Here is a 135478-nt window from a genome sequence, read left to right as displayed (position 1 = left end):
AAGAGGTCCCCTTCTGTCACAAACCTAGGGGAGAGAAAAAGGGTGAAAGAGCAAGGGAGGGAGGAATGGGAAGATAAATGTGAGGCGATAACAATTGAGATGTTATCTGAATAAACTAATAAAATAAAAAATTTGTGGTAGATAGATTTTGAAGTAAGACTTGATGATCCTTTGGACTTCCTCAGCATCTGTCATTTTGTCTGCCCCTTTTCATTTCTGTATATCTTGACTTGAATACTCTCCCTCAGCTCTTTAGTCAGTTTGGATAAAGGTTTGTCATTCTCGTTGATTTTTCTCAAAGAACCAGCTCTTGGTTTTATTGATTCTTTAAATTGTTTTCTTTGTTTCCAATTCATTGATTTCAGCCCTGCGTTTGATGATTTCCAGCCATCTATCTACTTCTTGGGTGTGTCTGCTTCTTTTTGTTCTAGAACTTTCAGAAGTGCTGTTATATTGCTAGTATGGATCTCTCCAGTTTCTTTATAAAGGCACTTAGTGCTATGACCTTTCCTCTTAGCACTGCTTTCATTGAGGCCCATAAATTTGGGTGTCTTCAGTTCCATTGAATTCTAGGAAGTTTTTAATTTCTCTTTTTATTTCATCCCTTACTCAGATGTCATTGAGTAGGGAGTTGTTAAGTTTTCATGAGTTTGTAGGCTTCTGGTTGTTCTTTTGTTGTTGAGTTCAAGCTTTAATCCATGGTGGTCTGATAAGATGCAAGTGATTACTCCAATTTTCTTGTATCTGTTGAGGTTTGCTTTGTGACCAAGTATGTAGTCAATTTTGGAGGAGTTTCCATTAAGTGCTGAAAAGAGGTGTATTCTTTTGTGTTTGGGTGAAATGTTCTGTAGATATCTGTTAGGTCCATTTGTTTCATGATGTCTATTAGTTTCCTTGTTTCTCTAATTTAGTTCGGTCTTGATGTTCTGTCTATTGGGAAGAGAGGGATGTTGAAGTCTTCCACTATTAATGTGTGGGGCTCAATGTGTGGCTTAAGCTTTAGTAATGATTCTTTTGCAAATGTGGGTGCTCCTGCATTTGGGGAATAAATGTTCAGAATTGAGACATCATCATGGTGTATTTTTCCTTTGACGAGGATGTAGTGACCTTCCTCATCTCTTTTGACCAGTTTTGGTTGAAAGCCTATTTTATCAGATACTAGATGGCTGTTCCAGCTTGTGACTTGAGTCCATTTGCTTGGAATACTGTTTTGCAATCTTTTACTTTGAGGCAATGTTTATCTTTATTGCTGAGGTGTGTTTCCTGTATGCAGCAGATTGATGGATCCTGTTTTTGTATCCATTCTGTCAGTTTGTGTCTTTTTTACAGGGGAGTTGAGGAGATTGATGTTGAGAGATATTAATGACCAGTGGTTGTTAGTTTCTTTTTTTGATGGTGTTGTGGTAGTGTGTGTGTGTGTGTTTCTGTGGTTTGAATTTGTGAATGTTGATTTTTTATTTCCTGTGTTTTCCTTCTTGAGTTGGAGTTTTCTTTCTAGTATCTTCTGTAGGGCTGGATTTGTGGTTAGGTACTGATTAAACTTCGTTTTGTCATAGAATATCTTGTTTTCTCTATCTATGGTGATTGAAAGTTTTGTTGGGTACAGTAGTCTGGGCTGGCATCTGTAATCTCTTAATCTTTGCATGACTTCTTCTATGACCTTCTAGCTTTCATAGTCTCTGTTGAGAAGTCAGGTGTAATTCTTATGGGTTTGCCTTTATATGTGACTTGCCCTTTTTCTCTTGCAGCTTTTAATATTCTGTCTTTGTGCTGTACATTTAATGTTTTGGTGATTATATGATGGGAGGATTTTCTTTTCTGGTCAAATCTATTTGGTGTTCTGTTGGATTCATGTATGTTTATGGACATTTCTTTCTTTAGGTTGGGGAAGTTTTCTTCTATGATTTTGTTGAAAATATTTTCTGGGCCTTGGAACTTGGCGTCTTCTCCTTCTTCTATTCCTATTATTCTTAAATTTGGTCTTTTTTATAGTGTCCCAGATTTCTTCGGTGTTTGTGTCAGGGACATTTTAGTTTTATCATTCTTTTTAATTGATGTATCAATAACTTTGATCATATCTTCCACACTTGAGAACTCTTCCCTCTCTTGTATTTAGTTGGTGTGGCTTGTGCCCATTATTCCTGTCCTCTTCCCTATGTTTTCCAACTCTAAGATTTCCTCAGCTTGTTTTTTCTTTGTTGCTTCTAACTCCCTCTTTAGGTCTTGAATAGTCTTATTCATTTCTTTCTCCCATTTGAGTAAATTTTCTTGTAATTCTTTATAGGATTTATTCAATTTCTTCATCTGTTGGAGTGTATTTTCCTGTGTTTCTTTGAGTGATTTATTTTCTTCTTTCAAAGCATCTATCATTTTTATCACTTCAGATTTAAAGTCTTCTCCTTGTGCTTCATGGGTATTCATATCTCCAGGGCTTGCTGTGTTTCTGGTGTTGTTATATGGTTCGAGTTTTGTGGCTAGTCTTCTTGCTCTGTCCTCTAGGCATCTGGTTGTCTCTGGTGTTAGCAGCCCTAGAGGTTCCTCCAATGAGGTTGCTGTCTGTGTCCCACATTGGCCAGGCAGGATGGGAGAAAGTAAAGAGAGCTATAATCCTAATGTTGTTTCCTAGGCATCCCTAGAGGCCTCCTCAGAATGTTGGACAGAGGGTGTTAAAGCCTGCACGCAGCTCAGCTCAGCTGGGTTTCCTGAATGTATCCCAGTTGGGTCTGGCAGGAGAGGAGTGGGCTGATAGATTTTTAAGCCCAAAGTTGCTCAGGTGCCCTATAGTCCTTTTTGAGATGGCAGTGATCTGTCTATCTGTTGTGTTCCAGATGGGCTAGGTCAGTAAGCTTGTGGCCAAGGGAAAGAGATTGGAGCTCAAAACTGCTTAAGAAACAGAAGCTAATGTGAGGTTTGGCCCACACAGGTCTCTGCTCTGTGACCTAGGTGGATCAGGCAATAGGCTGTAGGTGGGTGGAGTGAGATCAGAGCCAGAAGCTGCTAGGAGGATAGCAACTAACGAGGATTGTGGCCCAAGCAGGTCTCTGTTCATCTGTTTGTTTTATGTCTTAGGTGAATCAGAACAGTATGCTTCAGCAGGCAGGAAGAGATTGGTCCAGGCCTGAAGATGCTCAGAGGATAGCAGCTAATGCAGATTGTGGCCCGCATAGTTCTCTGTTCAGCCTGTTTGCTTTGTGTCTTATTTTGTCTTAGCTGCATAGCTCTCTGCTCAGTCTGTTTGCTTTGTGTCTTATTTGTCTTGAGCGATGTGCTTCAGGCAGGCGGGCAGAGACAGACCAAGGCCTGAAGTTGCTCTTAAGATGGCAGATAAGATGGACTGTGGCCAGAGCCTGGATTCAGCTCTGGTCTCCACGGGTCCTCTTTAGATGGCAGCGCTATGCTTATCTGCTCTTGTAAGACTCATGTCAGGGAAGTCTTTTCCTGCAAGCCCCAATTAGAGACTGAGTCCGAGATTGATGCAAACACAAGAGGCTTTTATTGATCCATCGTGATGGGGTCTACCTGCTTTCGAGAAGGAGGAGACCCCGAGTAGCAAAAGCAGTGGGTATTCATACCCTTTACAGAAGCAAACTTCAGCAACAGTGATTAGTACAAACTTGACTGGCTTACTGGGTGACCTTTAAGCTGATTGCCTGAGTGACCAGGGCTAAGTGAAGGGACGAGGGCCGGACTAGAGGAGGAAATTTTTCATTTGTTCTGGTCACTGTGACCTGTAGCTCTGATTGGCTGGCCCCGGGGTGCAAGCTCCTAGGAACAGTTGCTAGCTGTGTGTTTGTAGCTCTCCCTGGAAACTCCGGGGTGGGGGCAGGGCCAGGTGCACAGGCCCTGAACACAAAATGGTGTTGATCTGGTCTCTACACTCTGTGATCCAGCCAGGCTAGGCCAGCAAGCAGCTGTGGTGCTGAGAAGGATCAGAGCTCCAAGGTGTTTGGGTGCCCCACCCAGTTTCTCAGGAGGCAGATAATGTGGACTGTGTCCTGCGCTGAGACTCAGCGCTGCCTGTCTGCCACTCCCTGTCGTGGATCAGGAAGCAGTAGAAGGATGGTGAGAGCCCTAGGCTGCATGGATAACCCACAGTCCTTCCATCCCAGATCCAGCAAACAGTATACGGGCTGGGAGAGCCCGAAGCTGCATGGATAACCCAGAGCCTTTCCTAAGATAAAGTTAATGTGGGCTGTCCCCCAGGATGTTTCTGTGGGTTGGCACCACACAATGTGGATCTCTCTCACTTGGGAATCAGCAGCACTGGTGTTTTGTAGCTCTCAGTTTGGTCTTTAGGTCGCTGTGAAGTCCTGGTTTTCCTGCTAATCAGATGCAGTGCATGATCAGTGCCACCATCTTAAAAACTTCATATTCTCTATTCTTACTCAGCAGGAGAGAGAAGCTCCAGTAACCTCAGGAAATGTGATTCAGAGTTGAGGACTCTCAATATGTTATGTCTGATGTGAATGATTCTTTGTTAAGTTCTTGCTTTTTGCCTCTATGTTTCAGTTGTCTAAACCTCACAGAAACGGTAATCTCCTGCTTGTGAGGTCCATCTGTCTGCTTCAGTCATGATGCTTACTCCTGTGTCCTCACCTGGCACTAGAGAGATATACATTCCAACACTAACCCTTACATAGAATGACCATCACTTTTTTTCAAGACAGGTTTTTTTCTGTGTAGGTAGGGCTGTCCTGGAACTCACTCTGTAGACAAAGCTGGTCTTGAAATCTGACATAAACCTGTTTTTGCCTCCCATGTGCTTGGATTAAAGGTGTATGTCACCACTACCTGAACACAATATATTTTTTAATAAGGTAAAGATGTCATGGCATAGTTTGGACAGAAATTTACACTCTTAACTTGGCCACCTTGAGGTTTATGTTTTCACAAACCAATTAATATGTCTGTATGCCACTGTTCGCACATCATGCATTATCTAGGCTAATTTACTCAATGGCCAAGGATTTATTGAGGAAATAGCACAAGTTGACATTTTACCAGGTTATATTAAGGGAGACTGTAGTACAGCTAGAGGAGTTGGTTTCTTGTTAGGTGGAAATATTTCCTTTTTTAAAAAATCTTTTCAAGCAAACTGATACTTTCATTAACATGTAAGATTTTGTGTTTCATACATGGTAGGGGTTTTGACCTTAAATGCTTCCCAGGTCTGCTACTCAATACATTTATAACCTGACCACAGATGAACCTGAAGATGTCTCTTCCTGAAGTCTTGGGTCCATTGCAGACAGTTGCAGGTTTTCCTTCCCAGTCCACAAAGGGCATTGCCCTTTCATTTTATGCTCAGGGTCTCCTCAAATATACGGGGATATAATACCAACTTGTACAGCCTAACAAGACCTCATCTCCCACGCTGGGTTCCATTTCATTTAGAAATGAATTAGGCTGTCCAAACAAACTCACCAGACAGGTTACAATAGATAGTGTAGCACATAAAATTTAAAATTTGCATAAAAATATCTCTCCTGCTTTGGTCTTACACAGAAATTAAAGTCCCCCAATAGAAACAATATTATCCTCTAACCCTTCTCCCAGGTCATCAGTCCTAGCCATGTAAGGCCCATTGCAGTCCCAGATGAAGGCTGGTCACTTCTTTTGCCATTGCAGCATGGGTCATCTTCTACAAGTAATGCAGCTCCTTCAGAACTTCCAGAGCCGGTGAGCTCCAACTTGGAGTCTCAAGTGTAACAGGGACTCAAAGTTCCAGGGAACTATCAGGTCACCCAAGAAAGAGCAAAGCACCTCAAAATCCAAAAACAACCACCAAAGCCCAGGAACAAACGTTATTTGACTGCCACAGGGCTTACAATCTAGGCCTTAATTCCCTTATGTGATTGCATTTTCCAAATCAAAGTTATTTCCCCTAAACAAACAAAAAAAAGGAACCACTGAATAATCAAAAACTCATATCGAGGTCACCAACCGCAGACTGTAGCAGGAACGTAGTGTCAGTGAGAATTGAGTGAACACTGAGGAAGAAAAGAAAAAGAAAAAAAGGGGGGGGGGAAGGAAAACAAAAGGGTCTCTGGTTTTAGCTTCTCCAGAGTGTCCTATCAGCCAAGGGTCACACTCAACCGGAATCCACGGCCCGCTCGTGACGATTCGCTCTTCTCTATTGCCGTGCAAGCGCGCCAGCATCTCGGCCATCTTCACCATCTCCTGCGCCTTTCTGCCCTGGGGCCACAAGGCCCCGCACCACCCGCGCAGAGGTGCAGGGGGTTGAGTACGCTCTCTTCAGAGGCCCCCACCTGCATCTTGATCTGGATCAGCGTACTGTCCATCTCCCACAGCTTGTCCCAGTTGCACACAGGTGCGTGCCTGTGCTCACTTGTCAGCGATGCAATGTCCTGCGCATCTCCTGGATGACGGGCAGCAGAAACTGCTGGAAGTCTTTCTTTCTCAGGCTCCAGCACCTCCATCTCCTTGGGCTCCGCCAGATCCACCACGTACAGGGGCCGCATCTCTGCCACTGTGTGTGTCTGCGGGAAACTCTGTGACTGAGCTCGGGCAGAGTCCTCAAAACTTCTGCCACTGCTCAACTTTACTCTCGGAGAAGCCACGGAGACATGTGGAAATGTTGCCTTTTTCCTTTTTAAGTTTCTTTCTCTATATTTTCTCTCTCTGTTTTACTTAATATCATTTTCTACCTACATTATTTTCCCATCTCAATTTATTGTGTGCTTAGTGCATTTTTATGGAGTTTTCCTGCATACAACTTTCATGTCAAAAATATTATTTAACCTCCAAGATAATCAAACCACCAAAAGAACACTTCTCTGTTCTCTGCACATTTCTTAGTCTGTGCAGAGTGTTCTTGTAATTTCCTTGAATTGGCTGTTACTGAGATGACCAGAGACTTCTACCCACAGGTTTCTCTTGCTATCCCAGAGACTTCCATGCAAGAAGTTACAGATGCTGGTGGGAAGCATTTACCCTGGGAGGCCATCTTAGGTGGTTCCTTAGGTGATCTATGTTCCTCTGAACTGTAAAACCTCAGACTAATCCAGGAATTGTTACAAATAATTGTCTGGACAAGACAAACTTTTCTCTTATTCAGGAGGATATGCTCATGAAAGCAGAACTCACTCTGTTGGTGTGAATGAAAATGGGTCCCATTGGCTCATGGAGAGTGGCACTATTGTAGGCGTAGCCTTGCTGGAGGAAGTGTGTCACAGATGGGTGGGCTTTCAAAAGCTCAAGCCAGGCCCACTGGCTCACTGTCTCTTCCTGCAGATCCAGATGTAGAACTCTAGGCTTCTTATCCAGCGCCATGTCTGCCGCACACCAGCAAGCTTCCCTCCACGATGAGAGTGAAGTGAACTCCCATGAAATGATTTGCTCTGGAAGAGTTGCCATGGTCATGCTCTCTCTTCACAGCAGAAGAAACCCTATCTAAGACACCTAGACAGGAGCTAAACTTGGTTTTTATCCTAAGATATGTGGTGACTGCATTTCCCCAATTATCTGCAGTCAGAGCTCGCAATCTTATTGCCTCAGTGAATCTGAAGAACAGGAAATGAGGGAGGATCGGTTGAGCGATCCAAGTGCTCCAAGGAGTGAAGGGGCAAACGCCAGGTCATACAATATCTGGAATACAGGATAGGGCCTCTACATCAACCCTGTCCCTTATGGACCCACTGAAGAGAAAGGGGCACTACAAGTGAAATGACTACTAACAAATGTACATTTATACACACACATAGATCAACAATATTGTGCATCCATCAGAGAAACAGATCAACAACAGTAATATCAGAAAAGGATGGACAAGCTGGCTGACGTGGCTCATGCTTTTAGTCTCAGAACTCAGTGAGCACTAGTGGCCAGTCCATGCTCAAACAAGGAGGTTAGTGTCATTAAGGAGAATGAACTGGCCCTTCATTATAAGCAGAGGAAAGACATCTTAAGGATAAGAGCCCACTCAGCTAAGCCTCATTTAGTAGAAGTAAAAGGCAAGCTGATGCTAGACACAAAATGAACTTAAATCTACTGCTGCTCCAAGGGGAACAGAGTCCATCCATACACAAATCCAAATATGGTGGGATCATCTGATTACTACTTTTCCTAGAAATAAGAAAGATGTAAAATTTAAAGGTCATGAATTCTTCCTCTGTGGTTTCAGCTCAGCATTTTTGCAGCCATCTACAATTGATAGAGTCAAAGCCGAGGTGAGGAGAGACCCTGAAAGTGAACAGCACATAGTTGTGAGGATGAAGCCCGGGTTACATTTTAGGCCACGAGACAATGAGATAGCTAAGTATGTTCTAAGGCATCTGGCATGGGGAGCTGCATATAGGCTGTGCAAGCAGTCAAAGAGAGAGTTGTGTGAGAGGCTTCATGGATAAAGCCATCGATGTCCTTTGAATCTGAAGCCCCAGGTGTCAGAAACAGAGCTGCAGAATTTCCTGTTTGCCCCTCTGGGTTTCGATTTTCCTTGGGTCTAATCTTTCCTCACTGTGTCTCCTGTCCTTTCCTTTGGGGGAATGTATATTATGTGCTCTTTTATGTTAGAAAATAACAAACGTTTGATTGATTAAGTAAAAGAGCACAGTCAAGAGTGGCATGTTAACCTAAATAAAGCTAGTATCCATGCTAACTTAAGTAAAGTGTCCTTACACAGAAATGGTTTAACAGTGCACAAGCAACCTCTGAGATGTTTGATTGCACAGGTACAGTGCATGTTGAAGGCTGGACTCACCTTAGGAGGGAGCTTGGTTAATGTTGAACAGAAGGCCACCAATGGTTTTCAGTTCTGAGCACATCAGGAAGGAAGCAGCTATGGAACTTGGCTACCATTTTACTAATGGTTTCACTGAAAAGGTCAATAAAACTTGACCTCTTTGGTTACTGTAATGTCTTTACATAAACAAGAATGGGAAACCCATAAACATCCTGGTGGGATTGAGCCATCAGGATATTACCACATTTATACTAAGAAGGTGACACCAGATTTGCAGAATGTATATTGTTATTTTAATTTTTGACTCATTGCTTGATAAACTTTCTGGCTTCCATAGGGGACTGAAGAATTTCTTAGGAACATGCCTCCAGCACTAGGTAACAATCAAAGGAAGCTGATGCTTTGTTTTGTTTAGACTTGGAAGGCTCGTGGGAATTTGCAACAGCCTAGAGCCAGTCTTGGGAAGCACACATCAAAGAAATAAAAATAATGGATTGTGGGGTATTGCTACTGGGAGCTCTTACAGCTGGAGGCTGTAGATACAGGCTGTGCTATACCTTAATGTGCTGTCCCATCCCCATGCTCCCTATGGATTCTCTCAGCCTCTTTTTCTTTAAGATACTCAGGACTCTTGTGGTCCAGGTCACTCTCCACTCTTGTGACTGCCAAGATAGGCCAGTCAAACCCATGCTGTTGTTTTTATCTTCAAGTTGCTATGACACAAACATGCTATGGAAAAAGAACATGCTAATTTATTTCTCCATTATATTTACGTTTTGTGTTTTCTGTGTCCTACATCTCTGTCCATAGGTACTTACTATAAGAATGCATATGGTAAATTATACTATTCATTCTCTAACTCAGGCAGCTTGACTGATAGAAATCCATCTCTAAAACTGGGAATTTAGCCTGACTGCTGTCATTTTTGACTGCTATATAAATTGAGAAACATAACAGGTTTCAAAAGATTATAAATTTAAGAAAGAGGGGGGCCAAGATGGCGGCAAGGAAGACACACGCTGCCTGATCTGCAGAGAAGAGACCACAGACACTAACTGTACCCACGGACCATGGGTGCTGTTGGATAACTGGTCGAGAAAGATCCACAACCGTACAGACCACAGGTTAATCAGACCTCTGGTCATCCAGCACCCAGGAATGAGGACAGATTACTTCCCCAGGTCCGGATAGGACCCAGACTGTAAGTGACAAACTCTGAGCTGTGGCCTTGGCTTTGGCGGGCAAACTCTGACCACCCCTCCTGACACACACAAGCCCACAGAAAGCCTAGACACCAGTTTGGGAACTCCAGTCTACGGAGCGTATGGGCCCAGTCACTGCACACACCGAGAAGGATAGGCAGTGGCCTTGTTGGGGGTTCAACTCAGTTTTGGACTGAATCTGCAGTGGGGGTGCCTCAAACCTCCTGGACTAGGTAAAGTTACAAGGGTGGATTGGGGACTCAGAACATCTCCCACCCCCGACCCACACAAGCCCACAGAAAGCCTAGGCACCATTCGGGCACCCAGTCTGCAGTGAATACAGTCCCAGCCACAGCGTGCCCCGGGAAGAAAATCTGGCTCCCTTGGAGAAAGGGGAACTCTCATTCATTCCTGGTGGAAATGCAAACTTGTACAACTACTTTGGAAATCTATGTGGCACTATCTCTGAAAACTGAACAGGGCTTCCTCAAGACCCAATTATTCCCCTCCTTGGAATACACCCAGAAGATGCTCCAGCACACAACAAAGGACATATGCTCAACCTTGTTCATAGTGGACTTATTCATAATAGGCAGAACATGGAAACAGCACAAGTGTCCCTCAGTAGAAGAATTGATAAAGAAACTGTGGTACCGTCCTCTGGATAGGGAGGCCTGGTGGCACTCAGAGGAAGGATAGCAGGCTACCAAGAAGAGACTTGATACTGTATGAGCATATACTGGGGGAAGAGGTCCCCCTTAGTCACAGTCATAGGGGAAGGGAGTAAGGGGAAAATGGGAGGGAGGGAGGAATGGGGAGGATACAAGGGATGGGATAACAATTGAGATGTAATATAAATTAATAAAATATATTTTTACAAAAAGAGGAAAAAGAAGAAAAACTGTGGTACATTTATACTATGGAATATTACTCAGCTATTGAAAACAAGGAATTCTTGAAATTGTGGACAAATGGATTGAACTAGAAATGATCATAATGAGTGAGTTAACCCTGAAGCAGAAAGACTCAAATGGTATATACTCACTCATAACTGGACACTAGCCCAAGGGGCATGTCCCATGAAAGTCTTCACCTACCAGGAAAGTAGGATAAATGTGAGGACATTCTATTGAGACTTTAGATGAGAGAAGTATGGGAGAATGGAAAAATAGAAGTATCCAGAGGGTGCTAGAAACCTACAAGAAGAACATTATGATGGGCGGATCTGGACCAGGGATTCTGCTCAAACTATGGCACCAACCAAAGACAATACATGCAGTAAACATTGAACCCCTACCCAGATCTAGCCAATGGAAAGGACATTCTGAACAGGTGAGTGGAGAGTGGGGAGTGACTTCCACATGAACTCTGGTACCCCATATCTGACCATGTCCCCTTGATGGGGAGGCACTCGGGAAGCATAGCAGGCTCTGTATATGACCATATACAGGGGGAGGAGGTCCCCCTCAGTCACAGCCATAGGGGAGGGGAATAGGATGAAAGTGGGAGGGAGGGAGGAATGGGAGGATACAAAGGGATGGGATAACAATTGAGATGTATATGAATGATTTAATAAAATATTTAGAGAACAGGGTTAGGATGTTTAAGGGAAATATTAAAAGTATAATCCACAAGGTGTCACATTTTTCCCAATTAAAATATTTAGAAATCTCCTGATTTCTTTGGCATGTTGTAGAGGAATTTTAATGTAGCAACAGGCTACTCTGGCAAGGGACCACACCCACAGGCCTAGGTCTGTGTGGTCCATTCTGGGATACAACCATGCTCTTAGCAGGCATCTTTATCCCCACTGGCTGAAATAAGCATCCTTAGTCCTTCTGGCTGGGTTACAGACATGGCACACCTTTCATCCATCTGTCTCGAGTTTAGTATAAACCTTTAATTCCAAACAATATTATTTATCTGAGTGACAGATAAAGTGATGACTCAGAAATACTTAACAGAATGAATGGTAGATTACACATAACTCTCAGGAAAGAAAGACTATTGAAGAATAATGTGGGAGGGGGAGGAGAAGAGAGGAGAGAAGAGGAGAGAGAGAGAGAATATGAGAGAGAGCTGCAGATAGACAGACCGACAGACAGACAGCTGATTTTAGGATGTGCTATGAGCTCTTTTAGGCCAAAAGCTTCAACATAGTGAGTACAAGGTCACTACCCACAAGAGGGAGGACTAGGTGACTCAGTAATGAGAGCTAATATGGTGTGTCTTTTGGGGGCTTAAGCAGTGACCAGAGGAAGCCACTGCTAAGGTCCCTTTCAGCCACAGTCAGTCCTTGCACTCCTTGGCAATGGGCTCTGCAAAACTTCACTATGGAGGATGCATGTGCTCAAAGCATTTACAACAAGGGCTTGTGTGTAGAAACATCTTGGGCAGGATGCCAAACTCAGCCATAATTTCTCTATTTTTCTACCACAAGTTCTACTTTTAGCATCCAACATTTAGGTGTAAGATTCATTTAGAGTTATACTATGAAAATAAAATTAGTGAGAACTGTAATATGCTAACTAGGAAGGCAACAAGATGCTCCTTCCTTGAAATACAGCTGAAAAAAAAAAAAGATTTTGTCTGTTTTACTAAACATTTGTTTCTGGCTGGTTTTAAATTTACTAGGTTCTATATATCTTGTGGTTATAAATTATTGATTATTGGATATGGTTAAAAATCTGTAACATCTGTAATGAAATGTTAACCTAACCTTGTAATTTATGGTTAAAGATCTTCTGAATGACAAATGGCATAAGTCAAATAAAAGAAACAGTTCTCCATAGGTACGTTTAAATTGCAATAAATTTCTTATTTAATTCCCGTCATACTGGACTTATAAATGATAAGATTTAAAACAATGTTTTTTAAGGTATTTGAGCGGCACCTCTTTGTCTTCACATACAAGAAATTTTCTTGCTGACAGCCAAACCTTGTTACATATAAAGAATACACTTGGTATTCACTTTAAAGACACTAAATTGTTAATGCTATTAAAATTATAAAATTTTATATTTTTATAAATATTTTATATTTGTATTTATAAATAAATATAAAATTATGGTTATTCTCTATGACTTCTCTCTTTAAATAAACTTATATCTTTTGCTTATAAAATAAAATTTTTATTAACTGCCTGTATAAATTTACAACATGTGATAAAAAAAATTGGTTATTGCTCCAAACAAAAAAACTTAGCATTAGCTCATGGTTAAATTAATGGCTGTGAGCAGGGCAGTGGTGGTACATGCCTTTAATCCCAGCACTTGGGAGGCAGAGGCAGGTAGATCACTGTGAATTCAAGGCCAGCCTGGTCTATAAAGTGAGTCCAAGATAGTCAAGTCTACATAGAGAAACAGTGTCTCAAAAAACAAAAAACAAACAAACAAAAATAATGGCTATGACAGCTGTCCTTGATATGGCTAATGCTTCTTTTAATTTATCTACTGATAGTCAATATATAACTTGACCCTACAGATTTTAGAAATGGTTCCACATATTGAGACTACTAATATTCAAATACAATTACTGTCTCTCAAATACAGAGATGCTTACATATAAGAATTCATCCTAGTTACATCAGTTATATTCGAGCTCATTCTAGATTGCCTGGTCCTTTAGCAAAAGAAAATGACATGACAGAGCAAGCTACTAGAAAAATATATTTTACTCAGATTGAACTTGCTCAAAAATCTCATGCTTTGCATCAACAAAATAGCCAAAGTCTAAGAGAGCAGTTTCATATAACTTGAGAAACTGCTAGAGAAATTGTTAATGTCTTATTTGCCCACAATGTCATTCTGTTCCTCCATATGGAATAAATACTTGGTGTTTGATTCCTAATAAATTATAACAAATACTTGTTATTCATATACCAGGATTTTAAAAATTAAATATGTACATGTTGCTATATATACCTATTCAGGGTTTATTATGGCTACTGCACAAACAGGAGAAGCAACTACATATGTTGTTTCTTATTGCCTGAAGAGTTTTGCTACACTTGGTATGCCTGCTGTTGTAAGGGCAAAATTAATGCTCTATTCTATATGTAATGTATATTCTACAATTAATGCCGTGGTCTGTGAGAACTTTTCCTGGAGATGACTGTTGTGTATTCCTGAGTGGATGGCTTTCAGTTTCCAAGCCCTTTAACCTCTCACACCTCTCTATATACATATGGAGAACTAGGAAGGGATATGTACACTACACTGTGTGCTGTGGACATGTGTTGTGTGGATTCAAACTTGGGTTTTCACACATTTGTTGCAAGCACATTTCCCACTGAGCTACATTCCCGAATGAATTAACCTGGTCAATCAGATGGATGTTCTTGACCTTGGAAAGATGTAGAAAGAACACACTTTAGGGAAAAATGTTCTTTAAAAAAAAAAAAGAACAAAAGAGGAACACACACCAGGAGGCGCTAATATTAAATGGTAGGATATAAATCATTCTGAAAAAGTTTGGATAACATTGTTAGATTCCATTGTATGAGGCTGGTGATGATTGTTCTGTGCAAATGTTTTACCACATTTGCTACACTCATAAACTTTTTTTCCTGTGTGTTTTCTGACAAATTTATTACAAACTGATTAGATTCTTTTTTAATTTTGATTTTACATATACATTGATAATATTACATGCACATACAATAAACTACCTATAGCAAGAACCTTAGCACAGTAGGCAGTGCATCAGCCTCATAAACTTTCTCTTGAGCATATACTTTTTCATGTTTTCAGAGATGACCCTCTTGTGAAAATGCTTTACCACATCGATTAAATTCATAGTGGTTCTCTCCAATAAGAATTCTTTCATGATTTTGAAGAAGAATGTGACCTGCAAAGGCTTTACCATGTTGATTACATTTATGAAACATTTCATGCCCTTGAAGAGCAGTAGGATATATAATGGCTGTACAAAATTGATATTCATAGGGTTTCTCTTCAGTATGAAGTTTTCATGACTTTCAAGACTATTGTGATGAGCAAAAGGTTTGTCCCATTAACCACTTTCATATGGTTTCTCTTTACTATACATTCTTTCACGTGTTTGAAGGATACTGTGATGTGAAAAAGCTTTAGCACATTCATTTATTTCATTGGGTTTCTCTTCTGTATGACTTCTTACATGCCTATGAAGTTGATTGTGACGTGCAAAGGTTTTACCACATTGACTACATTCATAGGGTTTCTCTCCAGTATGAATTCTTTCATGAACTCGAAGACTACTGTTATATGAAAAGACTTTACCACATTGACTATATTCATAGGGTTTCTCTCCAGTATGAATTCTTTCAAGAATTTTAAGAGTACTGTGACTTACAAAGGCTTTACCACATTGACTACACTCATAGGGTTTCTCTCCACTATGAGTTCTTTCATGATATTGAAGACCGCTCTGATGTGATGTGCAAAGGCTTTACTACATTTAGTACATTTATAATATTTCTCTCCCGTATGAATTCTTTCATGCATCTGAAGATGACTGAGACGTGTAAAGGCTTTACCACACTGACTACATTCATAGGGTTTCTCTTCACTATGAATTCTTTCATGAATTTTAAGAGTACTGTGACTTACAAAGGCTTTACCACATTGACTACACTCATAGGGTTTCTCTCCACTATGAGTTCTTTCATGATATTGAAGACTGTTGTGATGTGCAAAGGCTTTACTACATTGAGTACATTTATAAGGTTTCTCTCCACTATGAATTCTTTCATGCATCTGAAGATGACTGAGACGTGTAAAGGTTTTACCACACTGGCTACATTCATAGGGTTTCTCTCCACTATGAATTCTTTCATGCCTTTTAAGATGACTGAGACAAGCAAAGGCTTTACCACATTCACTACATTCATAGGATTTCTCTCCAGTATGAATTCTTTCATGAACTCGAAGACTATTGTTATATGAAAAGACTTTACCACATTGACTGCATTCATAGGGTTTCTCTCCAGTATGAATTCTTTCATGAATTTTAAGAGTACTGTGAATTATAAAGGCTTTACCACATCGAGTACACTCATAGGGTTTCTCTCCACTATGAGTTCTTTCATGATATTGAAGACTGTTGTGATGTGCAAAGGCTTTACTACATTGAGTACATTTATAAGGTTTCTCTCCACTATGAATTCTTTCATGAATCTGAAGATGACTGAGACGTGCAAATGCTTTACCACACTGATTACATTCATAGGGTTTCTCTCCAGTATGAACTCTTTCATGCCTTTGAAGATGACTGAGACATGCAAACGCTTTACCACATTGCTGACATTCATAGGGTTTCCCTCCAGTATGAACTCTTTCATGCCTTTGAAGATGACTGAGACATGTAAACGCTTTACCACATTGCTTACATTCATAGGGTTTCTCTGCAGTATGAATTTTTTCTTGCTTTTGAAGATGACTGAGATCTGTACTACATTGAATACATTCATAGAGGTTTTCTCTAGTATGCTGTCTTTCATGATTTCTAAGAGTACTGTGCCATACAAAGGATTTACCACATCGATTACATTCATAGAGTTTTTCTCCAGTAGGAATTCTTTCATAATTTTGAAGACTATTGTTATGCACAAAGGCTTTATCACATTGAGTATATTCATAAGGTGTTTCTCCAATATGACTTATTTCATTCCTGTAAAGGTAAATAGCAAGTATATACTTTTTACCACATTGATGAAATAGACGAGGTTGTTTTTTTATATGCATGATTTAATTTTACAATTTGGTCTAATTGAAAAAAGGAATTAGATCTTAAGGTTTTGTCTCCTGCTGTTTTATTCATAGGCTATCTCCTCATTTTGAGTTCTTTTCTGTGTTTGAAAATATCTATGAACATTAGAGCCGTTAGTACAAAGTTCACATTTATATATCCCTTTTCTAGATGAGTTTTTCACATCTTTGATGAGAACTGTTAGAACTCACAGCTTTACCTCACTGATTGCATTCAATACATTTTCCTGTAATGTCCTGACTCACACTACATTTGCAAAGTGAACCAGGACAAATAAAAGAATTTCCATATCCTTTCTAGTCACGTGGATTTTCTTGCTTGGTGGCTGGTGAATATATTCCCAATGAAGTTGGAAACTCAATTAATTGTAAACATTTATATAACATTCACAAAGACTCTCAAAAGGAAATTCAATCATACCTTCTAATCATTCTGGGAGAAAGAGAGGTTCTGTGCTTCTTTCCCTATCCCTTATGCTCTCACAGCTTGTATCTAATGTGACCTATAATATATGTATGAAAGCAAGAGTACCAAGTAAATGCTATCCACACTGCATTAATACAGTTTATATTTATGCTCATGATAGATATATAATAGAAAGATTAAGGTTTCTCCACAATAATATTCTTGACTCTCATAAACTGCTCACTAAACTTTACTAAGTCACTCTTACTGTGTAACATAGGACTTGCTACACACTACTTGTCTACTGGAAAGTTTTGTACATATATTTATTTTCTAATTTATATGTCTATTGCAATACCTGGGGCATAAAACTAAAAGAATTGGCAATTTGCCGGGCATGATGGCACACACCTTTAATCCCAGTACTTAGGAGGCAGAGGCAGGTGGATCTCTGTGAGTTCGAGGCCAGCCTGGTCTACAAAGCGAGTCCAGGACAGCCAAAGCTACACACAGAAACCCTGTCTCAAACAAACAAACAAACAAAAGAATTGGCAGTTCTACAGAATAAGTTGCAAGTGCTGAAGCTGTTAAAGCATTGTATCCTTGTCTTGTTTCTTAAGGAAACACCTTGTAAACATGGATAAGCTACTTGACACTGAGGTACATTGTACTGTGTAATTTACTAATCATTGTACATTATACGTAGGTACATTGATGAATGTACTAAAAGCTCTGCTTATTTACACTGTTGCTTTTCCTAAAACTTCCAGGATACATTCAAATGTCTTCAAAGGCACATCTGTAGCAGCTGGCACATGAAACTCACCTTCCATGTATTTGAGAATTTTGAAAATGTTCTTCGATTTTGTGGTCTTCCCATTTATAACCTAAAATATATTAACAAGAAATAAATATTATTGACAGTTACCCAAAATGTAAGTTACTGTCCTCAGTGAACCTTAGAATTATGCCTTATATCTCTACCACATTCTGCTTCTTTCACAATCAAAATTACAGAGCATCAATAACCAAGAAAAACTTTCCCCCATATTTTAAAAAGTGAAAGAAAATTCAGTCTTACCTACAGCAGTAAGGTTCCTGTAGGTCTTCAGCATCACTTCTTTGTAGAGACTCTTCTGGGAAGGAGTCAACAAAGCCCATTCCTCCGGAGTGAAGCTTATGTGAACATCGTCATAGGTCACCACATCCTAAAATACCCAATAGACGTGGACAACAGAGAGCTTAAAACAGACAACACTATCAATGTATACTTTATTGACAGTAAATTTATATAATTCACGTGCTTTCCAAACTCATTCATGCCACCCAAGTTCTATGTAATCATGAAGTCATTTTAGGACAAAACTGAAGAGGAGGTTCAGCCATGTCATTTCGAGGATATAGCCTTGAAATAAAAATGCCTATTAATAGATATATAGATATTGAAAAGGAAAAAACAAACAAAACAAAGCCAACCATAATGAGAAGGCATCACAGAAATTATAACCAATTACTAACTGAAAAATCAAAACAAAGCAAACAAAAACAAAGGCATACAAGGTTTATTGGTGCATGCATTCAACCCCAGCACTCTGGAGACAGAGGCAGGTGGATTTCATTGAGTTGGACGCCACCTGGCCTATGGAATGCATTTACAAGGACAACCTGAGGTATATGTTAAAACCTTGTGCTCACTCAGCACCCATCAAAAACACCCAAACAATCAACCAACCAAAGAAACAAAAAAGATAGACAAAAACACTGAAGGTCTCACTGCAATTCTTTAGAAAAAACATGTATTTTCTCCAGTTCTTCATTATTTCTCAGAAATGTGAATTGTCACAGTTTATCCTGTAAGATTAGTAAGATCTTACAAAAGGGAATGCGTATTCAAACAGCTTGTGATGGACAGATGAAAATGTAAGCAATATATATGTATGTCATTAAAAATATAACAGGACAGGACAGGACAGAAGACATGGGCCAAGAATTAAGAATATTTTCTGGTATTCTAGAGGAGATGAGTTCAATGCCAGTGTTACTTATATGGGGGCACACAACTATCAATTAGTCTGTGTTCAGAAGTTCTGAGGCTGTCTTCTGAGTATTCTGAGCATCAGACACGCAACATGCATGCTTACATTCAAAAGACTCATATTCATTTTTTAAGGGTTTCTGTGTCATTTATTTATGTAATAGTGGGTTGGGGGTAACTGCTGTATTGAGTCATACGATTATTATGTTTTTAATTTTTACTTTGTTCACTTAATAATTGAAGCCTCATTCCTTTTCACTTCCTGTTCCAAACCTCTCTTCCTCCCCCTTGTCCCCTCCCACTCTCCCCATGTCTTCAGAAAGGGGAAGATCTCCTCCCCTTTCATCTGACCTCAGCCTATCAAGTCTCATCTGGACAGCCTGTATCCTCTTCCTCTGTGCCCTGACACGGGCACTCTGTCAGGGGGAAGTGAACAAAAAGTAGGCACCAAAGTCCTTGTCAGAAATAGCTCCTACTCTCCATATTATGGGATCCACAGGGGAACTGAGCAAAGGGTCTAACTCTTCAACTATACATGACCTTGGTTGGTGCATCAGTCTCTGAAGCACTCCCTCCTCCACCTGGATTTGTCGGATCGATTGGTCTCCTTGTGGGGCTCCTGTCCCCTCCAGGTCCTTCTATGTCCCTACTCTTCCATAAACACCCTGTGCGCCATCCTGGCTCTGAGTCTCAGAATCTGCTTGGATCTCCTGCTGGGTGGAGTCTTTCAGAGGACCTCTATAGTAGGCTCCTGTCCTCTTCCGTTTCTTCAATGGCTTCCGGTGTATAGTCTATTTGTCCTTCTGAATTAGAATGAAGTATTCTCTCCTTGTTATTTAGCTTCTTTATGTCTAGGTATTGTAGTGTGGTTACCCTATGCAATGTGGCTAATATCTGCTTATAAGTGAGCATATACCATGGTGTTTTTCCGGGTTTAGGTTTCCTTACTCAGGATGATCATTTCTAGTTCCATCTATTTGCCTGCAAATTTCATTCTCCTTGGGTTTTTTTCACTTTTCATTATGTTCCTTTTTAACATATATTATTGTACATGAAGATAATAAACTACATTCAGCAGGTAGAACCATGAGACAATCAGGAATTATATAAATGTTACATTCATAGTGGTTTGGCTATTTGTATTTGGCAAACTCGAAGTAAACATTTTTCCTATCTTGTTGGGTCTAAATTTCTGAATGAAAATCAATATCTATCATATCTCATCTCTATTAACTTAAAACATGTAACTCGATCTAAAAACATATTAACTCCTAACCAACTAAGCTTAATTGTGAGACTAAACTATCTGGTCTTCAACTCCATCAGAGACTTGAGAAGGAATAAAACTTAAATACCTGAGTGAAATGGAAGTGCAGGTTAGCAGCTTCCAAAATGAAAAAATGACAGAGACAGTTTACTGCCTGAAAAGTCCCTGAATGCTCTCTATAATGTTGGAGCATTATTTTCGGCCTTCTAGCCCAATATATCTGACAGACATACTTACGAGGCAGGAACTACTGAGGACTTGCTTACGTTGTCTTGGCAGACTCTGGATGAGAATCCACTTTACTTGTTTTGTGCATCCCACACACCTCAAACAATTATGCTAGAACTGTATAATGCTTATGAAAAATTATTTTTTAGAACAGCAGCAACAACAAAACTGGACACTGACACTAGATCAGACCTCACAGGATTCTTTCCTCTCAGCATGCTGAATGCTGACATCCTGCATCCTCCCTGTTCCAGCCTCAGGTGCCTCGGTTGCTGTTACCCATCAGAACAGAACAGCTTCTGGGACAGCATTGTAGAAAGCTTCTGATCCCAATTGGTCCAGCATTTCAGACTGCCCCACACAGGACTCCTATTAAGCCTGGAGTTCCCAACATTTAGAAAATGGACCACAAATGCTATCCCTGGCCTTCTTAACCATTTTCCCCAATTTTGGGGGTTGCCCTGAAGAAACCTTAAGAGAATGACAACCCATTTCCTCTAAGGAAGCTGGGTGGGGTTCTCTTTGCTCTCTTGGTCTACAGATGCTTATTTTCATCAGGAGTTGGTTATAAGTTATTATAGGTCTTATACAGAGAGAAAACTGGCTTGGGCTCAGGAATGTCTCTCTTCTCCTTTATCTTTTTTCATAGGAGCTGAAAAGAAAGAATGGGGGATATAGGAATATAGAGGGCGGACAGAACAAAAAGTAGATTATTGTATCTACTCCTCAATGCAAGGCCTTAATTGCTACTCACAAATAAGGTTATTTTTAATTCATTGGTATAGAATTTTCTATATTGATGAAAAATGAGTGTAATGCTTTGTTTTTAAGACCTGAGTAGTATTCCAGTGTGTAAATGTCCCACAGTTTCTTTATCCATTTTTCTGTTGAGGGACAGATTCTGGAAACAACCTATATGGCCCTCAACTAAAGAATGGATTAAAAAAAACTATGGTACATTTTCAAAATGGAATACTACTGAGCTTCTAAAAACAAGGAAATTATATTCATTTTTAATAAATCAAAACAAAATAAAGGAAAGAATGTCCTTCACCTTCAATCCAATGATGTAGGAGGCTCAGACAGTACTAAAGTCATGAATAGACATCAACCTGGGAAAACAGAATGACACTCTCTGCCAAAGTTCAACATTCAAGATGTAGGTGAAGTTCAGCACGACAGCAAATGCTTGTCACCTACAAACACACATTCCAGGCCCATCTTCCAAAAATATAAAAATAAAAAAGCCAGGCATGTCATCTCACACCTTTAATCCCAACACTTTGAGGCGAAATCAGACAGGTTAAGGCCAAGTAAGTCTCCAGAGCTAATTTCAAGACAGCCAAATTACATGGAGGAAACTTGTCTTCAGAAACAAAACGAAACAAAAATAAAAATTAAAAAATAAGGCTGGCAAATGGCTTTACAGTAAAAAGCAAATGATTCCAATCTACCTTATATTATTTAGAAATAGTCTATAATGGAGGTGAGGGCATGGAAACACAAAATGGATGTTGACTTGTCATTAAATCACAAAAAAATATATATACACCATGAACTAATTGGACATGGGCTGAGGCTATAGACACTCAAATCCTATCCCCAATGCCTAACTCCCTCTAGAAATCTTTGCCTACTCAAGACTCCGTTAGCACGCCAAAAGGAAGTAACCAATGAGAGACAAGTGTTCAAATACATACTTCTATCTGGGAAGTTTTTCAATCAATCTACTAGTATTGACCCAAGTCACTATAGGCTTCAGGTCACCCCAAGATTAACTTCAAAGATCCTTATGGTCAATACCAGCCCAGTGTTGTTCAAATATCCAAAGTCTCTTATAAAACTCAAAGCAATCTCTTGTAGAATCTGGTTGTCTCTGGTATGGCTGGTGGTCCCTCGAGAAATCTGAGTTCTAGGAATGCACGTAGGTGTGTGGCCCAGCAGAAGGAACTTGCAGGAGACTAGGTGTAGCTTACAGCTGCTATGTTTTCCTTGTATCCTTGTTCAAGAGGGGTGCTGGCACACAGAGATCTCACCTGTCTTCCTCAAGTGGCTACCAAGGTCCTTCAGGGATCAGTGTGCTGGACCAGGAATGGAGTGCACAGGGAAAACAGTGTAGAAAATACCGTGACTACTAAAAGTATCTATTTTTCTTATGATAAAGGAAACATATATGTATTCTATGTATATACACATGACACACAAGGAAAATGGTGCCAGTTCGCTTTCATCTAGAGTTGCAGGTAATTATGAGATTCCTGATTGTAGTGTTGAGATTAGAAATCAGTACTCCCAAGAACGATAAGTGCTGAGTAACTTGCACAACCCCCATAATAATTTTTATCCAATAAGCTAAGTGTCTTTTATAAATTAGCAAAAATAACAAACCTAAATAAATACAAAAGTAAATAAATGACCATCATTATTAAAATGTTGGGTATGGTCAACTTACCACATAAATGTATTGCAATCCAAAGAAAATTGCCAATAATTTATTACAGGAAAGCTGATTTCAAAGCAACATTAAAACTGAAAGCTGAATGCTCAATAGGATTATTAAACAATAGTACACATTGACAGAATATAATTTCTATAGTTACTACAGAGTTACAACCATAAAGACTGTGAACATTATTTGTGAAAGAGTAAAGTGATATAAAGTCATGAATAAAAGCACAAATAGCCAAGTTTTAACCAAAAGTCTTTAAAAGAAAAAGTCAGACTGGAAAAATAGAATCTTGACCAATATCACCCTACTTCAGGTGATTCTATGTGTATGGAAATATATTTGTATGGAAATTAAATAGAGGTTGGCCAAGAGGTTGCAGACCTCTCTGACTCTCTGTCCTTCAGGAAGACACTCATGCCTAACCAGAACAAAAGACCAAATAGGCCAGTCATCCTAGACCCAGCACCCCTCCCCTCCTCATCAACACATCCTAGCCCTCAAGTTGAGTGGCCAATCAGGGCTTAACTACAGGACATAAGTCCAACCTCCAACTCAGCTGGAGACTACCTGCTGGATCAGAGGCTACAAAGACCTGCATAACTACTGAGGAACTTGGGCAGAGACACTCTGTTCAAGCATATACCACAGTTCAGAAGACCAGAAAAAAATAGGAAGCCAAGCAAGAAAGCACTCACTAATTCAAAAGAGACAAGCCCAGAAATCAAGACTTAAATGAATAATCACCTGAAATGCAGATGCCAAAACACCAGTATTGGAATACAACAGGAAAGAACCAGGGCAGTATGTCAACAGCTATCCTGTTACAGCAAGCCTGAATTTACCAGTACAGAAGAAAAGGACCTTAAAACCACCTTTATGAAAATCATAGAGACCTCAGAGAATTGAATCAATCACTTAAAGACATCAAGAAAAAGACAAAGAAAATAGTGTAAATCTCTTATAGAAAGCCAATGAAACAAATAAATGTGTTAAGGACCAAAAACAATAATGAACACAAAACTGTGGGAATTATGGAAATAGCAATCTAGACAAGTAAAAAAGAGGAGATGCAAGCATCACCAAGAGCTAAAAGAGACAGAAGAGAATTTCATGTGTGGAAGATTCTATGGAACAAATGGGTATATTGATCAAAGAAAATGATCAGTCTGAAAAGATTCTCATCACTAAACATACAGAATATCTGGGACACCATGAAAAGTCTGAACCTAAGAACAATAGGAACACAAAAGGATAGCAGCTTAATGGCACAGAAAATATTTTTAAGAAAAGATTACTATACCCAGGAAAAGTTTCAATCATGAGAGATGAAGAATATAAGATTTCAAAATAAGGTCAAATTTCAACAGTATTTATCTACAAATCCAGTCCTACAGAAAATGTCAGAAGAAAAACTCCACACCAAGGATGTTAACTATGCCTATGAACATACAGGAAATTTATATTTTCACAGCAGCAAAACTTGTCCTGTCTGTCCATATCTATTCAATAAAATATGTTAAGTTCCAGCTAGGGCAGCATGACAACAGAAATAAGTGATGGGAATATAAAATGGAAAGGAAATGGTCAAAGTACCATGAATTACAGGTGATATATCTTAGGATATATGAGAGATCCCAAAGTTGTTTCAGAGAACTCCGAGAGTTGATAAATATCTTCTGCAAAATGACTAGATACAGAATTACATCAAAACAAAATAGCAGTAGCTCTCCTATATACAAATGAAAAATGGGCTGAGGAAAATATTTTAAAAATACAATTCACAATAGCTACAATTAATATAAAATATTTTGGGGTAACCCTAAGCAAGCAAGTGAAAGACTTGAATGACTATAATGTTAGAGAATTTTCATTAGATTCTTTAGTGAATGAAACTGAAGAAGACATCAAAAGACATTAAGATCTCCTGGGTTCCTGCATGGATAGAATTTACACAGTCAAAATTGCGATCCTGCTAAAAGCAATCTACAGATTCAGTACAATTAACATGAAATTTTCAACACAATTCTTTTCAGACCTTGAAAGAACAATACTCAATTGTGTGTGGAATAACAAAAAACAATCCTGAACGGTAACAGAACTTTTGGAGGTATCACCATCCCTGATTTTAAGCTGTACAACAGAAAGATAGTCAAAACATCTCATAAAAAGAGACATACAAATCAATGGAATCAAATTGAAGACCCCCACACTAATGATCTTCAAATAATTGTACTGGTCTAACTTGATATATGGATTGAGAAGAAAAGAAACAGAAAATTATTTATCATCCTGCAGAAAACTCAATTCCAAGTGGATCACAGAGCTCAACATAAAACCAGATGCACTGAACATGACAGAAGCGAAAATAGGAAGCACCTGTGAACACATTACACAGGAGAAAGCTTCCAGAACACAATACCAATCATGCAGGCATTAAGATCAACAAATGAATGAGACCTCAGGATACTGAAATGGAAAGGACACCAGCAATAGACAAAATGGCAGCCTACACAATGGGAAAAGATTTTTATGATATCCACGTCCAACAGAGGGCTAATATACAAAGTACAAAAGGAACTTAATAAATTAGACACCAATGTCCAAGAAATATTTTTAAAATGTTCAATATCCTTAGCCTTCAAAGAAACACAAATCAATGCTATATTGAAATTCAATCAATGACCTGTCAGAATGGCTAAGAGCAACACAGTAAGTGACAACTCATACTGGCAAACATGTGGAAGAACAAGATCACATGTTCACTTTTCCTCTGAGAGCACACTTTACAGCCACTATGAAAATTAATACAGTGGTTCCTCAGATACTTGGGAATCAAGATCTCAAGACCCAGTTTTACCATTCCTGGGCATAGGCCCAAAAGATGCTCTATCTTACCACAAGGACATTTGCACGACTATATTCATAAAACCTTTAGTCATATCAGGCAGAAAATGGGAACAGCCTAGATGACTCAATAGAAGAGTGGATGAGGAAAATGTGGGATGGTTAAATGATGCTGTATTGCTCAGCTCTTACAGAAAATAGGAAAAAGAAATTCACAGGAAAATGCAAGCAACTACAAATTTTTCATCCTGAGTGATGAATCGTATGAAGCTGGTGGGCCGCTTGGCCTTTCTGTGGGTCCCCTACCAATTAGAGCTGGGGTGTCTCTAACATGGACTGTTTCTTGCCTCTGGATTCCCCTCCCCTAGCAAGATCATGATGTCTGTCCTCAGTGGAAGAGGCGGCACTAGCCTGATGAAACATGGTGTGTCAGGGCAGGCTGGTAAGGCGGTTTCCCTGTCTCTGAGCAGAAAGGTAAAGGGAGAAGAGGGAAGTGGGTGGGATGGTGGGACTGAAACAACAATCATGGAACCAGCATGGTTCTGCACTAGGCCGTCTGTGTACATGCTGTGGTTTTTTAGCTTGGGTTTTTTTGTGGAAGTTCTAAGAGTGGAGGTAGGTAGGGGTGCCTCTGACTGTTTTGACTGTTCATGGAACCCTTTCACCCAATTGGATTGCCTTGTCCAGCCTTGTATATGCTCATGTCTCTTTGGCTATGGTGTGTGTGTGTGTGTGTGTGTGTGTGTGTGTGTGCGTGCGTGCGTGCACACAGAGAGGTAAGAATAGATCAGCATGTCCCCTGGAGGTGGAGATACAGGCAGTTGAGAGCCACATGATATAGGTCCTAGGAACTGAACTCTGGTCCTCTGAAAGACAAGTCCTCTTACCCACTCAGCCATGCCTCCACCCCTCGGATTCCAGTAATATGTTGCTGAAGGATGAGCCATCACCTCTTTTTTTTTTTTAACAGTTTCTAACCTCTTTGTAAAACTTGTAAGAAAAACATAAAAGCAGAAAGCAATGGTCAGACCATCTAGAAACCAGACCTTCAGTTTTCCCCCACACATCAAAAGCAATGTGGGTGTGCACACTGGATAGTGATGTTACGAGCTCAACAGTGTCCCACACCCTTGGCTGCAAAGCCTCACTCTCCCTAAGGAATCCACAATCAGAGAAGTTTAGTGGCCAAGAGACATTGCCCAGGTCACCACACAGAGGGAACAACAGTCTGTTTCACATTCCATTCCAGTACCTGTAGCTCAACTGCCTGCTACCCCTGACCTGAGTACAGTAGCCCTCACATTCACCCTGGTATGGCTGCTGGTCTCCCTCACAGCTTCCTTCTATTAGTGAATATGGTTGTTAGGCCTTCCCAGAATCTCTCCTAAACTACAGCCACCCACTGGGTCACAGGACAGTAGCACATTCCCTACTGGATGAACAAGGATCACATGACTAGGACAGCACAGCCTTCCTAGCTCACCCTTTTACCCTCTGGTCAGATAGCCCTAGCCTGAAAATCTTTATTTTAGTTAAAGTTCTTTCAGTCTCCAAAAGCACTTCATGTTCATCTGTGAAGACGTAAGGTCCCTTGTATGCACGTGCCATTTCAAACACAATATCTGGAGGAGCCATTTTTTGGCTTCACCACTGGAAAGTCCTGCAGCAATGACTCTGAGATTCCATCTTACACCCATCAGAATGGCTAAGATCAAAAAACTCAAGTGACACCACATGCTGGCGAGGATGTGGAGAAAGAGGAACACTCCTTCATTGATAGTGGAAATGCAAACTTGTACAACTGCATTGGAAATCTATCTGGTGCTATTTCAGAAAACTAGGAATACAGCTTCCTCAAGACCCAGCTATTCCACTCCTTGGAATATACCCAGAAAATGCTCCACCAAACAACAAGGACATATGCTCAACCGTGTTCATAGCGGCCTTATTCATAATAGCCAAAACCTGGAAACAGCCTATGTTCTGGCCTGCGGGGTCTTCAATGGGTACCTGTGGAGGGGGGAGAAAAGTGGGGGGACAAGAGACCCTGGAATGTTCCAGCAGGTGTCTACCTTTACAGCTGCTATAATCACAGAAGAGGAAGAAATTCCAGAGAGAAAGGGAAATTGTAAAAGATCTGGTTAGTCAGGAAAAAGTTCCCGGAACTGCTGCTTGCAGGCAGCTGGCCTTTAATCTGATCTTACCAGTAGTCTTACTGGAAATGCTAGTTTATAGCCAGAAAGGAGTAGCTTGGGGGTCTTAGAATGACCGTCCCCCACAATAAACCACAACAGGTGTCTAACTGCCGATCCACGACAGGGTCAGCTGGTTTCTGGTAAATGACAGACCACTGGAGAAATAGGAACCTAGCCTCTCACAAGATGGCTAAACATTGGCCATATAGCCCGTCCCCTACAAGCGTAAATGTCCCTCAGTTGAAGAATGGATAAAGAAACTGTGGCTACATTTACACTATGGAATACTACTCAGCTATTAAAAACAAGGAAATACCGACATTTGTGGACAAATGGATGGAACTAGAAATGATCATACTGAGTGGGTTAACCCAGAAGCAGAAAGACTCACATGGTCTATACTCACTTATAAATGGGCACTAGCCCAAAAGGCATGTCCCATGAAAGTCTTCACTTACCAGGAGAATGGGATAGATGTCAGGACATCCTACTGGGACTCTAGATAAGAGAAATATAGGATATGGAGAAATAGAAGGATCCAGAGGGTCCTAGAAATCTACAAGAAGAACATCATGATGGGTGGATCAGAGCCCAGGGAGGTCTGCTCAAACTACTGCACTAACGAAGTACAATACAAGTAGTAAACACTGAACCCCTACTCTGATCCACCCAATGGACAGGACATTCTCCACAGTTATGTAGAGAGTAGGGACTGACTTGACTTGAACTCTGGTGCCCCATATTTGACCACTTCCCCTTGGTGTGGAGGCCTGGTGGCACTCAAAGAAAGACTAAGCAGGCTACCAAGATGAGACTTGATAGCCTATGACCATAGAGAGGGGGAGGAGGTCCCCCTCAGTCATAGACCTAGGGGATGGGGAATAGGGTGAAAGCGGAAGGGAGGGAGGTACGGGAGGATACAAGTGATAGGATAACAATTGAGATGTAATCTGAATAAATTAATTAAAAGTATGTTTATAATGGATGGACTGAAATTTTAAAGAGCACAGACTATTTAAAAATGGAGAGAGAACATCTAAAATCAGGAATTAAAACATAGAGTCATTTACTATATTATGGAAGCAGAATGTCAAATCAGGGGTAGAAATTGGGACTATATAATAGATGTTATAGGAAAACATGGGCAATGTATAAAATAAACTGGATTAATTACACAATATATTCTAACTTAAATACTAAATATATGAATAAACTCTTTAGTTAAACGAATAAAAAAGATATCCTGACTATTTCTTAAGTACACAGTGTCCTGATGCAGCAGATCTTTATTCACTAACAGGTTCCAAAGGTGTCATGGGATGAGAAAGACAGGAAAAATAGAAGGAAGAAAAGATGAAAGCTGGTGTGGGGAGGTCTTGCACGAGACAGGTCTCATGCCAAGCAAGCTGATTAAAAAGAATAATATCTGGTATACTACTTCCAGGCAAAAATGGAAGGAAACGGGGTACTTCTATGAAGACAGCAGAAACAATCCTACAATACAATAAGCACAGAAAGAAGTTAATTAAACATGCTGCATAAGGGTAATGGGATCTTAACAACATTAGTGACCTAGCCCACAGTGGCCTTGGGATTGATAACCACAGCCACATGTGGTGGTAAGAATTGGGGGTCTCAAGAACAGTGGCAACCCCTCCCAAAAGGCCCTGGCAGCAGAATGTGACCAATTCTCCCTAGCATATTCATGGTTTCGGAGAAGAAGCTATCTTTTTTTCTGTACCACAGGCTCTAGTGAAAGCTGCTGAGGCCTAGGCCCCAGGCTTTTACTGGATCTGCCAAGCATCTTCCTGGGGTTTAGAAGGAGCTATGCTCCTTCTCCACACATGGGAAAGTCTTGCTTGATCAGGCTAAGCCTCAATACAACAGTGTTTTCCTTTCCAAATAGTTGTCATCTGGGATCTTCGTGACCATATGACACAACTATGCTTTTCTCAAGAAGAAAACTGGGTGGTGATGGCACACCAGGCCTTAGTGTTGGTTGTGATGCTGTAATGCTCCATCAAGCAGCTTGTTAGACTCCTGTTCCTTAATATGAGGAATGGACTTGTCCAAGTTGTCTCCTTTGTTTTAATTTGGAGCCAAATGTCTAGATAATCCTAGTGAATGAGCATGTTTTCTAGCACCTAATCTCTAACAACCCTGGTTAACAAACTATGTGTTTTGGAGAGCTGTAGAGGCAGCCCACTCTCAGCTAAATTCTACTTTATGGAGTGCTACCTAACACATGAGAGTCCAATTACCACTTGCAGGAAATTAACTCCAAATGGATCTCACTCCTAAAGGTTTAAATGCAAAGTGCAGAAATTCTAGAGATACTAGAGGAAATAAGACTCTCTGAGTTTGGTGTCCTGCCATTTTCTAATGCTTCACAAATATGTCTGTCAGATATATTGGGCCAGAAGGCTGAAGATGATGCTCCAACATTACAGAGTTTTGGGTGTCTGTTCAGGCAGTAAACTGTCTCTGTCATTTTTTCATTTTGGAAGCTGCTAACCTGCTATTCCCTTTTACTCAGGTAATTAAATTAATTCCTTCTCAAGTCTGATGGGGTTAAAGAGAATTAATTTTAAAATTAAGCTTAGTTGTTTAAAAATTAAAAAGATACTTTTAAGTCTAGATAGATACTTTTAGGTTGCTGGATTTGAGCTTTAATAGATGTTGATTTAGGTTCAAAACTTTAAACTTACCACAATAGAATAGATAATATTTTCTACAAGCTTGCCAAATACATTTTGATTAGAAATTGTGTGTGTAAGTCTTACCTATTAGTTTTTGTAATTTTTCATAATTGTACTTACTGAATATAAAAAAAACGGCCTTTTTTATTTTGACAGAAAAGGGGAGATGTTGGGGGATAATCTGATGTATTCTGATGCTAATTATCGCTTGCTGTCTGACCCACCTTTTGCTTAATAAAAAGCCATCCCACCTGGGCAGGGCAGGAGATAGGTGGGGCTTAAAGAGGAAGGAATTCTGGGAAGAAGAAAGGACTGCCAGGAGGAGAGAGACCTGAAGTGAAGAGAGGAAGGCTGCAATGGGTTAGCTGGAGGAGAAGCACATGGCCAGTGGCGTGGATGGAGAATCCAGATGAAGAACACTAGCAAGTATTTGGGATTATGGATGGAAGGCAGCTTGATAGAAATTATTAGAAGCAGATGGCATGGGATTGAGGCAAGGATCCCATATCTGCCCTCCTAAGGGAGGTAATTTAGAGGATTGATATCTGCCCTGCCCCAGGTTAACTAAGGCTATTTTAAAATATAACAAGTGTCTGTGCCTTAACTGATTGCTAGCCAGGCCTACAGGTAATACAGATAATACTTTTAATTTCAAAAACAATAATAGGGAAACACGGGCATCTGTATAAAATAAACTAGATTCATTAACACAATATATTCTAACTTAAATACTAAATATATGAATAAAACCTTTAAAGAAACAAAAAAATATTTCTTAAGGACCCGAGTGTCCTGAAGCAGCAGATTATTACTCAGTGATAAGTTCCAGAGGGGAATGTGCCATGGGGTGAGAAAGACTGGAAAAGTAGAAGTTAGAAAAGATAAAAGCTGGTGTGGGGAGGTCTTACACAAGACAGGTCTCATGTCAAGCAAGCCGATTAAAAAGAATAACATCTGGTATACTACTTCCTGGCAAAAATGGAAGGAAATGGGGCACTTCTGTGAAGACAGCAGAAATAATCATACAATGTAATAAACACAGAAGGAAGATAATAACACATGCTGCTTAAAGGTAAAACAGGGGATCTTAAGAACATTACTGACCTATCTCAAAATGGCCTTGGATTGATTGATAATCACAGCCCTATATTGTGGTAAGAGCTGGGGGGGGGGTCTAAGGCACAGAAGCACACCCCTCCACTCCAATAGCCCTGGCATCAAGCCATGACAAACTCTCCTAAGCATATTCCTGGTTTTTTAGAAGGCGCTATCTATTTCTTTATACCTCAGCGCATTAGTGAAAGCTCCCAAGGCCTGGGCTGCAGGCTGTTACTGGATCTACCAAGCATCTACCTGGGTTTCAGAAGGAGCTATGTTCTTCTCCACTCATGATGGACTCAGGAAAAAACTTGCTGGACCATGACAGCATTTAACACAACAGTGTTTTCCTTTCCAAATAGTTGTCATCTGGATCTTCTTGTCCATATGGCACAACTATGCTATTCTCAAAGGAAAACTGGACTTTCATGGCACACCAGGCCTTAGTGTGGTTGTGACCCTGTAATGCTCCAGTGAGCAGCGTGTTAGAACCCTGCTCTTTAGTGTGGGGATTGGACTAGTGATGGGTTGTAAAGCATTTGTCTCCTTTGTTACTATTTGGAGCCAAATGTGTAGATAATCCTAGTGAGTGAGCCTTTTTTTAGGACCTAATCTCTACCAACCCTGGTTAACACACTATGTATTTTGAGGTGTCGTAGAGGCTGCACTCTCTTACCTAAATTCCACTTTATGTGACTCACTATCCCATAAGCATTGGTAAGTCGTTTCTGTCGTCAATTCTAATCTTCTACATCGCAGCTTAGTACTGGAGCGCTACCTAACACATGAGATTCCATTTACTACCTCTACGAAATTAGCTCCAAATGGATCGCACTCCTAGAGGTTAAATAGGAAGTGCAGAAACTCTAGTGACACTAGAGAAACTACAACGCCCTGAGTTTGGTACCCTGGCAGCTTCTGATGCACAGAAAGCACTGTGTGTTTCTACACACAGGCCCTGTTCCCGACGCTCTGCACAGACACAGCTCAGTTACGCCGAGGCCACCACGTGGGCGCAGGTAGTTGCAGGGACCACAAAAGACCTCACACGACACCACGTTAGCCACTGCTTCCGACCCAGCACCAGGTAAAGCCCATAACACGGGCTCCAGAGGCTCAGCCGCCCACTCCTCCCCAGACAGCGGCCCCTTGCTCACCATATCTAGGCTTCAGGATGCGCTGTGGACTCCTCACAGCTCTCTGCCGAGATCTGAGTAGCAGTTACTCAGCTTCGGAACTGAGCCCAGAGACCGGAAGAGCCCGCCTCCCTCAGCTTCAGAACTGAGCCCAGAGACGGGAAGTGCCCGCCTCCTTTTTTGACTGGTAGTCCTCCCGCACGTTCTGATTGGCTAGTAAACGCTGAGAGAAAAAAGTACTTCCCTTAGGAGTAGAGTTCACAGAAGGAACACAGTGATTCCTGGAACTATTTTCAGCCACAGGCGCTGGTCTTGGAGATTGGCATTTCACTAGCCCTGCCCCTGGCCTCCAATAGCTGAGACTTCCGTCTTTCAGCACTTTCTAGGTGTTGGATTGGAGTGGAAGCCGAGGAAACTCACATCAGATACTGAAACTTAAAAACGTGGCTTTAGCCGGGCTGTGGTGGCTCACGCCTTTAATCCCAGCACTCGGGAGGCAGAGGCAGGCGGATCACTGTGAGTTGGAGGGCAGCCTGGTCTACAAAGTGAGTCCAGGACAGCCAAAGCTACACAGAGAAACCCTGTCTCAAAAACAAAAACAAAAAAACACAAAAAACAAAACTGTAGGCTTTATTTTTCTATGGGCAAAGAGAGATGTTCAGTTTGCGATCTGAACCACAACCCTGAAGGGAAGATGTATCGCATATTTAAAGGGTGAAAACCATAAGATGAGGGGAGCTTTGGTGGGTGGTGGGGTCATCAAGTCAAATTTAAAATTATATGTTCTGAAAGAGAGTATCTGCCGGAGACTGCGGCTGATCCAGGACACTTGGCCTCAAGATCCTTAATTATTCCGCTAAACTTTGGTCCTGAATCCAAGGTCTCTTATTCATCCTCCTAGACATTCACACAGAGCTGAAGCTGATAAGGGAACAAAAAATAATGAACAAATAAGAAAATAAAATAAAAATGGGTCATCTGTCTGGAGTTAGTGAGGGCTTAGCCGGAAATATATTTTACAACTTAGCCACCTTCGTTTAGATAACAGCACGATTTACATTTTTTTTACAAGTTTAACAAATTATTAGTAAAATATTTCAAGGCATAGGGTAGGACCTACCCAATTCCTCAATCTTGGGAATATGGACCGAGTTCAACCCTGACCACAAAAGGAGGGAGCAAAAATGAAGATTTGCTTTCCTGAAGGCTGGGCTCTGGGGGCCACCTCCGTACACAGACACGCCCCTTTCTTCCTTCTGGACGCAAGGTGGAGGTCACAGCCATAGTGTGGAGTGGAGACATTTTCCTGTCCCACAGGTGGAAGGGTGCCTACAATAGTAACAATTAAGGAGAGATTTTAGAAAACAAAACCTTTGTTCTGCATCTTCACGCTGAGGTCAGGGAACCTCAGGTACATTTAACCTGAAGGCAGAGCTACTTCAGCAACCCTGAGAGAAAAGCAGGAACCAGATCACAAACACAGTGACAGGTCTTTCTCTCAGCAGAAGGATGGATGACGGCTCCATTCCCATAGGATTTTCTTCCTGAAAGTCAACTTGACAAATTAATAATAATCAAAATTATAGGCTTCATGGAAGAGTTGAACACTTACAAAGAAATGGTTCAAAGAAGAATGTCTTTTATCAACACTATATTTAGTCAACATCCTTCCTGGGAGTTAAGGTTAAAAAAAAAACAAAACATAGCCATATCAGTCAAGGCTCTCAAGATGAGCAGAATGATAAAATGAATCTCAGTCTGTAGGAGAGGGGTTGACTAGAATGGCTCACAGGGTCAGCTAGTCCAACAAGTGCTCTCTACCAACTAAACATTGAAGAATCCAGAAGTTCAGTCCAGAGTTCAGGTCAGCAGCTGGATGTCTAGGCTGGACTTCAGTATTCAGTAAGATGTCAAAACAGTATCCTCTAAGACAGAGACAGATAGATAGATAGATAGATAGAAAGATAGATAGATAGATAGATAGATTTCTTCTTCATTGTCTTTTATATATGTAGGATGCCACCAGGTGTGGCTAAGATTAAAGGTAAATCTTATAGCCTCAAAAGATCCAGATTCATGGATGGTCTTCCCACTTCAGAAGCTTTAATTAAGAAAAACTCCTCACAGGTGTACCTAACTGTGTGAGCACCCAGTGCCGTTACCTGCTGAGCCATCTCTTGCTCCTATTTTCTAAATTAAAATTTACTTTTAGGATCTTTGATGAAAATATATTACAACATTTTCCCTTCCTTGCCCACCCTCCATGCCTTCCAAAGATCTTCACTTCATACTTCTTCCTTGATATATATGAATATGTATGATCTAATATGTGATTATAACATGGTGAGTCTGGTTCTTGTTGGCTGTGGATATATATTTTCAGGACTGACCACATTGCCTTGGTGACACACATACAGAGTTTGTCTATGCCTGAGCCTAATTCTCCCACTTATAGGAGAATTATACTCTTTAATGAGCAATGGGAATTTGACCCCCATAGTGACCTGATTTGCCATGGACAGAAAACATGTTCAATTATAGAAAACACCTCAGCACTTTAGAACATTGCTGATTCTTTGAGACTACCCAGTTTCCATCCTAAGTTCATCCATAACCTTACAACTATTTGTAACTTCAATTTCAGGGATCTGTCACCATCTCCTGGCCCTCCCTAGGCAGGCAGGAATGAACCACACATGAATGAGCCAAACACTGTTGTTTTAAAAGAATGAAAATCCTAATAATTCAATTTTACCAATAAAGACTCAGGAGCCAGATACTTGGGTGAAAATATGCTATCTCATAGAAGTAGAGAAAGCACCAAGCTGACATTCCTATATAACTCATGTCTTAGAGGAAAAAGTCCAAAATGCTCACTAGATCAACTGATGGACCAGGGGGGAAAAACATGTTTTTAGCATTCTACTATTTGTACTATCTCAATGAGTCCCAAGTTCTAGACCTAAATCGCTTTGTAACAGAACATCAACAGCCCAGGCCTTACTGTCAACAATTAATAAATGGGACCTCATGAGGCTGAGAAGCTTCTGTAAGGCAGGAGATACTGTCAAGAGAACAAAGCGACAGCCTACAGACTGGGAAAAGATCTTCACCAACCCTACATTTGACAAAGGTCTAATATCCAAAATATATAAAGAACACAAGAAATTAAACACCACCAAACCAAATAACCCAATTGAGAAATGGGGCTTGGAACTAAACAGAGAATTCTCAACAGAGGAATATCAAATGATTGAGAAACACTTAAAAAGAAATGCTCAACCTCCTTAGTCATCAGGGAAATGCAAATCAAAACAACTCTGAGATTCTATCTTACACCCATCAGAATGGCTAAGATCAAAAATTCAAGTGACACCACATGATGGCAAGGATGTGGGGAGAGAGGAACACTCCTTCATTGCTGGTGGGAATGCAAACTAGTACAGCCACTTTGGAAATCTATCTGGTGCTATCTCAGAAAAATGGGAATGGGGCTTCCTCAAGACCCAGCTATTCCACTCCTTGGAATATACCCAGAAGATGCTCCAGCACACAACAAGAAAATTTGCTCAACCATGTTCATAGCAGCCTTATTCATAATAGCCAGAACATGGAAACAGCCTAAGTGTCCCTCAGTAGAAGAATGGATAAAGAAACTGTGGCTACATATATACTATGGAATACTACTCAGCTATTAAAAACAAGGAATTCCTGAAATTTGTGGATAAATGGATTGAGCTAGAAATGATCATAATGAGTGAGTTAACCCAGAAGCAGAAAGACTCAAATGGTATATACTCACTTATATCTGCATACTGTCCCAAGGGGCATGTCCCATGAAAGCCTTCACTTACCAGGAAACTGGGACAGAGGGGAGGACATCCTATTGGGACTCTAGATGAGAGAAGCATGGGGGAATAGCAAAGTAGAAGGATCCAGAGGGTCCTAGAAACCTACAAGTAGAACATTATGAGAGGCAGATTTGGGCCCATGGGTCCTGCTCAAACTAAGGCACCAGCCAAGGACAATACAGGCGGTAAACTTTAAACCCCTACCCAGATCTAGCCAATGGACAGAACATTCTCTACAGTTGAGTAGAGAGTGGGGTATGACTTTCACATGAACTCTGGTGCCTCATATTTGACCATGTCCCCAGGAGGGGGAGACGTGGTGGCACTCAGAGGAAGGATAGCAGGTTACCAAGAAAAGACTTGATACCCTATGAGCATATACAGGGGGAAGAAATCATAGGAGAAGGGAATAAGGGGAAAATGGGAGGGAGGGAAGAATGGAAGGATACAAGGCATGGGATAACCATTGAGATGTAACAAGAATAAATTAATAAAAAATTAAAAAAAACTTGCATTAGCAATCAAAAAACACTCTAGACCCAATACATCTTCTTAAAACCTAAACTAACTTAAGCTTAACTGTAAGCCTATAAGTATTTAGTATTCAACCCCACCAGAGACCTGAGAAGGATAAATGTTATCCAAGTAAATAGGAAGTGCAGGGTAAGTAGCTTCCAAAATTATAGAAATGTTAGATTCTGCTGTCTGTACAGTCACTCAAGATTTCTCTATAATGTTGGAGCATCATCTTCAACCATCTGGCTCAGAATATCTGTCAGACAATTGTGTGAGTCAGGTAGAAGGACTCACCTACCTTGTCCTTGCAAATGTTGGCAATGAAATTTTTTGTATCCAGCTGTACATTTTAGATAGAAATCTGTCTGTAGAGGGAAGCAAGGACATTTTATTGTCTGGTTGCTAGCTTGCCATATATGACGGCATCCCCTAAAGTAGAATTTTTGATGTTCATCATCTTCCTCAAGGTCTAAAGGGGGTGCTGCCAGGAGCTAACATGTCTCATTGTCTAAAAAGAAAGATTCTCTTATTAATAAAACATCTTTAAATGCCATATTCTATATATCTCTGCGGTTTTTGAAGACCATCTACCTCTTTCTAGTTTTTATGAACTACTAATTTCTAGCTAGATAATGACTGATTAACTTAGAAAATACCTGTGATCAAGCTAGTACCTAACAAAACCACAACTTTTATTTACTATTAGTTTGCATTTCTTAATTATCCTAAACAGTTTGTGATAGTAGCTTTCTTTCTTTTCTTTTTTCTTTTGTTTTTGTTTGTTTGTTTTGTTTTGTTTTCGAGACAGGATTTCTCTATGTGGCCTTGGCTGTCCTAGACTTGGCCCTAGACAGAACAAGCTGGCCTCAAACTCACAATCATCTGCCTGCCTCTGCCTCCCAAGTGCTGAGATTAAAGGCGTGTGCCACCATGGCCTGCTGATTGCAGCTTTCAAATGGACTAGAATTTCACATTTCATTAATGAATTATGTTGGAATAATCCATTGAAAACAGCTGATACATAGTATGCTGTAACCAAAATAAAACCTTAATTTTGTATCAATGTAGAAAAGTTCTATACCAATGTAACCAATTATAACCTCAATTTGTATCAATATACAATATACAAAGATCTTTAAGTATAGTTTCAGTAATCTACCCTTTTTTCCCTATATTATTTCTTTTTTCTTTTCAAGCCTTCTCTCTCTACACAAGAACGAAAGATAAAGAAAAAGAGAGAAAGGAATCCTTGAATTTAACCCCCTGTATCTTGTTTCCTCCCTGACCAAGACCATTACCAACTTTCAAACACCACCCCCCCCAAATGGATGACCCTTCCACCCACCCATTGAAACATCAAAAATCAGCTGGGGCGGTGGCACACGCCTTTAATCCCAGCACTCGGGACACAAAGGCAGGTGGATCGCTGTGAGTTTGAGGCCAGCCTGGTCTCCAAAGCAAGTCCAGGACAGCCAATGCTACACAGAGAAACCCTGTTTTGAAAAACCAAAACCAAACAAACAAAAAACAAACATCCACCTGCCTTTTAGAAATTGGGCATTGATATCTCAAAAAGGCTTCCTTCTGATTTGGGGGCTAGTTTCCCTTTAGGTGCCCAAGAAATTTGGAAAATTGTCAAGTCTAGTTGAATCAAATTGAAGCAATCTAGTAGAACCATTTGCTGTCAAGTCTCTAGGCTGTGTAAATGCAGGCTTAAATTAACTCCAGGCAGGAACAGTCTGTGAGGCTGCACAACGTTAGTTAGCTCTTTTGCAGTTGTCCTGGATACAGATTTTTGAGGAAACAGCTACTGAGGCTGTCTGCGTTTTTCTCTACTTGGAACTTATTCTGTATCAGGCTGGCCTAGAACTCAGAGATCTGTATGCTTCTGTCTCCTGATTATTGGGACTAAAGGTGTATGCCATCCAAGTGCTAGCAATAAAGGTATGAATCATACACAGAACCTGTCCATCGTAACCGTAGGATTTAGAAAATAACTAATTTATAGAGATGCACCCATCTCTGTTAGGATTAAAGGCATATGCTCAAATTATGTATCTTATCTCCAAATTACTTCAACTCTTAGAGATTTAGAAAACAAGTTTGAACTGTAGTAATCCTTTGAAGTTACCTCAAACATTTTGAGTCTCTTAAATGTGTTTCTAATAACCAATCTTCTATCTCATAATATCTGACCGACTTCTGTTTAAAGCAGGTAATATAAAGGATTTGCCTACCTTGTCTTTGCAAACATTGAAGTCAACTTTCCCTCATCTGGTCTGTCCAGTATTCATTCTGTCTGCAATAGAAAAAAGGATATTTTCTTTCCTGGTGGCTAGATTGCCACATATGAAGCCACACATCCTCAAATTAATAAAACACATTGAAGTGCCATATTTTATAGATCTCTGAGATTTTTAAAGACAATCTATCTATCTTTAGTGTATCTAAATTTCTTGTTTCTAGCTATATATTGACTAATTGACTTAGAAAACATCTGTGATTAACCAGACTATACCTAACAAAGCCATAAGTTTGGTTGACTATGAGTGTGTATTTCTTTATTATTCTAAACAGTTTGTGACAGTAGCTTTTAAAAGAACTAAAAATGTATAGAGCAGGTGTCTCACATTTGACCATATCCCCTGGAGGGGGAGACCTGGTGGCACTCAGAGGAAGGACAGCAGGTTACCAAGAAGAGACTTGATACCCTATAAGAATATATAGGGGGAGGTAATCCCCCTCAGGAACAGTCATAGGGGAGGGGAATAATGGGAAAATGGGGGGGGGGGAATGGGAGGATACAAGGGATGGGATAAACATTGAGATGTAACAAGAATAAATTAATAAAATAAATAAATAAACAAAACAAACAAACAAACAAAAAGAATTACACAGGTATGACACATTAAAAAGAGTTGATACATAGTATGCTGTAATCGAAATATATCCTGAATTTTGTGTTAATATATAGATTGCAAGAGTAGATTCAATAATACTTCATTTTTTCATATTGTTTCTCTTATTTCTATACCCCCTCCATTTTTTTTAATCCTAAAGGCTATTCATTATTGCATTCACCTCCTATTTACAAGGTGGAATTTCCCCTCTAGTTGTTGTTCCAGTTAGTTCAGTCAGTGGCTTAGGTCATCACCTTGTCCTGTTTCCTTGAGATTTTGTAAGCTTTACCCTTAGTAGGTAGATTTCTTTCAAGGACTCTGTTGCTCCATTTCCCTCCTCAGGTTTACAATAAGTATATAAAAATTCAAGATCAACATACGATCAATATCTCCTTTAATTTTTATTAAAAGGGATAAGTGATGGTCTGGCATGTAGCATTAACATTCTCATATGTTAGCTGCTTGAAAATATACATTTCTGCCTCTTCATTAAACATCAAGCAACTAATTACCTGAAGTGGGTGACCATAAACTTGTATTTCCTAATTATCTTTTACAATATGAAGTAACTTAGTTACATGCTTTTGTTTAATTTTGAAAACAAATGTAGGAGATGAAATCAAATCTACCTTGGCAATCAATCATGACCAGAAGCTCAGTCCAGATATTTTAAATAATATAATCATTCATGAGGCATCTGACAGTCTGCATGTCTCAACCATCTTTAACAGTCCGTAGTAAATGACATCTGCTGAACTGAAGCTCCTTCAGCATCAAGATCTGTAATACAGAGACAAGGAACTTACCTGACCCCTTCATGGCACATTACTATGGAACACAACTGTTCCCTAAATGGCTCAGTTTATGAAAAAATAGTTATTTTTAATAGTGGTCATAAAAGCAAGTAGGTTGAATTTATATCTTTACATTTGTGTCTGTTAGCCTGAATAGAACTTAGGAGCCAATGACTCTCATATTTTGTTTTTGTTTATTTTTCTTTCAGGAGGAGTTTTATATCCTGACTGACTGATAGTCTGAGTGAACACACACACACACACACACACACACACACACACACACACACAGGTTTCAAGGATAGATGATGCATGTGCTGTTTTAAAAGAGAGATCAGATGAATTTTGTTTCCAGGTGTTTGTTTTAACCTTTCCTTGACCATAGGTTTAGTCATCATTGATATACCATGACAAAACAGTGATATATTTTCTAATCATATTTTCATCAACCCCATAGCCCAATTTTAAGGCTTGTAAGTTTTAAGGGTATATTTTGCAAAAGCATGACAGCCTGTTCTCAGGCTCATAGTTGGCTTTGGTTTTAAGAGCATTAGACAGAAAGAAAACACTCAAGTCAGCCTGGGCAGATTGTCATATCCCAAACAGAGTGTTATTAAATTTTATAGTCAGAATGAAATCTGTCATTAGTCCAAAGAAAAGTCTTCAACCCAAAATATGTGTAGTTATTATTTACGACATCATAGTTGCCCTATATGAGTTAATTTTTCTGAGAAATGGGTGTCAATATTTTTTCTTTTTATCATTTCTCTATACCAATCTTTTTCATCAGTATAAGGAAGAGGTTTTTAATCTGCTGCCAACTTCTATAGCCTACTAATTATTGTTTACCTTTAAAGGTTTACTTTTTAAAAATTATCTTGTTCCTGGTAATTAATTTTATGGGTAAATGTACCAAGAATATCTTTCAGTCAGAGCCTCATAAAATGGTCTCTGGCATACTTACTGTACTCCCAGTCTCCAGGGCACAAGGAAGACCTTCAAGTAGGGCCAGATAAGGATATCTCCCTAGAGGTGGGAGAGGTAGTATGGTCAAGACATTCCAGGGGAAGCATAGAAGCAGTACTCCTGCAAAAGGGCACAATTAATTCATAAGAAAATTTCCACCAATTCAATATCCCCAACGTATATCATAACTTGAATGATAACAATCAAAATAAGCAGAATTCCCAGATTCATTCGAAATTGATGACAATATACAAAAATTTGTCCTGAGACAAAATAAGTGAGAGATGGTTAAAAAAAATATTTGCAAATTCGGAAGCTAAGGTGGACTCCAATTGAGCTGAACTAATGGCTGTAATTTGTTAGTAAAGTCTGCATGTTTATGGCTCACTCAGAATTGGCCATAGCTCATGAAGGTAGGAATTAACCTGTGCTCACATCACCTTAAAAGCATTATACGGAAGTAGAGTGGAACATCCATTTCAATTGTTAAATATAAATGACCTGAAACAATTTAATTGATTAATATTTTGAATTAGCATATAAATAAGATTGCTTTGTTTGACATGCACGTATCATATCCTCAAAATTTTTATAATTTTTTTCATGAGTCATTAGTATAAAAAACACATTTTTTGAAAGCTGATCAACATGCTCTGCACTATGAGCCGGTTGAACTAGTGCTGTGGCAGAGGCTGTGACTGATCCCAGGATTCCAAAAAGGCAGTGATTTCTAATATAACAAATCTTTTGGGTCTAGTAAGCACATTGGCAATGGTATCCAATGCATCAAACCAAGACTGGCTTAGATTTTTCAGATAACAAAGTTTAAGAATGTTGATTTGCCCAAAGAAAAGTTCTTTCTTCCCCAGAAAAGTTAATACAATTTTTAACAAAAGGAACAATTTATAGTAAAAAGGAACTAGATTTTGACATAGTTAACCATTTTATCTATATATATAATTTATACTACAATAAGGACATTATTATACAAAAAACTGACACAATTTAAAATCTCTCATAGCCTTATATATTTAAACCTTTTTTTAAAAGCTGTTTTGTCATATCAAAATAAAGTACATTTTAAAGAGTGAAGTCACAGAGCATAATCATAATTTTAACAGTGTAATCTATTGAGGCTCTCTAAATTCAATACCAAGTACACTGCTTTTTTTGATGATATAAAGTTTGGCTGACAGGGAGGAAAATACGTCTTTATGAACACATGGAGGATCAGCTTTTATACCTCATTAATCAAGCCTAAATTTAAATCATGTTTTGTTGTTGTTCTTTCTTTCTTTCTTTCTTTCTTTCTTTTTTAATAAACTTGGTGTTTAAGACAGGACAGAAATCATGTAAAATCTTATCCCAATGTAAAAGTACCTTTGGAGACCTATTTCTTTTGTTGGCTTATGCCATTTGTTGTTAAGAATGGCTCCAACCATTTATTAATAGCTTAAGTTAAAATTTTTTTTACTGATTTTAGAGATTTTTAATCATATCTAATAATTTATAAGACTGGAATCTAAAATGAAGTTGTACAGAACATAGTAAATTCAGACATTTAAATCCAGTCAGAAAAACATGTAGTAGCCAGGAAAACTCACTTCAGATACAGAAATTTAAAATGAGAGCTTTACTTTCTGAGCTGATAAAGAGGCAGGTGGGGATCGGAACCTCATCCCTGGGAAGAAACTGCATTTTATATTTAAAGGGTGAAAACCTCAATTAGCTCATATAGGGGGTGGTGGAAGAGTGTGATAAATTCTGATTCAAGTTATTTTGCTAACAAGCAGTTATAATTGACCTTGAGTTTGATTGGTCCAGGTGAAATAAATGAGGCGGTGCTTAGGGTCCAGCCAAACCTTAACCAAGTATGTAGGTAGCAAATTATGAATTATGAGGCCATTGAAATATAAATAACAAGGGTGCAACCTCAGTGTAGCTTAGTATAAGTCCACCCCATCTCTTGGGAATGGGAGCATTGTGTTCTTAAAATTACTTGTTTGAAGACAAATATATTTTTTAGGTACCCTGTGAAAATTGGTAGATTGTTCAAGTCCATTACTTGCTATACAAAGGTACTCATGGCCAGGCTAATAAGAGGTCTTCCCTAGTAAATATAGTATTTGTATGTTTTGTTGTTATTCATATTTTTCATTCCCTGCAGATACATGAGGATAACAATGTTCCCATCTCAGAAGCATTGCAGGTTTCCACTCTAACGTCATCCTTGGAGTATATTGATAGATCTAGTTCCTCGGTTTATTCTATAACCCAGTGTCTCTCAACCATTGCTCTTCCTTTTTCACCAACATTAATATAATTTAGAGTTACCATGGCATTAGTTAATCTGTCCCTGGGGGACCTTATTCTTCTTTGTTGTTTAGTAAGCATCACATTTACAGTGCATTTGGCTCTTTAAAAATGGCTTGTCCCGTAAGATTGTGCAGTATAACATTAATGTGCTTCATATTATAATATGAAAAGAATTGCTTCCTCTTCCTTGATACGTATGTGGGAGCATCATCAGTCTTAATTTGTGACATCATTCCCATTATTGCCGTTACTTCCAATAACCATGTAATCACACAATCAGCCCTTTCAGAACTTAAAGCAGTTGTTCATTGTGCTGCTCCTACAGACTACCTCTGGAACGGTGAAGAGGAGAGAAGAGAGAATTGAGCAGGTGGTGAAGAGCTGTTTAAGGGAAACCAACCGCTGGTTGGAAAACTAGCTAAAGTAACTGGTTGTTGAGGAGAGATTTAGGAAAGGAGTAGAAAAGAAATACTGGAGACCCAGGCATATGTAGTACAAACTGAAGGTCTTAAGGCCCAGGAGAACTTTATTTTTCTGTCTCTCTCACATGCTTACTGTTTGTCTCTGTCTCACTTGCTCTCACTCCTTGGGTCAACCTCAGTATTTTTATTTAAAGTGAAGATAAATCTTTTCATTGTAGATTACATCATGATCTTTTCATCCTTTACAATCAATAGAATATTTAAAATCAAAAAATCAAGAGAACAGTGTAACAAGGAAATACAAACAATTCTATATAACCTACAATAATGCATACAGCAAATATCAAAATAATTTCTAGCAATGGTCAGCATAACCTGATTATTATTTCTTGAACAATGTTGGGGAAAGTTTAATCATGAATTTCCCCAGGCTAAAGCCATTGTGTTTTCATGATTGTCATAGCAACACAGTTTGAGCTAAATGCTCTCTAATAAAGAGAACACTTGACTGACTCCCAATCTCAAACCAACAGTTGTGCTATCTAAGCCTAGGCTAACCGCCAAGGGGTCCTCTATTATAAAATATCTGTAAAGCATGACTTCAAAGCCAACTTCCTATTGCTCTCAAAGCAGATTTTAAAGGAACTTTTCTACAGCCAACAGTATCTAGTCAGGTACTATTATGTCAAGGTCCTAAATTTCTTTCGTGCAATTTCTGTGCAGTCAGAACAAAAAATTCCACTATTGTTTTGAGAATTTGGTCAAAGGCCTTCTTTCAACATTCTCTGTGGGAAAACATTTTCCCTGTGTAAATTTCATTAGGGCTGAAAAATAAAGAGAAAAAGGCAGTTTTAAGAGAAAAGGTAGATTTTTAGACAAAAATTACACCTGGATCCTACATAATATTTATGAGTAGTGGTCATCAGCTGGGGATCTCTGGAACTTGGTAAAACAAAGCTGCTCTGGATGTCTAGAGATCATGCTGGACAGTTGGAGGTCTCTGGCACTTTGTCAAGCAATACCTCTATGACTTGTCATCATGTCTGTGACATCATTAAATCCCTGAGTATCAGTGGTATGGTGCATATACCTTACTTTTCCAAATTCTGCAAAATAAAATATATCCATGTGACACATTTCATATCTTTTGGTACCCTTAGTGTTACATCCATATATCCATACATACATAACTTGGGTTATGCAGAGGACACAGGGGACATTTTATTTATTTATTTTTTTTATATTAGCTTGTTCCTATGTTATAGAGAATTTTTTTCTTTAAACCTTTTCTATTTCACATGACGTTTCTCATGAAATTTAGAGGCTTCTAACACATTGTCTATTAGTCATTGACCAATTTCTCCATTTCCTTATGCCAATGGATTTGGAAAATCTGTATGAGACTGAATATGAGTATTATACAATGGATAGTTTCTACTTCTGATGGCCTGCTGCCATTGCATAAGTAAAGAAGTAAATACTGAGTTATCAGAAAAATTCCAGCAATTTTTATATACAAAACAACTCTTTCTGCATAAAGACAATCAGTAATGATCTTAAGAGATTCACAAAAATCTAATATTATCATAGGGATTACATACAATTCTGATTTTAAACTGAGGTATATGGACTTTTGATCACCTTACTTATTTTGTCTCACTTAAAATATGCCATTCTCATTTTGTTTGCATCATCTTAAAATGTGGGTGCCATTGGAATTGATGTTCCTTTTATGAAATATGGAAGAAGCCAATTAGTTTTTAATGTACTGTATATTTTAATTTTATACTGTATATTTATATTTGTATATTTGTTCATAATTTTCCCAAGTAGTTACTAGAAGCCCATTACCAATCTTCCTTGATTACCTTTAATGACATAATCTCAGCATTAGTAAGAGGTACTACAATTTTGGGTGGATCTGTTCCTGACATTTGACATAGTCTTACTCTATGTATGTCTTTGATTTTTTTTACTTTGTTTATATGCTAAGAAAATCCATTCCATAGTACTATTTTTCCTTTGCATAATGAGCCAAGTAGAATGGGTTGAAGGCAAAATGAACAAAATAAATCAAGTTTAGGATCCATTAGATCCATATATGCATCTTGCAACATTTGTTTCAGCAGAATTAACTCTTCTTCTGCTTAATCTGTCAGACATATTGGACTATTTAAATCTGAATCCTTGTAGATAGAGGAACTAGTTGTTGAGGAGAAGTTCAGGAACAGAGGAAAAAGAAATACTTGGAGATTCAGGCATATGTGGTACAAACTTAAGGCCTTAAGTCATAGGAAAACTAGTCTTCTGTCTCTCTAACTGTCTCTGACTCTGTCCTGCTGGCTGTTTGTCTGACTCCTTGCTTGTTGTCACCCATACTTATCTTTCTATCTCTCTTCTTGCTTGTTGTTATCCATCTCTCTCTCTCTCTCTTGCGGTTCCCCACCTCTCTCTCTCTCTCTCTCTCTCTCTCTCTCTCACTGTTCCTCATCTCACTCTAGCTTACCCTCTCATGTCTGTTACTTGATTATCATTTTCCTATCTAACTAACTAACTTTGTGGGCCAGTCTCAGTATTTTATTCAAATGAAGTTCAATTATTTTCATTACAAATTACATCATGAGTTTTTTTTTTTCATCATTTACAATCACTAGGGTAACCAAAAAAATCAACAGAATAACAAGGAAATACAAAAAGTTCTGTAAACCTACAACAAAGCATACAACAGAAATCAATATTCAAGCAATGGTCAGCATGACCTGATCATTATTTTTTAAACAATACATGGGAAAGTTAATCATAAATTTTCCCGGGCTAAAGCCAATGTGTTTACAAGATGGTCATAGAAACATACTTGAGCTAAATGTTCTCTAATAAAGAAAAAAACCTGACTTACTTCCAATCCCAGACCAACTGGTGTGCTATCCAAGTCTAGGCTAACTGCCAAGAGAACCTCTATTGTAAAGTATCTGTAAAGCATGATGTTCCAAGCCCACCTTCTATTGCTCTCAAAGCAGATTCTAAAGAAATCTTTTTACAGGTAACAGTATCTAGCCAGCTCCTGTTATGTCACGGTCTTAACTTTCATGGAGTTTCTGCCTACATGCTCACAGTCAGAGCAAAAACTCTATTGTTGTCTCAAGCCTTTGGCCAGATGCCCTCTTTCAACATTCTCTATGGGAAAATGTTTTCCCTGTATGAATTTCCTGAGGGCTGATAAGGAGAAAACCAGTTTTAGGAGAAACATATAAACAACATTACACCCAGACCACACATAATATTTTGGGGCACTGGTGATCAGCCAGAGATCTTTGGAACTTTGTCAAGCAAAGCCTCAATAGCTGCTCTGGATGTTTAGAGATCATGCGGGACAGTCTAATGTCTCTGAACCTTTGTCAGTCAAGGACTCTATGACTTAATGTGCTGTCCCAATCCACCATCCCTATGGATTCTCCTAGCCTCTTTTTCTTTAAGACACTCAGGAGTCTTGTAGTACAAGTCACTCTCCACTCTTGTGTCTACCAAAGCAGGACCATCAAATCCACGCTGTGATTTATATGTACAAGTTGCTGTGACATAAACATGCTATGGAGAAAGAACATGCTAATTTCTTTCTCCATTAATTTGTGTTTTCTGTGACTGATAAAAATCCATCTCTAAAACTGGCAATTTGGCCTGAGTACTGTCATTTTTGACTTCTATGTAAATTGAGAAATATAACAGGCATCAAAAGATTAAAAACTAGCCAGGCGGTGGTGGCACAGGCCTTTATCCCAGTAGATTTTTAGACAACATATAAGTGGTCCTCTGTGATGCCATCCAATGGCCTTAAACTTTGAGCCACATCTCCAGCCACTCCTTTTTGTTTACATTTTATTTTCATTAATTTAAATTAAATTATACTAATATATCTTTCCTCCTTCCTTACCACCACTCCATTCATTTCCAATTTTTCAGCTAATACATTCTTCTTTGTAATTTTTGTATATACATATCTCTGTATACATATGCACAAATATATGATTACCTCACACTGAGTTATTTAATTTTTGATTGTGTGTATATAGTTTCAAGACTTGCCTTATAACCACATACTGGATACCCTGCTGGGCAATTAGTAACTGAATGAGGCTAAATATCTTACGTGATGGAGAATTCTGCTCTATAATTATGAACAGGAGTCTGATTTCTAGTAATGTAGGCTATCTTGGACAGGAAACATGGTCCAGAATAGAAAAAAAATAGGATGAAGAAATAGCTCAGCAGTTAACAGCACTGATAACTCTTTCAAAGCAGGACATATTTGTTGGGTCTAAACTATGTTACTCCTGTCTCAGCAGAATTTGATACATTCTTCTAGCCTCCTCCATTACCAGGCAAAAACTGATAGACAGACATAGATACAGGCAGAACAGCCATACACATAAAATATTAAAAGTACATTACCTTAAAAAAAAAAAGAACAATGCAACGTGTAGTATATAACTTATTTTCTAGCAGATCATGTGGTGCTCCCATAAAATAAAAGAGTAAGGGTGCAATGATTATCTTTTGGGAGTAGAAATGGGCCAACGTAACAGTGGATTTCTGTTTGTACATCTGCTTAAAATATGATCCAGGCGGGAGGATCAAAGGTAAGTCCACAACAGATTCCTAAATTTTTAGAGTTTATAGAAAGTGGTTCCCTGAAGAAGGAACAGTGAACTTAAAAACTTGGACTAATGCAGGAGGTGAGTTACAGGATCATTATGATGCTTTTCAACCTGAGAAGCTTCCTGTAAATGCTTTTAGTTTGTGGCCTTTAGTTAGAGATAGTTCAGACCCCAGACATGAGAGAGAAAATTTAAGCTGAGATTATGAGGGACACCTTAATGCTCAGAAAAAATGAAACTACGACTTCTGCTCTGCTGCCCAAACTTATGTAAATTCAGGGCACAGAGCACTTAGCACAAGAAGAGCATGATTGTGGTCACATAGCTCCTTCTAATTCTCCCTGGAATCTGTCCAGCCGCATAATGTCAAAGTCTCAAGACCCTGTTGTTTTGTCTTGCCCATCTGACTATGGGTCTGTTTTATTGTCATCATGTCAAATTTTGTTCCTATGTCTATAAATTTGTTTAGTTTAGATGTTGTATTATGTTTTATATTCTAAGAAAACTGCCAAACTTTATCGGCTGGCCACTAATTCTAACTCAATTCTGAGATTCTCAAAAAAAAAAAAGAGACAACAAAAACTGAGAAACACCCAGGTATTTACAGCTACGTGTTTTCCCCTTAGATCAAACTGGCAAAAAGCTCGGGGCCACTTGAAGGACGTGCTATGAGCTCTGTAAGCCCAAAAGCCTCAACATAGTGGGTACAAGGTCGCTACCAACAACAGGGAGGACTAGGTGGCTGAGTAATGAGAGCTAATGTGGTGGGTCTTTCTGGGGGCTTAAGCAGTGACCAGAGGAAGCCACTGCTAAGGTCCCTTTCAGACATAGTCAGTCCTTGCACTTCTTGGCAATGGGTTCTGCATAACTTCACTATGGGGGACGCACTTGTTCAAAGCATTTACAACGAGGGCTTGTGTGCAGAAACATCCTGGGCAGGATGCCAAACTCAGCTGTAGTTTCTCTATTGTTTTCCACAAGTTCTGCCTTTAGCATCTAACCTTTAGGGGTAAGATCCATTTAGAGTTATACTAGGAAATTTAAATTAATGAGAACTGTAATATGCTAAGCAGGGAAGCAGCAAGATGCTCCTCCCTTAAAAATACACCTAGAAAAAAAAAAAAGGTTTTGTCTGTTTTATTACACATTTTTTGTAACTAGTCTTAAATTTACTGAGTTCTATATATCTTGGATATATATATATATATATATAGTTGGTTATCAGATATGGTTAAAAATCTGTAACATCTGTAATGAAATGTTAACTTAACTTCATAATTTAAGGTTAAAGCCATTCTGAACAACAAATGGCATAAGTCAACTAAAAGAAACAGTTCTCTATAGGTACTTTTAAATTGAGATGATTTTTTTTTAACTTTAATTCTTGTCCTACTGAATTTATAAGTGACAAGATTTAAAGCAATGTTTTAATGACGTATTAGAGCTACGCCTCAGTTCACATACAAGAAATTTTCTTGCTGACAGCCAAACTTCATAACATAAAAACAATGCACTTGGTGTTGGTTTTAAAGACACTGAATTGTTCACACGGTTAAAATTTAGTTTTATTTTACAAAACTATGGTTATCTATGACTTCTCTCTTTAAGTAAACTATGATATATTTTAGCTTGCGAAAAGTATTTTATTAATGGCCTGTACACATTTACAGCATGTGTTCAAAAAACATTGATTATTGCTTCAAAAAAACTTTAGCAGCAGCTCAAGTGATTAAAGTAATGGTTGTGACAACTGTCCTTGATACAATGGCTAATGCTTCTTTTAATTTATGCACCAAGAGTCAATATGTAACTCGAGCCTTACAGATTTTAAAATATTTCCATATATTGAGACTTCTAATATTTAAATACAATTACTGTTCTCTCAAATAAAGGAATGTTGGCACAGAAGGATTCATCCTTGTTTCATCAGTCATATTCAAGCTTATTCTAGACTGCCTGATCCTTTAGCAAAATAAAATGATAATACAGAGCAAGCTACTAGACAATGGTATTTTATTCAGCTTGAACTTGCTCAAAAATCTCATGCCTTAAAAGAAAATATTTTATGCCTTGCATCATCAAAACACTCAAAGTTTAAGAGAAACTGCTAGAGAAATTGTTAAACAATGTTCCATTTACCCACAATTTCATTATGTTCCTCCATATGGAATAAATACTAGGGGTTTGATTCCTAATAAATTATTACAAAAACATGTTATGCATATACCAGAATTTTAAAAATTAAATACATACATGTTACTATATGTATTTATTCATGGTTTATTATGGCTACTGCATAAACAGGAGAAGCAACAAAACATGTTGTTTGTAATTGCCTAAAGTGTTTTGCTATACTTGGTATACCTGCTGTTATGAAAACCAATAATAGCACTGGGTATAAAGCCTAAAACTTCAATGTTTTTCCTCAATTCTCAATCAGACACAAGACTGAAATTCCTTATAATCCCCCAAAACAGGGGATTGTGGAATGTGCTCATAGATTTTGAAAATTCAATTACATAAAATTAAAAAGGGGTTATACCCTTATCCACCACAGCATTCTTTAAATCATACTTTTTATTTAAAAAAAAAATTTTAAATGTGAATGTCCTTGGTCACTCAGCTGCAGAAAGGTTATGGCATCCTAAGACTCAGAATACCTATGCTCAGGATAAGTGGATAGATTGTCTTACTGGGGAATGACATGGCCTCATCAGTGTTAACAGGGGGACAAGGGCTTGTTTGTGTTTTTCCACAGGATGCTGAGAATGCTGAATGGTTATGGAAAAATTGGTGCATTTTGCTGCAACTGAGCTGAAAATGGCTGATGAGGAGGAAAATGTGTCAGATGATGCAGGCTGATAGACAGTTGTATTGGATCTACATTCCAAATCCTCCACTTTTACATCCTGCAATTTGGGAGCACGAGAAATCATAGTACTGGTGGATGACATGCATTTGTTGGCAAGACATCCCCTAGAATGGGTAAATACACAACAACCATCAGGCTTTAAATTTTCAGATGTTGGAAGAGGTTTACCCATCTGTTTTGAAAAAAAAAAACAAAAAAACAAAAAACTTCTCCATCTGGTTGTGTTGGGGTATATAATTATAGTCTTGTTGGATGTGGAGGAATGCACACCAATGCTGAACTACTTATTCCCAAAGGCAATCTGGTTGAGGAAAAGAATTCTCAGCAAAAAAATTTACCAGAGACACAATATAGCATCAAAACTTTATTATGGAAAAGGTGTCTAGGGGACAAATCATTACAATATACTGTGTCTAAAAGCAACCCATATCTATTGGATTAGTCAGGTAATCAAATAACGAGTACTGAAGATTAACATCAAACATGGATAACTGGGGAAAACACTATCTGTTGGACTGTGGTGGTCAGATTCAGGACATCTTCAGATGTACGTATGGAAACTTGCTGTGGCCATGGGCCAGATAAGAGGCCAAAGAAAGGACTGCCATGGAAATAACAGTCCTTCATGCCCTCTATCAGGAATTATTAGAGCATGTGTCAACTTACCTTATGTTTTGTTATTGGGGAATTTAACAATTGCTTTTGTTGATAACTACTTTAATGTGTGCTATGTTAATTGTCAATTACTACTTGGGTTTCTGAGGTACCTAATGGCACTCAAGTTATGGTATTTCAGCAGCCTTCCTTTGTCATGACTCCAGTTAATGTTTCAGGATCTTGATATAGTGAAATGGGTTTACAAGTTTTGGAAGAACAAAGAGATGCTTATGTAGACCATGGAGAACAATAGGATTAATTGTAGCTGGGATTTCTGCTTTGATTAATCTTATAGCTACCACCACCACAGCTGCAATTGCTTTGTCTCATGAAAGGCAAACTGCTTCTTTTGTAAAACAATTTTCTAGACATGTCACTTTGGCACTTGGAACTCAAGAAGATATAGATGTTAAGCCAGAGCATAAATTAGATGCATTGTATGAGATGGTACAATTTCTAGGAGCTGAAGTTCTAGGAGTAAAAGTTAGAGCTCATTTAAATTGTCCTGCAGACTATGATAGGATTTTGTTACTTCTAAAGCGTATAATGAGAATATACGTAATTGGAGGATTATTTTGGGGGAGTATGAGATAGCACAAATATCTCCTTAGACCTGATAAGGTCATATCAAGAAATTTTAAACTTAAAAAAATCAAAACCACTCAATTTTGATGGAACTAAAACAACAGAAGCTAGTATTTTAAGATTTTTTTTATTATTACAATTTATTCACATTACATTGGTTTATAATTCCCCCACTCTTATTTTCCTGTTCCCAATCTCCCTCCCTCTACTGTTCTATTCCATTTCCCAAGACCTCAGACTGGTCAGGTCCACTTCCCTCACTGTCTGACCACAGCCTACCTGATTTCACCAGGATAGCCTGTGCCCACTTCGTCTGTGTTCCTACAGGATGTCTCCTCTTCAGGGCAGTGATCATATCAAGGGCACCAGAGCTCTTTGAGTAAGACCTACGGATTCCTTGGATTTCCTCGATGGCTGTCATTATGTCTCTCTTTTCGTTGCTGATTTTGTTTATTTGAATATTTTCCCTCTGCCTTTTAGTTAGTTTGGATAAGGGTTTGTCTATCTTGTTGATTTTCTGAAACAACCACTTAGTTTTGTTGATTATTTGAATTTTTCTAATTTATTAATTTAAGCCCCGAGTTTGAATATCTGCAGCCATTTACTCTTCACGGGTGTTTCTGCCATAATCCCTCTGCAGCGGCTGGTAGTCAAAGGCAGGTAATATCCATCTGGGACAAGACAAGCCATGACAGGGCATGAATAATGAAATTCACCTACCCATGACAGGTAACACATACATGCTGAATTGGACAACCTAAGATAGGCACAGACATTCTGAGCCTTAGCTAGAAGGCTATGGCTTTTGTAAATATAAAACAGGGGACTGTCTCAAACCATTCATAAAGACTGTTCAGAGGCATTGCTCTCCTGCTCTCTAATCCAGCAGAAGAATCACATGGATTGCTAAGACCATGATTAAACATTTTCTCTCAAGCATACACTCAAGGCCTTCAGACTTTTATTTCTTCTTACTCCTCACTTCCTGGTCTGACATCTGTTCGATATTTTCAGAATGCGCTTTGGATTTGTCCTTGGCTGGTGCCTTAGTTTGAGCGGGACCCCTGGGCCCAAATCTGCCTATCATATTGTTCTACTTGTAGATTTCTAGGACCCTCTGTATCCTTTTATTTTGCTGTTCTCCCATGCATCTCTCATTTAGAGTGCCAATAGGATGCCTTCCCCTCTGTCCCAGTTTCCTGGTAATTGAAGGCTTTTGTGGGACATGCCCCTTGGGCTAGTATGCAGATATAAGTGAGTATATACCATTTGATTCTTTCTGCTTCTGGGTTAACTCACTCATTATGATCATTTCTAGCTCAATCCATTTATCCACAAATTCAGGAATTCCTTGTTTTTAATAGCTGAGTAGTATTCCATAGTGTATATGTACCACAGTTTCTTTGTCCATTCTTCTACTGAGGGACACTTAGGCTGTTTCCATGTTCTGGCTATTATGAATAAGGCTGCTATGAACATGGTTAAGCAAATTTTCTTGTTGTGTGCTGGAGCCTCTTCTGGGTATATTCCAAGGAGTGGAATAGCTGGGTCTTGAGGGAGCCCTATTCCCATTTTTCTGAGATAGCACCAGATAGATTCCAAGTGGCTGTACTCGTTTGCATTCCCACCAGCAATGAAGGGAGTGTTCCTCTCTCCCACATCCTCGCCAGCATGTGGTGTCGCTTGAATTTTTGATCTTAGCCATTCTGATGTGTGTAAGATGAATCTCAGCGTTGTTTTTGATTGCATTTCCCTGATGACTAAGGAGGTTGGAGCATTTCTTTAAGTGTTTTCTCAGCATTTGATACTCCTCTGTTGAGAATTCTCTGTTTAGTTCCAAGCCCCATTGCTCAATTGGGTTATTCAGTTTGGTGGTGTTTAATTTCTTGAGGTCTTTATATATTTTGGATATTAGACCTTTGTCAGATGTAGGGTTGGTGAAGATGTTTTCCCAGTCTGTAGGCTGTTGCTTTGTTCTCTTGACAGTGTCTCCTGCCTTACAGAAGCTTCTCATTGGCAGATATTTTAAAGAGACATAGAACCTATTAATTTCTGAAATACTGTTGTATTTTTTAAATTTTGAACTGTGTTACCATATACAATTAACATAACATCTTGAGAATAAGGTGCAAAGGACTGAATGGAATGTATGATTTTCTAGTAAGCAGAGGTCAACTGTAATCACTGGGTCTTTGTCAACAGAATAAATGCTAGACTTCTCAGAGAAGAGAAAACCTCAGGTGAGGAAATGTATATATTGTCTTGTAGGGAAGGTCTATGTGATTTCTTGAAAGGGGTTTGATGTGCTCATGTGGGAGTGCCACTCACGAGCAGGCAGTTCTGGGAGGTGTAAGATCAGTCCATAAGCATGAGTCTTCAGAGCAAACCAATAAGCAGCATTCCTCCACAGTGTCTGCATCAATTCCTGCATCCAAAATTTATCTTCTGATTGAGTTTCAGCATTGGCTTCCAACAGTGATGGACTGTGGTCTCAAAGTATAAGCCAAAAAAATTCAGTCTCAAGTTGTTTTGTTTATGTTCTTTATCAAAGCAATAGAAAGCAAACTAAGATGTGACCACCTTCTCTGTGTCAGAATGTGTCAATGTCTGTTTGATGTCTGAAAAGATTTATAGTTTATCATTTACCAAGTGTGACACTGGTTTTTATTTGTTGTGCATTCCTGAGTGGACTGCATACAGTTTCCAGGCCCGGTCACCTCTCACACTTCTATATTCCTGCAGGAGAACTAGGAAGGGGTATGTACACTGCACTGTGTGCTCTGGATATGTGGTGTGTGGATCAAATTTGGATTTTCAAACATTTGTTGCGAGTACATTTCCCACTGAGCTACATTCCCAACTGAAGTAACCTGGTCAATCAGATGGATGTTCTTGACCTTGGAAAGATGTGGAAAGAACACACTTTAGGGAATAACATTCTTTAAAGCAAGGAGGAACAAACACATGAGGTGGTAATGATAAATGGTAGGATGTAAATTATTACCCAAAAGAGGTTGGGTAACATTCTTAGGTTTGATGGCATGAGGTTGGAGATGACTGTGCAGTGTAAATGTTTTGACACATTCACTACACTCATAAGCTTTCTCTTGAACATAAATGCTTTCTTGTTCTTAGAGATGACCCTCCTGTGAAAATGCTTTCTACATCAATTACATTCATAGTGTTTCCCTCCAATATGGATTCTTTCATGATTTTGAAGAAGAATGTGACCTGCAAAGGCTTTACCATGTTGATTACATTCATGAAATAGTTCATGCCCTTGAAGAGCAGTATGAAATATAATGGCTGTGCCACATTAATATTCATAGGGTTTCTCTTCAGTATGAAGTTTTCATGACTTTCAAGGCTATTGTGATGAGCAAAAGGTTTGTCCCATTAATCACTTTCATATGGTTTCTCTTTACCATACATTCTTTCATGTGTTTGAAGGATACTGTGATGTGAAAAAGCTTCAGCACATTCACTTATTTCATTGGATTTCTTTCCTGTGTGACTTCTTATATGCCTACGAAGTTGTCTGTGATGTGCAAAGGCTTTACAACATTGACTGCATTCATAGGGTTTCTCTCCAGTATGATTTTTTTCATGAATTTGAAGACTGCTGTTATATGAAAAGGCTTTACCACATTGACTGCATTCATAGGGTTTCTCTCCACTATGAATTCTTTCGTGATATAGAAGACTAGTCTGATAGGCAAAGACTTTACCACATTGACCACATCCATAGGGTTTCTCTCCAGTATGAACTCTTTCATGACTTTTAAGACTACTGTGACATACAAAGGCTATACCACATTGGCTACATTCATAGGGCTTCTCTCCAGTATGTTTCTTTTGATGATATTGAAGACTATAGTAATGTGTAAAGGCTTGACCACATTGATTACATTCATAGGGTTTCTCTCCAGTATGAATTCTTTTATGACGCCGAAGACTATAGAGATATGCAAAGGCTTTACCACATTGACTACATTCATAGGGTTTCTTTCCATTATGAATTCTTACATGTCTTCGAAGTTTACTGACACGTGCAAAGACTTTACCACATTGACTACATTCATAGAGTTTGTGTGCCGTATGAATTTTTTCATGCCTTTGAAGACGACTGAGACATGCAAAGGCTTTACCACATTGAATACATCCGTAGGATGTCCCTCCAATATGAACTTTTTCATGAGCTATAAGATTACAGAGATTTGCAAAGACTTTTCCACATTCACTACATTCATAGGGTTTCTCTCCAGTATGCATTCTTTCATGATTTTTAAGAGTATTGTGGTATGCAAAGGCTTTACCACATTGACTACATCCATAGGGTTTCTCTCCAGTATGAATTCTTTCATGCCTTTGAAGCTTACTGTGACATGGAAAGGCTTTACCACATTGATTGCATTCATAGCGTTTCTCTGTCTTATGAATTATTTCTTGCCTTTGAAGATGACTGAGATCTGTACTACAATGAATATATTCATAGGGTTTTTCTCCAGTATGCTGTCTTTCATGATTTTTAAGCGTACTGTGCCATAGAAAGGATTTACCATATTGATTACATTCATAGGGTTTTTCTCCAGTAGGAATTCTTTCATAATTTTGAAGACTAGTGTTATGTACAAAGTCTTTATCACATTGAGTACATTCACATGGTTTATTTCCAGTATGACTTATTTCATGCCTGTAAAGATAAATTGCAAGTGTATGAATTTTACCACATTGATGATATGGATGAGTTTTTTTTTTTTATCTGCATGATTTAATTTTACAATTTGGTATAATTGTAGAAAGGAATCAGATCTTAAAGTTTTTGTCACCCTTTGTTTTACTCATAAGCTATCTGCTCATTTTGGGTTATTTTCTGTGTTTGAAAATACCTATGAATAGAGCCTTTAGGACAAAGTTCACATTTATAGCATCCCTTTTTAAGATGGCAAGTGTAGAAATTTTACCATTGATGATATAGATGAGTTTTTTTTTAACTGCATGATTTAATTTTACAACTTGTTCTAATTGTAGAAAGGAATCAGATCTTAAAGTTTTGTCACCCTATCTGCTCACTTTGGGCTATTTTCTGTGTTTGAAATACCTATGAATAACAGAGCCTTTAGTACACAGCTCATCTTTGTAGCATCCATTGTCTAGGTGGGTTTTTTTCACATCTCTGATGAGAACTGTTAGAACTCAGGGCTTTACCACAGTGATTTCATTCAATACATTTTCCTGTAATGCCCTGACTCACCCTACATTTGCAAAGTGAACCAGGACAAATAAAAGAATATCTGTATTCTTTCTAGTCACAGGGCCTTTTTTGCTTGGTGGTTTGTGAACATATATCCAATGAAGTTGGAAACTCAATTAATTGTACAGATTTTATATAACATTCACAGAGACTCTCAAAAGGAGATTTCCTCATACCCCCTAATCATTCTGGGAGAAAGAGAGGTCCTGTGATTCTTCCCATATTCCTTATGCTCTTGTGACTTGTAGCCAATGTGACCTATAATATATGTATGAAAGTAAGAATACCAAGTAAATGCTATCCACACTGCAGTAATACAGTTTGTTGTTTTGCTCATGGTAGATATATAATAGAAAGATTAAGGTTTCTTCACAATAATATTCTTGATGCTCATAAACTGCTCACTAAACTTTAGTAAGTCATTCCAAGTATATGAGTAACATGGGACTTACTACCAGCTATTTGCCTATTAGAAAGTTTTGTACATACATTTATTATCTAATTTATTTGTATATCTATTGCAGTACTAGGGTAGCATAAAACTAAAGTTTCAAGTGATGAAGATTAAAATGGTGATAGCTGTCAAAGCATTGCTTCCTTGTCTTGTCTCTTAAGGAAACACCTTGTAAACATGGATAAGCTACTTGACACTGAGGTACATTGTACTGTATAATTTACTAATAACCAGTGTACTTAAAGCTCTGCTTATTTACACTGTTGCTTTTCCTGAAACTTCCAGGATACATTCAAATGGCTTCAAAGGTACATCTGTATCAGCTGGCACATGAAACTCACCTTCCATGTATTCGAGAATTTTGAAAATGTTCTTCGATATTGTGGTCTTCCCATTTATAACCTAAAATATATTACCAAGAAATAAATATTATTGACAGTTACTCAAAATGTAAGTTACTATCCTCAGTGAACCTTAGAATTATGCCTTATATCTCTACCACATTCTGCTTCTTTCACAAACAAAATTACAGAAGAGCATCAAAAACCAAGAGAAACTTTCTCCCATATTTTAAAAAGTGAAAGAAAATTCAGTCTTACCTATGGCAGTAAGGTTCCTGTAGGTCTCCTGCATCACTTCTTTGTAGAGACTCTTCTGGGAAGGAGTCAACAAAGCCCATTCCTCCAGAGTGAGGTTTATGTGAACATCTTCATAGGTCACCACATCCTAAAATATCCAATAGACGTGTACAACAGATAGTTTAAAACAGACAACATTGTGAACGTGCACTTCTTTGACAAGAAATGTATATAATTCTCATGCTTTCCAAACTTATTTATGACACCCAAGTTCTAATGTAATCACAAAGTAACTTTAGGACAAAGCTGAAGAGGAGGGTTGTACACATCATTTCTAAGTATTTGTGTAGGATATAGCCTTGGGATAGAAATGCCTATAAATAGATACACAGATAGAAAAAAAGAAAAACAAACAAACAAAACCAAGCCTACCATAGTAAGTACTCTTCAGACAATTTGTATGAAGTTTACTAAGTAAAAAAAATCAACTCAAAGGAAACAAACAAACAAACAAAAAACATAGGCACGCAGGATATATTGGTGCATGCACTTAACCTCAGCACTCTAGAGTCAGGGGCATATGAACTCCATTGAGTTGGAGGCCAGCCAGATCTGTGGAATGCATTCAAGGACAACCTGAGGTATATCTTAAAGCTTTGTCTTCACTCACCACCCCTAAAAGCACCCAAACAATCAAGCAGCAAAATAAACAAAAAAGATAAGACAAAAACTCTGAGGGTCTCCTCACTGCAGTTCTTTAGAAAAAAACTTACGCGTTTCCTCCAGTTCTTCATATGTCTCCCAGAAATGTGAATTGTCAGTTTAACATGTGAGACTAATAAGATCTTACAAAGGGGGATGCATATACAAACAGCTTGTGATGAACAGATGAAAATGTAAGCAATGTGTGTGTGTGTGTGTGTGTGTGTGTGTGTGTGTGTATGTGTGTGTGTATGTGTGTGTGTATGTGTGTGTGTGTATGTGTGTGTGTGTGTGTGTGTGTGTGTATGTGTGTGTGTGTATGTGTGTGTGTATGTGTGTGTGTGTATGTGTGTGTGTATGTGTGTGTGTGTATGTGTGTGTGTATGTGTGTGTGTATGTGTGTGTGTGTATGTGTGTGTGTGTATGTGTGTGTGTGTATGTGTGTGTGTGTATGTGTGTGTGTGTATGTGTGTGTGTGTAGTGTGTGGTGTATGTGTGTGTGATGTAGTGGTGTGTGTATGTGTGTGTGTATGTGTGTGTGGTAGTGTGGTGTCTGTGTGTGTGTATGTGTGTGGGTGTATGCTTGTGTGTGTCTGTGGTGTGTTACATTATATTATATATATATATATAATATCATTTAATATATCATTAAATACAACAGGAGAGGAAAGGACAGAAGACATGGGCCGATATTAAGAATATTTCCTACTATTCTAAAGGAGAAGAGTTCAACTGACAGTACTTATATGGGGGCACACAACTATCAATTAGTCTGTGTTTGGAGATTCTGAGGCTGTCTTCTGACTATTCCAAGCACCAGACAGAGAACATCCATTCTTACATTCAAAAGACTCAGATTTAATTTTTAAAGTTTCTGTGTTATTTATTTATGTAATAACGGGTTAAAGGGTAACTGCTGTATTGAGTCATACGATTATTACATTTTTAATTATTATTTTTATTTTTACTTTGTTTACTTAATATTTGTTGCCTCATTTCTTTCCACTTCTTGGTCCAAACCTCTCTTCCTCCCCCTTGTCCCCTCCCACCCTCCTCATGTCCTCAGAAAGGGGAAGACCTCCTCCCCTTCATCTGCCCTCAGCCTATCAAGTCTCATCTGGACTGCCTGTATCCTCTTCCTCTGTGCCCTAGCAAGGACACCCCACCAGGGGGAACTGATTAAAAAGGCAGCACTGGAGCTCATCTCAGAAGTAGCCCTGCTCCCCATATTATGGGACCCACAAGGGAACTGTGCAGAGGGTCTAGCTCCTCAACTATACATGGTCCTTGGTTGGTGCCTCAGTCTCTGAAGCACCACCTCCTCCACCTGGATTTGTTGGCACCATTAGTCTCCTTGTGGAGTTCCAGTGCCCTCCAGGTCCTTCTATGTCCCTACTCTTCCATAAAACACCCACCCTGTGCTCCACCCTGGCTGTGACTCTCAGCATCTGCTTGGATCTTCTGCTGGGTGGAGTCTTTCAGAGGACCTCTACGGTAGGCTCCTGTCCTCTTCCGTTTCTTCCATGCCTTCCAGTGTATATTTTACTTGCCCTCCTGAATAAGAATTGAGCATTCTCTCCAGGCTCCTCCTTGTTCTTCAGTTTCTTTATGTCTACATATTGTAGTGTGGTTATCCTATATCACGTGGCTAATGTCCGCTTATAATTGAGTATATACCATGGCGTCTTTATGGGTCTGGGTTACCTCACTCAGGATGATTATTTCTAGCTCCATCCATTTGCCAGAAATTTTCACATTCTTTTTGTTTTTAATAGCTGAGTAGTATTCCAGCGTGTAAATGTACCACAGTTTCTTTGTCACTTCTTCTGTTGAGGGACAGATTTTGGAATAAATCTAGAGGTCCCTCAACTGAAGAACAGATTAAAAGAAAAGATGTGGTACATTTTCACAATGGAATAGTACTCAGCTTTTTAAAACAAAGAAATTATAATCATTTTTAATAAATCAAAACATATGAGAGATAAAAAGAATGTCATGCATCTTCAATCCAATGACGTAGGAGGCTCAGGCAGTATTAATACCATGAATAGATATCATCCTCAGAAATAGAATGATATCTTCTGGTGAAAGTTCAAGAAGCAGGTGAAACTCAAGACAACAGCAAATGCTTGTCACCTACAAAAACCTGCATTCAAGGTACATCTTCCAAAAATATAAAAATAAAAAGCCAGGCATGTGTTCTCACAGCTTTAATCCCAAAACTTGGGAGGCAAAATCAAGACAGGTCAAGGACAACTGAGTCTCCAGAGCTAATTGTAAGACAGCCAAATTACACAGAGAAATTTGTCTTCAGAAACAAAACAAAACAAAAATAAAAAGTAAAAAAAAAAAAAAAAAAAAAAAAAAAAAAAAGGGCTGGCAAATGGTTTCACAGTAAAAAGCAAATGGTTCTAATCTACCTTATGTTATTTAGCAATAGTCTATACTGGAGGTGAGGACATGGCAGCACAAAATAGATGCAGGCTTGTCATTTAAAATCACACAAAAATAGGCACCATGAACTGGGCATAAGGTGAGGCTATAAACACTCAACTCCTTTCCTTAATGCTTAACTTCATCCAGAAATCTTTGCCTACTCAAGACTCAATTAGCACCCCAAAGGAGACCACTAATAAAAGACAAGTGTTCAAATACATGATTCTGGGAGTTTTTTCACTCAATCTACTACTATGACCAAAGAACCTGTAGGCTTCTGATCATTCCAAGATGAAAATGTGTTTAACTTCATAGATCCTCATGGTCTATACCAGCCCATTACTTTTCAAATGTCCAAACTCTCTTATGAAAATCAAAGCAATCTCTTGACAGTGACATCTTGTAGAATCTGGTTGTCTCTGGTATGGCTGGTGGTCCCTGTGGGGCTCTGGGTTCTAGGAATGCACGTAGGTGTGTGGCCCAGCAGAGGGAACTTGCAGGGGGAGTGGTGTAGCTCACAGCTGCTGTGTTTTGCTTGCAGCCTGGTTAAAGAAGGGTGCTGGCACATAGAAATCTCACCTGTCTTCCCCAGGTGGCTGCCAAGGGCCAGCAGGGATCAGTGTGCTGGACCAGGAATTGGGTGCACAGGGAATGGGGTGTAGAAAGTATTTTGACTATAAAAAGTATCTATTTTTCTTATGATAAAGGAAACACATCAGGTTTTTAAAGAAACAGCGAATAATTTGTATTGCACAACTAAAGCAACTTGCTTTGCTCTAATTGCTCTATAAGTCATAAGCACAACCAAAACATGTGTATCCACACTTTCATGTGTATGGTTGTATATAAGTATGTACACTTATGGATATACATATGGATATATGTATTCTATTCATATACACAGGACACACAAGAGAAGATGGTGCCAGTTCACTTCCATCTAGAGTTGCAGGTAATTATAAGATTTCTGATTGTAGTGTGGAGATTAGAACTCAGGTACTCTCAAAAATAATAAGTGCTGAGTAACTTGCACAACCCCCATTATATTTTTTATGCAATAATCTAAGTGTCTTTTATAAATTAATAACAATAACAAACCTGACAAAATAAAGAAGTAAATAGCTGATCCTTGGGGATATTTTATTATTATCACCATTACTAAACTATTGGGTATGGTCAATTTATCATATAAATGAATTATAATACAAAGAAAATTGCCAATGATTTACTAAAGGAAAGCTGATTTCAAACCCACATGGAAACTTATGCTAACTGATTGCTAAATAAGATTATTAAAAACTAGTACACATTGACACCATTGACACAATATGATTTCTATTGTTACTACAGAATTACGACAATAAAGACTGTGTAGAATATTTGTGAAAGAATGGAGACAGAAAGTAATGAACAAAAGCACAAATAGACAAATTTTAATCAAAATCCAAAAAAAAAAATTTCCAGACTGGAAAAATAGAATCTTGACCAATACTACCCAATTTCCAGTGATTCTGTGTATGGAAATTAAACAGAGGTTGCCCAACAGGTTGTTGACCACTCTGACTCTCCTGTGTCTGCCTAACCAGAGGCCATACCTAACAAAAGTCTAAATAGGCCACTTTTCCTAGACCCAGTACCCCTCCCCTCCTCAACAACACATCCTAGTCCTCAAGTTGAGTGGGCTTAAGCACAAGACACACTGGCCATACAAGTCCAACATAGTTGGACACAACATGTTGAATCAGAGGCTGCACAGGCCTGAAGAACTCCTGCCCCAAGTTGGGTGAAGACCCTCTGTTCAACCATAGATCACATAGTTCAGAAGACCAGAGATGAAACAGAAACCAAGCAACATAACATTATTCCAAAAGAGACAAATCCCAAAATCAGCAACTAAGTGAGTAATCACCCCAAATGCAGATGCCAAAACACCAGTATATGAATACAACAGGAAAGAGCCAGGTCAGTAATGCACCAACAGCAGAATTACATGAAAAGACCTCAAAACCAACTTTATGAAGATCATAGAGATCCTTAAAGAACTGAATAAACCACTTAAAGACACCAAGAAAAGAACAAACAAAAAAATTGGAGTAATTCCCTTATAGAGAGCAAAAATGAAACAAATAGTTGAATGAAAGAAATAAATATGTAAGGACCAGAAAAGGGAAATAGAAACAATAGGAAAGCACAAACTGTGGGGATTACAGAAGCAGGCAATCTAGACACATGAACAAGAATAGATGCAAGCATCACCAAGAGCATCAAAGAGACAAGAGAATTTCATGTGGTAAGAGAGTATGGGAAAAATAGGTATATTGGTCAAAGAAAATGACAAATCTAAAAAGATTGTCACGACAAACCATACAGAATATCTGGGACATCATGAAAAGTCTTAACCTATGAATAATAGAAACACAGGAAGAATAGCAGCTTATTGGATAGAAAATATTTTGTAGAAAAGATTACTACACCCAGGAAAAGGGTACATCATGAAAGATGGAGAATATAAGATATTTCAAAATATCATCAAATTTCAACAGTATTTATCTATAAATCCAGTCCTACATAAAATGTCAGAAGAAAAATTCCATACCAAGGAAGTTAACTATGCCCATGAAAACACAGGTCATTTCATAGCAGCAAAACCTAAATAAGGGAAACACACACACACACACTCTCTCTCTCTCTCTTACCAAAAACATCAACAAGAAACAGGAATTAACATACACTGATTGTTGACATCTCTAAACATCAATGGCCTCAATTCCCAAAAAAAGACTCAGACAAACAGAGAGTGTGAAAACACTTCCTGCCCTTCTGCTACATGCAGGAAACACACCAGAACATCAAAGACAGACATTACCTCAGAGCCACAGGTTTCAAAAAGATTTTCCAACCAAATGGACCTAAGTAAGCATCAAGCTGGTGCAGTCAAATCAATATCTAACAAAATAGACTTTAAATCAAAATTAATTGAAAGAGAGTGGAAAGGACATATCATATTAATCAAAGGAAAAATACATGAAATTGACATCTCAGTTCTGAACATTGCCACAAAGTTCAAGGACATGCACATTAGTTAACAAAAGGTCACCAAGAAGAGACTTGATACCCTATGAGCATATACAGGGGGAGGAGGTCCCCCTCAGTCACAGTCATAGGGGAGGGGAGTAAGGGGAAAATGGGGGGGGAGGGAGGAATGGGAGGACACAAGGGATGGCATAAACATTGAGATGTAACAAGAATAAATTAATAAAAAAAAAAGAAACTACAAAAAAAAAAAAAACCAACAACAACAACAACAAAGCCACACTAGACCTTATGTCACAAACCATAGATCAAACTCCACACACTGAAGTGCGATACTTCAGGATTCCACTCTCACTAAACAACAGATCATATACACAAATACTGGTGCTAACATGTTACAAACCAAATGGCCCTAACAGATATCCATAGAATACTGCACCCAAACACAAAAGAATATACCTTCTTCTCAGCATCGTGGAACTTTACTCCAAATTTAAAACACATGCAATCACTTAGCTCGTCTCAAAGACACGGGAAAACTGAAATAACTGCCGGTATCCTACTAGTCCACCAAGATTAAAGCTGGACTTCAACAACAACAAAAGAACAAAAAGCCTACAACTCATGCAAACTGAACAACTCTCTTCTTAATGACTATTGGGACAAGACTGAAACAAAGAAAGAAATTAAAGACTTCCTGGAATTCAATAAAAATGATTGCACACAAAAATTCACTTATAGGACCCAATGAAAGCAGTAGTAACAGCACTTACAAGAACTACAGAACAAAAAGAGGAAAGCACAACAGGAGGAGACTGCAAGAAATAATCAAATTTAGGGCTGAAATAAATGAAATAGGAACAAAAAGATCATTATAAGTAATTATGGAAACAAAGCCTTGAGTCTTTGAAGAAAAAAAAAATCAAGGACAAAGTCTTATTCAAACTTACTAAAAAGTAGAGGGAGAATATCCAAAAGAACAAAATCAAAACTGAAAAGAAGGACATAAAAAAGGACACTGAGGACTTTCTCACGTACTCTGGTGCCTCACATTTGACCATGTCCCCTGGAGGGGGAGACCTGGTAGCACTCAGAGGAAGGACAGCAAGTAGCCAAGAAGAGACTTGATACCCTATGAGAATATATAGGGGGACGTAATCCCCCTCAGGAACAGTCATAGGGGAGGGGAATAATGGGAAAATGGGGTGGGGGAGGAATGGGAGGATACAAGGGATGGGATAAACATTGAGATGTAACAAGAATAAATTAATAAAATAAAAAAAAATAAAATAAAATCTATAAAAAAAAAGAGGAAATCCAAAGAATAATCAGATAATACTTTAAAAACTTTTATATCATAAAATTGAAAAATTCAAAAGAAATGAATGGTATTGTCAAAAGATATCATTTACCCCCAAAACAATTTAAATAGAGCTATAGCATCTAAGAAGCAGTAATTAAATTTCTCCAAACACACCACTGAGCAAAAATGAAAAAACAAACAAACAAAAAACAACAAAACAAAGCAAAACAAAATACCCAGGTCCAGATGGTTTAGTGCACAGAGAAGCTAAGAGGCCAAGAGACACTGTCCAGGTCACCACACAGAGGGAACAACAGTCTGTTTCACATTCCATTCCAGTACCTGGAACTCTGCCAGCTCAACTGCCTGTTACCCCTGACCTGAGTACAGTAGCTCTCACATTCACCACGGTATGGCTGCTGGTCTCCCTCACAGCTTCCTTCTGCTAGTGCATATGGTTGTTAGGCCTTCCCAGAATCTCTCCTAAACTAGAGCCACCCACTGGGCCACAGGACAGTAGCACATCCCCTACTGGATGAGCAGGGATCAAATGACTAGGACAGCACAGCCTTCCTAGCACAGCCACTTTATTCTATGGTCAGAAAAGACTCTAGTCTGAATGTTTTTTATTTTAGTAGAAGTTCTTTCAGTCTCTAAAAGCACTTCCTGTTCATCTCCGAGGACACAGGGTCCCTTGTATGCACGTGCCATTTCATACACAATATCTAGAGGAGCCATTTCATGGCTTCCCCGCTGGAAAGTCCTGCAGCAAATCTTGGGTCAAATTCTAACAGTAACAATAATAAAAGCAAAGAGGTAATAAAATTTAATCCAAGGAGGAGTATGTTGGAGGAAAGAAAAATAATTTGAAAATGATACAATATAAATTTCAAAAAAATAATTTAAAGTTGAAACCTGTGGTATGGGCCCATGTGCTCCAGGGACTAGCAATCTGTAAAACAGCACACAAAGAAGATTGCTCCCACCTTTTCTCTCAGGCTGTCCATCTTCAGCCAGAAAAATAACAGTCCTGTTAGGCATGGCCAGATCAGTTTGGTCAGCTCTTCTTTTATGGTGAGGAAGTCTAAATACTATAATTTGGTTTTTAGAAACAACTTTAGTTTTTAATCAGATTCCTGATTGCCTGGTCTGTGGACCAAAGAAACAGACAGAGAATAATGTCTTCCTGGCACTGAGCACTGGGCAGCAGAAGCAGGATTAGGTGTTCAAAGCAATTTCCAATTTCACAGTGTGAAGGAAATATGCGCTATAGGAGACATTGATATAAGCACACACATACACATGCACAAAAATCAATCCTACTTGAGAAAAATAAAATTAATGGCCAAGAAACACTGAAAGTAGAAACAGATTAAAGCAGTGATGTTTTTAAAGAAAATAAAATTGTAAATATGATACCAATAATTGACTTTTTAAAAATGTAAAGTAATTTTAAAAGTCCTTAGCTGTATTGGGTAGAAAAGAGAAGGCCTTTCCTTAGTACAGGGAATTCCATTAAGAGGTTACCAAATGGCCTTGGCCCTATGCACAATGTGAGCTGCTGATATGTGGAACCTGTGACACACAGGCACAGCCAGTGAGTGGGCTGCGTCTCGAACCTCTGAGTTGACCTAACTCTGTCAAGTAGGATTGCACGTATGTGGATAGGAGCGGTTCCTAATTGGAAAATCAGTATTCATTGGCTCAAGCTAACTTCCCCAAGCTGTAGGCTCCACAATCCGCAGTGTCTTCATTCACATGGCATGAATGAATACATTCTGGGAAATTACAAACTCACTTGCCTTGTTGAAATCATGTCCTTCTTCATAAGGTGACCCCTCCAGCTGAAAACCTTACACTACAGTCTTTGATCTAGCTATTGCCTACTCTGTTTCCCCCTGTAGTCTTTACAATAAACTATTTCTGCCATTCTGTTTTCAAAGCAAAGGCCATGCTCCATACACAAATTCTTTTCCTGTTACTGCAATAGGAAGTGGACTGAGTACCTCAAATAGGCAATTATAAAACTCTGTGATGATAAAACACTTTACAAATTTTAAACTCAATCAAGTGGACAGCAAGCTCTGCACAGCTATAGACTAGGATCAACACCATCAGAAGCACCATAAAAGAGATAGCCTCAGAAATAGTTTTTCTATACGGCTGGAGATAAATCTGTTCAACATTTAACACTGCCTTCTGGGAAGAACGATCTCTATGAACTTATGAAATTAATGAAGAAAATTTTCCTGAAGATTAGCATGAATCCAGCTCTGGTTAATGTTCAATGAGGAGGCATCTATTAGAGATTTTGCATTCTATATAGGTGGCTTCAGGCCCCGGGTTACCCTTGGAACAATTTAAGTAGGGATAGGAGAAACTATAAGTCTAGACATGGAGACAGGTTTACACAGCAAAGATATTTCCAAAAAAGGGGAACACGCTCACATACCAGTTGGAGTACAAATTTGTACAACCACTTTTCAAATCTGTTTGGTGGCTTCTCAGAAAATTGGGAATAGTTAGATTTCAAGACTCAGCCGTACTACTCCTGGGTATATACTCAAAACCAAACAAGACCATGTGCTCAACCATGGTCATAGCAGCTTTATTTCTAATCCCCAGACACTGGGAAAAAATTAGATGTCCCTCAACCGAAGCATGGGAAAAAATGTGGCATATTTACAGAATGGAATATTACTCAGCTATTAAAAGTAACATGTTTTGTGGAGGCAAATACGTGGAACTAGAAAAGATTACTCTGAGTGAGGTAACCGAGATACAGAGTGACAAACACGGTATGTACTCATTTATAAGTGGATTTTAGCAATAAGGTTCAGGACGTCCATGTTAAAATCCACAGACTCAAAGACAATAAGTAACAAGTAGGGATGAAGGGAAGATGTTTAAATCTCACAGAGAATGGAAAATAAAATAGACATTGGGGGTGGATGGATGGATGGAAACCCATGGAAGATGGGCTGGAATGAGAACAGAAGTGACCAAGTGTAGAGAGGATGGCTGGAAAAAGAATGGAATTAGTTGTGTGGGGGATAGTGGAGACCAGCTATACATCTTGGACAATGGAAACTTCCAGGAAACTATGAGGGTAACTCTGGCTAAGACTCCTAGCAACAGGAGATGGATATGAAATCAATTAAAAACTCAGTAGCCCTCCGTTATACAAAAGACAAACAGGCTGAGAAGGAAATTAGGGAAACAACATCCTTCACAATGGCCACGAAAAACATGGTACCTTGATGTCACTCTAACCTAGCAAGTGAAAGACCTGTATGAAAAAAACTTCAAGTCTCTATAGACAGAAATTGAAGAAGATATATGAAGATAGAAGGATCTCCCATGCTCAAGCATTGGTTGCTTTAACATAGTAAAAATTGCCTTTTTATCAAAAGCAATTTACAGATTCAATCAAGGAAATTCTCATCCAAATGACAACACAATTCTTTACAGACCTTGAAAGAATTCTCCTTCTGGGTTAACTCACTCATTATGATCATTTCTAGCTCAATCCATTTATCCACAAATTTCGGGAATTCCTTGTTTTTAATAGCTGAGTAGTATTCCATAGTGTATATGTACCACAGTTTCTTTATCCACTCTTCTACTGAGGGACACTTAGGCTGTTTCCATGTTCTGGATATTATGAATAAGGCTGCTATGAACATGGTTGAGCAAAGTTTCTTGTTGTGTGCTGGAGCATCTTCTGAGTATATTCCAAGGAGTGGAATAGTTGGGTCTTGAGGAAGCCCTATTCCCATTTTTCTGAGATAGCACCAGATAGATTTCCAAAGTGGCTGTACTAGTTTGCATTCCCACCAGCAATGAAGGAGTGTTCCTCTCTCCCCACATCCTCCCCAGCATGTGGTGTCGCTTGAGTTTTTGATCTTAGCCATTCTGATGGGTGTAAGATGGAATCTCAGAGTTGTTTTGATTTGCATTTCCCTGATGACTAAGGAGGTTGAGCATTTCTTTAAGTGTTTCTCAGCCATTTGATACTCCTCTGTTGAGAATTCTCTGTTTAGTTCCAAGCCCCATTTCTCAATTGGGTTATTCGGTTTGGTGGTGTTTAATTTCTTGAGTTCTTTATATATTTTGGATATTAGACCTTTGTCAGATGTAGGGTTGGTGAAGATGTTTTCCCAGTCTGTAGGCTGTCGCTTTGTTCTCTTGACAGTGTCTCCTGCATTACAGAAGCTTCTCAGCCTCACTTATATCTGCATACTAGCCCAAGGGGCATGTTCCACGAAAGCCTTCACTTACCAGGAAACTGGGACAGAGGGGAAGGCATCCTATTGGGACTCTAAATGAGAGACGCATGGGAGAATAGCAAAATAAAAGGATACAGAGGGTCCTAGAAATCTACAAGTAGAACAATATGATAGGCAGATTTGGGCCCAGGGGTCCCACCCAAACTAAGGCACCAGCCAAGGACAATACAGGAGGTAAACTTTAAACCCCTTCCCAGATCTAGCCAATGGTCAGAATATTCTCCACAGTTGAGTGGAGAGTGTGATATGACTTTGTCACGTACACTGGTGCCTCACATTTGACCATGTCCCCTGGAGGGGGAGACCTGGTGGCACTCAGAGGAAGGACAGCAGGTAGCCAAGAAGAGACTTGATACCCTATGAGAATATACAGGGGGAGGTAATCCCCCTCAGGAACAGTCATAGGGGAGGGGAATAATGGGAAAATGGGGGGGGGGAGGAATGAGAGGATACAAGGGATGGGATAAACACTGAGATGTAACAAGAATAAATTAATAAAAAAAATGTACTCAAAAAGAAAAAAAAAAAGAAAAGAATTCTCAACTTCATTTGGAAAAACAAAAACACCCAAATAGCTAAGATAATCCTATATAATAAAAGATCTTCTGTAGCTATCTCCAACCCTGACCTCAATCTGTACTATAGAGCAACAGTAATAAGAAGGAGGATCAATGGAATTGAATTGAAGTCCCAGAAATACACCCACATATCTATAGATACTTGATTTTTGACCAAGAAGCCCAAACTATACAATGGAAAAAATATAGCATCTTCAACAAATGTTGCTGGTCTAACAAATATCTACTTGTAGAAAAATGCATTTAAACACTTATTTATCTCCCTACACAAAATGAAAGTCCAAGTGGATTAAAGACCTCAACATAAAACTAAACATACTAAATTGGTTAAAAGAAAAAGTGGGGAAGAGCGTTGAACTCATTGGCACAGGAAACAACTTCCTCTACAGAACACCAATAGCTCAGGCATTATGATCAACAGTTATCACCAACATCTCAAAAACATTCAATTGACTCAGTAGAGGAAAATCAAAATGCTTTATCAACATGAATTTCTGTATGGGTTCACACCACTGAAGCAGAACAATCCCAGACTGCAAGGCTTCGCAGATGTACTTATATCCCGTGTAAGGGTTTCTAACCATGCAGTGTCTGTGGCAGCATTTTGGATCAGGGATATGTGAGGTTAACACAAACTTTCTTGGCAGGATGTGGTCAGGAAACCTATGAGTTTGGATATGGGCAGCTAATCCTGGTTTTTTGGCTTGTTCAAACAAAGCAATAAGATTGTGAGACTGGAGATGAAAGGTTTTTCCTTCTGCTAATGACATGAATGTATTATTGAGTACCCCATGGTTTGCACTGCCATCAGCAAAGGCACAGACTCAAGCCAGGTAGTTCTGTTTGATACAATCAACTTGAATTCTGCATCTTCCTGGTTCACAGAAATCGGTGCAGGCAGCCAACAGCTGGAGAGAGATACTGTTTTGGTGTGTTTAGACAAAGTTGTAAAAATTGTGAATGTACAAGTAAAACTAAAGTCAAGAAAGAAGCTGGCCTCCGAGCTAAGCTTTGACATCTGCATCAAGTCTGTAGTGTACCTTCAAGACAGCATGGTAGCTTTCTGGAAACATAGAATGCAGGGTAAAAGCTTCAAATCAGATGAGATTACCCAGGAAATTTCAGATGAAACAAGAGTTTTCTGCTTATTGGGATCAGACAGAGTTGTTGTTTTGAAAAGTAGGCCAACAGAAAACCCCATGGCACACAGCAATTTCTACACCCTGGCTGAACACGAAAACAGTTACTAAGTAATAGAGATGAATTCTAAGTGACAAGAAGATGATTATGCTCTATTGAAAGCAAGAGTGTTTTAAGGGAATTCAATACAGACCACAGTGTGACTTGCTTTAACTGTTGTGGGTTTTATATCAAATGATCTGTACATTAGGATAGAATTCAGTATTTTCAGTAGCTGGAAACAGCTACTCAATCTCTTGCCACTGTGTAGTGGTTATATCAAGTTGCTTAATAAAGGCTATGAGATGAATAACAAAGAAAAAAGAACAACAATTGGTAAATGGGACCTCATGAAACTGAAATGCAAAGGACAAAGGACAACATCAACAGAACAAAATGACAGCCTACAGACTGGGCGAAGTTCTTCACCAACCCTATATCTGACCAAGGGCTAATATCAAAAATACATGAAGAACTCAAGAAATTAAAAACTATCAAACCAAACAACCCAATTAAAAAATTGCCTACAAAGCTAAACAGAATTCTCAACAGAAGAATAATGAAGAGCCAAGAAACACTTAAAACATGCTCAATGTCCCTAGTCATCAAGGAAAGGTAAATCAAAATGACTCTGAGATTCCATCTTATACCTATCAGAATGACTAAGATCAAACACTCAAGTGACAGCACATGCTGGCAAAGATGTGGAGAAAGGGGAACACTCCTTAATTGCTGATGGGAGTGGAAACTTGTACAACCACTTTGGATATCAGTCTGGTACTTTTTTTAAAAATTGGGAACAGTTCAATCTTAAAGTCCCAGCCATATCACTATTGGCCAAAAGTCTGAAAGATGCTCTTCCATACAACAAGGATATTTCCTCATTATGTACAAAGCAGCTTACTTGTAATACCCAGAATCTGAAAACAAACTAGATGTCATTCAACCATTGAATGGATAAATAAACTGTGGTGCATTTACACAGTGGAATACTACTCAGCTATTAAAAACAAGGAAATCTTGAAATTTGCAGGCAAATGGATGGAACTAGATGTGACCATCCTGAGTGAGGTAACCCTGACCCAAAAGGACTGGCGTGGTATATACTCACTATAAGCAGATATTAGCCTAATAATACAGGATAACCACACTACAATACACACAACTAAGGAAACTAAGTAACAAGGAGGAAACTAAGGAGAATGCTTACTTCTGATGCAGAAGGACAAATAGAGTAGGCACAAGGAGCAGCTGAAGAAGAGGAACAGGGATGGATCCTACCACAGAGGTCCTCTTAAAGGCTCCATGCTGAAGAGGATCCAAACAGATGCTGAGACACACAGTGAAAATCCAGGGTGGAGTTCAGGGAGTCTTACGGAAGATTTGTGGAATGGAAGGACCTGGAGGAGTCAGAAACTCCACAAGGAGATCAGTGGAGACAACAGATCCAGGCAGTGAGGGGGATGCTGCAGACACTGAGCACCAATCAAGAACCTAGACCTCTGCTCAGATGGAGCAGAGAGGCAGCACAGTCTCCTTGTGGGTCCCACAATATGGAGAGGAGGGACAACTTCTGACATGGACTCTGGCCCCCACATGTTGATCACTTCTCCTTGCTGGTGTGGCTCTGCCAGGGAACAGAAGAAGAGGATACAGGTAGTCCAGATGAGACTTGATAGGCTGACGTCAGAGGGTAGGGGAGGAGGGCTCCCTTTCTGAGAATGAGTGCAGGTAGGTTTGTGTGGGGGACAATAGGCCATATGGCCAATGTTCAGCCATCTTGTCAGAGTCTGCACCTTTAAGTCTCTGTTTTTCCAAGAGCTTGCCTTTCACCAAAAACTAGCTGACCCTGTTGTGGGTCAACAGTTAGACTAAAGACAGATAGAGATGTAGCAACCCTGTATGGTTTAGCAGCTAGACTAGGCAAAGATGGAACCAGATACCCTGTGTGTGAGGACATTATGACCCTGCCTGGAATTGCCTGTGTTTTGAGAAAAGCCTGCAGCTGGGTTGGCATAGCAATATGCTTCCCTGCCGTCTGACTTATAAAAGCTGCTGCCTGACTAATAAAGTTTGAGAGGTTGATCAATCAGACTTGTTCTCCTTCGTGTCTTGCATTCTCAACAGGTGAACATCCTCCCGAGTTTTAGTCAAACCTCGAAGGCCGGCAGAGGTTTGAAGTAAACAGGAGGGAGCATGGGGCCGGGAGGTGATGAGGAGGGAGGCTACAATCGTGTTGTTAAGTTAACAAATTAAAAATATTTTTATAATGCATGGACTCAAATGTAACAAAAAAAAAAAGCACATTTTAATACTGGACAGAGAACATGTACAAACAGAACTTAAAACCTGGAGTCATTTACTACATCATAGAAGCAGAGTGTCAAATCAGGGGAGAAATTGGGACTATATAGTAGATGCTATAGGAAAACATGGGCAATGTATAAAATAAACCAGATTCATTACACAATATATTCTAACTTAAATACAAAATATATGAATAAAATCTTTAGTTAAACAAATAAAAAAAGATATCCCCAGGACTATTTCTTAAGTGCACAAGTGTCTGACACAGCAAATCTTTATTCACTAACAGGTTCCATAGGTGTCATGGGATGAGAAAGACAGGAAAAATAGAAGGAAGAAAAGATGAAAGCTGGTGTGGGGAGGTCTTGCACAAGTATGCCTCATGGCAAGCAAGCTGATTAAGAAGAATAACATCTGGTATACTGCTTCCAGGCAAAAAAAAAAAAAAAATGGACGGGAATGGGGCATTTCTATGAAGACAGCAGAAACAATCCTACAATGCAATAAACACGGAAGGAAGGTAATCAAACCCGCTGCATAACGGTAACAGGGGATCCTAAAACCATTAGTGACCCACAGAGGCCTTCGGATTGATAACCACAGCCCCATGTGGTGGGAAGAATTGGGGGTCTCAGGAACAGAAGCAACCCCTCCCAAAAGCCCCTGGCAGCAGAACGTGACCAATTCTCCCTAGCATATTCATGGTTTTGGAGAAGGAGCTATCTCTTTTTCTGTACCTCAGGCTCTAGTGAAAGCTACCGAGGCCTAGGCCCCAGGCTTTTACTGGATCTGCTAAGGATCTTTCTGGGGTTTTAAAGGAGCTATGTTCCTTCTCCACACATGGGAAAGTCTTGCTTGATCAGGCTAAGCCTCAAGACAACAGTGTTTTCCTTTCCAAATAGTTGTCATCTGGGGCCTTCATGACCGTATGACACATCTATGCTTTTCTCAAGAAGAAAACTGGGTGGTGATGGCACACCAGGCCTTAGTGTTGGCTGTGATGCTGTAATGCTCCATCGAGCAGCTTGTTAGACTCCTGTTCCTTAATATGGGGATTGGACTAGTGGTGGGTTAGAAATCAGAATTGTCTCCTTTGTTATAATTTGGAGCTGAATGTCTAAATAATCCTAGTGAATGAACATGTTTTCTAGCACCTAATCTCTAACAACCATGGTTAACATACTATGTGTTTTGGAGAGTTGTAGAGGCAGCCCACTCTCAGCTAAATTCTACTTTATGTGACTTATTATCCCTTAAGCATTGGCAAATCCTTAACATCATCAATTCTAATCTTCTACATCACAGCTTAGTAGTGGAGTGCTACCCAACACATGAGATTCCATTTACCACTTGAGGGAAATAATCTCCAAATAGATCTCACTCCTAAGGTTTTAAAACAAAGTGCAGAAATTCTAGAGATACTAGAGGAACTAAGGATCTGAGTTTGGAGTCCTGCCATTTTCTAATGCACCAAAGCACTATGCAGTGGACCTCAGCAGTGTTTCTATACACAGCTCCCGTTCTCTTACCAATGCTCTTTACACAGTAAGGGACACAGAGCAGTTATTCAAAGGAAATCAAGACATCACAGAATATCACAACTAGCCACTCTTTCCCACCCAGCCTCTGGTAGAGCCCATCACATGGGCTCCAGAGGCTCCAGCAGCTCATCTGCCCACTCCATCCCAGACAGTCGTCCCGGACTCACCATATCGAAGCTTCCAGGCTGGACTGTGGGCACCACACAGACACCTGTAGAGCTCTGACTAGCAATTCCTCAGCTTCAGAACTGAGCCTGGAGATCAGAAGAGCCACCCTTTTTCTGACTGTGGATCCTCCTGACTGGGATTCTGACTTGGTAGCCTGTGCTGAGAGAGAAGATGACCTTCCTTAGAATTAGAGTATGCTGAAGGAACACAATACAGAGTTTCCTTGGGCTGTTTTCATCCCCAGACACAAACTTCTTCTAGATCTCCAGGGATTTACATTTCAGTAGCATTGCCCATGGCCTCCAATAGCTCACCTTTCTTTCTTCCTTCACTCAGTAGATGTTGCGTTCCTGGAGGAAACCAAGAAAACACACATAATGCACTGAAGATTAAAAATGTAGGCTTTATTTTCTGTAGCAAAAGGAGATGGTGGGGGGGGGGGGAATGGGAGGACACAAGGGATGGGATAAACATTGAGATGTAACAAGAATAAATTAATAAAAAAAAATGGAGATGGTCAGCTTGGGATCAGAATCTCGTCTCTTAAGGGATAATGGATTGCATATTTAAAGGATGAAAACCACAAGGTGAGGCGGGCTTCTGTGGGTGGTAGGATCATCCAATCAAATTTAACATTATAGGTTAGCCAAGACAGTATCTGTTGGAGACTTGGCCTGATCCAGGACACTTGGCCTCAAGACTCTTAATTAATCCACTAAACCCTGGGGCCAAGATCCACAGGTGGAAGGGTGCCTACAATATTAACAATTAAGGATAGATTTTAGGAAACAAAATAGTTGTTCTGTGGTTTAACACTCAGGTCAGGGGAATTTCATGTACGTTTAACTTGGTAGGCAGGTACTTCAGACAACCATGAGAGAAAATCAGGAATCAGATGACAAACACAGTCATAGATCTTTCTCTCACCAGAAGATGAAGGGTGGCTCCATTCGTATAGGAGTTTTCTACCTGAAATTCAACTCAGTCTCTTAAATGAAAAGTATAATCTCCATGGTAAGTTGAACACTTAAAAAGAAGTGGTTGAAAGATGAATAACTTTAGTGAACTCTATAGTCATCCAGCATTCTTCCTGACTGTTAGGTGGAAAAGGGAGCTGTCTTAGTCAAGATTCTCTGGATGAACAGATGAACGGATAAAATACCTCTCTGTGTACAGAGCAAAGGGGTTTACTAGAATGGCTCATAGGCCATGGTCCAGCTGGTCTAACAAGGGCTCTAACAACTAAAAGTTGGTAGTTCAGTCCAGAGTTCAGTTCAGAGGCTGGATGTCTGTGCTGCTCTTCAGTGTTAGAACAGTTGCCAAAGAAGTGGCCTCTAAGCCAGAACAGAAATGAACTTACTACCCAGGGACAGGACAAGGAGGAAGGGGGGAAGACAGAGAGAGAGAGAGAGAGAGAGAGAGAGAGAGAGAGAGAGAGAGAGAGAGAGAGAGAAACAGACAGACAGACAGACAGACAGAGAGATTCTTTTTTCAATGTCCTTTAATATAGTACGCTGCCACCAAAAGATGTGGCCCAGATTAAAGGTGGATCTTATCAGCTCAAAAGATCCACATTCAGGAATGATCTTCCCCCTTCAAAAGCTTTAGTTAAGAAAAATCCCTCCGAGGTGGGCGCAGCTGTGTGAGTCCTAGTTAACTGCAAATGGAGTCTGCTTGACTATCATCTCATCAGCCATGACAGAGCAGCAGAGACAGGTTTCTTACTTGAAACGGGCAAGAAAAGCACGGAGTCCTTCTCAAATAGGAAGCATGGGGAGTTTACTCAGGGAGTCTAGGTAAGTTCATGTAGAGGTCTACTTATCCCTGCACATACTTAGTTAATAGTTTCACTTTGGAACAAGGTCAAAAAGCAAAAGCAGACATTTGGGGGCATTTTAAGCTCAAATTTAATCAGGAACATATATAAATAAAAAATGTGGTAGAAGAAGTATCTCTGACAGGTTCATCTTGTGCTATAATACCTAATGGAAAATCTGTCATGACCCCTCCAGTAGAGTCTGTGTGACAAACGTTACCACAAAACAGAGGCGAAGACCCCTACCCACAGGAGAGCTTCCTGGAAAGCGTCTGATGTTCCTGACAGGAGTGACTAATTGCAGCCCCCTCCTTCTCTCTTTTCACTCATTTGTTCTGGGAACATTTTGCTTTTGTTTTTACTTTTCCTATCTCTATCTAGGAACTTTTCAGATGTAACTGTGTTGCTAGGTGACCCTTGACTTGAAACTGCAGCCAAGGGTCATTCATTCAAGCTTACCACTAAGTTCTCTTTCACTTGTTAATGTAAACATGGCTAAGAATTTGTCACCAATGAATAGTTTATATTATGACTTACAAAAAGTTTAGAGTATGAATCCAGATAGTGGCAGATGAGCTAACAAAGCAAACTGGACTCACAGATATTTGGCATAATGAGAGAACTCTGACTTTTGATAAAGAAAGCACATGCACTGATACCAATCTAATGACTTATGAATGATTGTTCAAGGTTGATGACAACATAATTACACAGCATCCTGTATTTTTTAATTTTATGGGAAAATGACATAACCACGTATGAACGCCCCCATTTTAAAATGAACCTGGCTTGTTATCTCCAAAATACACTCAGAATCAAACAATACTTTTGCATTTGTTTTCTGTTGTGTCACTCTCCTATCTTTGTCCACTGACAGTTCGAGAACTCCCGACTGAAGGACTGATACCCAACTGAGACAGTCCATGGCATCCCACCAGGAAAGAAAAAGAGCGCTCCAAGAATTCTATGCCATTTGAAGGAAGCTTGATTGTACTGCGCTTCAGCAAAGGGCGTCCCAAGGGAGGAAAAATAAAAAAATAAAAAAATAAAGAAAGAAAGGCTTCCCAAGATCTGCTCCTTGGTCGAGTTTAAGACTGCAGCCATGGATATATTTCCTGGGACCATGTTAAGGGGGAAAATCACAGATACTTACAAAGCAGGTTTATAAAAAGGAGAAAATGGGGTAATAAGAACATAAGAGAAAACCTCAAAGTAACACCATTTGGTCACCATGTCATTAGGGAGGGTGGTTGGAGGGTCAGGTTGTTCTAAAACACAACTCAAGGTGATGATTTGGAGTATGTCAGGTTCTAGCAAACAACGTAAAAACAGCAACTCAGCTCTTAGAATACATAAAAACTTACTGCTAAAAATACAGCATAATGACTCCTGCATTGAAAATGAAGTCAGACAGATTCCTCATTCAATACTGTGTATTCAATATACAATAGTTACACAAAACAGCTTTAAATTTCTGTCAACATACAATAATTCAATAAATGTCCTTAAATTTATATCAACCAATAACAACTTATAACAAACCACCCTAGACTACAAACATCCATAACACATGGAATGACTAAAAACACTCACTTCACCTCATGGGGATGGGAGTGTTATGGTTCTTCAAATAACTTGTCTGGATGCAAAGATAACTTTATACACTCATGAGTATCTGCCAACCAGGAAAGCTAGCTGTATCTTCCTTCTGTTCAGTCTCTGTGTTGTCTGTCCAGCAATGTATTGTCTGTCCAATCTCTGGGGATTGATCATTACCTGCTATGCCAAGACATTCATGTCTCAGCTACTAGGAGGCCTTCTCCGGCCAGATGAAATATTTATAAGTTTTGTTAGTAGTCATAGTTTTTCATTCCCTGTAGATAAGGATAACTACTTTCCAAGCTCAAAATGGTTGCAGACTTCTATTCAAATCAGAACATTCTCCACAGTTGAGTAGAGAGTGGGATATGACTTTCTCATGTACTCTGGTGCCTCACATTTGACCATGTCCCCTGGAGGGGGAGACCTGGTGGCACTCAGAGGAAGGACAGCAGGTTGCCAAGAAGAGACTTGACACCCTATGAGCATATACAAGGGGAGGTAATCCCCCTCAGGAACAGTCATGGGGGGGAGGGAAGAATGGGAGGATACAAGGGATGGGATAAACATTGAGATGTAACAAGAATAAATTAATAAAAAAATCCTTATAGTATATTGGTTGATCTACTTCCTCAGAGGAGGTACTTAGCCTGATGAGACTGATGTGCCAGAGCATGATGGGGTGAAGAGGGCAGTGGATGAGAGAGTGGGATTTGGAAGTGAGGAGGGAGGGGGCTACAATAAGGATGTAAAATGAACAAATTAATTAACGAATGAAAAAAATAGGATGATGAAACTCGCAAGCAAATGCATGCAACTAGGAAAAATCATCATGAAAGTGGTAACTCAGATTCCAAAAGATAAACCTGGCATGCACTCTCTGACAAGTCCATATTATCTATTAAGTAACAGACAACCAAACTACAATCAAAACCCAGAGATGCTAAGTAAGGAGAAGTGCTTTAGGTGGGATGACAAGGCTCTTCCTGGGAGGTGGAAATGAAATAGAGTTTTTTAGTAGACAGGTGGAGAAGTGCAGACAGGGGACGGGAACAGGATGACCAATGTACAGAAGGAAAGGCAGAGGGAGAGACTACAATAAAAAAGTGATGGAATAGCTGAATATTTAGGTGGCAATGTGGAATTCTAGTACAGGTGAATATTCCTGAAATCTATCAAGGTGCCCCTCATAAAGTAATCTAGTAATGAATGATATGGAACCTGAAGAAGCTATCTTCTGTAACCTGGCTAGGCTCCCAGTATTAGGATTGGGTCACCAACCCAGCCATAAACCTTCGATGAAAAACCTGACCTGCCTGCAAGACATGTTGGGGTAGTGGGTCACAGAGCTTGAGGGTGTGGCAACCAATGACTGGCCTAACTTGAGGCCCGAACCATGAGTGACTATCCATGCCTGACACTTCCTGGATGGCCAGGAACCTGAAGCTGGATGGCTCAGATTTCTAGGGATGAACCTTGTAAGACTGACATTTAACAAAAGGTCAACGAAATGTCTCCTAATGACATTCTGCTATATTAATAAATGCTGCCTAGCCCAACAGTCAGAGAGACTTCCTCCAGCAGCTGATGAGAACAGATACAGACACCAATAACCACATATTAGGAGGATTGTGGAGAGCCAGGGTAAAGAAGAGGAAGAAAGTACGACTGGGGTCAGAGGGGTCGAGGACACCATGAGAACACAGCCCACTGAATCAACTCAGGATGTCCATGGGGCCCACACAGACTGAAGCAACAATCATGGAACCTGCACGGGTCTGCTCTAGGCCATCTGCTCACATGCTGTGCTTGTTTGGCTTGGGATTTTTGTGGAAGTCCCATGAGCCGAGTTGGGGTTGCCTCAGACTTTTTTGACTGCTTACGGAACTCTTTTCCTCCCACTGGGTTTCCTTGTCCAGTCTTGACATGAGGGTCTATGTACAGTCTTACTGCATCTGGTTATGCCTTGTTCTGTTCTTTTCTGCTCTTTTCTGAAACGGAGATGAAATGGACATTGGGAGAAGGGATATGAGAAGGACGTGAGAGGATGTAGGACAGGCTTCAGGCAGGACGTATTCTATGAGAGAAGAATAAAAAAAGTAATTATACACTATGGTGTGTGTGTGTGTGTGTGTGTGTGTGTGTGTGTGTGTGTGTGTACACCTAATGAGGTAAAGAATATATCATCAAGTCCCTGGAAGGGGAGTTACAGGCAGTTGTGAGCCACATGATATGGGTTCTGGGAACGGAAGTCTGGGCCTCTGGAAGAGCATCAAGTGCTTCTAACCACTAAGCCATCTCTCCAGCCTGAGGTTTCTAACCAAATATTGCTGTACTGCTGAAGGCTGATCCCCGTCACCACTATTCTACTAGATTCTAAACTATTCGTAAAGCGTGTAAGACAAACCTAAAAGTAGAATTCAATGTTCCATTTTCCAAACTGTCTTTCTACCACACATCAAAAACAATGATGTTACAAGCCCCAGAGCTGTGGCTGCAGAGCCTAATTATGCATAGGCAATCAATAATCAGGGAAGATCAAAGGCCAAGAGCTTCTGCTTAAATCACCACAACGACGGACCCACAGTCTGGTTCACAGTCCATCCCAGTAACAGCAGCTATGACAGATCAACTGGCATGCTCCCAATGACCTGGGGACAGTGGTGCTCATACTCAACATGACTGCTTGTCTCCCTACAGCAGCACCAGAGGAGAATCCTGGAAGGACCCACAATCTACCCTATACTACTTCTTCTGACTGCTAGGCCTTGGAAGTGTTTCTCATATACTAGGGACCCCAGCCGGGACTCAGGATAGTAGCAGCTCTCCCAACTAGGTGAGTAGAGTTCAAATGACTGACACAGTAAAGCCTTCCTAGCTCTTCCCTTTGACCCTAGGGACAGAGAGGACCCTATTCTGGAAAAATTTATTTTAGTAGAAATTCCTCCAGTCTCCCAGAACACTTCCTGCTCCTCTTCCAAGACACTGGGCCCTTGAGCGCCCATGCCATTCCATACTCTTATGTGCAGAAGGAACATATCTTGGCTTCACAGCTGGGAAGTCCTGCTGCAAAACTTAAGTCAAAACTCAGCATAACAATAATAAAGCAGAAAGAGGCCAAGGCATTGAATACAAGGAGGAGTATGTGAGAGTAAGAAAAAATAATTGGGAAATGATCTGATTATATTTTCAAAAATTATAACACTAATCTCTGCACTAGGCAGCAGAGGCAGGATTAGGTGTTCAAAGCAATATGCAATTCCAGAGTGTGAAGTAAGCCTGGGACATAGAAGACATTGCCCTAAACATAAATAAATTAAATATATCAATAATACTTGAGAAAAATGGAATAAACTGGCTTTATCGCTCCATGTGCTCTCAGGACTAGCAATCGGCCAAGAGCCACCCAGTTAAGGGAGCTCACTAGGCACATGGGCTGCCTAGGAGGTGATCTGGTATTTACAAGGCCTGTACTGTGATGCAACCCCAGAACTGCTTCTAGCCTCTGACATGCTGTCAGAAGCCACTGATTTGGTGAAATTCAGTGGGCATGAGAGATCTCTGGAGGTAATCCGGTATTTGCAAGGTCTGTATTGTGAACTACTCCAGAATTGCTTCCAACCTCTGACTACCCTGTCAATTGTGTTTGTTGCATCTCTCTGAAATCTGGCATTAGAGCCCAGCATGGCGGTGCATGCCTTTAATCCCAGCACCCAGGGAGGCAGAGGCAGGTGGATCACTGTGAGTCTAAGGCCAGCCTGGTCTACAAAACCAGTCCAGGACAGGCAAGGTTACACAGAGAAACTCTGTCTCAAAAAACAAACAAACCAACAAACCAAAAAAACATCTGGCATTGGTGTGAATTGTTACTTTCTGGTTATTGACCAGCTCTGATTGAGCAAACTTCCTACAGGATCTTGTTGAAGATGTACTGTTTGTTATTCAGATGAATTAATCCCTGATTATGGAATTCTTGATTTGATTCAAATAATTTTAAAAGTTAAATTGTTTCAGATCTCCTAAAACAATCTTAGAGAGTTTATGACTGCAATACATACCTTTGTGGACCTCCAGATACCTCACTAGGGAGAGTATTGTAGCAGATTTGTGGCTTCAGATAAGCCTCCACTCCAAAAGGCACCAGGAATCCTGGTATTTCACCATAAATATATGCAAGTTGGCTTAAACTTCCCATGATCCTAAGTTGGAATGAAGCTACTTAGAGATGTCTGAATTTACTGTTTCTTAGAATAAAAGACAGATAAAAATTGTTGTCCTGAACTCATTATGAAGTAAGAGATAGCTGGATAATATATAGTTACGTCAGTCTTATTGATGAGTCATATATTCTTGTAAATGTCAGACCCTAATAACCTTAGACCCTGTCAACCTTCGACATTCTGAACTCACTATGAACTTATATAACGGTCACCTGTTTCGTCCCGCGAGGCCTTCAATGGGTGCCTGTGGAGGGGGCAGACAAGTGGGGGGACAGGAGACACAAAGAAATGAGGGCAAGTCTGGATTCTGATCAAACCCCGTTTATTGAAATTTTTCACAAAGTTTATATAGGCACAGAGGCATGGGTATTTGTGTAAGCAAGGGTTGCTATGGATACCTAACTCTGGAATGCTCCAGCGGGTATCTACCTTTACAGCTGCTATAATTGCAGGAGAGAAATTCCAGAGAGAGAAAGGGAAGTTATGAAAGATCTGGTTAGTCAGGAAAAAGTTCCCGGAACTGCTGCTCGCAGGCAGCTGGCCTTTAATCTGATTTTACCAGTAGTCTTACTGGAAAAGCTAGTTTATAGCCAGAAAGGCGTAGCTCGGGGGTCTTAGAATGACCATCCCCCACAATAAACCACAACAGGTGTCTTAACTGCCGAACCACGACAGGGTCAGCTGGTTTCTGGTAAATGGCAGACTGCTGGAGAAATAGGAACCTAGGCTCTGACAAGATGGAAGAACATTGGCCAGATAGCCTGTCCCCTACAGTCACCAACAATAAATGGCGTTGAAATTGGGAAACTTAACTTAGTTGAAGTTAAGATGCTTGACTTCATCCACCTTTTCTCTTAAATCTATGTGTTGAGATTGGGAGACCTGACTTCAGTTGAAGATGCCTAATTCCATCCACCTTTTCCTGTAAGTTTATGTGTGTGTAAGTGGTTTGTTTTCTATCTCTCTCTTACTTCTTATTTCCCTGTAGTTTTGCAAATAATTTAGCAGACCCAGGGCTCTTTTACCTGAGCCTAAGTTTACTTTAGCTTACTGGAGATCTCCACAAGGAGGCCTGTCCAGAGACCAAGGAGCCTGCATTTATAACCCAGTGCAGTTTCTGGCAGAAGCTGCTTTTACAGCCTAAGCCATAGGAAAATTTTGGTCAGTTTAAGGTCTCCTCCTTGGCCGCAGTACAGCCAGTCCCTAGAGAAGAAACCCTGGGCTCCCTTTTCTCTTTCTTCTTTCAATCTTGATCATCAAGCCTGATTATCAGCTCTGGCCACCCAAGAGATAAAGTGAACTGGTGGAAGGGCATCTGCATCCAGCCCCAGAGACCACACCCTGGACCTCTTCAGAGCAGCAGCCAGGTATTAACAGCAATCCATATAAGAGCACTCCAAGGATTAGTCCCCCTTTTCTCTCAGGCTGTACATTTTCAGCCAGAAAAAATAATATTCTAGTAGGCATGGCCACATCAGATTGTCCAGATCTTCTGTTTTGGTGGACTTAATGTAGTTTTACTAATTTGGTTTCTAGAAGTTTCTAGAAATAAGTTCAGTTCTTTAATCAGATTCTTGTTGGCCTGGTCTGTGGTCCCAAGACATGGAGAGTCAGGACATTTATTGATCATCTACAATTGATTACCTGAATACTCATTGGTAATCCCAAGTGCTGCCAAAGCAGGAAAGCTCTCACCAGTTTCAAAGTTGGCCAGTGAACCCACTTCTCACACAGGCCCCTCCTCACTTGTAATTCATCAATAAAGCCAGGAAGGGCCGAGGACAATCATTCACTGGTCTCTTTCTTTCTACTGAATTGTCAAGGCCCAATCTGGAAGGGGCTACGGGACTGTCTTCCTAGCACATGGCAGAAGAAGCAGGATGAGGTGTTGAAAGCAATTTCCAATTAAGGGGTGTGAAGGAAACATGGACTATAGGAGTCATTGATCCAAACAAAATAAATACATCAATAGTAATTGAGAAAATGAAGTAAAATTAGTAATGGCCAGGGAACACTGGACCGTAACAAAGAGATTAGAGCAGTGATGTTTTTAAAGAAAATGAAACTTTAAAAGAGATACCAATAATTGACTTTTTAAAAACGTAAAGATAATTGAAAGAGCCCTTAGTTAAACTGACTTAGAAAAGAGTAGGCCTTTCCTCAGGAGATGGAAAGCTTTTAGTAAGACACCAACAGGCCTTGTCCCTAGGCAAATGATAGCTGCTGAGATCTGGAACCTGTCACACACAGCTGCAGCCGAGAGTGTCCTATGGCTGAAACATCTGAGATGACTTAACTGTGTCAACCAGGATTGTATATATCTGCACAGCAGAGTTCCCTAATTGGAAACTGATATTCACTGACTCAAGCTAACTTCCCCAAACTGCTCACCCACCAGTCTGCTCTGTCTTCATTCACATGCCATTAATTAATACATTTGGAAATTAGAAAATGACTCACCCTGCTTAACTCAGGTCCTTCTTCATAATGGTGACCCTGCAGCTGACTCCTTTACACTGCAGTCTCAGATCTAGCTATTGCCTTCCCTGGTTCCCTGCCGTGCACACAATAGACTATTTCTCCTATACTGGTTTGAAAGCAAAGGCCATGCTCCACACACAAATTCTCTTCCTGTTAAGGCAATGGGCAGTTGATTATGTAACACAAACGGTTAATTATCAAACCCTGTGACTATAAAACATTTTAAGTGAAGGGTGTAATTTTAATCAAGTAGCCAGAAAGCTAATAGTCCTACACAGGTACACATTAAAATTAAGGCCACCTGAAGTAACATAAGAGAGAGAGAGCCTCAGAAGCATTTGTCTATAAGGCTGGAGGTTCAGCTGTTCAACAATTAATATGGCCTTCTGGGCTGAACCTAGGACATTAATGAAGAATGTAAGAATAACAATCATGAGAGGGAAAAACAATTGAGTTGTAATTGAATAAATTAATTACATAATTAAAAAAGGAAAAAAAAGTATAACAATCATCCAACTTTAATGTTCAATGAGGAGGAGCCATCTAGAACAGATGTTGCATTCTGTATGTGCTGGGTCAGGCCCCAGTTTACATATTAAGCAATTTATATAGGGACAGGAGATTATATGTGTAGCCACTTAGGTAGATGGGAGCTTTATCCAGCCAAGGTATTAACAAAACAAGGGGACACTCTCACATGCTGGTGGGAGGACAAACTTTGGAAACCAAGTTGGTGGTTTCTCAGAAAATTGGGAAAGGTGCTATTTCAAGAACCAGCTGTACCACTCTGGGGCATATACCCAAAACATGTTCTACCATAATACAAGGACATTTGATATACTATGATCATAGCAGATTTATTTGCAATAGCCAGAAGTGGGAACAACCTAGATGCCCCTCAACTGATGAATAGATGAAGAAAATGTGGTGTATTTACAGAATAGAATATTATTCAGCTATTAAAAACAATAACATCATGATTAGTAGGCAAATAAACAGAACTAGAAAACATCATCTTGAGTGAGGTAACCCAGATCCAGAAAGACAGACATAGTATGTACTCACTTATGAGTGGATTTTAGCCACAATGTATAGGATATCCATGTTAAAAATCCACATACCCAAAGAAGCTAAGGAACAAGCTGGGCTCAAGGGAGGAGGCTAGAATCTCCCTGAAAATAAAATAGACATTGGGAGTGGATAGGTGAAGGCATCCCCATGGAAGGACTGAGAAGGTGAACAAGTATAGAAAAGATGGCTGGAAAGAAAACTGGAATTAGTTTGGGGCGGGGTAGGTCTGGCACAAGTTAGAAATCTAGGACAATAGAAACTCCCAGGAATCTATGAGGGTAACTCTGGCTGAGACTCCTAGCAATGGGGGCTACAGATCCTGAACTGGCCATTTCCTGTAAGCACACAAGAAATGAAATGGGATTGGAACACCAATCCACCCACAAAGCCGTCAACTTACAATTTGCCTTGCCTACAGAATGTACAGAGACAGGAGCCTAGCTCAACCCAACAACTGATGTAAACAGATGGAATAGACCAGCAGCCAAACATTGGGTGGAGGTTGAGGAATTCTGTGGAAGAACTGTAGGGTTAAAAAAACTGACAGAATCAACCAGCCTGGGCCCACTGGGGCTCACAGAGACTGAACAACCATGGGGCGTACTTAGGCTGCCGTCTGCACACATGTCACAGTTGTGTAATATAGTCTTAATGTGGAACACCTAATAGCTGGAGCATGAGAAGATGTGCCTTGTGTTACTCTAACTTGATATGTCAAGGCTGGTTGACATCCTTAGAGGCATCCTCTTTCCTGAAGAGTAAGGGAGGAGGAGGGGATGGGGGTAGATGAGGAGGAAGGACTAAGAGAAGAGGGAGGGGAAAGTGTATGAAAGTTAATTAATCAAAGAAAACCTTAACACATTGCTTCAATAACGGACACACTTCAACATCATTACATAAAAGCACATACAAATTAATAATGGAGAGAGGACATTTACGAACAGAACTTAAAACATGGAGTCCTTAACTATATCATAGAAGCAGACTGTCAAGTCAGAGGGAGAAATTGGGACTATATAGTAGACATTATAGGAAAACACAGGCATCTGTATAAGATAAACTAGACTCTGAAAACAATATAGTCTAACTTACATATAAAACATAGGAATAAAACTTTTAAACAAACAAAAAAACTATTTCTTAAGCACACGAGTGTCCTGAAATAGAAGATAATTACTCAGTGACAGGTTCCAGAGGGGAATGTGCCATGGAGTGAGAAAGACTGGAAAAGTAGAAGGAAGGAAAGATAAGAGCTGGTGTGGGGAGGTCTTGCGCAAGACAGGTCTCATGCTAAGCAAGCTGATTAAGAAGAATAACATCTGGTATACTACTTCCAGGCAAAAATGAAAGGGAATGGGGCACTTCTATGGAGACAGCAGGAAAAAAAATCATACAATGTAATAAACACAAAAAGAAGTTAATTAAATATGTTGCATAAGGGCAAAACAGGGGATCTTAAGAAAACTACTGACCTAGGCCACAGTGGCCTTGGGTGTGATTGATAATAACAGCCCCACATTGTAAGAATTGGAGGTCTCAGGAACAGAGGCAGCCCCACCGCACTGCCTGCCCCCTGATTTGGAATGCCCTGGCATCAGACCAGGACAAACTCTCCCAACATATTTTTAGTTTTTCGGAAAGAGCTCTCTATTTCTTTATATCTGAGGGCCTTAGTGAAAGCTCCCAAGGCCTGGGCTGCAGGCTGTTACTGGATCTACCAAGCATCTTCCTGGGTTTGAGAAGGAGCTATGAGCCCGGCAGTGGTGGCTCATGCCTTTAATGCCACAGAGACAGGCAGATCTCTGTGAGTTCGGGCGGGGCCAGATTGGCCTACAACGGGAGTCTAGGACAGCCAAGGCTACACAGAGAAACCCTGTTTCGAGAGGAAAAAAGAAAGAAAGAAAGAAAGAAAAAAAGAGGAGAAAGAGCTATGTTCTTCTCCACATATGAAGGCCTCAGGGAAAGACTTGCTTGACCTGGTCCTTTCTAAATAGTTGTCAACTGGGATCATCTTGACCATATGGCACAACTACGCTCTTCTCAAAGGGAAACTGGACTTTTATGGCACACCAGGCCTTAGGGTTGGTTGTGACCCTGTAATGATGCATTGAGCAGCTTGTTAGACATCTGCTCTTTAACACGGGATTGGACTAGGGTGGGTTGTCAAGCATTTGGCTCCTTTGTTACAATTTGGAGCCAAATGTGTAGACGATCCTAGTGAATGATCCATTTTTTTTTAGCACCTAATCTGTAACGACCCTGGTTAACATACTATGCATTTTGGGGTGTTGTAGTGGCCACCCTCCCTTACCTAAATTCCATTTTCTGTGACTCACTATCCCCTAAGCTTTGGTAAATCATTTCCATCATCAATTTTAATCTTCTACATCGCAGCTTAGTACTGGAGTGCTACCTAACACATGAGATTCCATTTACTACTTCCACGAAAGTGACTCCAAATGGATCGCACTCCTAGAGGTTAAATAGGAAATGCAGAAAGTCTAGTGACACTAGAGAAACTACAATGCCCTGAGTTTGGTAACCTGGCATCTTCTGATGCACAGAAAGCACTGTGATGCTGACTCCAAGGTGTTTCTACATATAGGCCCTGTTCCCGATGCTCTGAACAGAGACACAAAGCACAGAGCTAAGTTACACCGAGGCCACCACGTGGGCCCAGGTAGTTGTAGGGACCAAAAAAGACCTCACAGGACACCACGATAGCCAACGGCAGATAAGGCCCATAACATGGGCTCCAGAGGCTCAGCTGCCCACTCCTCCCCAGACAGCTGCCCCTTGCTCACCATATCCAGGCTTCCAAGATGGCCTGTGGACCTCTCACAGCTCCCCGTAGAGATCTGACTAGCAGTTACTCAGCTTCGGAACTGAGCTAAGAGACAGGAAGAGCCTGCCTCCCTTTCTGACTGGCAGTCCTCTCGCACATTCTGATTGGCTTGTAAGCGCTGACAGACAAAAGTCCCTCCCTTAGCGTTAGAGTCTGCAGAAGGAATACAGTGTTTCCTGAAACTGTTTTCAGCCAAAGGCACTAAAGTTGGAGATTTGCATTTTAGTAGCCCTGGGCCTGACTTCCAATAATGGAATTTGTGGACAAATGGATTGAGCTAGAAATGATCATAATGAGTGAATTAACCCAGAAGCAGAAAGACTCAAATGGTATATACTCACTTATATCTGCATACTAGCCCAAGGGGCACATCCCATGAAAGTCTTCACTTACCAGGAAACTGGAACAGAGGGGAGGACATCCTATTGGGACTCTAGATGAGAGAAGCATGGGAGAATAGCAAAGTAGAAGGATCCAGAGGGTCCTAGAAACCTACAAGATTCTTCTGTCTTTCAGCACTTACGAGGTGTTGGGTTGGGGAAGAAGCCAAGAAAACTCAGATAATGAAGCTTAAAAATGTAGGCTTTAGCCAGGGCCTGGTGGCACATGCCTTTAATCCCAGCAATCAGGAGGCAGAGGCAGGACAATCACTGTGAGTTCGAGGCCAGCCTGGTCTACAAAAACGAGTCCAGGACAGCCAAGGATAACACAGAGAGACCTTGTCTCAAAAAACCTAAAAACAAAAAACAAAAAAAACAAAAAACAAAAAAAAAAAGGAGGCTTTATTTTCCCTTGGCAAAGGGAGGTGCAAAACCCTGAAGGGAAGATGTGTTGCATATTTAAAGGGTGAAAAGCACAAGGTGAGGGGACCTTTGTGGGTAGTGGGATCATCAAATAAAATTTAACATTAAATGTTGAGCAATAGTGTATCTGTTGGAGACTGGGCCTGATCCAGGACACTTGGCCTCAAGACCCTTAATTATCCCACTAATCTTTGGTCTGAGATACCAGAACTAAAACTGGATTTCAGGGCAACTGGGACAAAGATTAAGAAATAGGCCTACAAGAGATAATTTGGCCAGCTGCAAAGAGCAGCCCCCACTAGATAGAGATAGTGTTGCCTAGTAACTGACCTGAAGGGTCCCACCTGAGATAGAGTTGATAAAATAGCCAGTTTTATGGCTACATTCCCTTCGGCCCACCACAGAGAGTGCTACCTAGCAACTGACTCATCCTGTCAGGAGAACAAAAGAAGTTAACCTATGGGTTGTCTTGGTGCCCTTTTCTGTTTAAAGGACACTGAGAGGATAAAAGGAACTCATATCACTGCCTCTGGGCGCTCCGGAGACCTAGCATTTGGCACATTCAGAGCTGAATTAAAAATTCCTCTCGTACTACAGTGGTTTTATGTGCTTTCTGGTTGTTTTTGGGGGGAGGGGACGGGACCAATCTGGACATAAGAGTTCTAGAATCCAATGTCTTTAATTCATCCACCTAGACATTCATACAGTGCTGAAGCTGAAAAGGGGACAAAAAAATAGGTCATCTGTCTGTAGTTAGTGAGGGCTTAGCAGGATATATATTTTTTACAAATTAGCCAACTTCTTTAAGATAACAGCATGCTTTATGTTATTTATTTTAAAAGATTAACAAATAATTAGTAAAATATTTCAAGGCATAGGGTAGGACCTACCCAATTCCTCAATTTTGGGAATATGGACCGAGTTTAACCCTGACCACAAAATGAGGGAGCAAAAATGAAGATTTGCTTTCCTGAAGGCTGGGCTCTGGGGGCCACCTCCTTATACAGACATACCCCTTTCTTCCTTCTGGATACAAGGTGGAGGTCACAGCCATAGTGTGGAGAGGAGATTTTCCTGTCCCACAGGTGGAAGGGTGTCTACAATAGGAACAATTAAGGAGAGATTTTAGAAAACAAAACCTTTGTTCTGCGTCTTCATGCTGAGGTCAGGGAAGCCCAGGTACATTTACCTGAAGGCAGACCTACTTCAGCAACCCTGAGAGAAAAGCAGGAACCAGATCACAAACACAGTGACAGGTCTTTCTCTCAGCAGAAGGATGGATGATGGCTCCATTCCCATAGGAGTTTTCACCTGAAATTCAATCCAGTCACTTGACAAATTAATAATAATAAAAAGTATAGACTTCGTGGTAAGCCGAACACTTACAAAGAAGTGGTTCAAAGAAGAATATCTTTTATCAACACTATATTTAGCCAACATTCTTCCTGGATTTTAAGGTAAAAAACCATAGCCATATTAGTCAAGGCTCTCTAGATGAGCAGATGACAACATAAATCTCTGTGTGTAGGAGAGGGGTTGACTAGAATGGCTCACAGGGCCAGCTAGTTCAACAAGTGCTCTCTACCAACTAAAAGTTGAAGAATCCAGGAGTTCAGTCCAGAGTTCAGGTCAGCGGCTGGATGTCTAGGCTGGACTTCAGCATTCAGTAAGATGTCAAAAAAGTAGACTCTAAGACAGAGAGAGAGAGAGAGAGAGAGAGAGAGAGAGAGAGAGAGAGAGAGAGAGAGAGAGAGAGAGAAAGAGAGAGAGAGAGAGCATGAGAGTGAGAGGTTCCTTCTTCATTGTCTTTTATATATATATATAGGATGCCACCAAGTGTGGCTAAGATTAAAGGTGAAACTTACAGCCTCAAAAGATCCAGATTCATGCACAGTCTTCGCACTTCAAAAGCTTTAATTAAGAAAAACTCCTCACAGGTGTACCCAACTGTGTGAGCTGAGTCATCTCTAGCTCCTTTTTTCTAGATTAAAATTTACTTTTATACTCTTTGACTAAAACATATTACAACATTCTTACCTTCCTTGTCCTACCTCCGTGCCTTCCAAAGATCTTCATTTCATACTTCTTTGTTACATATGAATAAGTATGTTCTAATATATGATTATAACCTGTTGATTCTTGTTCTTAATGGTTGTGGGTATATAGTTTCAGGATTGACTACATTGCCTTGGTGACCTACTTAGACAGTCTGTCCATGCATAAGCCTAATTTTCCCACTTACAGAAGAATTACACACTTTAATGAGCAATGGGAGTTTGACCACATAGTGACCTGATCTGCCATGGACAGAAAACATTTTCAAATATAGAAAACTTGGTGGAAAACACCTCAGCACTTTAGAACATTGACAATTCTTGGAGATTACCCAGTTCCTATCTTAAGTTCATCAATCAACTCACAACTATTTGTAACTCCAATTTCATGCATTGGTCACCATCTCCCGGCCTCCTTAGGCAGGCAGGAATGAACCACACATGAATGAGCCAAACACCATTGTTTTAGAAGAATGAAAATCCTAATAATTCAATTTTACCAATAAAGACTCAGGAGGCAGATACTGTGGTGAAAAAATGCTAGTTCTGAGAGGCAGAGAAAGCACCGAGCTGACATTCCTACACAGCTCATGCCTCAGAGGAAAATCCCAACAAGCTCACTAGCTCAACTCACAACCCAGGAAAATAAAAGCCAAAAACTAAAAGCCAATGCCTGCTCAAAGCTCAAAAACCTGCTAACTCAAAAGCTCAAAACCATAAAAGCCCCCCCCCCCCGCTTCCCCTAAGCAACCTGTTGCAAATGTTCTTCAACTCAAAGTCCCTCCTGCTCTTTCATTACTGTCACCTGGTTTCTTGCTCTGCTTCTTGACCTTGGTTTATTTTTATTAAATCCTGTGTACTGAAAGCATTTGAATTCAAGGTGTGTGCTAAGGCTTGCTGAACCACAACCTGTTTCCAACAAATAGAAAGTTCTTGGATTAAAGGTGTGTGTTACAGTTCAACCATTCCAAATATGAAAAGTATTTTACAGCTCAGTTTCAGGGTTCACAATTAGGTCAAATGTCCTGCAACATTTTTCTTTCTTGTTTAAGTAAAATACTTTTTCTCTAACACGAATAAAGTCTACATTCACAATTTCTAGTCCACATGTTCTTAACATTTGACTATTTGTACTATCAGGTGAGTCCAAAGTTCTCAACCTCAATCAATACCAGGTACACTGCTTTTTTGATGATATAAAGTTTGGCTGACAGGGAGGAAAGTACTTCTTTATGAACACATGGAGGATCAGCTTTTATAACTCATTAATCAAGCCTAAATTTAAATCATGTTCTGTTGTTGTCATTTCTTCTTTTTTCTTTCTTTCTTTCTTTCTTTCTTTCTTTCTTTCTTTCTTTCTTTTTTATAAACCTGGTGTTTAAGACAGGACAGAAATCATGTAAAATCTTATCCCAATGTAAAAGTACCTTTGGAGACCTATTTCTTTAGTTGACTTATGCCATTTGTTGTTAAGAATGGCTCCAACCATTTATTAAGAGCTTAAGTTAACTTTTTTTTACAGATATTAGAGATTTTTAATCATATCTAATAATTTAAAAGACAGGAATATAAAATGAAGCTTTTACAGAACATAGTAAATTCAGACATTTAAATCCAGTCAGAAAAACACGTAGAGGCCAGGATAATTCACTTCAGATACAGAAACTTAAATGAGAGCTTTATTTTCTGAGCTCATAGAAGTGGCAGGTGGGGAACTGAACCTCATCCCTGGGAGGAAGCTGCATTGTATATTTGAAGGGTGAAAACCTCAATTAGCTCATATATAGGGTAGTGGAAGAGTGTGATAAGTTCTGACTCAAGTTTTTTTTGCTAACAAGCAGTTATAATTGACCTTGAGTTTGATCGGTCCATATGAAATAAGTGAGGCAGTGCTTAGGGTACAGCCAAACTTTAACCAAGTATGTAGGTAGCAAGTTATGAATTATGAGACCATTGAAATATAGATAACAAGGGTGCAACCAGAAGGTAGATATGAATAAGTTCATCTTGATGTTCTGTCAGGGAATGTTAGTGTCAGCTATGAATAACAGCTTCTAGGAGGCAAAGTTGAAAAGAATAAAAATTTTGAACGTAAGCCTCAGCAATTCTAGTAAGGCAAGAGTGCCTTTAGTAAATTATCATTGGAAAATATTTTTTATTGATTGATTGATTTTTTTGCCTGATTGACCATTTATAGCTAGGGTCCTTGGTAACTTTGAAAGACCTGCTCATGCGGCTTCCTATATATGGACAACCTGGACAGCCTGTGATTCTCCATAACACCTTTTAATATTTTTCTCAGAAGCATTCTTTATTTTACAGTTTGTTTCTGACATTGGAGGAATGTTAATTTGTGTTTTCCATTGCTGTAACAAATCATGTCCCCATAAATTCAAGTCTATATTAACCACATGTGGCTTTTTTATCCTTCTGGCATATACACCCAACCAATCTTGCACTTTATTTTACCTGAGCCAGCATTCCAATCCCTAGAAACTGTATATTTACTTCCTATAGAGCCCAATCCTTATTGCCAAGATTTTTGTGAAGTGATTGCTCTATCTACTCCTTTGTCTACTAAACCTTAAATTCCAGTGCCATTTATATTTATATTTAGCTTAGGTCTCTGATCATTACAGAACTCTAAAAATATATATGTTTCCTGGTCTTCCTTGAGTTTTTGTATCATTTACTGAAGCTGTTCTATCCTTGATTACATCCAGAGCAGTGTTTTTAACAGACATTCGGCCTTTAATTGCTCTAAGGATGATGTTCTCCTTTGCTGACATGGAATGGATTGAATTGAATTTGAAGTCTGGGCCTGCAAGAGGCCTCCTTGGGTGTTTCCTAAGGGCAAAGAGTTACCTTGCCTATCCCTTTGATCTTCACTCATTATTCCAATGCAAGCCCTGTCACACCTTCTACATACTCCAGAAGGATGGGTCCTTCTTTCTGGATCATCTCTAGGAAGCCACTGTTTCTAGGAAAACCTTGCCTATGCTCTATGTTCAAATGGCCTTGTTTACCACAATTAAAACATTTGCCATTTTGATTTTTCCTAAGTCTTATAGAAATTATTTTTCCTATCAAATTATCATAAACATAAGATCAAATATCAGCCATATCTCTGTCCTTCCATTCCTTTTTTGGTGCAGATCTTGCCTTTAAAGTTCTATTTATTCTTTTGCACTCTAAATTAGGCATTTTCAACACCCAAAGATTCAATTTGTGCTTTTCTGGCTTCTGAATTTGATACTCTTCTACTTACAGCTAAAGTCAATCTTTGCAAAACATTAGTGAAGGCTTCTATTGGGCCTTGCGTGGTTTTAGTAAGTTACCCAGATCTCTTTCCTCATTCTTTAATGCTATTCAAACATTTAAAGCTGCTAGATGAAATAGTGCCCATATGTGAACATCAAATTAAAACTGCCTTGTAAATCAGCATATTGACCCTTACCTAGCAAATAGATCCTTGGAAATTCCTATACCTCTTGCCTGTTTGTAATTTATGGACACACTTTCCTCTTTCCACATGATTGCCACAGGAATTTAAGACCAGATTCCAATACTGCGGTTGCCAAATCTTTCCAGTCCAGGATGATAAACTGCTTCAGAGTTGACCATATATTTAGAACATGCTTCACATAGGATGAATGCAAACCACAGGAGACAAATGAACCATTAAATCTTCTCAAATGTATTATCTATAGGATACCATTTAAATTCATTATAATCAAAGGAGTGCCTATAATCTTCCGGTAGGACTTTTATAGTAATTGGCTAAACTAAGCTTGGTTTTCTAACAACCTTAGGCTACCTCTTTTAAGCTTTATTATGATCTTGTTTAAAATCCCCTGTGTATGTCTGAGAATCTTTCTTATTCACATTTGTAAATCTTACTAAGTCTTGTATAAATCTGTCAGTGTCTAAGTACTTTTATTCTCATTTATAAGTCTCCTTATTTTCCTTCTCAGGCTTGTGTCCATTTTTTAATTGAGCAACTACAGAGAGCCCTTTTGGCTATGAAGATTAAAGTATAAACTACCAAAATAATAACAATCCTAATTGGCAGTGGAACAACTTCAGCTAAACTATTTAGCTTTTCATTCTCCTGATTGTGGGGTCTTGCCACTCATTGGAGCACCAAAATTTTTGAAAAGAATCAAACAGCCAATCTTTTAATTTTTTCAGTATAGACTCAAGAACCAGATGCTCAGGTGAAATCCTGCTAGCACAAAGAGGCAGAGAACGCACCCAACTTATACTCCTACTCAATTCAGGTCCCAGACAAAACCCCCAAAAGCTCATTAGCTCAGCCCAGGAAGAAACGACAAGTAAGCCAGAAGCCAAAGAGCTTGCTTGCTCAATGCTCAAAAGCCTAAAATCCCCCTTCTTCTTATCTGTACTTTCTCAAATACCCTTTAGCTCAAAGTCCCTCCCATTCTTTAATCAGTCAGCTTATTTCGTGCTCTGCTTCTTGACCTAGGGTTAACTTTATTAAATCCTGTGTATAGAAAGCATTTGGATTAAATGCATATCTTAGAACTTTCTAATATACACTTTACTCACCTGTTTGCAATAAACAGAAGGTTCTTGGATGAAAGGTGTGTGTTAGGGCTCAACCATGCTAAACAAGAAACAGATTTAAACAGTTCTCAAGCTTGGGGCTCACAATGGGATCAAATATCCTGCAATCAAAAAAATCCATAAACAGGAAAACACACACATAAGATAATGACTAAAAGCTTTTTAGCAAAAAAAGAAAGAAAGAAAACTATTTGCACCATAAAACTTATTTTTCCACCCAGGTATAGAAGTGCCTTATTTTAAAGCCAGCACTTCAGATACTGAAGCAAAAAGATTATGCTGAGTTTTCTTGAAAGCCTCTACTACAAAGTACACACACACATACACATTGGAAAATAATTTTTAAAAATCTGAATAGCATAGAAGAAAGGTTCCTTGCAGAACTGGGACACTATAATGCTTCTTAAAGTCATGTGAGGTGTCTGTCACTGATGTCAATAACTTTATTTTCAACCATGAATACAGCAAAGTGTGAACAGCACATGCCCCTAATCCCAGAACTTGGGAGGCAAAAGCAGTCTTGTATCCATGAACTGAAGGTCACTTTGATGTACCTAGTCATGTTCATAATGAGACTGAACTCAAAACACCTGCCTCCCTTAAAAATATGAACATAAATTTGGAAATGTCTTGGTAGTAAATCAGCAAGCTCTATATGGTGGCAATTGAATCATGTGACTTCTGTAGACTTAGAATTTTTCAAAAACCTACTTTATTTAGGGTTCTCCCATATATCTACCTTCCTTACAACCCCCTGACCCTTGTTAGGAGGGAAAGCAGATTAGAAGGGACAAGGGATGTAGACCTCTCTAGCTACTTCCTGCTTGTTAGGATTGTTAGGATTCAGAAGTCCAGTTAAACATCACACAGCAAATGTACCAGCAATCTCAAAACATTCTCTGTGTCTTTCTCTCTAGAAGCATCTTGAAGCAGAAGTTAAGTGATCCAAAGTGTATTCTCTTGTCCTCTGGGCTCTTTTTAAAACATTTTCAGATGTTTTCCAGGTGCAAAAAAACCTCCTGGCCCCTACTAGGCAAACTCTAGCTGAAAAACATGGTGTGCCTGTCACAAGTCTGTTTTCAACGAAAAGGTCACACTACCACATGAGTCTGTTTTCAGTGGTGGATAACGCATTTCCGAACAATAGTATCTATTTGAGGGACAAAGTGGTGACTCAGAAGGATTTGACAGAATGAATGATAGGCTATACATAACTCCCAGGAAAGACTAGTTAAGAACAATGCAGAGAGAGAGAGAGAGAGAGAGAGAGAGAGAGAGAGAGAGAGAGAGAGAGAGAGAGAGAAGACACACACAGAGAAAGAGACAGAGAGTCAGAGACAGAGACAGAGAGTCAGGTAAAGAGATTGAGAGAGAGAGAGACAGGTAGACAGTGTGAGAGACAGAAAGAGAGAGAGAGAGAGACACAGAGAGGGAGATCAGAGAGAGAAACAAACAGTACATTGGAGTAGAGGAATCCAATAGAGTTCTTGAAGACTTTATAGTAGAGTTCAGGAGTACAATACAATTTAGTGCCGTTTGGTTCAGTTGAGTTTGAGATTGTGCAGTTAAGTTTGTGGATATCAGAATTTTTCCAAGCCAGAGAGAAGCCAGTTGAAATCAGTCCGTTTGAAGAGGAGTTTTGAGCCAGAACAGCTGACTTGAACCGGCCAGCCAGAGTTCAGAAAGAAGTAGAAAAGGTGATATGATTCTTCAGAAAGCCTGGGAAGCTGAAAACATTCTAGGCCTCAGTTAGCAGATAGAGGCTGGAAGCCTTCAAGGTTGAAGCTTGCAGAAGATTGGATTTTAGGGATGGTAGAAGATTCTGGGCTTGGGCCAAGCAAAGTTGAAACATACTGAGTTCAGCTCAACCTACATATTTGTAAAGCTTGGGTATGGCTCTCATTTCCTCCCTTCAGGTGAAGAAATAAAAGTTTATAGCTTGTGAGTTTCAATTCATACATTCCAGATCATTTGCTGGGTAAGAATATAGTGAAGACAGGCTAAAATCAGACAGATAAAAATGCAAGGAGAATGCAGTAAGGTCATAGGTATTATAGTCAAGTCTCTAGGAGTGGATAATTCATACTGTCCCCAGCTTCTTGTTCACTAAGGAAGGAGAAAACACATGTATTCAGGCATACACCAGTAAAGCAGCTGAGCTCAGAGGTGTCTCCCGTTCTCAAGAGTAAGCATGGAACTAGGAATAGGAGCTAAGAACCTTCCAGAAGCTGCTCTGGGGAGGAAGATGAAGATCTAGAAGGTATTTCAAGTTGCTTTTTTTTCTTAAAAGATTGTTATTGGTCAATAAAAGCTCTCCCTCATTGTAATTTTACCATTTGCAATGACTGCTCTGGACCGTGCTCAATACTGTATCTGGCCTCCAATTCTCACTGGGTGTTTGCCTGTATATGTCACTGGGCAGTACCTGAAAAGTCCAGAATGGGGCATCAGATGCCCTGGGACTGGAATTACAGCAGATTTTTAGACAACATATGAGTGGTCCTCTGGGATACCACCCAACGGCCTTAAACATTGAGCTACCTGTGTAACCACTCTTTTTGTCGTTGTTGTTGTTGTTGTTGTTGTTGTTGTTGTTGTTGTTGTTGTTGTTTTGTGAGACAGGGTTTTTCTGTGTAGCCTTGACTGTCCTGGAATCACTTTGTAGACCAGACTGGCCTTGAACTCAGAGCGATCTGCTGCCTCTGGCTCCCGGGTACTGGGATCAAAGGCGTGCGCCACCATGCCTGGCTTAACCACTCCTTTTGTTCACATTTTATTTCCATTCATTTAATAGTCATATACCATTCCTCCTTCCTTGTCACCTCTCCGTTAATTTCCAATTTTCCAACTAACATCTTTTTCTTTGTCATTTTTGTATATACATATGTCTGTATAAGTATTCAGAAAAATATGACTACATCATACTGAGTTGTTTTATTTTTTGATTGTGTGTATATAGTTTCAAGACTGTGCTTATAACTACGTACTAGATAACCTCTTGTTCAGTTAGTACCTGAATGGGGCTAAATATCCTACATGACTGAGAATTGCACTCTTTTTTTTTTTTTTTTTGAAATGAGAAAATACTTTTAATTTGATGACAATGAAGGCAAACCATGCCAGAACTTAAGGGATGCAGCGAAATCTGTGTGTAGAGGGAAATTTATAGCTGTAAGAAGCAAAGGACTGTGAGGTCCCTTATTCAAAACTGTTACCACGGTATTGAACCAAGCCCAGGTCTTAGGGCCAGGTCACAGGCTGGCCCTGCATGTGATGCCTTCACATAGCTGCCTCAGATTTCTCCTTTGAGTTTCATTCCCATACTCGCCGCTGCCATTTGGCCTCTTTCTGGTGTTGTTGAGGCTTGAACCCAGACCCTTACACATGCTAGGCAAGCACTCTGCCTCTGAGCTGTGTTCCCAGGCACTGCCACACTATCTCTTGCTTATGTTTCTAAAGGTGTCTGTAGTTGGTAATCAAAATGAATTCTTCCTCACCTTATTCCTCCTCCTAGGCTAGGTGATCAGTGTCTGTTCACTTATGCCCATTTGTCTTCTAAACCTCCCCTGGGGGAAAAATCTATCTTGCAACTGTGCTAAAACCATGAGTCCATGCTATCTAATTTCACAGCTGAACCACGGGAGCATTTCCTCCTGAATCTGTTTATCCCCAACCATTCATGTATCAGAAGAAAATATTTGCATTTGTACCACGGTCATCTCACTCTCCTGTGTAGGACCCTACTGTGGCTCTCCACCCTTTCAAAAATTGATCAAAATCCATAGCTGGTTGGCAGGGTTCTCTCTAAGTAGCTAGTATCCTCTGTTTCAGCTGTATCTCTGCACCTGTCCTCACCATCAGTGTTCCTGCTTGATTGGCTTTATTTTTTTATTAATTTATTCATGTTACATCTCAATGGTTATCCCATCCCTTGTATCCTCCCATTCTTCCCTCCCTCCCATTTTCCCCTTATTCCCCTCCCCTATGACTGTTCCTGAGGGGGATTACCTCCCCCATGTATATGCTCATAGGGTATTAAGTCTCTTCTTGGTAACCTGCTGTCCTTCCTCTGAGTGCCACCAGGTCTCCCCCTCCAGGGGACATGGTCAAATGTGAGGCACCAGAGTACGTGAGAAAGGCATATCCCACTCTCCACTCAACTGTGGAGAATGTTCTGACCATTGGCTAGATCTGGGTAGGGGTTTGAAGTTTACTGCCTGTATTGTCCTTGGCTGGTGCCTTAGTTTGAGCAGGACCCCTGGGCCCAAATCTGCCTCTCATAGTGTTCTACTTGTAGGTTTCTAGGACCTTCTGGATCCTTCTACTTTGCTATTCTCCCATGCTTCTCTCATCTAGAGTCTCAATAGGATGTCCTCCCCTCTGTCCCAGTTTCCTGGTAAGTAAAGGCTTTTGTGGGACATGCCCCTTGGGCTAGTATGCAGAGATAAGTTGAGTATATACCATTTGAGTCTTTCTGCTTCTGGGTTGACTCACTCATTATGATCATTTCTAGCTCAATCCATTTATCCACAAAATTCGGGAATTCCTTGTTTTTAATAGCTGAGTAGTATTCCATAGTGTATATGTACCACAGTTTCTTTATCCATTCTTCTACTGATGGACACTTAGGCTGTTTCCATGTTCTGGCTATTATGAATAAGGCTGCTATGAACATGGTTGAGCAAATTTTCTTGTTGTGTGCTGGAGCATCTTCTGGGTATATTCCAAGGAGTGGAATAGCTGGGTCTTGAGGAAGCCCTATTCCCATTTTTCTGAGATAGCACCAGATAGATTTCCAAAGTGGCTATACTAGTTGGCATTCCCACCAGCAATGAAGGAGTGTTCCTCTCTCCCCACATCCTCGCCAGCATGTGGTGTCGCTTGAATTTTTGATCTTAGCCATTCTGATGGGTGTAAGATGGAATCTCAGAGCTGTTTTGATTTGCATTTCCCTGATGACTAAGGAGGTTGAGCATTTCTTTAGTGTTTTCCAGCCATTTGATATTCCTCTGTTGAAAATTCTCTGTTTAGTTCCAAGCCCCATTTCTCAATTGGGTTATTTGTTTTGGTGTTTAATTTCTTGAGTTCTTTATATATTTTGGATATTAGACCTTTGTTAGATGTAGGGTTGGTGAAGATCTTTTCCCAGTCTGTAGGCTGTCAATTTGTTCTCTTGACAGTGTCTCCTGCCTTACAGAAGCTTCTCAGCCTCATGAGGTCCCTTTTATTAATTGTTGACATTAAGGCCTGGGCTGTTGGTGTTCTGTTCAGGAAGTTGTCTCCTGTGCCAATATGTTCCAGGCTGCTCCCCACTTTTTCTTCTAAGTGACTTAGTGTCTTTGGTTTTATGTTGAGGTCTTTAATCCACTTGGATTTGAGTTTTGTGCAAGGTGACAAATATGGGTCCAGTTGCATGTTTTTTAGTCATAGACATCCAGTTAGACCAGCACCATTTGTTGAAGATGCTATCTTTTTTCCATTGAATGGATTTGGCTTCTTTGTCAAAAATCAAGTGACTATATGTGTGTGGATTCATATCTGGGTCTTCGATTCGATTCCACTGATCAACCAGCCTGTTGCTGTGCCAGTACCATGCTGTTTTAATTACCATTGCTTTATAGTACAGTTTGAGATCAGGTATGGAGATTCCTCCGGAGCACCTTTTATTGTACAAGATTGTTTTAGCTATTCTGGGATTTTTGTTTTTCCATATGAAGTTCAGAATTGAACTTTCAATGTCTTTTTAAAAATTGTATAGGTATTTTGAGAATTGCACTCTTTAATTATGACCAGGAGTCTGATACCCAATAACCTAGGCTGTCTTAGACAGGAAACATTATACAGATAGAAAAATCAGGATGAAGAAATCTTTTGTTTCTGTTTGTTTTATTTCTGTTCTTTTATTTCTTCTTAATCCTGGCTCCCTGACCCAGGATGTATTCGACATTGTCAGAGTGGGCTTTGGCAAATGACGCCTGAACAGAGGAACAGCTAAGATCCTGGCGGTTCAGTGAAGGACACTGCAAGAGAAAAGTGAGCCCACATAAAATAAAAAAGTAAAGGTGCAATGATTATCTTTCAGGAGTAAAAATTGGCCAAAGTAATAGTTGATTGCTGTTTGTACATACACTGAAAAATATGATCCAGGTGAGAGGATCAAAGGTAAGTCCACAACAGTTTCTTAAATTTTTAGAGTTTATAGAAAGTGTTTCCCTGAAGAAGGAACAGTGAACTTAAAAACTTGGACTAATGTAGGAGGTAAGTTACAAGATCCTTGTGATGCTTTTGAACCTGAGAAGCTTCCCATAAATACTTTTAGTTTGTGGCCTTTAGTTAGAGATAGTTCAGACACCAGACATGAGAGAGAAAATTTAAACTGAGATTACGAGGGACACCTTAATGCTCAGAAAAAAATGAAACTAAGACTTCTGTTCTGCTGCCCAAACTCATGTAAATTCAGGGCACAGAGCATTTAGCACAAGAAGAGCATGATTGTGGTCACATAGCTCCTTCTAATTCTCCCTGGAATCTGTTCAGCCGCATATTGTCAAAGTCTCAAGACACTGTTGTTTTGTCTTGCCCATCTGACTGTTTGTATATTTTACGATCATCATGTTGAACTTTGTTTCTATGTCTGTAAATTTATTGTTTAAAGATTCTCAAAAAAAAAAAAGAGACAACAAAAACTGATGAATACCCAGGCATTTACAGCTGGGTGTTTCCTGCCTAGATAAAAGTGGCAAAAAGTCCAGGGCCACTTGAAGGATGTGCTATGAGCTCTGTAAGCCCAAAAGCCTCAACACAGTGGGTACAAGGTCACTACCCACAAGAGGGGGGACGAGGAACCTGAGTAATGAGAGCTAATGTGGTGGGTCTTTCTCGGGGCTTAAGCAGTGACCAGAGGAAGCCACTGCTAAGGTCCCTTTCAGCCATAGTCAGTCCTTGAACTCCTTGGCAATGGGTTCTGCATAACTTCACTATGGGGGATGCACTTGCTCAAAGCATTTACAACAAGGGCTTGTGTGTAGAAATATCCTGGGCAGGTACAGGAGGTAAACTTTAAACCCCTTCCCAGATCTAGCCAATGGTCAGAATATTCTCCACAGTTGAGTGGAGAGTGTGATACGACTTTCTCACGTACTCTGGTGCCTCACATTTGACCATGTCCCCTGGAGGGGGAGACCTGGTGGCACTCAGAGGAAGGACAGCAAGTAGCCAAGAAGAGACTTGATACCCTATGAGAATATATAGGGGGACGTAATCCCCCTCAGGAACAGTCATAGGGGAGGGGAATAATGGGAAAATGGGGGGGGGGAATGGGAGGATACAAGGGATGGGATAAACATTGAGATGTAACAAGAATAAATTAATAAAAAAAAAAAAAAAGAAAGAAATATCCTGGGCAGGATACCAAACTCAGCCCTAGTTTCTCTATTGTCTTCCACAAGTTCTGGTTTCAGCATCTAACATTTGGGTATAAGATCCATTTAGAGTTATACTAGGAAAAATAAAAATAATGAGAACTGTAATATGCTCACCAAGCAGGCAGCAAGATGTTCCTCCCTTAAAAATACAGCTACAAAAGGATACAAGGTTTTGTCTGTTTTACTACACATTTATTTCTGGTTGGTTTTAAATATCCTGGGTTCTATATTTTTTGTGGTTATAAATTATTGGTTATTAGATATGGTTAAAATTCTGTAACAAAATGTTAACCCAACCTTGTAATTTCTTGTTAAAGCCATTCTGAACGACAAATGGCGTAAGTCCAATGAAAGAAACAGCTCTCCATAGGTACTTTTAAATTGCGATAATTTTTTTATTTAATTCCTCTCCTACTGGATTCATAAATGATAAGATCTAAAGCAATGTTTTTAAGGTATTAGAGCTGCACCTCTGTGTCTTCACCTACAAGAAACTTTCTGCCGACAGCAAAACTTTGTAACATATAAAGAATACACTTGGTATTGATTTTAAAGACACTAAATTGTTAACACTGTTAAAATTTGGTTTTGGTTTAATTTTACAAAAATTATGGTTATGCTCTCTGGTTTCTCTCTTTAAAAAAAACTATGATACATTTTTAGCTTATAAAAATAAAAGTGTTTTATTAACAGCCTCTACACATTTACTACATGTGTTTAAAAAAAAGTGTGTACTTATTCCGCCAAAAAAAAATTTAGCATCAGCTCAAGGGGTTCAATTAAAAGCTATGACAGCTGTCCTTGATACAATGGCTAATGCTTCTTTTAATTTATCTACTGATAGTCAATATATAACTTGACCCTTACAGATTTTAGAAATGGTTCCACATATTGAGACTACTAATATTCAAATACAATTACTGTTCTCTCAAATACAGAGATGTTTACGTACAAGGATTCATCCTAGTTACATCAGTTATATTCGAGCTCATTCTAGATTGCCTGGTCCTTTAGCAAAAGAAAATGATATGACAGAGCAAGCTACTAGACAAATATATTTTAAGCGGATCGCCGACCTCAAGAAAATATAGATGTTAAGCCAGAGCATAAATTAGATGCATTGTATGAGATGGTACAATTTCTAGGAGGTAAAGTTCTAGGAGTAAAAGTTAGAGCTCATTTAAACTGTCCTGCAGTCTATGATTCAATTTGCATTACTTCTAAAGTGTATAATGAGAGTATATGTAATTGGAGTTTCGTTAAGGATCACTTTTGGGGAGTATGAAATAGCACAAATGCCTCTTTGACCTAATATGGTCACATCAAGATATTTTAAACTTAAAAAGTTCTAAACCACTTAATTTGAGGCAACTAAAACAAAAGAAACTGTTATTTTAAAATTATATAATTTATTCACATTACATCCTGATTGTAATCCGCTCACTCTTCTCTTCTTGTTCCCTCCCTCTTCCATTCTGTACCATTCCTCACAACCTCAAACCAATGAGGTCCACCACTCTCACTGTCTGACCACAGTCTACCAGGTTTCATATGCATAGCCTGTGTCCCCTTCCTCTGTGTCCAAACAGGACCTCTCCCCTATAGGGCAGTGATCATATCAAGGGCACCAGAGTTCTTTAAGTAAGACCTAATGATTCTTGGGATTTCCTCAGTGTCTGTCATTATCTCTCCCTTGACATTTCTGATTTTGTTTATTTGAATACTCTCCCTCTGCCTTTTAGTTAGTTTGGATAAGGTTTTGTGTATCTTGTTGATTTTAGAAAAGAACCACCTCTTAGTTTCATTGGTTCTCTGCATTTTTCTCTTCCTAATTTATTAATTTAAGCCCTGATCTGGTTATTTTCAGCCATATACTCCTTTTGGGTGTGTCTGCCATAGTCCCTCTGCATTGCTGGTACTCAAAGACGGGTACCATCCATTCTGGGACAAGTCAACCTACAACAGGGCATGAATAATGAAATCCATGTATTGATGACAGGTAAGACATATATGCTGAATTGGACAACCTAAGACAGACACAAGCATTCTGAACCTCAGCTAGAAGGTGATGGCTTTTGTAAATATAAAAGGGGGAACTGTCCAGAACCATTTATAAGGGCTGTCTGTCCATAGGCATTGCTCTCCTGCTCTCTACCCCAGTAGAAGAATCACACGAATTGCTAAGACCATGATTAAACAAGATGTTTTGCCAAGCGTACAATCAAGGCCTTCAGCCTTTTATTTCTTCTTAATCCCCACTTCCTGATCTAAGAAATGTTCAATATGGTCAGAGCATGCTTTTGCAGATATTTTAAAGAGACAATGAAATTTTTACTTTTTGAAACACTGTTGTATTTTAAAATTTTTGAACTGTGTTATCATATGTCATTAACATAACATCTTGAGAATAAGGTGCAAAGGACTGAATGGAATGTATGGTTTTCTAGGAAGCATGGGGTCAATAGTGATCACTAGGTTTTTGTCAACATAATAAATGCTGGACTAGTCTTGGAAGAGAAAACCTCAGGTGAGGAAATGTATATATTGGCCTGTAGAGAAGGTGTATGCAGTTTCTTGAATAGGATTTGATGTGCTCATGTGGGAGTGCCACCTATGAGCAGGCAGTTCGGGGAGGTATAAGAACAGTCCATAAACACGAGTCTTCAGAGCAAGCCTATAAGCAGCATTCCTCCATAGTGTCTGCATCAATTCCTGCATCCAAAATTTATCTTCTGCTTGAGTTTCAGCATTGGCTTCCCATAGTGATGGACCATGGTCCCAAAGTATAAGCCAAAAGTTGTTTTGCTTATGCTCTTTATCAAAGCAATGGAAAGCAAACTAAGATGTGACCCCTTCTGTGTGTCGGAATGTATGTGTCAATGTGTGTTTGCTGTCAGAAAACATTTTATAGTTTGTCATTTACCAAGTGTGACACTGATTTTTATATGTTGTTATCCTTTGTTGTGCATTCCTGAGTGGACTTCTTTCAGTTTCCAAGCCCTGTTACCTCTCATACTTCTATATTCCTGCAGGAGAACTAGGAAGGGATATGTACACTACACTGTGTACTCTGGACATGTGGTGTGTGGATCAAATTTGGATTTTCAAACATTTGTTGTGAGCACATTTCCCACTGAGCTATATTCCCAACTGAAGTAACCTGGTCAATCACATGGATGCTCTTGACATTGGAAAGATGTAGAAAGAACACACTTTAGGGAATAATGTTCTTCTTGTAGGTTTCTAGGACCCTCTGGATCCTTCTATTTCCCCATTCTCCCATACTTCTTTCACCTAAAGTCCCAACAGGGTACCCTCCCCTCTGTCCCACTTGCCCCTTGGCCTAGTGTCCAGATATAAGTGAGTATATACCATTTGACTCTTTCTGCTTCTGGATTAACTCACGCATTATGATCATTTCTAGTTCAATCCATTTGTCCACAAGTTTCGGGAATTCCTTGGTTTTAGTAGCTGAATAGTATTCCATAGCGTAAATGGATGACAGTTTCTTTATCCATTCTTCTCCTGAGGGATACTTAGGCTGTTTCCATGTTCTGGCTATTATGAATGAGGCCACTATGAACATGGTTGAGCATATGTCCTTGCTGTGTACTGGATCATCTTCTGGGTATATTCCAAGGAGTGGAATAGCTGGGTCTTGAGGAAGCCTTATTCCCAGTTTTCTGAGATAGCACCAGATAGATTTCCAAAGTGGCTGTAATAGTTTGCATTCCCACCAGCAATGAAGGAGTGTTCCTCTTTCTCCACATCCTTGCCAGCATGTGGTGTCACTTGAATTTCTGATCTTAGACATTCTGATGGGTATAAGATGGAACCCAGGGGCCCTGCTCAAACTATGGCACCAGCCAAGGACAATACGTATAGTAGACATTGAGCCCGGACCCAGATCTAGCCAATGGTCAGGACATTCTCCACAGTTGAGTGGAGAGTGGGAACTGACTTTCACATGAACTCTGTTGCCCCACATTTGACCAGGTCCCCTGGATGGGGAGGCCTGCTGGTGAATTTTGACACTCAATTAACTATACACATTTTATATAACATTTGCAAAGACTCTCAAAAGGAGATTCCTTCATACCTTCTAGTCATTCTGAGAGAGAGAGAGAGGTCCTGTGCTTCTTTCCATATCCCTTATGCTCTCATGACTTGTAGCTGATGTGAATTATTGCATATGTATGAAAGCAAGAATAACAAATAAATTCTATCCACAATGCATTAATGCAGTTTATCTTTTTATTCATCACAGACATGTAATAGAAAGATTAAGGTTTCTCCACAATAATATTCTTGACACTCATAAACTGCTCACTAAACTTTAGTAAGTCATTCCAAGTATATGAATAACATGCGACTTATTACAAACTCTTTGCCTATTAGAAACTTTTGTACATATATTTATTATCTAATCTATTTGTATATCTATTGCAGTACCAGGGTAGCATAAAATTAAAGGAATTGGCAGTTCTACAGAGTAAGTTTTAAGTGATGAAGATTAAGATGGTGATAGCTGTCAAAGCATTGCTTCCTTGTCTTGTTTCTTAGAGAAACACCTTATGAACATGGATAAGCTACTTGACATTGAGGTACATGGATTTGGAGAATTTACTAATCATCAGTGTATTTAAAGCTCTGCTTATTTACACTGTTGCATTTCCTTAAAACTTCCAGGATACATTCAAATGGCTTCAAAGGTACATCTGTATCAGCTGGCACATGAAACTCACCTTCCATGTATTCGAGAATTTTGACAATGTTCTTCAATATTGTGGTCTTTTTTCCATTTACAACCTCAAATATATTACCAAGAAATAAATATTATTGACAATTACTCAAAATGTAAGTTACTATCCTCAGTGAACCTTAGAATTATGCCTTATATTTCTACCACATTCTGCTTCATTCACAATCGAAATTACAGAAGAGCATCAATAAACAAGAAAAACTTTCCCCCATATTTTAAAAAGTGAAAGAAAATTCAGTCTTACCTACAGCAGTAAAGTTCCTGTAGGTCTCCAGCATCACTTCTTTGAAGAGACTCTTCTGGGAAGGATTCAACAAAGTCCATTCCTCCAGAGTGATGTTTATGTGAACGTCGTCATAGGTCACCACATCCTAAAAATACCCAATAGACGTGGACAACAGAGAGCTTAAAATAGACAATATTGTCAATGTGTACTTCTTTGACAATAAATGTATATAATTCTCATGCTTTCCAAACTTATTCATGACACCCAAGACTAATGTAATCACGAAGTAACTTTAGGACAAAACTGAAGAGGAGGTTTGTACACATCATTTCTAAGTATAGAAGTATAAGAAATAGAAAGTATAGATAGAGAAAAAGAAAAACAAACAAACAAAACAAAGCCTACCATAATAAGTACTCATCAGAGAAATTGTATGAACAATTTACTAACTGAAAAAATCAATACAAAAGAAACAAAAAACCATAGGCAAGCAGGGTATATTGGTGCATGCACTTAACCTCAGCACTCTAGAGTCAGAGGTATGTGAATTCCATTGAGTTGGAGGCCAGCCAGATCTGTGGAATGCATTCAAGGACAACCTGAGGTATATCTTAAGGCCTTGTCCTCACTCACCACCCCTAAAAACACCCAAACAACCAACCAGCAAAATAAACAAAAAAGATAAGACAAAAACTCTGAGGGTCTCCTCACTGCAGTTCTTTAGAAAAAAACTTATGTGTTTCCTCCAGTTCTTCATATGTCTCCCAGAAATGTGAATTGTCACAGTTTAACATGTAAGACCAATAAGATCTTAAAAATGGAATGCATATACAAACAGCTTGTGATGAACAGATGAAAATGTAAGCAATGTGTATGTTGTGTGTGTGTGTGTGTGTGTGTGTGTGTGTGTGTGTATCATTAAAAATATAACAGGACAGGATAGGACAGAAGACATAGGTTGAGAATTACAAATATTTTCTGATATTCTAGAAATGAGTTCAATTGACAGTACTTATATGGGCACAAACAACTATCAATTAGTCTGTGTTCAGAGATTCTGAGGCTGTCTTCTGACTATTCCAAGCACCAGACACAGAATATCCATGCTTACATTCAAAAGACTCATATTTAATTTTTAAGGGTTTCTGTGTTATCTATTTATGTAATAGTGGCTTAGGGGGTAACTGCTGTATTGATTCATAAGATTATTATGTTTTTAATTATTATTTTTATTTTTACTTTGTTCACTTAATATTTGTAACCCCATCTATTTTCACTTCCAGGTCCAAACCTCTCTCACTACCCCGTCCCCTCCCACCCTCCTTATGTCCTCAGAAAGGGGAAGACCTTCTCCCCTTTCATCTGACCTCAGCCTATCAAATCTCATCTGGACTGCCTGCATCCTCTTCCTCTGTGCCCTGGCAAGACCAACCCACCAGGAGGAACTGATCAAAAAGGCAAACCACACAGAATATCTGGGACACCACAAAAATTCTTAACCTAAGAATAATAGAAACACAGGAAGAATACCAGCTTAGTGGCACATAAAACATTTTTAAGAAAAGATTACTACACCCAGGAAAAAGTTAAATCATGAAAGATGCAGAATATAAAATATTTCAAAATAAGGTCAAATTTCAACATTATCTATCTACAAATGCAGTCCTATATAAAGTGTCACAAGAAAACTCCACACCAAGGAAGTTAATTATGCCCATGAAAACACAGGTCATTCCACAGCAGCAAAACTTAAATAAGGGGAACACACACACACACACTTACCAAAGCATCAGCAAAAAACCAGAAATTAACATACATTGATTATTGACATCTCTAAACATCAATGGCCTCAATTCCCAAAAAAAGACTCAGACAAACAGTGAGTGTGAAAACACTTCCCGTCCTTCTGCTGCATGCAGGAAATACACCAGAACATCAAAGACAAACATTACCTCAGAGCCACAGGTTTCAAAAAGATTTTCCAATCAAATGGACCTAAGTAAGCATCAAGCTGGTGCAGTCAAATCAATATCTAACAAAATAGACTTTAAATCAAAATTAATTGAAAGAGACTGGAAAAGACATTTCATACTAATCAAAGGAAAAATACAGAAATTGACATCTCAGTTCTGAACATACTTGCCACAAAATGCAAGGACATGCACATTTGTTAACAAAACAACAACAAAAAAGCCACACTAGACCTTATGTCACAAACCATAAATCAAACTCCGCACACTGAAGTGCAGATACTTCAGGATTCCACTCTCACTAAACAACAGATCATATACACAAACACCGGTGCTAACATGTTACAAACCAAATGGACCTAACAGATATCCATAGAATACTGCACCCAAACACAAAAGAATATACCTTCTTCTCAGCATCATGGAACTTTACTCCAAATTTAAAACACATGCAGTCACTTAGCTCGTCTCAAAGATACAGGAAAACTGAAATAACTGCCGGTATCCTACTAGTCCACCAAGATTAAAGCTGGACTTCAACAACAACAAAAGAACAAAAAGCCTACAACTCATGCAAACTGAACAACTCTCTTCTTAATGACTATTGGGACAAGACTGAAACAAAGAAAGAAATTAAAGACTTCCTGGAATTCAATAAAAATGACTGCACATAAAAATTCACTTAAGGGACCCAATGAAAACAGTACTAAACTCAGAGGAAGGATAGCAGGCTACCAAGAAGAGACTTGATACCCTATGAGCATATACAGGGGGAGGAGGTCCCCCCTCAGTCACAGTCATAGGAGAAGGGAGTAAGGGGAAAATGGGAATGAGGGAGGAATGGGAGGATACAAGGGATGGGATAACAATTGAGATGTAATATGAATGAATTAATAAAATATATTTTTTTAAAAACCTAAAAAAAAGAACGAAAACAGTACTAAAAAGAATATTAATAGCAGTAAGTGTCTACCTAATAAATAGAGATATCACATGCCAGCAAATTAACAGCACTTCTAAAAACTATAGAACAAAAGAGGAAAGCACAATGGGAGGAAACTGCAAGAAATAATCAAACTTAAGGACGAAATAAATAAAATAGGAACAAAAAGATCATTATAAGTAATCACAGAAACAAAGCCTTGAGTCTTTGGAAAAAATCAAGGACAAAGCTTTATCCAAAGTTACTAAAAAGTAGAGGGAGAATATCCAAATTAACAAAATCAAAACTGAAAAGAAGGACATAACAACGGACACTGAGGAAATCCAAACAATAATCAGATCATACTTTAAAAACTTTTATACCATGAAATTGAAAAATATCTGAAAAAAAAATCAATGGTATTGTCAAAAGAAATCATTTACCAAAGTTAAAGCAAGATCCTTCCCAAAAGAATTTAAATAGAGCTATAGCATCTAAGAAGCAGTAATTAAATTTCTCCAAACAAACTACCAAACAAAAAACGGAAAAAAAAAAAAAAAAAAAAAAACAAACAAAGAAAAACAAAACACCCAGGACCAAATGTTTAGTGCACAATCAGAGAAGTTTAGCGGCCAAGAGCCATTGCCCAGGTCACCACACAGAGGGAACAACAGTCTGTTTCACATTCCATTCCAGTATCTGTAGCTCAACTGCCTGCTACCGGTGACCTGAGTACAGTGACCTCACATTCACCCTGGTATGGCTGCTGGTCTCCCTCACAGCTTCTTTCTGCTAGTGCATATGGTTTTTAGGCCTTCCCAGAATCTCTCCTAAACTAGAGCCACCCACTGGGCCACAGGACAGTAGCATATCCCCTACTGGATGAGCAGGGATCAAATGACTAGGACAGCACAGCCTTCCTAGCACAGCCACTTTATTCTATGGTCAGAAAAGACTCTAGTCTGAATTTTTTTTTTTTTTTTTTAGTAAAAGTTCTTTCAGTCTCTAAAAGCACTTCCTGTTCATCTCCGAGGACACGGGGTCCCTTGTATGCACGTGCCATTTCATACACAATATTTAGAGGAGCCATTTTATGGCTTCCCCGCTGGAAAGTCCTGCAGCAAATCTTGGGTCAAATTCTAACAGTAACAATAATAAAAGCAAAGAGGTAATGAAATTTAATGCAAGGAGGAGTATGTTGGAGGGAAGAAAAAGAATTTGAGAATGATACAATATAAATAAAAAAAATAATTTAAAGTTGAAACCTGTGTCATGGCCCCATGTGCTCCAGGGACTAGCAATTTGTAAAACAGCACGCAAAGGATTGCTCCCACGTTTTCTCTCAGGCTGTCCATCTTCAGCCAGAAAAATAACAGTCCTGTTAGGCATGGCCTGAGTTTGGTACCCTGGCATGTTCTGATGCACAGAAAGCACTGTGATGCTGACTGCAAGGTGTTTCTACACACAGGCGCTGTTCCCGATGCTCTGCACAGACACAAAGCGCAGAGCTCAGTTAAGCCGAGGCCACCACTTCGGTCCAGGGAGTTGCAGGGACCACAAAGACCTCACAGGACGCCAAGATAGCCACTACTTCCGACCCAACGCCAGGTAAGGATCACAGCACGGGCTCCAGAGACTCAGCTGCCCACTCCTCCCCAGACAGCCGCCCCTTGCTCACCATATCCAGGCTTCCAGGATGACCTGTGGACCCCTCACAGCTCCCGGTAGAGACCTGACTCAGCTTCAGACCTGAGCCAAGAAACTGGAAGAGGTTGCTTCCTTTTCTGACTGGCAGTCCTCCAGCATGTTCTGATTGGCTAGTAAGCGCTGACAGACAAAAGTACCTCCCTTAGGATTAGTGTATGCTGAAGGAACAGTGTACCTGGGGCCATTTCCAGCCTTGGGCAGGGATTTTGGAGATTTGCATTTCAGTAGCCCTGACCCTGGCCTCCAATAGCTGACTCTTAGGTCTTTCAGCACTTACTAGGTGTTGAGTTGGGGTGGAAACTGAGAAAACTCACATCAGACACTGAAGTTTAAAAATGTAGGCTTCTGGAAGGATGGCTCAGTGCTTAAGAGCACCACCTGTTCTTCCAAAGGTCCTGAGTTCAATTCCCAGCAACCACATGGTGGTTTACAACCATCTGTAATGTGATCTAATGCCCTCTTCTGGCCTGCAGGTGTACATGCAGGAAGAACACTCTACACACAATAATAAATAAATAAATATATTTATTTTTTAAATGTAGGCTTCAGGCAGGTTCTGTCCAGTGTGAGGGCGCTAGGGAGGGGGTGTGGATGGGGTTCCGGTGAGTGGCTAGGTTTTCCGCACTATCCCCTCAGGCTGGTTCAGTCCCTTCTGAGAGCTTGGGAGTCCCTGCTGGGCTGTGGAGACTGGCAAGGCTTCCACAGGATCCATTCCAGTCAGGTCAGATCAGCCCAAATGTGCAGGAACAGTCCCCTGGAGTGGCTAGCTAGGTTTCTGCCCTATCCTTTTAAACCTTGCCACTGTAGCCCCTGGGTCCCTCCATGGACTGGCTGGATGATCTGGTGGGATCTGTCCTAAATAACACACTATTGGCTCCCCCTGGGCCAGTATGCACTGGCGCTGTTTTTCTGTGGACCACATTTCAGTCCAAGCCAGAGAGAGAGAGAGAGAGAGAGAGAGAGAGAGAGAGAGAGAGAGAGAGAGAGAGAGAGAGAGAGATGCTCCCAGTTACTGCTGGGCAAACTAGGCAGCAGCAGCTTGGTTGCTGGCCCCTGGGGCTTTCTGTGGATTGGCACAGAGAGAGGGCAGTCGGAGGGTAGTTTTCCTGATATTTCCCTAGGCCATCAGCTCCAGTCCTGTGCTTTACTGCCAGCAGCTCCAGTCGCAGATACCAATATAAAGTATCTAGGAATGACTCTAACCAAGCAAGTGAAAGACTTGTTTGAAAAAAACTTCAAATATCTGAAGAAGGAGATTGAAGATGACATCAGAAAATGGAAAGATCTCCCTTGTTTGTAGATTGGGAGAATTATCATAGAAAAACGGCCATTTTACCAAAAGCAATTTACAGATTAAATGCAATCACTATCAAAATACCTACACAATATTTTAAAGACATTGAAAGATTAATTCTCAACTTCATATGGAAAAACAAAAGGCCCAGAATAGCTAAAAACAATTCTGTACAACAAAAGATCCTCCGGAGGAATCTCCATACTTGATCTTAAGCTGTACTAGAGAGCAACAGTAATTAAAACAACATGGTACCTGCATCTAATAGGCAGGTTGACCAATGGAATTGAATTGAAGACCCAGAAATAAATCCACACACATATGGACATTTGATTTTTGACAAAGAAGCCAAATATCTTCATTAGAAAAAGGGTAGCATCTTCAACAAATGGTGCTGGTCTAACTGAATGTCTACATATGGAAAAATACAAGTAGATCCATATTTATCACCATGCACAAAACTCAAGTTCAAGTGGATTAAAGACATCAACATAAAACCAGAGACACTAAATCTGTTAAAAGAAAAAATGAGGAAGAGCACAGAAGACAACTTCCTCAACAGAATTCCAACAGCCCAGGCTCTAAGGTCAACAATTAATAAATGGGACCTCATGAGGCTGAGAAGCTTCTGTAAGGCAGAAGACACTGGCAACAGAACAAAGCGACAGCCTACAGTCTGGGAAAAGATCTTCACAAATTCTACATCTGACAGAGGTCTAATACCCAAAATATATAAAGAGTTCAAGAAATTAAACACCACCAAACCAAATAACCCAATTAAGAAATGGGGCTCAGCCAGGCGGTGGTGGCACATGCCTTTAATCCCAGCACTTGGGAGGCAGAGACAGGTGGATCTCTGTGAGTTCCAGGCCAGCCTGGTCTACAAAGCAAGTCCAGGATAGCCAAGACTACACAGAGAAACACTACCTTGAAAAACTAAAAAAAAGAAAGAAAGAAAAAGAAATGGGGCTCAGAACTAAACGGAGAATTCTCAACAGAGGAAAATCGAATGGCTGAGAAACACCTAAAGAAATGCTCAACCTCCTTAGTCATCAGAGAAATGCAAATCAAAACGACTCTGAGATTCCATCTTAAACCCATCAGAATGGCTAAGATTAAAAACTCAAGCGACAGGTGACAGCACATGCTGGCAAGTATGTGGAAAAGGGGGAACACTCCTTCATTGCTGGTGGGAGTGCAGACTTGTACAATCACTTTGGAAATCAATCTGGCACTTTCTCAGAAAACTAGGAATAGGGCTACCTCAGGACCCAACTATTCTTCTCCTTGGAATATACCCAAAAGATGCTCCACCACACAACAAGGACATATGCTCAACCATGTTCATAACAGCCTTATTCCTAATAACCAGAACCTGGAAACAACCTAGATATCCCTCAGTTGAAAAATGGATAAAGAAACTTTGGTACATTTACAGTGTGGAATACTACTCAGCTATTAAAAACAAGGAAATCCTGTAATTTGCAGGCAAATGAATGGAACTAGAAAGGATCATACTGAGTGAGTTAACTCAGACCCAGAAAGATACACATGGTATATACTCACTTATAATTGGGCGCTAGCCCAACAGAGATGCCCCTCCCCCTGAAAGTCTTCACTTAGCAGGAGATTGGGATAGATACTGGGACTTCCTATTGGGATTCCAGGTGAGAGAGGTAAAGATGAATAGGGAAATAGAAGGATCCAGAGGGTCCTAGAAACCTACAAGAAGACCATTAAGGCTGGTGGATCAGGTTAAATATGCAGTTTCTCCCTTTTCTTTAAAAAGCCTCTGGTTAGTTTAGCATGAATATAGCAGGATATTAAGCCTATGGCATTGGCAAGTAGGCCAAAACTCACAAAGGAACAGAGGAAAGAATTCCACCATCTCAAACAGAGACAGTGGAGTCCACGTGTCTTTCACATGAATTGTGACTGTGGAAGCCAAACACTGTCATCTAGGTGTTTTACCTTTCAGTTTCCAGGCCCCAGAGGGTGCTTGGCCCCATTTTATTCCAGTTAAGTATGCTGTGGGCAGAGATAAGAAAGTCTCTGAACATCCACATGGGCTGAAATTTAAAACATTTGGAAACACATTTGTTGAAATAGTTCACCCTAATTAAAAGTGTGGTAGACTTTTGCAACCTGTTTACTCAAACAGCAGTGTTGCTTTAGCGTTACCAAAGGGAATCAGACATAACCAACCCCTGATGGAGTTCAGGAATAGCCACTTAAACACTGTACTCAGATTGAACAGTAAACAAGAACAGCAACCTTTGAGCCATTTTGAATGGTCCCAGGTAAGGTTCTTGCCCAAGGAAAAGAGAAGTTGTAACCAGGAACTGCAGTGCACGCCAATGGCTCCAGCTGCTCTGGAAGGCGAGGCAAATAGGTCACCTGTGCAGGACGTATGAGTTCTAGCTTTAGTGCTTCAAACAAAGAAATTCACATCTTTTAAAGGGAACCCTCCTCGCCAATGCCAAAGCAAATGAAAAATACGGAATAGGGGCAGGGCCGGGGCACAGGCACTGTGATTAGGCCTGACTGGATCAGACCTCAGGCTCCTAGCAGTGGGTCTGCAACTGAAAGGAGGACATAGGTGAGCCTAGGACACCAAGCACTGCCCTACTATGCCATGGTGGGGTGGAGGGCTGGCCCTGGGTGCTGGACAGGCTTCTGCAGCTCCGAGGAGAAAGTACAGCCCCAATGCCCGGTGCTTATTCTCACGAGGTCACTTTAAGACTAGCAAACTGGCTTCAGGGAGCTAAGAGATTTTCTCCTCAGTTCTTCAGGCATCTGTGAGAAGTCAGGACTCCAGCCATGCAGCTACAGGCCCTGCTCCAAAAGGACCGCCACATGCCATTTCTTGGCATCCAGCAGGTGACCTCTGACGTGCATCCTTGGCAACAGGAGTTGCTTACTAACCTCCCAGGAAGGATCCCTTTCCTCAGGAGAGCCAGGCTGAGTGGGTGAGGGCTGGCCAGGTCTGGGCTATGCCGTCCAAGTCAGCTTGCCTGAGTTACATAGAGACACCTGGGCAGCTGGAGGGCAGAATGCTCCAGGGACAGCTTCTAAACGCTGAAAAGAAGCTCACTCCAACACCAGGCTCCCTACCAGCCACAGATTCTCAAGGTTCAGAGACAAACCCCATACCTCCTTTCAGCATTCCAGAAAAACCAAGTGACCAGCACCCACAAGCTGAGGCAAACCTCATCACTCCACAGCCACCCATGAGACCCAAGTTGGAGCGAACCTTGTCCCTCGATGACAAAGGCTGGAGGAGGAATTTCCGAGGTAGTCAGGAGGATCTGGCTGTCCAGAATGGCGCCAGTCCGTGCAGGGGTTCCATAGAGGACTCTGCCACCCAGTCCTCTTCCTACAGTCGGCCCGTGCCCTGCCTCAGCACATCTTTACAGGAGATCCCTAAGCCCAGAAGTCCACAGGTGGTGAAGGAGGGAGCCCATCCTTGTGGCGTGACTCTCATTCTGGAGTGATCAGCATCTCTTGGACCTCCTGCACAGAGAGGCTGCGCCCCAGGTGGGGGCTCCCCCAGGTTGGGAAGTTTGCATCCCTCACACACACCACCAGCCATGTACCTCAACATAGCCTCCAGCTCCCTGAGGACAGCAAACAAGGTTGACCCTGAGCACAGCGACTACAGGCTCCGCACGCAGACCAGACTGGTCAGAGCCCACAGCAGCCTGGGCCCTAGCAGGCCCCTGGAGCCCCCTTGTTGGGGACGATCACTCCAGTCAGTCAGCCAGATCTTCCTTCAGCTGCCTGGCCGCCATCCGCACCAAGGACGTCAGAAGCAGGAGCTAGCTGGAGGGAAGTCTTCTGGCCAGCGGGGCCCTGCTAGGAGCAGACGAGTTAGCCAGGTACTTCCCAGACTGGAACATTGCTCTCTGTTCGTGGCTACCTGGAACATGCAGGGCCAGAGGGAGCTCCCAGCAAGCCTGGATGCGTTCCTGCTCCCCACTGAGACCGACTACACGCAGGACCTGTATGTCATCGGAGTTCAGGAGGCCTGCTCTGACAGGAGGGAGTGGGAGTCACGCCCACAGGAGACACTGGGCCCTCAGTCTGTGCTGCTGTCCTCAACAGCACACGGGGTCCTGTACATGTCCCTGTTCATCTGTAGGGACCTCATCTGGTTCTGCTCAGAGGTCGAACACTCCACAGTAACCACACGAATTGTGTCTCAGATCAAGACCAAGGGTGCGGCCCTGGGCGTCAGCTTCCCCCTTTTCGGCACATCTTTCCTCTTCATCACATCTCACTTCACCTCTGGAGATGGAAAGGTAGTCGAGCAGCTGCTGGACTATAGCAGAAGCATCCAAGCCCTAGCCCTGCCCCGGAATGTGCCAGACACAAACCCCTACCACTCTAGTGCAGGGGATGTCACTACCTGGTGAAGGAGAGATAAGCCTGTTTTTTTTTTAGGATTCCAAGTGTGGGATCAGAACGGTGTTGTGAGAGAACAGGTGAGGTTAATTCACTAGAAGAGCAACCACCTCGTGCAGGAGCTTAATTGTTGTCAGCTGAAAAGATCCCGTTAACAGGCTCCGGGAGGAGATATATAAATGAGCCAGAACTGGAGGCGGGGTGCTTTTTAGAGACTTGGGATTGATTTGGCTGTTCATCACTGTACTTCGAGACGCTCCTAGAGAGAACCGCTGGAGGGAAGGCTTCAGGGCTCTGGCTCCTGCTGAGGTTCTGGGTTCTGATTATCCCAAGTTCTAGCAAAAGAAATCCTGTGGCTCACGCCTGGAGAATCTTTCCTCAGAACTGATATCCTTAAGGTTTTGTTATTGTGTCCATTAATCCTCATTTCCTATTGTTTTGGTTAGTCGGGTTATAAGTGGCATATGCTCGGTCACTAAGTTGTTAATAAAATATATTGGTTTAAAAAATTGAGCCTACAACTCAGTTTGATGAGGTGTTCTGGTTTGGGGACTTCAACTTCCTCCTGAGTGGAGGACAAGTGGCTGGGGAAGCCTTCCTGAAGCAGGACCCAGAGGCGGATGTGCTGGCCCTCCTGCCACATGACCAGCTCACCCGGGAAATGAAGAAAAGGTCCATCGAAGAGGCGGAAATCCACTTTCTCCCGTCCTACAAATTTGACATTGGGAAGGACACCTACAATAGCACCTCCAAGAAAAGGACACCCTCCTACACAGACCGAGTCTTATACAAAAGCGGCCACAAGAGTGACATCTGTCCTATGAAGTACTCCCCTTGCCCTGGGATCAAGACTTCAGACTACCGTCCTGCGTACGGCCTCTTCTGGGTCAAAGTGAGGCCGGGGCGAGACAACATCCCATTAGCTGCCAGCAAGTTTGACCGAGAACTATACGTGATAGAAATTAAAAGATAGATCTCAAAAGAACTTCAGAAACAACAAGCACCGAAGAATCAGAGCCTCCACTCACTGTGCCTTGAAGTTACCCATCAGGATTGACCACTGCCGCTTGGGGACCAAGGTCACTGGGAAGAGATGTGCTTGCTCTTTGGTGTCATGTTGGGGGTCCTGCTATCACCACAGACCCCAGCCCTCAGGACAGCAGTGGGCTGTGGCCAGGACAAGCCTCAGTTATTTATATCATGTTCCCACAGACACAATGGCAGGGATTTGTTCTGGGTGGGGCACGCGGACACCACGCACAGCCTCCCACAGAAGCTGCAGACTGAGTCAGGCTTGCCCTGAGCAGCTCCACATGCTACAGCAGCAGTTCCGGCTTCCTGCCCATGAGCACTGAAGTCACTTCAACCCCTTTTATTTCTGTTCTCATGCCAGAGCCCAGGGTCTAGGTCTGTGTCCTCCTAACATCCCCTTTCCTCCTCTACTGAGGGACCAATCAACCTCTGGGAGAATTCAGAGGACAAAGCCAGGCTGTGCCCTGCAGACAGTTTGGCTGGCTTTAAGTTTAAGGCTCTACATTCTGGTCCTAGGCTCCCAGCCCCCGGTTGAGTAGGGACCACCCCTCCCCACCAGCCACACCCAGCCATATGAAACTCATGTTTTTTAGGGAGCTTCAGACTTCTTACTTTTACACCGCTAGCCCCAGAATGGCATTAACAATGGTGTCACCAGGCAGCACCTTGGTAGGCTTCATTCCTTAAAGACAGCATGAGACTCATCATTGCTTTCAGTCTTGCCCTATCCGCTCAGAGACAGAGCCTTGAATGTACAGACATGCAGGGGCATCCACTCTAGTCTTCTAAATTATTTATTTTTCCATATTTATATTTTTTAAATAAATGCATATATTCAAAAAAAAGAAAAATATAGAATATTAGAAGAAACCATAAACTAAATGATGAAACAGATGAGCTTCAGAGTTAGAGTAAATATAAATGTTGAATTTATTTATCTTTGCATTATTATACACCTATAATTTGATAGTATAAACAGTTATTTTACTCGATATTTTGGCGATTTTGAATGTTTGAAATTCTGAGTTATAACTGAGAAGTATCATAATCACTCACCGATATTTTGACATTTACCCAATGAGGAAAGGTTTAAGTTTGAAACAGCCTGGCATTTTTAATAGTATCCCTTTATCCCTAGCACTCTAGAGGCAGAGATAGGCAAGATTCTCTAAGTTCCAGGCCAGCCAGGAGACTAAGGGCAAAACTGTGTCAAAAATGCAAAAAACAAAAACAACAAAACACAACCCCAACTAACCAATAAAAAAGGGTGCAGTAAATTGGATAGGCTGGGCCAATGAGATGACTTAGGGAGGGCTGAGCTGACCACAAGTTCCTGTTTTGCACCCCGGTTACCTTGGTTACACGGTTCCTCTTGTCCTGGGGACTTTCCATCTACATCATCTTGTATTTTTCCACCTGCCTCTGTACTGTATAAAAGGCCTTGGCCCCTCCTCATTAAGCAGCATTCTCTTAGAATGGATGACCCGCTGTCTTGAGTGTTCTTCAACCTGCAGTCCCTTGCTCGATATGTCGGGGTAATTGCAGCGCGGGCGCTGCAAATAATAGAGTGGTTTGGGGTTGGTATTTGTACATGCTGCCCTTGGATTCATGATGTGTAAAAAAAATCAGATCCTCCTGCCTTGGCCTCTAGCAGAATTGGGATGTAGCCAGTAGGCCTGCACGAAGATTCACCAGTGACCGTGTCTTCATTAGTTAATACTTAATATTGAGAGCAGGTCTCACTATGTGGCCTGAAACTCCTTTTGTAGACCTAGTTGGCCTCCTGGTCTTAGAGATTCAACTGTCTGAGCCTCCAAGGGCTGGGATTAAAGCCATGCAGCATGCCTGACTTGATTCCGTTGTTTCTTAAAAGTCACTCCAGTGTATAAAGAGAACAAACAGCTCGCAATCTGTATTCCTATGGTTTCTGCACTTTGTTATGCTCTCATCAACCCTTTCTATGTGCCCGGCCAACAAATGCACACCCCAGTTTACCTGAAGGAGGCACTAAGGTAGCCCCAGGGAGCAGCTGAGACCAGCACAGAGCACACAGACCTCTCAGTGTCAGACACTGAGTATCAGGAAGTGGGAGGGGAAACGACCTGCGCATGCCCAGTGGGCCTAGATGAAAAGGAACGCCTGCTTTTAAGGAGAAGATCCTTGTTTGCATTAACAAGGACAAAAAAATAAAAGTTGTCTTGTGAGCACTGCAAGCATCATGGTAGGCGCATACTTCCTCACACCTTACACGAGCAGGGTAAAAACAGTTTTTACGAAATTGGACAGGCTGGCCTAGATATAATTCTGTAGCTCAGGCGGGTCCTTATTCTTTGGATTTTTCTGCCTCAGCCTTCAAGGAGCTGAGATGTGGGGCCCTGCACCATGGATCTAGAAACAATCATGTGCTAGTTTTTTTAAAAAATGTAAACATTATTTTGTGTAGGGCATTTTCCTACATGTGTATTTGTGAACCATGTGTGTGCAGAGCCCTGCACAAACTGGAAGAGGCCTGAGGTCCTCTGGGACTGTAGTAACAAATAGTTTTGAGCTGTCCTATGGATTCTAGAAATTGAACATTGGTCCTCTTCAAAAACATCCAGTGCTCTGAACCTGATAAGCCAGCTCTCCAGCCCTTTCTTATTAGTGAATTTTTATTCCCAGAAACAATTTGGGCATCGGGCCTAAACATTTCATGGCAGGCTGGTGGGTCTCTGTGAGTTGAAGGTCAGCTTAGTCTACATTGAGATACATAGTGAGAACTTGTCTCAAACAACAACTATGGCTCACAGGAGCTCACTGAATATTCCAAAACAGCTAGAAGGATTAATTCTGAATATGAAGAAATGATGTGGGTCTGGGGATCTGAGGACACAGTTTACTCAGTAGAATGCTTTCCCTGAAGGTGTAAAGCTCTGGGTTTAACCTCTAATGGGGGGTGGGGAGGTGGAAAGAAAGATCATGTTTTATGCATATTTGATCATTACAGATATCCTATACTATAAATTATGTGCAATTACTATATGTCAACTAAAAATAAAACACTCAGGTCCTGGAGTGATGGCTCAATGTCTAAATGTATTTGCTATTCAGTGAGGAAGAGCAAGTACTGTTAAGTGCACTGGCTACTCTTCTGGAGGAAGGAGAGTTCAGTTTCTCAGGGACACAGAAAGACACCCTGTCTCAAAAAACCAAAAACCAAAAAAACAAAACCCAATTCCCAAAAAGGTGGAAGGAATCCAGGAGTGGTGCATGCCTATAATCCCAGCACACAGTGGGGAGGCTGGGGGAGGGGAAGGGGCAGGGTGATCTCTGGGGATCTGAAGTCAGCATGATCTACATAATGAGTTTCTGTCCAGCCAGAGAGAGGGGATGACCCTGTCTCAAAACAGAAACAAGCAACAAAATGAAAAGGTAACAACCAACTTCCACAAGTTGTCCCCTGACCATCACATACTCTCTTTCTCCCACAAACAAACAAATCCTCAAGACCCCCCCAGTGATCCACCCCTCCACTGTGACTCCACCTTTCCCAACTGCACCTATGGGTGACCCTCTCATTCAAGCTATGGCTGCTTATATAATGTTTTTGTGAAAAACAGTTCATCTCCGCCCAGTCGTAAATTCTGGCAGACAAGCATACAGACACAGAGTCCCAGTTTTCCTGTTAGAGATGGCGGATTCTGAGGCTTACAGCAGACACTGACGGAACAGTGGGAGCTGCAGAGAACAGACCTAGGCCCATCCAACCACACTTGGGGCGTTCCTGCTTGTGACTGGTGCTGCCTGCACCATGATTGGCAGCTCCATGGCAAACAGGCAGGGATTGGGACTGCACATGCCTGATATCCCTCAGCTTGCTTTGTGGCCTAAAGAGCAGCAAGAGGCTGTCTTGGTGGACCAAGCCAAGGAAGCAATCCTTTACTTCCTCCTGCCAACCTTCTCTGAGTCTTGCTACACTGTTTTGTTTGTTTGTTTGTTTTAGGACAGCCACGAGACTACAGTAAGGCTGCAAGCTGATTTAGAATCTTTTTTTTGGTGTAGAATGGCCATTTTCATTAATTCACAAAATAGACAAGAGCAAAGAGAAAAGCCATCCAACCTGTGTTCTCTGTGCCTTTCAGAGAACATGGAGTTGTTCCTTTGGCCACATAGAGGAGATGGTTCAATACAAATGCTTTGAATGTCATCATGGCAAGAGGGAAGGGTCTAAACAAGCTAAAGTTAAGGGCAGGATTCTTGCCAAGACCTTAGAGCTGATGACCTAGCTGAGACAGCTTCCTAAAACAGGTAAGGGAACCTGCTGAGAAAGAAGCCTAAGAGAAAGGCTAATGGGCTCAGCTGGATGGCCTGGGCCCCAGAGACACACTCTACTTTTTGAACTAAGAGACACCCTAACTTGCTGGAGCCTATCTATTGCCTTATGTCAAAAGAACATGTAAAACAACAAAACAAAAAGCCAGACTGTAAAATAAAAAAAAAGTTAAACCCTATTCTCTCAGAAGTAGAAGAGATCCCTGCAGCAAAGCTACTCCACACAGGCAGGAACTCAAGGTAAGGTGGTGGAACAGAAACCAAGTGGCTGAGTTTCCATCTCAGTGGGCCATCTGGTGGGGCAAGATACTCCTCTGTGGAATTTTGATCCATTTCCAAAGTTCTGATTCACCAGAATTGAAGGATGATTATGATATGATTGGAGAAATTTGGGGGTAAATCAAGCAAAGCCTGTAAAAGGTTTCATGGCTTCAAATAATTTTATTCCCAAAGTGCTGAAAGAGGTCCTTCACTCTCAGGAAGTAGGGGCAAGCCCTATACAGGAAATGTGAAGATGCTGAGATGGGCAAGTCAATGCCTGAGGCTCTTCAGGGCTTTTATTAAAATCAGGACAGTGAAATAATATAAATGTAATGCAACATCTGTGGTTGGAGAGATGGTTGGAGCACTGGTTGCTCCTGTGGAGCATCCACATTGGCTTCCCATCACCCACATGCTGGATCACACTAACCGTAACTCCAGCTCTGGGGATCTGATGCCCTCTTCTTGCTTCTAAGAGTGCCAAGAAGACTAATGGTACAGACAGACAGACAGCCAGCCAAAACACTCACACACATAAGTAGTGATAAATCATTAACACAAAATATTAAACCTGTTATAAAAATGTTGTTGTTGTTGAAACAAGGTCTCACTGTGTATCCTAGAAGTTGATCTGTAGATCAGGCTGGCCTTGAACTCAGAGGTCTGTCTGCCTCCACCTCCTGAGTGCTAGGATTAAAGACACTTACCACAGTACCTCAATGTATTTGAATCTTGAAAGGATATCTAGAAAGATCTGAAAGAGATATTTTGATACATTTAAAACACTCAAGAATCATGACAGAGGTATGTAGACCTGAGTGAGTTCAAGGCCAGCCAAGTCTACATAGTGAGTTCCTGGACAGACAAAAGTATACAGAGCTTCCCTGTCTCAAAAAAAATGTAAACCAAGACAATAAATAGATGAATAATTTAATTAAAACCATCAAGAAGGAGCTGGTGATGAGCTGTTGGACAGAAAGAAGTGTGAAGAAAAGAAGTAATGGTATGGTATTGGTAAAAGCCTAGTTCTTCATATATGCTTAAGTGTGCAGGTGGGTGCTGAACATGTGGAAGTATGAATATAGGTCGTAGTAATCCGTTCTCTCCCTCTACCATCCCACCATGTGTGTCCTTGGGACTTGGCAGCAAGTGCTTTACCAGTCACACATACACTTCTTTTCTGAGACTGATTCATAGTACATAACTCTGGCTGGCCTGAAACTTGCTGTATAGAAGATCAGACCTCAAACCTCATAGTGGTCTTTATGTCTCCTGAGAACTGGGATTAAATTGCGTGCTTGGAATATATAAAAGAAATGTTTGGAATATATATATGTTTTGGTGTGTGTATTTATGTCTCAGTACGTATCACTGAGTTTGCCCCAAAGTTACCTATTAAATTTATTTATTTTTTATTTTAAACTTTTACTTATTTTTGTTTTGTACATGTAGGTGTTTTGCCTTACCTCTATGTCTGTGCAGCATGTGTTCATGCAGTACTTACTATGGCCAGAAGAGGGCATCAGATTCCATGAAGCTGGAGTAACAGTTGTGAACCATTTAGATGCTGAAGAATGGACCCTGTATGGGAAGTAAACCTTGTATTATAATTGAGTTATTTGGGTACAATACCTCATATTAGAGTAGAAATATATATTATTTCTGTGCCACATGTGCCACAGCAACCTGTCAAATTCTTGTGTAATAGCCTTAGAAGTCTTTATTAATAATTAGGGGTGGGTGTTTCAATGGTGTCTCTCACTCTGTAACTCGGACAAAGCAAAAATTCCAGTAAACTTGTGAATTTGTAAATTTATTTGGCATTTGAGAAAAGGTGTCCTTATATTGCCTACTCTGGCCTCCAACTCCCAGCAATCCTCCTGACTCGGTCATGTAAGTAATGAAAGCACATGGGTACAGCACTATACCTGGCTTGGATTTATAAATTTCTTATCTGAAACTAAGTTCAGAATGTGTGTTATCCAGCCATCAGTATTCCAGTGAGTTCACACTAAGAACAAGAATGATACTTGGAATCCTAGAAACCAGTTAATATGGAGAGGGGATAGTGTTCTCCATGCTAATCAGACACCTACATTCTGAGTGATGCTTTATTGCTTGTCTTCTCACCACCATTTTTTACACACACACACACACACAAAAGGAATGTACTATGGGTGTATCCTAGAAATTAATTCAAGGAGCTGGTCAATTGCATACAAAGATTCAGGCTGAGATTGACACAGCTTTCACTCTTGCCAGACAAGAATGAGACCATAATACTGATGCAGGTAAGGACAGGATATGGGTCTCCCACCAGGTTCTCATAGGAGTGAGTCCCTGAGAAGCTGCCAGACAGCTCACAAATTTGTCTAAATTTAGCCAAATAGTATAGGGAAAAAAAAGAGCCCAGCAGTTTTCTTGGAAAGATTAATGGTTTCTTACACAGTTTACACTGCCTTTAACACCACAGCTCAGGAAAACCAAAATGCAATTAATATGGCTTTTGACAGTGCCAAACCCACAGACCATGATGAGAAGCCTGTCACAGGAACAGGCAAGCTACACAGGATGTCTTAAGAACATTGAGGAGGCCTTCTTTGGCCTATCAAATGGCTAGCCCTCTAGCCAGCTCTTGTTTGTCTTTCAATGGCATGATCCAGAAGGAGGCTTCAATAGACAGGTACTCTGGACCTGAATTCCACAAGGAAATAAGGATTCACCCCTCATCTTTGATGAGGCACTGCATGAAGTCCTGGGTGAGTACAGGTTTGCCCACCACAAAGTCAGTCTCTTATAGATGGCCTCCTTTTGGCAGCTCCAAACCGGGAGGTTTGTCATCAGGCCATAGCAGACCTACTACAGGAACTCTCCTGGCTGGGCTACTGAGAATCAGCTAAAAAGGCACAACTGTGTCAACAAGAGGTAATTAACCTTGGGTACATTCTTAAAAGGAGGCAATGGATGCTGTCCAGGCCCAGAAAGAGACCATCCTGAAGATCCTATCCCACTCCAAAAGGAGGCAGTGTGTGGATTTCTGGTGTCAGCAGGTTTTTGTTGACTGAGTTCCCAAGTTTACTGAAATTGCTAAATTACTCAACAAGGCCACTAGGGGACAGGAGGACACTGTGGGTTGAACACCTGAAGTGAATAAAGCCTTTGAAAAACTTAAAAACATGGCCTGGAGAGATGGCTCAGAGCTTAAGAGTACTGATTCTTCTTCCAGAAGTCCTGAGTTCAATTTCCAGCAACCACATGGTGGCTCACAACCATCTACAGTGTGATATGATGCCCTCTTCTGGCCTGCAGGTGTACATGCAGGCAGAGCACTGTACACATAATAAATAAATAAATCTTAAAAAAAAAAAAAAAAAACAAAGAAAGAAAAACTTAAAAACAACTTGCTTGAAGCACAGGCTCAGCCCTGCCAGACATTTATAAACCTTTCCACATGAATGTAGATGAAAATAAAGAAAGAGAGTGCTGACGCAAACATTAGGCCCCTGGAAAAGACCAGTAGTAGATCAGGCTGGCCTCGAACTCACAGCGATCTGCCTCCCGAGTGCTGGGATTAAAGGCGTGCACCACCACACCTGGCCACTAATCCAATTTTTTACCATGATCAACATCCCCAGTCTCCTTTCAGAGAGGTTCACACCAAGTCACTCTGGCTGGACTGGAATTCATTCTCACTCTGTAGTAGATATTTGCTTTTATTTTTGATCCCTCTCAACCTCCCCCGACCCACTTCAACACAATGTCTCACTTGGTGGTTTTGGCTGGTCTCAACCACACCTGGATTCCCTTGTCCTGAGATGAAAGGCGTGTTCCACCACACCTCACCCGGTCTATTCGTAAAAGCAGCAACTGCTGCTGTTGCATGTGGGACACTGATTGCAATAGTCCTGATACTCAGCGCCATAGAGAGATCCACTCAAGGTTCTCTGTGCTGAGTGACATGGTTAGTTCCTGGCCAGTCTTGGCATCTTGAGCTCTGACAAGGCTATGGAAGAGAACTGTAATTTTCTCATTACTGTCTAGAGTGGTTTTAGAGCAAGATGATGAGGGGCAACCTGTGACACAGATCAGGTTCCCCCAAAATCAAAGGGAGGGAATTCACTTTAAAAAGTAGAAACAGAGGGCCACATTTTCATCTGACTGAAAAACTAAAGTTACTGAACTGCGTACAATTCAAGTTTCAAAAGCCCTGTGCTTTACCTGCCTGTAGTCCCAGCACTTTGGAGGCAGAGCCAGGAGGACCAGAAATTCCATCTCAGTTTTGGCTAAAGATTACATAAATCCTCAGCATCTGTAATTACTCTTAGAAGATCTGCACAAGATTGGGTTTTAACCTTTGGTCATGGAAAAGTAAAGGGATCATATGGCCTGCCCTCTGTGGGAGACAATATGAGGTCAAAGGAATGGCAGCAGGTTGAGATTTTATTGATGATCTTTTAAGCTGTGGGTGCTCCAATAGGGACACTCTTACCTACATGCCTGTATGTAACTTTAATTGTTTCATTAGTTGTCCAAGATTAGGGTGAAATTTTCTTTGCTCTGTCTGGGGTAAAAAGATGACCCCCCATTTTAAAAAAAAAGGCTTGATTTAGTGGAAAAAGCCATTTAAAACCAGCAGAGGCAGAGGAAGCTGGGTGTCTGAGTTGCAGGCAAACACCTTCCAGGTCAGCCAGGTCTGCATAGTGAAGCCCTCTCTTTAAAGCAAAGCCCAGGCTAAAGAAATGGCTCAGTGGTTAAAGTACTCACTGGGCAGTAATGAAGATCAACGTTGACCATCTATAGCCCACTAAAAACATGGGTTCCCCATACAAACACCTGGAGAAACACATGGAGTGGAGACAGGAGGATGCAAAATCCAAGTCCCAGGTTCAGGGAGAGGACACGCCTCTGAGGAAGAGAGAAAGAATGAAAGAGGATGCCTACTATCCTCCTCTGGTCTCTGCCCATGTATTGGTACACCTGCCACTCCCATAATATATCCATACAGTGTTCTTTAAAGAACACTGCTTGACTGTATAACTCTACAACTAATATGATTTCAATAAGCATCCACAAATTTAAACATGGTGTCTCCTCTAAAATGGTGGTTACTGAATATAAAATATAACTTATGAATCCACACAGCTTGTGCTGGGAATCACACCAAGGTTTCACAGATGTCAGGCAAGAGTTCAGAGTCTAAACTCTATCCACAACCTCTTTCATGTACCTTGTCATGAACACATGGTACTATTCAGCATTATTCAGGGGAGCCTTCTCCCTAGTTTGGTGACTCTTGAGTATGGATTTTTAAGACTTGGAACCCTGCCCCTGAGCCCTTGTGTGACCTAGGACCACGGCCTGCTGAGCTTCGATTTTCTTAGCCAGGAGCTCAGGATTGCAAGAGACCTAGTTTCTAGGTTTCAGGTTGGAAAGTCAGGGGCTCCAGTCCAAGGTGCTCAACACCCCTGGCCTGAGATGGTGTTGCTCTCTGTCCAACTAGCCCAGAGAAGTGTTGTCTTATTCTGGGATAATAGAACCGGATGAAGTTTGGGCAGGTCCAGTAGACTTCCAGTTCCTTGGAGGTGTGTGTCTTGGTTTCAGCCTGTAGCTTTGAGATGCCCTAAGTTTGTGCTCTGGGAAACATTCCTTAGTGGTCCATTGTGCACAAGACAGGGGCTCAGTGAGCACAGACACTGCTGGCTCTGGGGCCTTACTCTGTAATTGATGTTGAGTAAAATTAGGACATGCCTCGCTGGGACATAAGTCTCAGAGGGTTGTGAGCCACCGTGTACTGCTGTAAAGGACTGGTTTTCTTTAAGCATAACCATTATCTTAACCCCAGAACCATCTCTCCAGGCACCAATTTCCAAGCATTTATTTATTTATTCACTCATTTATTTTAAAAGCAGGGTATAAAATGAATTAATTATTCTGTATATATTAGTTAAGTGCAGGAAATTATTATAGCAGCAGCTATGAATAAACCATCTATTTTCCAAACAAAAGATACAGAAGCGTGTTAGATTTATAAGAAGCCTTAAAATATTAGGGCTGGGCAGATATCAGCCCTCTAAATGATCTTGTCTACTTCCCATCCAAATTCCCAAACACTTGCACATACTCCATTTGGGCTTCTTTGGCTCCATTGTCCCAGTCCTCAGAGCAAGCTGATCTTGGCCATGTGCTGCTCCTGGTTATCCCATGACAACATCCTGTCTCCTCTCCATCTCTGGCCTCCTCTGGCTACATCTTCTGTTCCTTCTCCTCCTCCTCCCTCATGGTCTCTGGACCCCAATCCCTGGAACCTAAACTTCTGCCCAGCCCAGGCTGTCAGGAACTTTATCAGGCAATTGGGGGGTAACTGGGGAGCATTCTTCACATCACATGGATACAGGAGATGATTCAACATACATAACAATGTCCATGGCAGGACACTAAGCAGTTCTCAAGTCACTGAAACCAGCATCTGGAAACACAGTGCACAAGGCCCTCCTCCAGCAACAGGGCTTTGTGTGGTAACACACAGTCTCTAGGTTCCACTTCAGACTAGTTACACAATCCGATAATAGAAACAAAACAGTACAAAACAGAGTCTGAGGAGAACACTGGTTCTGGTCTTCTGAAAGATTTGGGTAAACTGCCAGCCACACAGGTAGCTCACAAAAGCCTTTTAACTCCATCCCAGGTGATCTAATGCTCTCCCCTGCTTCTGTGGGCACTACACACTCATGGTGTATGTCCACACAATCAGGCAACACACCCACATGCATAAAAATAATCTTGAAAAAATAAAATAAAACCAAGTCCCTGGTATGTTGCCCAAATTGGCCTCTAGCTCAAGGCATTCTTAGGTTCTGCACATGTGCCATTGAGCAGATCCAACTGAAACTGGGCTCTCAAAATTTGAAATCCATTCTTGAAGAGATATTTTGGCGTGCTGGAAATTGAACCTGGGACCTTACAGATATCAGGCAAGAGCACTACTGCTCAATAACACTCCTGGCTAAGAACCATGTGTAGATAGTATCACTGGTTATCACAACAGCTTTGTGTTTTTAGGGATATACAAGTTTTGAGACTATGTAGACCCAGCCTCTCAATTACTGGGATTGCAAGGGTGTGCCACCAATACTCAGCTTCAACAGTTTCTTTCCTTGCCTGGCTGTTGCCCACAATGGCTTCTAACCTGAGATAGTCCTTTAGTACCTGCAGTACCCGGGCCGGCAAACTTCCCACCTGTAATGTAGGGTTTATTGTATATCTACGTGAACAGATGTAAGTGGCGATGAAAATGGTGAGTGAGCTGATTTTCCATAGCCGAGCCAATAAAACAGACCAACTCAGTCATCAGGACTGCAGCAGTAGCTCCCTGTGTTCAAAGCCAGCCTACTCCACACAGCGATATCGAAGGAGGGAAGACAAGGAGGAATGGAGGGAGGGAGGAAGAAAAAAAGAAAGGATGGAAGGAAGGAATAAAGGAAGGAAGGATGAGAGAGATGGAGGGAGGGAGGGAAGGAAGGAGAGAGAGGAAGAGAGAAAGGAAGCAAGCAAAAGAAAAGAACTGGGAGCGGCACATATTTTGGTGAGAAACACTGAGAAAAACCAATGAATGGTGACAGGTCCTAACTTCAAATGTCAGTATATACCTTTCAGTACAGTCCTTGGAAGAAACACAGGAGGAGAACAAGGTTCTGACCAGCCTGGACTACATAGCAAGACCTATACAAAATGAAAAGTGACCACTTAAAGGAGCACATGTGTTGGCCATAAGTAAAGGGGCTTTCTTTACATTAAAAAAAAAAAAAAAAAAAAAACCTTAAGGGTTTATTTTTAATTATGTGTGTGTGTGTGTCTAACTCCCATTGTTAGAAATTATTTCATCAAACACGTTACACATATAGCAAATTCATAGGAAAAGGGGGAAAAGATATTTCCATCTTTGGCTTTTTTAGCTATCTCATATAAATCAACAATTTATGGTACAGCCAGGCATATGGGACAAGTGACTGCAATGCTTGGAATACGTTGTTGTTGTTGTTATTATTGTGTTGTTGTTTTAAATGAGTTGTTTTTTCCATATTTGAGATTTTAAATGAGAAGTAGGACAGGGAACACTCTCAGTGATGGTGTGGTAAATAGTCACCATTTAAAATGGCTGACGGTAACACAAGTACAAAAACATTAATTTCAAATTTTAAAAATTCAAATAATCCCTTTAAAAAAGGGGGAGGCAGGGACTTGCAAGTTTGGGCTCATTTCCTCCCCTGATCTTGTTGCAAATTCCCTTTGTGGTCTTGCTGGAGTGATGGGTGGTACACTCCATCTGT

General features: G+C 40.3%; 3 pseudogenes; 1 reads left to right on the top strand and 2 right to left on the bottom strand.

The window, feature by feature from the left end:
* Positions 1–6074: 6074 nt before the first annotated feature.
* Positions 6075–6482, bottom strand: LOC127210132 (MORF4 family-associated protein 1-like; annotated as a pseudogene).
* An 8871-nt stretch (positions 6483–15353) lies between these two features.
* LOC127210131 (zinc finger protein 431-like) lies at positions 15354–113068 on the bottom strand (annotated as a pseudogene).
* A 7019-nt stretch (positions 113069–120087) lies between these two features.
* Positions 120088–122604, top strand: LOC127210130 (phosphatidylinositol polyphosphate 5-phosphatase type IV-like; annotated as a pseudogene).
* The last annotated feature ends 12874 nt before the right edge of the window (positions 122605–135478 follow it).

The sequence above is a fragment of the Acomys russatus genome, chromosome 27, assembly GCF_903995435.1.
Source record: "Acomys russatus chromosome 27, mAcoRus1.1, whole genome shotgun sequence".
NCBI classification, from domain to species: Eukaryota; Metazoa; Chordata; class Mammalia; order Rodentia; family Muridae; genus Acomys; species Acomys russatus.
This window is presented reverse-complemented; position numbering and strand designations above follow the sequence as displayed.